At 47.8% G+C, this 121,368-nt stretch overlaps 1 protein-coding gene across 7 annotated transcripts; it reads right to left on the bottom strand.

Moving 5' to 3' along the window:
* Positions 1 to 493: 493 nt before the first annotated feature.
* On the bottom strand, positions 494 to 109,714 carry L1CAM (L1 cell adhesion molecule). Of its 7 annotated transcripts, none has more exons than XM_053370372.1 (29): positions 109,616 to 109,714; positions 86,027 to 86,214; positions 64,224 to 64,238; positions 63,844 to 63,949; positions 60,518 to 60,714; positions 57,968 to 58,090; positions 56,866 to 57,036; positions 55,447 to 55,558; positions 51,997 to 52,181; positions 49,782 to 49,913; positions 49,541 to 49,684; positions 47,493 to 47,604; positions 46,637 to 46,803; positions 45,180 to 45,339; positions 44,964 to 45,092; positions 44,220 to 44,317; positions 42,833 to 43,030; positions 41,525 to 41,595; positions 35,075 to 35,294; positions 33,330 to 33,445; positions 32,522 to 32,741; positions 31,931 to 32,053; positions 31,469 to 31,651; positions 25,541 to 25,663; positions 22,691 to 22,855; positions 13,451 to 13,582; positions 11,546 to 11,618; positions 8,747 to 8,758; positions 494 to 2,675 (listed from the first exon to the last, which is right to left on the bottom strand). In XM_053370372.1, the coding sequence occupies exons 1-29, from the start codon at positions 109,702 to 109,704 to the stop codon at positions 2,447 to 2,449; spliced, it is 3,993 nt and encodes a 1,330-aa protein (XP_053226347.1). In that variant the 5' UTR covers positions 109,705 to 109,714; the 3' UTR covers positions 494 to 2,446. The 7 variants fall into 7 exon arrangements, with proteins under 7 accessions (XP_053226347.1, XP_053226349.1, XP_053226346.1 ...); XM_053370374.1 differs by having other exon boundaries at positions 13,463 to 13,582; positions 22,691 to 22,858; XM_053370371.1 differs by having other exon boundaries at positions 22,691 to 22,858.
* Positions 109,715 to 121,368: the final 11,654 nt, after the last annotated feature.

Here is a 121,368-nt window from a genome sequence, read left to right on the forward strand (position 1 = left end):
GTAGGCTTCCTTGAACTCAAATAATGCCTCATTTACCAGCCTGGAGGAGAGAGAGGGCTGGTGTGTGAGAGTGTATAGAAAACAGCCTCATGGACCAAGGTAAAATTTGCAGTAGTTAGTTGTGCCCACTTTTGCCTCTAATTCTGCCCCCTGTGGGCACATGCCTCCAGTTCCCCATCCCTGGTCTACACTGGCTGGCAGCAGCTCCCAGATTCTCGGGGGAAAGTCCTTCCCCATCACCTGCTCCCAGGCCCCTTTTTAATTGGCAATGCCAGAGGGTGAACCTGGGATCTTGGGCATGAAAGGCATGTGGCCCACCACTCAGCTATGGCCCCTCCCACAGCACGATGCCACCTCAGTTCTGGGCAACTGTCACTGAGAGAGGTGAAGAGTGTGCTTCGGATTGGCAAGAGGAAAACCGGTTTGGCTTTAGGGACCCCAAGAGAACATGCCTGCCGTGAGCCACATTTCCCCATCATCACTCCAAGCAAGCTCCAATTCCAGCATTTATTTACCATTTTATAATTCTGTTTATATATACATATATATATATATATTAAAAAAGCCATTGAGAGAGAAAGGTAGATAGCAACAGACCTGACAAAAGAGAAGGATACACAGGGCAGGGGGGCTTGGAGCTGGGCGGGGGGGAAGGAATCACAGAGTAGGAGGAAGGGGACTTTTCAAATGTTTTTTCCTTTTTTTTTTTTAAATTCCAAGCCACCTAAATAGACCAACTAGAAGACTTCAAAACACCAGTCCTAAGATACCTAAAACAAACTCGAGCACAAGGGTTTGAAATATTTACAGACCAGGGAAAAGATGGGGTTTATTTTGCGTAGGGTTGCTCAAAACATCAGAGTACTTTTGTTATTATTTTTTATTATTATTTTAAAAAACGTTTTATGCAAAAAAGCAAGGGTTTGCTTCATCCCCAACAAGCAAGAGGGAAAAAAATCACATCAGACAGAGGCTGGAGATGGGGGTGGGGGTTGATTCGGTGAAGAGGCCACTTTCAAAAGACAGAACGTGTCGCAAGGCAGCTGCGTGAGATGCATTCAAGAAGCACAGAGGTTCTTGGGTTTTTTTCTTTTCTCTATTGTTTGTGGGGAGGCTGGGAGTGGGGGACAGAGAAAGAGGAGGGGGTGTCTGTGAAATGGTAAGGTATTTGGCCCAGTGGAAGAAACCGTGGGTTTTGGTCATCAGAAAAAAGAGGGACATGAATTAATGTGGCACCCAAAGAGGAAGAAAAAGGAACAAGAGAGATGCACACACACACACACACACCCTAAGTGGGAAATTCAGCACCAGAAGGGGACTAAGTTCTGGCAATAGGTTTCAAACTTTGTTCCCAGGGGTGTAAGCTGGGGCCTCTTGGAAACTAATGTGGGGATTCCTCAGTGAGTCACGGCAGCTAAGTTTCTCCTGAAGAACCCCTTGCTTATGACCACCAATCTTCCACTGCGATGCTTAGTGTGGACCCTGGACCATGTCCCAGAATGCTTGGCAACGCAGACCTCCACGGCAGATGTGCAAGAATGCCTCAGCAGACAAGCCTCGAGACAGGAAGTTTGAAAGCCACTGGTCAAAGGGAACTGCCCCCTGAACAAGGCATGGGTTGGGAAATCAAGCAAGCAAGGAGGGAAGGATTGACAGATCTATGCAGTGGGGTTTGGGGGTGCAGCTGGGGCACACCTCCCCTTGCTAGGTGCAAATGTTAGTTGGCTTAATCCATGAAAAGAAGGGGGTGCATAGCAGAATCAAGAGACCCACAGCTTTTGAACTTTCCAGCCCACTGATACTCATTCCTTTCCCACAGCCATCTTTTCAGCTATCCCACAAGCCTTCCTTCCTTCCTTCCGCAGGGGCAGGCAGAAGACCCCCATGGACTCCCAGCCCCTGTTATTCCACCAGCTGTTCTGTCTGCTTCCCATGTCTTGGGGGGCGGAGTGGAGATGGGACTTTGCAGCACCAGTTAGCACCTGCTTTCTAAACACCTACGAAGAAGGAACATTTCTGAGGCTTGGGAAGGGGGTCATCAGTTCTTTTGGCAATTTTGAACCCTGAGCCCCACTAAGCCCCTCTGAGCTTGTCACTGCCCGGCCCTCCCCACCACAAACACACACACACACACCCAATTTGGCTGAAGGATAACTGGGTTTTGGGAGAGGGGTGCAGAAAAGAGAGATATGACTTTGCTCAGGGCTGGTGAATAATTATGGGAATCCCCTGATTTTCTAACCCTCCCTGATGGGGTGTGGGGGGGTCAGCTAGTAAACAAAGGGGTGAATTCCCCCAATTACCACTTCTGCTTGAGCAATTATTATTTCTTTGTTTCTTTCCCTTGGTGAGGAGGGGGTTATCCCTGTGTCCTCAACCCAATAATCCACAGGGAAATCCTCTTCCCCCGGGGTTGGGGGTATCCTTTGGGGAAGTGCCCCCTCTTTTATTCCAGGGCAGTGACCACATTGGTGGGGCTCGTAGCCCCTGAGCTGTCGTTTCCCCCTCCTTCTTTGCCCTTTTGACCGCTGTACTGGCCGATGAAGGAGCCGTCTTCATTGAACTGGACATCCACGCTGCCCCCATAGTCAGCCAAGCTGTCGTCACTTCCCAGGGCCTTGATTTCTCCGTTCAGGGAGGGCTGGCTGCTTGTGAAGGGTTTCTCCTCATTATCACTGCAGGGAGGAAAGGAGCGGGATGAGAAAGGGCAAGAGCAGCAACTGGTGTGCCCTACATTCCACTAGGCAAGGCAGACCTCAAAGGGAAGCATACAAATCATGGGTGCAGGAACCTGTGGCCTTCAAGGTGCCATTGAACTCCAACTCCCATCATCCCCGACCATTTCTTACGTTGGGTGGGGCTGATGGGAGTTGGAGTCCCAACACCTGAAGGGCCACAGGTTCCCCACTCCACTATAAGGCAGCATGCAAAACTGCAAGACTTGTATATTTGGGGGTGGGGAGAAGTGAAGTGCATGCATACAACTGTGTGCCAGGGGACCAGTCCACACATTACAAATATGGCTTGACACACTGTGGGAACGGCTGTGAGAGAAACTGCATCTGCAGCACGCTTGTAGCCCTGCCCCCATCATTCAGCCCAGACACTGAGGTTCAGCTCCAAGGTTCCCTCATTGCAAGAAGGGAAGTTACAGGGAACCTTTCTTGGTAGTGGTGTCTTCTGTGGAACGCTCTCCCACCAGATGCCAAGGGAATAAACAACTATCTGACTTTTAGAAGACATCTGAAGGCAGCCCTGTTAAGGGAAGATTTTAATGTTTGATGTTTTCTGTGGTTTTATAATGTGTTGGAAGCAACCCAGAGTGGCTGGGCAACCCAGACAAATGGGCGGCGTACAACAACAACAACAACGAGGAGGAGGAGGAGGAATAAGTCATCTTAGGGCTTATCCACACTTAACCTTTCCTCTGGAGAGTTCCCCACAAAACCCCGCTATTTACCGCTGAATTGGAGCATTGCTCTTCGTTGTGCTTCAACTTTAAAGAGTGGGTTTTCACGGGGAAAGCTCTGGGCAAAAGATGGAGCTTTAAAGCATGGGAAGAGCAGGGCAAAAGGTAAGCATCAAGAAGCCCTCAGGCAACAGGTTTGGGCTGTCATTTAAGTGCAGCAGAGTGGAAGACAGACAGACCTGTCCCCTGGGGCTTAAGTCATTGAGAAGTAGTCCTGTTTGTTTCTTCTGCAAGAGAAGCTCTTGTGCAAGAGAAGCTCTTGGTGGATGGTGCCCCATCTCAGTGGGTAGAAGGAGAATGCACTTTTGATTATGCAATTATGCACTTCAGGCACTAACATGCTCAGCCACAGTAATCCACAGGATCACTCTCTGGCTCTGTACACACTATACCCTTCCCCCAAGGAATCCTGAGAATTATAGCTCTGCAAAGGGTAAACTACAGTTCCCAGTATTCTTCAGGGGAAGCAATGTGTTTTAAATGTGAGGTGTGTACAAAGCCCTCACAAACACGTCCCTCAGAGCCTCTTTTGAATGTGTGAAGTGCCATAAGGTGGATGAGAATACCCAAAATCAAGTACTGTTTAAAGCACCTCAGTGAGGTAAGGTGGGGAGGGACTTAGTTTCACACATATCCTGCTTTCTATGCAAACAGGCAAACATGTGCTTAAGATGCCTGTAAGTGTCTAGGTTGGCCCTTACAAATGTCATCATAAAAGTCCTGTGCTCCCAAGAGCATCAAATGCTAGTTGTGAGCCTGCAACAAAGGAAAGTGCAAAAGAAAATGCAAATTGGGAAGCCCAAGGCTGAGTGCTCTCCTGCGGGACCGGGAGAGGACCTGCTGAAGTCTGTGCTTCCAGGATTACACCCTTGAGGATCACTGTACGTAAGAGAAAACGAATGTTTGAAACTGGCCCAAAGGGACACATTTTAACATTTGAAGAGGAGACTGTGGGCAGGCGGTCAACATATGCCTGAGAGATGCAATTGGCTTAGGATCTCAGGGATATGTTTGCAGACATCATCATCATCATCATCATCATCATTTATTAGTTATACCCCACCCATCTGGCTGGGTTTCCCCAGCCACTCTGGGCAGCTTCCAACAGGAGATTAAAAATACATTAAAACACAAGTCATCAAAAAACTTCCCTAAACATGCACAATCTCTCCCCTGCCCCCCCCCCCATGTAGATCCAGACCTTCAGGTAGATCAAGACCATACACCTAAAATACATCCAATGTACATTTAGAGCAAACACCTTTCACCAAAGAATTCTGGGAGCTGCAGTTTAGGGGACGTCATGAGCTTTAAATGTATGGTGTGGGTCTGTCTTTCCTCTTACTGTGAGAAGTGATCCCAATTTGCAATACAAAGCATGGCGAGAGAGAGACAGTTACAGACAGACAGACAGACAGACAGACAGACAGTGTGGGCAATAAACACACCAAAAATGGGCTAGGCCAAGGATATGCCCTAAAGGGCAATGTGCAAGCGTGCAAAGATGAAAGAGACAGCAGGAAACACTTTTCAGGCAGGCATGCATGACTAAAACCCAAGCAGAGGAGTGGATGTGGAAAGTGGCAGGAGCAAAAATGCACATAAAGGACATGTAAGAAGTTTGTTTTATGGCTACGAAACATGGGCTGCAAGTGAGCCAGAGATGGCAATGTTAAGATTCCAGCTCCGTGATTGCAGTCATGAGATTGTTGTCTATCACATGACGGTGTATGTTTTGACTCCACAGAGTGGGAAGTGACAGAGACAGGATGTTTGTGTTACTGTGTTCTGTGGACTATTGTCCTTTGTTCTTTCTTTTTGCTGTCTGATGAGAAAGAGGAAGGAGCTAAGTCAAAATGCTCCGAGTGTATTATATGTAAATAAAGTAGATTAGCCAAAATGCTGAGCTACTGAGTTCTGTTATGCAAGCTGCGAAGACTCTGTGGATCCATAAGTGTGCTGATGTCTGTTGGCAACAGTCGCTGTGATGTTTGGGCAGAAGAAAGCTTTTGAAGCTCCCGAATGATTGACCAGGAGGGAGAGAACATGCCAGTCAGGCATGGGCCTCTGCCAGGGTCCTACTCGACAGTAGGAAAGCTCCTGAGAAGCATGACTGGGAAGAAAGTGTGGGTGTGTAATGGAGATAAGGCTATGTGTGCTTTAATAATGCAGCAAGGAACCCCAATCGTCATATCAGGAAATGCCAGATCCTGCAACCTGTATGCATCATGCAAACTAAGCAAATCTGCATCTATTTCCTTAGCTCATATTATTCTGACTTTGCTTGCTGTAGGAAGGGGCAATGAGCACCGTGGATCACTGAAGGCCTCACTTTCTGGTCTCATTAAACCCTGTCAGTACTCCTTTGGGGTTTGACAATTTCACTAGATGGCTGCTCTATCTTCACAACCATAAGGCCCAGAAACAAGCTCCCCAACCCACACCCCATTTAAATAGAAGTTGAGATTCTCAAGATGCTATGTTCTGCAGTTTTTCTGAACTTGTACAGAATTGCAGATTGCTGCCCAGAGAGAGAAATCAGGTTCAAAAGAAAGTCTAATTGTACTACCGGGGTGACATCTGTTAGAAATAAGCAGGCGTACTCAGTCAAGTGAACGCTGGAGGGGCTGAGCAAAGCCCTGGCTGTAGAAGTGTGCAAACATGCCCATGAACTAATGAGGCAGGGACCAAAGTGAATCTCTGTTGTCATCAATTCTGACAAAGCTACGAAGGCCCATGCCCACTGCACACCGCAAAGAGGAAAGCATGCAGGCTGCAGCACTAGGAAAAAGCATCTATTCAGTATCTCCCAAAGGGAGGAAGCAGGGAACCCCAGGGCGCCTTCTGCAAGGCTTAGATGGCAGGTAGCTGAGACGATGCTGCTTTGGTGCTCCAGGAAAGCAGATCAGAACAAAAGTGCAAGGGCTGGAGGGCAAGGGGGAGATTGTTACCTAATTCTAAGCATTGATGAACTTCAAGGAAGGAAAACAATAAGAGAGAAAGAGGTCAAATCATGCACAATTAGCTCTTGGGTCACTTTTATCCTGATGGCATTATATATACACACACACTTCCTCTATCCCCTGTACAACTGTGTGCAGTTCCTGTTCATTAAAACCAAGTTTTGCCATTGGTTTCAAAAGGAGATGGACTGCATTTCTCCACATGTAACTGTTTCCTTTAGGACACTAGTCTTCAACTTGTGGGTCGCAAGAGGAGCACTACTACCATGCAAATATATGGTAAAAGATTAAAAAACGGGTCTCCAAATGTATGTTTGGGTTACAAGTGGGTCCTGAGTATGAAAAGGCTGAAGGTTCTTGCTTTTGGATATAGCTAAATTATTGGGTATGATCCACTTTTTACATGTGCACAGTATCTGGAATCCCAACATTGTTCAAAAATTATTTTAAAGAAAAGGGCTTTGGGAGAAGGGACTACCAAACACTCTAAATGCAATTCTCCAAATTCATGAAAAAAATATCAGTAAAACAATAATTAATGGAAAGCACCCTTTGTAAAATGGGAGTTCAAAGTTGCATTGTTTATAATTGGCTAAAAATGGGTAACAAGTTGTCCAAACTTTGCCTTTTACAACAAGCTTTAAATTGTACTTCTAAGGGGACCTCTTGGAATGCTTGATTTCATTCATTCATACAGTTTCTCTTATGAGTGATTTTGTAGTACTGAGGCAGCAGTAGCAAAAGTCAAATTTACAAATGCAATGAAGAATATTTTTATACAATCTGAGATGTTAATGTTGAATTGTGTGAACGTTGCACTGCTCCAGTAGCACACACCTGCTCTTTCCTAAATATATAATTAGGAGAGCTGTATCTTTAGTAGTTTCACTGAATGCCCATTGCAGTTCATTATGGAAGAGTACTGCATGCTTCAACTGATTGACTGAATTTATTTATAAGCTGTGCCCAAAGAGGCTAACAATAAATATTCACTTATTATCAAAATAGAAAACATTGGAGGGGGGGGGAGCTTTGAGACGGGCATCTGGGCTCGTTGAACATCTGCTGCGTTTCCTATGTCGGTGTTCATTGTTCAAAGCTCTAGGAACTTCAGCCGCTTGTTAGCTGAAAAGGATTATTGGCTGAAGTTGGAAAATGTTGAGTTGCTGCTTGGCAACAAAGAAAAAAATGAATGAAAAATGTGCAGCTGAAAATATACGGGATTTCGTGCTCCACCCCCGCACATGTGGTCATCAGTTTTGATGATTACTGAATAGTGATTTTATATTCTTGAGTGTTTTCTTGTTTTGATGATCAAATCCCTATCTGTCTGTCTAAAAACAATCAATAAAACCAAAGTAGGAAAGCAGATAAGAAGATAAGATAAAATCAAGTTAAAACAACCACAGTTCAAAAAGGCCTGCAGTTAGCTAATGGAGAATGCCTTTTGAAAAAGCCAAGTCTTCACTCAGCCACCACCCCCAGCAAAACAACAACAACAACAACCCAACAACAGGGGCGGGGGGGGGGCAGGAAGTGGATATAACAGTGGCTCACAGACATGCCACATGATCCTATGCATGCTTACTCAGTAGTTAAGCCCACTGTGCTCTATGGGGTTTAGATGGGTTGGTGTGGATAGTACTGTCCATTCCCTACAAATCAGAGCACTTGTCATTTGAGCCTTGCCTCAGCAACACATTCACAGGCCCTTGTTAGGCAAACCAGCATTTCCTCAGACCTCCCTCTAGGGAAAATAACACTGGCCCATCTGCCAGAGCAGTTGCAGACACGCAAAGACAATATATGTACTTTTTTGAACACGTGAAGGTTGCAATCCTACGCATGCTTACCAGGGAATACCCCCCCAACCCAGTTGGATTTACTTTGAAGTAAACATGCTATGGTATTGTGAAGCCTTCATCCCTGCAGGATTCCAGACATTTATCGCATAATCTGCATATATATATCCTCAGGGTGGAAAGATCAGGCATGTAGCATTTCAGGGAAGATCTACCAAGAAATTAAAAGCCATTTTCACAAGCTAACATTAATAAGACTGCCTGTTAGTCTGGAACTCATCACTGGAATGCTAATGCAAGGCAGACAGTAGAAGAGAACAGCATTTAAAATGTAATCTGTCTTGACACCTATTTTTCATTTGGATTTGCAAAAGATGAGGAAAGCACAAAGCTATTTAAGGGTCATTTGTGGATAAAGACCGTGAAAAAGGGAGGGAGGAAGCAAGGGGTGAGTGTCCTTGTCCAGCCCCACCTTCCTCAGGCAATATGCAGTCCCCGGATATCCCTCTTACCTCTCCAGGGACCTCCATTAATGAAGCAAGAGATGGGGGAGAAAAGAGAGAAAACCAGCGTCATATTTCAAGAGTTTACTGCAGGGGACTAAGGGCAGAAATGCATATACTAAGGCTATGTTGTACTGTGTATTTTGGGTCTATGGACTGCAATAAAGGGGTGGGTGGGTGGGTGTAAATATACTAAGGGCTTATCCACACTTCCTCTTGTTCCGTTGTCCCCCCACCCCACCCCACCCCAAGGGAAAACTGCTCTTCAGAGCTCAATTGAAGCAAATGGCAATCTGCTTTTCCATGGATTGCTGTTCGTTCCAATTAAGAACTAAAGTTGAGGTGGATTTAGGGCAGCACGGCCAGTTCCTCAGCACTGAGTGCTGAACCGGGGGGGGGGGCACCACAGGGTGTTGCAACTATGGCATAGAGCATGCGCAGAACGGTAGGTGAAGGTGGGGGAGTGCTAAATTTTGGGCTCGCACAGGGTGCTGCAGAAAGTTGAAAGCCCAAAGTCCTCCCCTGGCTAAAGAGCAGGTTTTCCCTGGGAAAAGTGGGGCAAGGGGATAACTGCTCAGATCTGTGCCCAGAAAGTGTGGGTCGAGGGGAAACCACTTGGACCCACACTTTCTAGGCATGGGATAAGTGGAAGTGTGGGCAAGCCCTAAGAGGAGTGAGCAGCATGCTAAACATCAGGAATCCTATTTATGACCCCACACTTCTGCCGACCTCTCACCCCCTAACTTACCCAGGGACTCCCTTCTTCAGTCAAGCCTTTCAAGAAGCCTCACCAACCTTTTATTGCATCCTTCCCCAACCTAGGGCCCTCCAGATGCTGTTGAGCCCCCTTCATCTCTGATTATTGGCCGAGGATGATGATGGTTACAGTCCAACAACCTCTGGGGACACAAGGCTGGGAAAGGCTACTCAACTGATTCCTCCGCTGACCTCCCCCTCCCTCTCCTCACTGCTCCCTGTCAGTCCTTGACTGCTTTCCTATCTTGTCTATTGTAGACAGCACAACTTTCTCAGTCTGTAAAACCCCCCAGCATCCCACTAATGCTATATCAATGGAAATACTTGGTGTAGTAACTCAGGTGCCAAATCACAAGATCTCCTGGCTGCCCTGATGTGTAGCACCATCAGAATCTCAATCTCACACTTACTAAACTGGATTACTTATTAACTAGGCAGCAGCAACCATCATTTGGCAGATGATGGTGTTTTGTACAAGACTCTGCAGAAGATCACTCACCGGCCACCACCGTCACCCTTACTCTCTCCTCCTGCTTGGTCACTCCCTGAACCTACCACCAAGGAAGAGGGACTCATACTCAAGACTAGGTGTCCAAATAAAAACCCCAGCATTTGATTTACATGAAGGTAATCCAAATCCTCTGCCAGGATAAGTGGGATTTCTACAACCTGTATACATTATGCAAATTTGAATGACATTTTAGTTTATTTTTCTTTTGATAGTCATGGAGAGGGAGAAGGAACTATTCAGGGCACTGAAGTGAGGCACAACCCACAGAAGTATATACCGTATTTTTGCCCTATAAGACGCACCTAGTTTTCAGAGCAGAAAAACAAGAAACAAGAAAGCAACGCAAAGCCTCTTGAGCGAAGAGGCAGGAGTGCTCCCGCTGTGCTCAAGAGACTTTGCATGGCTATCCCCAAAGCCAGAAGAGCAAGAGGGATCAGTGTGCACCGATCCCTCTTGCTCTTCTGGCTTCTGGGATAGCTGCGCAGCCTCTTCAGGGCAGCGGGATGAAGGTTCCCCGCTGCCCTGAAGAGGCTGCATGCAGCTAAGCCAGAAGCTAGAACAGCAAGAGGGAGCACTGTGCAGCAATCCCTCTTGCTGTTCTGGCTTCTGGGATAGCTGTGCATCCTGCATTCGCTCCATAAGACGCACACACATTTCCTCTTACTTTTTAGGAGGGAAAAAGTGTGTCTTATACAGCGAAAAATATGGTGTTTGCAACAATAAGGGCTAGAAACTTGCTTCCTTTAAAAAAAGGAAAAAAGAAAGCTTGAGATTCTTAAGGAAGCTGAGTTCTGTGGCCAATATCACATTCTACTGCTTTTCCACATTTCTGCAAAACTACACAGCCCTGCTAATATCTCACAAGGTTTGGTCACTGGGATTCCAAGCACAGGCTGGACTGGTCATGGTGTGGTGGTGCAGACTGGTGGGTGGCAGCATCAGAAGCAGGCTCACCTCAGTAAATATCTTGAAGTGTTGAGAATGGGCGCTACCTATCCAAAGACCCAGGCTTGTTTACATCTCGGATGGGAGGATAAAGGAAGAGCATAAGAAGAGGAGCCCTCCTGGATCAGGCCAAGGGGGACCCGTCTAGTTCAGGATCCTGTTCTCACAGGGGCCATGGGCGCAACAGCTTTCCCTCCTCTCCTGCAGTTTCCAGCAACTGGCATTCAGAAGCATCACTGCCTCCAACAGCGAAGGCACAACACAACCATCAGGATTGGTGGCCATGGATGGCCTTATCCTGCATGAATTTGTTCCGTCTTTAATGCCATCACTGCTCTTGGATGCAAAATAAATCCCAGTCTGTTTCTCTGCCCAAAAACAAGTGCAGCCCTCTAAACCCCACACTTTCCCAAGCACGGGGGTCCAGGCACATGAGGCCACTTAAGTTTCCAGGGTTCAGACCTATAGAAACCACATGGATAAACCTTGTGGTCATGGAGAGTGGCTGCCTTGGCCTGCATGTCTTTCCCACCCCTCCCTCCCTCCTGAGCCCAGGCCGGCTTGCCCTCGGGCATCTCCACTCCCCTGCCTTGTACCTGTACTCCCCAAAGGTCTCGTCCTTCATAGGCCTGGCCTCGGAATCCACCTGAGTGTCTTCTTTGTCTTTCACTAGAGAAGAAGAGAAAACATGTCAAATGAGGTGAAAGCCTTGATGGGCAGGGGACCAACCAACCAAGCAGAGCAGAGGTTTGGAATTAGGGACTGGGGTGGGTGAGGTTAGTGCAGAAGGTGGCCAAGCAGGCAGGGAGGTGTTGTTAAGAAAGAGGAGAGGAGCAGCCCTGCCTCTCATTCTGAAAGACCACGCCTCTCCTCTGCCTCACTGAGGTGTTGGGATGGGAACTATGGGAAAACTGCAGGTTGGGGGGGAACCTGTGACAGACGGTTGTTAGAGAGCTGCCCCACAGCTCTTGGGGCTGAGTGGTTATCTGAATGAGGGCTTAGCCATCTGGGCTGGAGATGGAAAACATGCCTGCCCCCCACACCCCGCCAGAGCATTGAGATGTGCAGTATGGAAATATTATTGTCCAGGGGTCTCTATAAATTCATTTCTTTTGTCCCACAGCCATCTCAAGGCAAATAAGCTTTGAAGCATTATGAAAGCTGCCAAAGCTCTTGGATCAGAGATGAGTGGAAGCATCTCTAGATAACAACATGCTATTTTTAATATTTTTTAGGGGGTGGGGAAGTTATTTGGGGCAGTTATTCAATGTAGTGCTCTTACAAATGTTCCACCGGCCCAAGCATTTCAGTTTGCCAGATGAAACTATCTCCCCTCTCCCTCCCCCACGCACTGTTCTCAGGGTTCTCCCAACACTCCCCCCCCATGCTATGTGGGAGGGGCATGTGGTGGGAGGGGGAATCCCATTGCACTAGCAGGAATCGTTGTGTTGGCTCTTGCTAGAGTAACTGTTTAGTTTCCCCCCGCCTGGGGCTTCCAACGCCCAAGGGCAGGCGAGAGAACCCACTTCAGGCAGAGGAAACCATGGGCAGAGCAACAATGAAAAATTTACCTTTCTACAGTAGTGCCTAGTTTGTGCACACACTCGCACACCCCTCTCTAGCCTCCATCCAGGCATGTAAGTGGCATTATGAGAGTTCAAGAGCAGAGTCCGGCCAGAGCACACAAGGAGAGAGTGCAAAGCAGGGTCAGTGAGGGGTGCAAGAGGGTGGCTGGGGAGAATTCCAAGGGGCAGGTAGAGAAGCCCGGAGAGCTGGATTCGGCCCCTGAGCCTGTGGCCCCCCACGCCTGCTCAGGGGACAGCAAAATAGTAATAAGAGCATATGAACAACACAAAGGTAACACCACTTTTCAAAAGCCTCAACTGTTTTGGCTTCTCTGCAAGGAGTCCTGGGAGCTGCAGATCTGAGAGCATGCTGAGAAGCTGGAAGAGGCATTCTCACAAAGTGCAATTCCCAGGCTACCTTAAGGAAGCAGTTACCATGAAAACAGCTTATGCCGGTAACACATCCGTGTCCTAACCTAAAATCTGTCTCTCCGGTATGTAATGCAAAGATGGGGAACCTCTGGCTCTCAAGATGTTACTGGTCTGCAACACCCGCAATCTCTGACCACTGGCAATGCTGGCTGGGGCCGATGGAGTCCAGCAACATCTGGAGGGTGTTCTGTTTTCCCTCCCTGTTTTGGACTTACCCAGCCCAGTGGGTCAAATAGGGGACTTGAACTTGGATCGCATGCGTTCAACTCCTAGCTCAACTATGGACTTCACTCCGTGAACTCCATCAACTCCCCCGTCTCTCAAGCTCAGCATCCTTGTCTGTAAAATGGGAACGATAACAACCTACCTCACAGGAGTGTTGTGAGGACGAACGCCACCAGGCACACTAAAAGTGCTATGTAACTGAAAAGTGATAATAGCCTGGGGGTGGCCCACGGGGGTCTGCTGCTGCGAGGTGCTAGGGTGGGGCTGGGGGCACCTCACCCGAGTACTTGCCGCCCTTGCTGCGCTTGATGAAGCAGAGAAGCACCAGAACCAGGATAAGGAGAACGATGGCGCTGACAAAGCCGATGAACCACCCTTCCGCAGCAAAGCTCTTCTGGAAATCCTCAGGAACTGCAAAGAGCACAGAGAGGAAATTAATGTTCAAACTTTTGAAGCCGGTGAACTCTGAAGTGCTTTCGCCTGTTGCACAGCTTAGCAGAGTATAGCAGAGTATAGCAGAGTACTGCAGCGTTTCTTAGGCAAAACTTGAGATTGCCCAGGCAGGAAGACGATCAGGAACAAAGACTGACGACTACTAGTAACTTGATTCTTGTAGTTTATTATACACAGCAGTAAACATACAAGTCTATCTACAAGTTACTATTTTAGAATACAAAGTGCTGGGCTGGGGCCCACCTGTTATATTCAATGCTTTGATGCTTTGCCCGTGTCTAAATTCTGACTCCTGAGAGACGTTCCTCCCAAAAACATCTGACTGGAATGTGGAATTTCCCTGTGATGGTGGAAATCCACCAAGTAAGTATGTCAAGATCAGGCTGCAGAGAGAACAACTTACTGTTATCTTGGCAGGGCCGCACTAACTCCTAGAGAACACCTAGGTTCTTACCATATACCCCTGCACAACCTGGGTTCAAATAGCACCTGCATATATACACACACACACACACACCAGCTGATTTTGTGTGTGTGTGTGTGTTTTGAGATTAGGGGATTAGACCCATCTTCATGCAGCAGCGCATAGGAAAGTACATTCCGTTCATACATGGAGCAGGTGATTCTAGGAAACGCCACCCATACTGTATTATGCTGAAACAAAAAATTTTTTTTCTTTCCAGTAGCACCTTAAAGACCAACTAAGTTAGTTCTTGGTATGAGCTTTCGTGTGCATGCACACTTCTTCAGATACACATAACTTACTGTTATCTTGGCAGGGCCGCACTAACTCCTAGAGAACACCTAAGTGTGTATCTGAAGAAGTGTGCATGCACACGAAAGCTCATACCAAGAACTAACTTAGTTGGTCTTTAAGGTGCTACTGGAAAGAAAAAAAAAATTTTGTTTTGACTATGGCAGACCAACATGGCTACCTATCTGTAACTGTATTATGCTGGTTCTTAAATGGAGGAGCTTGTCTTATTAAACACACACAAACACAGGTACATGTGGAGATTGGAACTGACAGGGTCAGAACTCCGTGGTGTCCTGTGTCTGGGAAGAAAAGGAGGGGAAGTAGAAGGAGGAGCCTGTCGCAGAGCAGTGACGCAGAGCGTCTCTCTGCTTCCAGACTTGCTCTGACTCCTCACTGAGCAGCAGCTCGACACAGAAGCTGCGTGTGTGCTATTGGAATAGCACGGAGATGTCGGAAGTTTCGGACGGATTTATTGCCTTGTAAATAAACGCTTTTAGAGATAAGAACCGAACTGTCTCTGGACTTGATTTATCCCTTATCTCACACGGACGGGACCGCTGCAGCTCTGCTCTCCTGCCAGGTCAACTTCCAGCAGAGCGACGCAGGGAAGTGTGACTGGACGCAGGGGTTTGATTTACGCAAAGGTTATGGACGTATCGCGTTTCCTGACAAGTGTGAGAAGGGAGAAGGCTGCCGGCGACGTGTTGCTGTAATCTCCTGCCAGAAGGGAGATGCCGGAGAGCGGAGCCAAGAGCCAGGAGGAACGGCTGCTTCGAGAGTCCGGCGCGCTGGCAAACTTGTGAGTACGCTGAAGCCCCGGGGGGAAGGAAGAATGGCTGCTGCAGAGGCACAGCAGAGCCAAGAGAGCTACCCCGGTGAGAGACTGAATGGGGCCAACTGGGAGGCCTGGTCAAGAGGAGCAAGGGGGTGGTTTGTGGCCACAGGGCTCTGGAGTCCAGTCCAGAAGGAGCCGGCCCCACCCATGCAAGCTACTGCTCTGCAGAGTGAGAGAGAGCAGAGGGAGCTTTGCCTGCTGAAAGCTAGTGTGGACGCTTTGCTGTTGCCCCACCTGGAGGGCGCTGAATCGGCTGAGGCCGCTTGGCAGGTGCTGAGGAGCCTGTGCGAAGGCTCAGCAGGAGCCAAGGGCCGGGAGGAAGCCGAGGGCCAAGGGAGCGAGCCCTGGGTCGCGTGGCAGGCACTGAAGACGGCACGGCAGGCCGCAGTGGGAGCCAGACCAGAGGGGGCTGTTCCGGGAAGCTGTTTCTCTGCTTCGACACGTCTGTGTGATGGTGCTGGAGAGCGGCTGAGAGCTGTGAAAGAGGGCACGGGCTGCACCCCAAGAGGCAGTGGGGGGGCAGGCCAGGCAGGCCATTCCAAGAGCTCTGAGAAAGCGAAAGGCTTCGAAAGTTGTTTGTGCTTTGAGGCAACGTCCAACAGCGCTGGGAAGCATCTGCTAGAGGCCCAGGCTGCCAAGGACACCGGCCGGCGTGGAATGTCAACAAAGCAGGTTCCCAGGGCCGGTTCCCAGCATAGATGTGGGAAAGCAGCAGGCCAGGAGAAAAACAAAGACAAGGCGTCTTATCACCTCACAGCTGCGATGGCGTCTCTGAGAAAAGACAAGAGCCTTAGCCGGGGAGAGGCTGTGGCCATGGCAACCGATGGGAGTGCAAGCAACGCCATGGCATCTGTGGAAAATAACCAGAGACACTCTTTATCTCTCGTGATCGATTCCGGAGCCACTCATTGTCTTGTGACCTCTAGAGGGCTTCTGAGGAACTGCAAGACAGTTAAAACTGGACGCTATGTTACTTTAGCAGATGGGTCTCAAAGACCATTGACTGAAACTGGTCTTCTTTATTGCTCTTTCATAGATCATTGGGTAGAAGCTTTTGTGGTACCAGAGCTTGCCCACTCTCTTTTAAGTGTGCCAGCCCTTATGGCTGCTGGGTTTGATGTTTTGTTTTCTAACAATGTGTGTTCCTTCTACAGGAATGGGAAGAAGATCCACAGTGTCCAGAGAAGAGGCACGCTCTTTCTGGTCGAGATGCCCATTGAAGATGGGGCTGGTGGGAAAATGGGGCTAGTGGAAAATGGGGCTAGTGGAGAGTCCATTGAAGATGCCCAAGGGCAGTGTGCAAATGTCCCACCACACCATGATTGTTTACACTTATGGCATCGCAGGTTTGGACACGCAGGGTGGTCATATGTGAAGAAGGCCACAGACAACACCATTGGGTGCAGGTTCAAAGCATGTGACAAATACCTAGATTGTCAAGCCTGTAAGCAATCAAAGGTCGTAACATGCTCATATCCCAGGTCTGAGAGGAAAACCAGTAAACCCTTTGAGCTTGTCCATGCAGATTTGTCGGGACCCATGCCGACACCTTCGTTAGCTGGATCTAAGTGGGTTCTGGTTCTGGTTGATGATTTTACAAAACATGCGTGGCTATTTGCGCTGCAACAGAAGTCAGAGGCAGCTGCACTGATCAGGGATTGGATCACAGCAGTAGAGCTACGGTTCTCTACCAAAGTAGTTTCCTTTCAATCTGATGGGGGGGGGAGTTTACAGGTTCTGCGCTGCAATCGTTCTTCAGGCAGAAGGGTATCAGTCATCGACTGACGGCCCCCCACTCTCCGCAACAGAATGGGGTTGCAGAGAGGAAGTTTCGCACGCTACAGGAGTCAGCGAATGCTATGCTGGCAGACTCGGGTCTGCCACAGCGCTTTTGGGCCGAGAGTTATAGGACAGCTTGCTTCCTGCAGAATAGAGTGTTCAATTCCAGTGTAGGAGACACACCGTACTTTCTGCTTCATGGGAAAAAGCCCAAAGTACATTTTCTGCGCACTTTTGGGTCTACGGCTTGGGTTCTGATTCCAAAGGCCATGCGCAGAAAAGGTGAGCCAAGATCCAGGAAGATGATCTTTGTAGGCTATGAGCCGGGTTCAAAGGCGTGGCGCTTCGCATACCCTACTGGCAACCAGTCCAGGCTGCTTATTAGCGGCAGTGCTGAGTTTTGCGAGCAGAGTGGGTGGAAGCGGCTTCACGGAAATCCGGATATTCTGGTAGACTCAGATGAGGAAGAGGAGGGCGAGGCTGAACCTGTTGCTGATGAGCACAGTCCACAGCCACAGAGTCCAGAGCCGGGATCTCCAAGGGAGAGGCTCCGTATCTCTCCAAAAGGGAGTCCCAGGACCCCTCCACAGGTCTCTGTCAAGTCTGAGCCAAGGAGTGAACCATCCTCGCCAGCAGGACCAGCTGTTCGCCCTAAACAGCGCAGCAGGTCAGAGGGGGATGATTCTGACATAGAGGATAGGAGGGTTGATCCAGGTGAATCAGGCTCAGTTCCAGAATTCACGCTGAGGAGGTCAGCAAGATCAACCAAAGGGAAGCCACCTGAAAGGTATGAAGCCACGAGTGTCTGGGTTGGTGTGGCTAGATGTGAACCTGAATCCTTTGAGGATGTTCAGAAGTTGCCTCGGGAAGAAGCCAGCAAATGGCATGAGGCGATGCGGAAGGAGATGAACTCAATGGAGTCTCTTGGAGTGTTCACACTCACACAGCTGCCGGCTAACCAGCAAGCTATTGGCTGCAGATGGGTTTACCGTCTTAAACCCACAGAAACAGGAGAGCCACAGTACAAAGCGAGGTTAGTGGCGCGTGGATTCACACAGAGACGCGGAGTCCACTTCACAGAGGTTTATTCGCCGACCTCTAGGGCGGAGACTTTGAGAATGCTTTTGGCAGTAGCAGCACAGAGAGGTTGGAAAGTGAACCATTTTGATGTAGATGTCGCCTACCTGAACTCAGATCTCCAGGAGGAGTTGTACATGCGTCCTCCTCCAGGGTTCGAAGTCAGTGAGCCAGGCGTTGTGTGGCGGTTGTACAAATCCATCTATGGGTTACGCCAATCTGCCAGGAATTGGAATATGTGCCTACATGAAGCCTTAGAAAAGCTAGGTTTTAAGAGATCTCTTGCAGACAGTTGTCTTTACATTAGAGATTCAGGCTTGCAACAGCAAGTGGCACAGGTGTTTGTTGATGACATCTTGTTGATGACAAGGACAAGTGAACAGGTGGAGAAGTTTGCTAAGGAGCTTGGTAAGCGGTTCAAGCTGAAGCAACTTGGAGATGTCAAGTCCTATCTAGGCGTAGAAATCGCAAGAGCAAGTGATGGAAGCTTTTTGCTTCGCCAGAAAGGTAAGATTGAGCAGTTGCTTGAGAAGTTCAGGATGTCTGATTGTGCAGGTGCCAGATCACCCATGGAGGCTGGGTACGTGAAAGAGTGTCAGCAAGTAGAACGCGTGGTGTTCGAAAACACTGAACTCTTTCAGTCAGCTCTGGGTAGTCTGTTGTATCTGTCACAGTGGAGCAGACCAGACATAGCGTTTGCTGTCAATCTGCTCAGTAGAGAGGCTTCAAGTCCTAGTGTGCAGGCCTGGAATGGTGTTAAGCGGGTGCTACGTTACCTGCAAGATACCAAAGACTTTTGCCTCAAGATGTCAGCTGAGGGCGATGTTAAGCTGACCGCCTGGGTGGATTCGGATTGGGCTAACCTTGAGGACCGCAAGTCAGTGTCAGGCCTAGTGGTGAAGTTTGGGGACTCAGTGATTGGGTGGAGGTCCCGGAAGCAAAGTCTCATAGCGCTTTCATCTACTGAAGCTGAGTTCAGTGCGCTATCAGAGGTTTGCAGAGAACTGGAGTTCTATGTGTGTTTGGTCGAGGAAATCTGTGAAGAGAATTGTCTGCCCGTTGTGGTGCATGAAGACAATCAACCATGCCTTAAATTAGCTGAGACAGGGCAATTCAAGGCGAGGACCAAACATTTGGACATACGTTTCCAGAATGTATGTCAGAGCGTTCATGAGGGGCTAGTTGCTCTGAAATACTGTCCCTCAACCAAGAACCTCGCTGATGGTTTCACAAAACCATTAACCTTCCAGAAGCACGAGGAGTTCTGTGAGGGTCTGTGTATGGGGAAAGCATTGATGGCTACTGTCTCCAGACGCAGGACAAGAGGGGGTGTGGAGATTGGAACTGACAGGGTCAGAACTCCGTGGTGTCCTGTGTCTGGGAAGAAAAGGAGGGGAAGTAGAAGGAGGAGCCTGTCGCAGAGCAGTGACGCAGAGCGTCTCTCTGCTTCCAGACTTGCTCTGACTCCTCACTGAGCAGCAGCTCGACACAGAAGCTGCGTGTGTGCTATTGGAATAGCACGGAGATGTCGGAAGTTTCGGACGGATTTATTGCCTTGTAAATAAACGCTTTTAGAGATAAGAACCGAACTGTCTCTGGACTTGATTTATCCCTTATCTCACACGGACGGGACCGCTGCAGCTCTGCTCTCCTGCCAGGTCAACTTCCAGCAGAGCGACGCAGGGAAGTGTGACTGGACGCAGGGGTTTGATTTACGCAAAGTACATACCCCTCTACATCCAAAAATGTACAAAATCTGCTCCACGCGTCTGGGGTTAAGGGTTCATTGGCTCCTGCTGGAATACTTCCTCAGAAATGCTGGAGCCATTTGCACCTATCAGTGGGCTGGGTCACTAGTTTCTCTCAAAAGAGAAACATCACTTTTCTGCAATGTTCTCAGCAGTATCGTGAGTAGACCAGCTGGTTGGGAAGGGCTCTCTGCTCATGTATGGCATCTAGGGGCATTTACTCACGAATTCAGGAAAGAGCAGCATGGTTAGAACAGCAGCCTGGAGTCCTCCCTAACCAAGTGCCATCTCTATATGAGCAGAAGGGACTTTGCAGCTCCATATTGAGAAAAATCAGCTGGCTGCTAACGGCTCAAGAGGCTGCCTGCAACCCTCCACATACAGGCAATTAAAAGATACGTAGGAAGCTGCCTTTTATGGAGTAAGGGGATTAGTCCATTCAGTGCTGTCTACACCAGGGTTGGGGAACTTGTAGACTTTGGCTGGAGCCCACTCCAGTGATTGTTGGGCATGGTGGGTGGGGCTGATGTGACCTGGAGTTCAACAACATCTTGAGAGTCACAGAATCCTTGCCACTACTCTAAAGCTGACTGACAGTAGCTCTGCAGAGGGGTCTTTATCCAGACCCCTCCGGACTTAAGAGGAATTGAAACTGGAACCCTCCATGTGCAAAGTGCGTGTCTACCATTGAGCTACAGCCATTTCCTGCATCCATGGGTCTACTCAGACACCCCAAACATAGGGTGCTTACACATTAGCTAACAGCTTGAGAGAACAGAATGGTTTTCACCAACACACATACCAAGATGTTTAAGCAAGCACCAGACAAATGCATCTGTGCTATCCCATTCCCATAGCTTGGGGAAAAGGCAGCGGAAAGCGAGCAATATAATAACAAATAATGAAGATTTCTCTTATAATATCTCCTACTCCCCCCTCCAAAAAGCTCTCCTGATCTAAGTCAGTACAAATCTAAATATAGCCATTGCTCTCAGAAGTAGGATTGTCTTCCTAAAATTCACTCTCCTGCCATATAAACCAGCAGCCTCTTGTCCCTTTGTCTACATGGCAAGAGGGAACAATGACTCTCTCATTTTCTTTGCTGTGGCTTTAAAAATATTTCAAGACAGCAATCAAATCTCCACCTTCCCCATCTTTTCCCAAGCCTAGAGACACAACCAGCTCCTTTCAGCATCACTTCCCAAGTCTCCACGAGTATGAATCTGACATTTTTGTCAGATCACAGAAGGCCCTTCCTCCACTTAAAAGATGTCACATTTAATAGTGACAACCATAAATAATACATTACAACGCCTAATAAAAAGCCTGAGAAACCAGGAGGGAGGCAATGCTCAAAAGATAAATGCAAGAGGGCAATACAATCAAAGTCTTTGAAAATATAATTGATAGATTGTGAAGCACTAGCTGTGCATTGACTCCACACACACACACACACACACACACACAAGCTCCTGTAACATCATTTTCAGGAACAGTTTAATGAAGACTGGAGAAGAGCCCTCAGTTTGAAAGTAACAGGTCTGATCCTAATGTGGTTTTTTCTCCATTAAAAAATAGCCAGTGGAGGAAGACCCTTCCCTTTTAAAAGGCAGGCTAAAGTTGCTCTCTCCTCCAAGGCAGCTACTTCATAGAAACATAAAACTGTAGAGTTGAAAGGGACCGTGAAACCCCCTGCAATGCAGGAATCACAACTGAAGCATCCCTGACAGATGGCCACCCAACCTCTGCTTAAAAACCTCCAATGAGCAGGGCTGGCCCACCCATGAGGCAAGGTGGCCCCCTGGGGGGGGGCAGAATCTGCAGGGCAGCAGACCCAGCCTCCAAGGAACGCATTGCTCACTGCTGCAGCGATATCTGCAGCAATGCTCCTTGAAGGCCAGATTTGCCTCCTCCTCAGTAGCTCCCCACCATGCTGGCTCTGCAGTGGCCTCTCAGAAAACAGCTGGCAAGGCTGGTCTTCTCCTCCCACCCCTAGGGAGGAAATGGATGGGACCACCCTCTGAGATCTTCTGAGTTCTGCACCCACCCGGCATGATTCAGAGTCGGCCCCTTCACGCTTCCCCTCTGACAGCCTTAGATTCTCACTTCACTCATCAAGTAGGGTTCCTGGTGACTCAAGGGGCACAGGATCCCTCACTCTGCCTTAATCCATCTTTTTCTATTATTCTACTATTCTAATAATAGTGGCAATAAATTGGAAGAATGAACTCTTACCAAAGATTACAGAGTGGCAAATCCTTATGATAGAATACCTGCAACTAGCAAAATTAACTGGAAAAATTAGAGGAATGTCAAACCAGAAGGTATTTAGGGAATAGAAAGTATTTAAAGAATACTTTAAAATGTACTGTACGAATGATAAGATACTTGCAGAAATAGAGTGATACTGGTTACCAAGAATTACTTGAAATACAACAGTGGATTATATGTCTATATACAAAACAAAGTAATATGAATCTGTGCAAAGAATACAGGTAATATAAGTAGTAATAATGAGAATTATTGGAAGTTATACATTTTAATTTGTCATGTAAGTGTAATATATTGTATTTGTTTATGTTTGTTTTTCTATCTTTTCTTATTTCATTGTTTTTATTCATTTGTATTGTTTTCTGTATTATATGTTATGTCATGTCTGTTATGTATCTCATGTATATTTGTCTATATGAAAATTAATAAAGATTTTCTAATTTTTTTTAAAAAAATCCATCTTTTTCTTTGTAGTAACCAAGCTGCAATAAATCTCTTTGTTATCGTTCCTCGCCTTTTGGTCTTGTCATTGCTCACTGATCCAGTAAAAGAACCACTCTCCTTAGCAATGCAACCCCTTGGTCCAAAATACCACTTACCTACACCACTAGTTTCAACCTCTGTCTCCCAGATGGTCTGATCCTCCCCAGTGCGGTGCGCTTTCACAAGCCGGACCCGATACTGCTTGCCTGGCTGCAAGTCTGGGATGCTGAAGGAACCCTGGCTGGAGCTGGCATCCCCTACGGTTCGCCACGATTCTTTATCTGCTTAGAAAACAGGGAGAGACAGGGGAAAACCAGACTGTGCATTCAGTCCCCTCGGCAGCCACACCCTTTCACCTGAATCTGGGTTAGAAGAAGTCAGCGCGAGCAAACCTGACCTTTTCAGCCTTTCATTTCCCCAAGCTTAAGTTCAGTTCTCCATGTTTCCACATAATTGTTTGTTTTATTTTTTTTAATGCTTGTAAGATTCACCAGTGGTTTAGTGTGAACATTTTATAAGCAATATTGCTGAATATACACATTTTTTGCAAAGCATGTTTTCCCTAATATTAACACTTTCCCTAATGGAATGCATTTTTGTGTGTTATTTTCACTAATATATGCATTGCATGCACCTCGATAATAAGCCTCTTATAATAAACCTCTTATACACATTACTTCCTGCCAACCTAGCAGTTCAAAAGCACATCAAAGTGCAAGTAGATAAATAGGTACCGCTCTGGCGGGAAGGTAAACAGCGTTTCCGTGCGCTGCTCTGGTTCGCCAGAAGCGGCTTAGTCATGCTGGCCACATGACCCGGAAGCTGTACGCCGGCTCCCTTGGCCAGTAAAGCAATATGAGCATCGCAACCCCAGAGTCAGTCACGACTGGACCTAATGGTCAGGGATCCCTGCGCCTTTACACATTACTTGGCTGGAGTACTTCCTTGCAATTTTCAGTGAATGTGAATTTCAAAGGATGGTTGTGTTTTGGCTTGTGCAGTGTTTTTTGGACAGTGTGAATTCAGTAGACTTTCCTTTAAATGCAAACTTAATTGTACTTCTCCCCCATCTCTAGCTAGAACAGGCATGGCCAAACTCGGCCCTCCAGATGTTTTGGGACTACAACTCCCATCATCCCTAGCTGACAGGACCAGTGGTCAGGGATGATGGGAGTTGTAGTCCCAAAAACATCTGGAGGGCTGAGTTTGCCTATGCCTGAGCTAGAAACTGGCCTGCTGATGCTGCCCAGCAGACACTAAGAGCACAGGCTGATTTGTATACTGCATTTCCTCTCCTTAAAAAGTGTATGTAACTATGTTATTTCAGAATTTAAGGACCAACCTGTGGAGTTTGGAACTGACAGGGTTAAAACTCCGTGGTGTCCTGTATCTGGGAGGAGCTTGACGCAGAGAAGTGCGTCACAGTGTGTGTCTGCATTCAGACTTGCTTTCGCTTCTGACTGAGACACAGCTCAAGCCTCAGAGGCTGCGTGTGTGCTTTTGGAAAAAGCACGGAGAGATGTCGGAAGTTTCTGATGGTTTTATTGCTTTGTAAATAAACACTTCTAGAGATAAGAACCGAACTGTCTCTGGACTTGATTTATCCCTCATCTCACACGGAGGCAGGACCGCTGCTACTCTGCTCTCCTGCCAGGTCAGCTCCCAAGCAGAGCCACGCAGGGAAGCCTGACTGGACGCAGGATTTATTTACGCAGGCATGGCCAAACTCGGCCCTCCAGATGTTTTGGGACTACAACTCCCATCATCCCTAGCTGACAGGACCAGTGGTCAGGGATGATGGGAGTTGTAGTCGCAAAAACATCTGGAGGGCTGAGTTTGCCTATGCCTGAGCTAGAAACTGGCCTGCTGATGCTGCCCAGCAGACACTAAGAGCACAGGCTGATTTGTATACTGCATTTCCTCTCCTTAAAAAGTGTATGTAACTATGTTATTTCAGAATTTAAGAACCAACCTCCACTCTCCAAGTTGTTGACTAAGAAACTGTCAGTATTGTTACTAAATGCCATCAATATTGTTCTGTTCTCAGATGCTCAGATGGGCTCATGACATCTGCTGCTGGCTTTGGAGGATTTTTGTGAGAAGAATTTGTTCATGCCAAGAGCAAAATTATTGGGAAATATCCATCATCACACTAGCAGAAGAGGAATGGAGGATAGTCTTCTGCTCCATCCCATCCCTGCCTGCAGAAATGGCATTGTGTGTCAGAGCAGCAATTAATTAGCTCCCACTCACCCAAGCAGATTTCTCTTCAAAATCCTCCTTTGCAAATATTGCTGTTTATCAATACTCAGTAATACGAATATTTCACTTCAGTGTATAAATGTCTAACATATATGCCATTTGCCTAACTTGATGAAGAAGGATGAATAGTATGTCCAAAATCTATTCACTAAACTATTCACCTTTTAGAGGTTGAACACTGAATTCTAATCATAAAGAATGATGAGATGGGAAGATCTGTGCTGTACCTGTGGTCCTCCAGATGTTGTTGTCTACAAACACCCTTTGTCCCTAACCCACTGGCCAAGCTGCCTGGAGCTCATGGGAGTCCAAAAACATATGGAAGGTCACCAAGGTTCTCCAGCCCTGCCCTATGCTCTTTTTGTTTCAGTAGCAAAGAGAATCCACATTTTCCAAGTGTCCATGCATGCCACTTTTTCTAGGTTCTAGCAACACAGTCCATTTTCTGTTGGCAGGGGAGATTAAAACCAGTGCACGCTGCTAAATGTGCAGGATATTTATGGAATTGGTTGACCGATGGAGTTATCTGGTGGCTATGAGAAAGCCTCTATCCTTCCTTCTCAATTACCACACCTGTAAAATTACAGTAAGTAGCATCTCAGTTTCTCTGGTGGCACGAAGACCATGAGAGAAGGGAAAGTTGCTGTGGTTTCCCCTCCCACCCACCACCCAAAGGGCCACAGCCCACCCTTGCTTGCTCTTACCAGTCTTGCTCATAAGATGGACTTTGATTTCCACATCTCGCTGGTTGGGACGTGGGGTCCAGACGATAGTGGTGTAGTTCTTCCCTGTTTCACCCAAACTGATATTCATAAAGCTCAGGTTCACTGGGCATGGAGGCAGAAAGAAAAACAAGGTTGCAGAGGAATTTATTAACATTTCAATGCCTTCCTTAAGAAGACAACAGAAAGTAATGCCTGATTAACTCCATGGAGCAGGGACGAGGAATCTATGGCTCTCTAGACATTGTTGGATGGCAGCTCCCAACATCCCAGATGATTAGCCTTAGTGGCTGGGGACCAGTGGGAGTTGAAGCCCAAGGGCAACTGTAGGGCCACAGGTCCCCTCCCCCGGCCTTGCTACAGAGCCCTCCATAGAGAAAAACAACACAATCAAGGCAGAAAAAGCATCTGGAAGTGATACCCTATGATCCCATGCATGGATTGATCTTCTCTGCCCATCATCCTGAAATTCTGCATGAAAAAAACCACAGATAAATCTGGAACATGGCATAGATTTTTGTTTTCTGAGAATCATTGATTCTGAAGGGAGTGGGGAAGGTAATCGAGATAAAGTGTTGCTTTCCTTTCTTTCTGCTTCCAAGAGTGATAGATACTTCTGGCTGTGGAAGTCTGAAACTGGGGGTCCTCCAAGAACTAAGGTGGAGCCTTTTAAGCTCATATGGCAGAGCATTGCTGGATGGAGAAAGGGGACCTGCCACCCTTACTGGAGCAGGTTGTGAATCAGATGTGGAGAATGTGGCGGACTGTTGCTTTTGCAGCAAGCACTCACTTGGTTGTGAGCAGGTTGCGGCACAAGTGATGGCACCAGCAGCCTCTATTGGCATTGCTGGCTCTCTAAACCACCACCCAGAACCCATGTTACAATGCAGCCACATGAAATGAAAGTAGCACTTCTTCCTGCACCTCCAAAAGCACCGTTTAGTAAGGGCCCTCTCCCCTTAGGCAATCCCACTCCGTGGTAGAAAGCTTGTCACCCAGCAGAGATCTTGCTGCATGAGCCACCACTGCTTGCTCTCGTGTTCCAAGCACTCAGAAATTTAGTTCTTTATTGGCAAAGCACTCGATCGCATCAGTTTCTAAGGTGCAACAAATATACACACTACTCCTGCTACTTAGCTAGCTAGGAAACTACTTCTTCAGACTTATACTCTAATTTGCAGCAACAATGCAACCACACCCCATTCAGTTCACCTAAACCCCCTCATCTGATATAGTGTGTACAAGCAAATGGCAACCTATACTGGTGGCGGCTCCAGCTGCTCCTGTTGCTTTAAGCCCCTCCTTGTCCTCCACACTTGGAGACAGGGTGGGAGAGGATGGAGATTCTAATGGGCCTGACTCTCTCTGGGACTGTCTCTTCTGCCTCTGCGCCTTGCTACAATTCTGCCCCTGCCTCCTTCTCCCAGACTCTTCCCTCTTCCTCTTCCTCCACCCCCAGCTCCTGTCAGGCAGCTGTCAGCGACTCCCAGCCAGTGGCCAGAAACATGCAAAGACAAGGGAATGTTTCTTACCAGCCTCTTTTTATTCAGTACTTACAGAGAGAGGCTATAGAACCCAGCCTCTGGATAATGGTGTTGTCCCTAGTGAATCTCCATCCTCATCCCTTCCACCTTCCCATTCATCACTTCTACGGGTGCTGCTCCATGCCCTCTGCTTTTGAGCCCTTTGCTCTCCTACTTTCAAGGTTCGCCGGGTTCTGGGAGGTGGGGTCTGGAATGCTTTCTAAAGACACTCTGTCTGTCAGCTGTGGCCCCCTTGCTGCTGCTGCTGCTGCTTCCTCCTCCTCCTCTCCCATTATTTCCCAACTTTTCCCTCATCTGCCTCTGAGCTGCGACCTCCCTCAAACCCCTGTTGTAAATCTAAGCTGTCTTCCTCTCCCTCCTCCCTGGAAGGGTCAGGCTGGGAAGGTGGTCTCCACCATTCCTCCTCTGCCAGTCCCTGACAGATCCTGCCTCACGAGTGGCACAGAACCCCATAAGTCACTGGCTCCTTCCCCTGGATCATCCTCCTACCCCATGGCTCTTCTGCCCACCCCTCAGATGCCTGCCCATTCCTAACATCTTGGAACCATTGCTCTTCCCTTGGAATCCACAGATCTCTGGATCCAAACAATTGGATTAATTGGAGAGGTTAAAAGCAACAAAAAAGCCTTTTATGGGTATGTTCGTAGCAAAAGGAAGAACAAAGAAACAGTGGGGTCACTCAGAGGAGAAGATGGTGAAATGCAAACAGGGGACACAGAAAGGGCTGAACTCCTCAATGCCTTCTTTGCCTCAGTCTTCTCCGATAAAGAAAACAATGCCCGACCTGAAGAATTTGGAGCAAATGATTCAGCAGAGGAAACACAGCCCAGAATAACTAAGGAGATAGTACAAGAATACTTGGCTAGTTTAGATGTATTCAAGTCTCCAGGGCCAGATGAACTGCATCCAAGAGTATTAAAAGAACTGGCAGATGTGATCTCAGAACCACTGGCAGTCATCTTTGAGAATTCCTGGAGAACAGGCAAAGTCCCGGCAGACTGGAGGAGGGCAAATGTTGTCCCTATTTTCAAAAAGGGGGAAAGAGAGGACCCAAATAATTACCGCCCAGTCAGTCTGACATCAATCCCAGGGAAGATTCTGGAGCAGATCATTAAGCAAACAGTCTGTGAGCACCTAGAAAGGAATGCTGTGATCACCAATAGTCAGCATGGATTTCTGAAAAATAAGTCATGTCAGACTAACCTGATCTCGTTTTTTGACAGAATTACAAGCCTGGTAGATGAAGGGAATGCAGTGGATGTAGCCTACCTTGATTTCAGCAAGGCATTTCACAAGGTGCCCCATGATATTCTTGTAAAGAAGCTGGTAAAATGCGGTCTTGACTATGCTACCACTCAGTGGATTTGTAACTGGCTGACTGACCGAACCCAAAGGGTGCTCATCAATGGTTCCTCTTCATCCTGGAGAAGAGTGACTAGTGGGGTGCCACAGGGTTCTGTCTTGGGCCCGGTCTTATTCAACATCTTTATCAACGACTTGGATGATGGACTCAAGGGCATCCTGATCAAATTTGCAGATGACATCAAACTGGGAGGGGTGGCTAACACCCCAGAGGACAGGATCACACTTCAAAATGACCTTGACAGATTGGAGAACTGGGCCAAAACAAACAAGATGAATTTTAACAGGGAGAAATGTAAAGTGTTGCACTTGGGCAAAAAAAAACGAGAGGCACAAATACAAGATGGGTGACACCTGGCTTGAGAGCAGTACATGTGAAAAGGATCTAGGAGTCTTGGTTGACCGCAAACTTGACATGAGCCAACAGTGTGACGTGGCAGCTAAAAAAGCCAATGCAATTCTGGGCTGCATCAATTGGAGTATAGCATCTAGATCAAGGGAAGTAATAGTGCCACTGTATTCTGCTCTGGTCAGACCTCACCTGGAGTACTGTGTCCAGTTCTAGGCACCACAGTTCAAGAAGGACACTGACAAACTGGAACGTGTCCAGAGGAGGGCAACCAAAATGGTCAAAGGCCTGGAAACGATGCCTTATGAGGAACAGCTAAGGGAGCTGGGCATGTTTAGCCTGGAGAAGAGGAGGCTAAGGGGTGATATGATAGCCATGTTCAAATATATAAAAGGATGTCACATAGAGGAGGGAGAAAGGTTGTTTTCTGCTGCTCCAGAGAAGCGGACACGGAGCAATGGATCCAAACTACAAGAAAGAAGATTCCACCTAAACATTAGGAAGAACTTCCTGACAGTAAGAGCTGTTCGACAGTGGAATTTGCTGCCAAGGAGTGTGGTGGAGTCTCCTTCTTTGGAGGTCTTTAAGCAGAGGCTTGACAACCATATGTCAGGAGTGCTCTGATGGTGTTTCCTGCTTGGCAGGGGGTTGGACTCGATGGCCCTTGTGGTCTCTTCCAACTCTATTCTATGATTCTATGAATTTTGCCCAGTCTTCTGCCTTGCTCCCTGTCTCCCCTCTCTTACTGACCACTGCTACTGGGCCACTGGTAAATTCTGAACTGCAGGAACTTGTCATGGCAACCCCCATAACTGAACCACCAAGGTGAGTCCAAAATGCACATTGCTGTGCTGATGCATTACACACACACACACATACCACACAAGAACAGCACCAGATAGCACAATACCCCCTTTTTAGAATGAACTGACCATTATAGAATTACTGAGCTGGCCTCATTCTCTGACTTCCTCTAGACTAATAGTACAAACAATAGTTTAACTTGGAAGCTTTGTCACCACCTCATTTACATGAATTGTCTGTCAAAGAAAAGTCTGCCAATTGTGGAGAAAGGCAGAGGCAATCTTCACACAACAGGAGAAGATCTCCTAGTTCCTCAGACAATAAATCAAGAAAGAAAGCTTGGTTTTGAATATCACCTGACCAATTATGTTCTATTGGTGCAAGAAGGCTTCTTGGTTGGCATGGAGGGTTCCTGCAGTTTGGTGGGAGCATGCAGAATGAGTCTTTGTCTGACATCCCTCAGGACACCAGTTCAAGACCCAGGGTGGACTCAAGTCTTAAGACTTGTTGTTGATCACAGAGGCAGCCTTGTTGCAAAGCAATGCATTACCTCCAGGCAATGGATCATGGATGCCATGAAACGTATCATTCTGACTAGCAAAGTGCAACCTGCTAGAAAATTCTCCATTGGAATGCTGAAGCAATGGAAGAATATTTCCTATATTCATCAGTGAGAAAGCAATGTTACACCTTGGATCTTCTGCCTCAAGTACTCAGCTTATTCACACATGAACGAAGCTCAGGCTTGCATGTTTACCCCCATGCGGCCCCTATATTTAGTTACTTCTTTCATGGGGGCAAACCATAGTTTACCACTATGTCAGAAACAGGAAACTATGGCTTGCACTTCCCCTTCTAAATCGAAATTGCAAATCAGCTTCAAATCATGCTTTATCATGTGCAAACCAAAGCATGTTGGTTAGGATGAAATGGCAAAGCACTCTGTTGCTGAAGAGGGAGAAACTAACTGATACAGGGCACATGAAGGGATGAGAGAGCATGCAGGACTTGTTCACATAGTGCTTTATCACTTGATGTCACTTCTGAAACAAGCCATAATTATCTATTGGCCTTTGATCCTGCAAGCCCCTGATCTACATGTTGGGATCAACACAGGAATCACTCTCTTTGCATGTGGCGTATGGACATCAGGTATGCCTACTGGGGACACCTGAGTCCCCCACAAAAGCCTTTGTCTGGGAACCTTTGTCTAAAAGCTGTGCCAGGGACTTTGAACCTTATTACCAACAACATAAAAGAAGGTCAGTAAGAAACCTTGAGTATATTTAGCAAAACCTGAAGGGCCAAAGGTTCCCCATCTCTGACTCAGAACATACAGCTGTATCCTATAATCTCTGAGTGTGAATACAATTTCTATTTGAATTTCAAGAGTATCGTTTTTTTTAAAAAGGAGCACACACACACTCTCACCAATCCAGCAAACAAATACATCAAGGATTATTCAAAAGTCCTCCTCACGACCTGTTCTTATTCTTTTCAAAGGCACCTACTTTAACTTACAAAAAACGAAAACGGCAAACTATGGGTGGCCGTGGGAGCAGTGCCCAAGGGCCAGGCTATGGCAGGGGGGTGGGGGTGGCCTTGCTCCAGTTTTGTGCTCCTCGTCCTAAGCAGGGAGTTTGTGCAACCTCCACAGGAAACCTCTTCTCTTTCTCTCCCTGGGTTTGACAGGGATGGAGGAGCCTGTGTGGCCCTCTGGATGCTCTTGAACTCCAACTCCCATCAGCACCAGAAAACATAGCCAGTGATCCGGGATGACAGGAGTTGTTCAACAAGATCTGGAGGGCCACAAGTTCCCCCTGGAGGGCGTATCCATAAGGCTTCACTTACCTGACTCGCGCATTGCATGCTCTTCCAGAACAAATGGCTCCCCTGGCCCCACACTGGTTTCTGCCCATAAGTACAACTTGTAGGGAGTATGGGGGGCAAGGTCAGTGAGGTTAAAGTCATTGTGTTCAGCACTGATGCTGTAGGAGGTGGATTCCAGCGCCGTCTGGTTGGCTGTCTGGTTGGCTAGGCGCAAGAAGGCAGAGAGGGTTGGAGCATTAACAATTAGGGTTGTCACTATTAGTTGTCACTACTGGCAGTATATTACAAGTAACAGTAGCAGCAGTATGCTTAGAAACACCATCTATACCCCCACATCCAAAGTACAGTATGCTTTATTTTTACTGAGAATATTTTGGGGCTGTTTTTCTGGACAAATGCCCACCCAAATGCCTCTCAAGCCCCCTAGTATTCCACAGACCAACCTCACTGCAAGCGACCAGAAAAACCCTTCCACGGACTCACCTTGCTGGAAGGCCAACTTGTATCTCAGCAATTTCCCATTGGGGAATTTGGGGGGCGTCCACTCCAGTTTCAGTGCCGTATCCGAGATGCAGTCCAAGTGGAAGGATGCTGGGGGACTGGGCACTGTGTGTGGAGGCAGAGAGAGAAAAGGAGAGTGGAGATAGTGCGAGGAAGCATTTGGGAAGAAGTGGGCCACATGTGGTGAAAAGAAACACTCCCATTCCAGAAGTTTCTTGGGGCTAAAAAGCTGAAAGTGATCAGGCCAGGCTCCAAGCGCACCAAGAGACCAGATTGCTACCCCTGGATGTGGGAAGCCCAGGTTCATATCCCACCTCAGGCTCTGTTGTAGGATAAAATGAGGTTACCCGACGTGTTACGATGAGGTTTGCTGGAATTTTTGTTGTTGTTATTACTGTTATAATTTCTGTATGCTTTGCTACTTGCATCTAATAAAACAAGGACAGAGAATGCGGTGGGAGGGCTCAGCCCCTAGAGGTAAGAGGAGCATAAAGTTAGCAGCAGGTTAGCCATATGCGTTGAGGGGAAGATAAAACGTGGACGGTTTGAGGGTGATGGGCTTAGGGCACTTACCTCCCTCCGGGGTGTTGAACTCCAGGGCCTCATTGCGGGGTCCCTCGGCCTGCCCATTCAGCACACTCATCTGAAGTCGGTACCGGCTCCAGGGCCTGAAGCCCCCCAGGGTGACTTGAGACACATCCCCTTCAATCTCCAGGTCCCCATGTGGGTGGGGGTGAAGGTAGACCTGACGGTGGCTGTGCTCTGCCATGGTCCCAAAGTTTGAATAATAAATCTGGGGAAGGGGGAGAGAGAGGAACAGAGATTTTACCCCCAGTTCTGTTAGCCACACATGGCAGTTGTTTGGTTCTGGCACCCTTTGTGCAAAGTGCCTCTTGCCATGTGCAGACTGCCTCCCTGCTCCAAGAAGAAGGTTTTTAAAAAACCTGATGGGATGTACCTTTGATCATGTAAAGAGTGATTTTGCCCTTTTAATGGTACATAGTTTTAAAAAATTATTATTCTTCAGCAAAGTACTGTATTCCAAATTCTGCACCACAATTTGCTTCCATAAATTTCTCTTATTTTGCTCTGATTTAGTCTGCAACGGCTTACTATTTTGAATAATTTAGGCTGCAATCCTATACCACCTGATCAGGGATCAGGTCTTATTGATCTCACTGGGACTTCTTTTACAGTAGATATGCCCAGGATTGTGCTATACTATTATTTTTGTTTTACTGGTGTCAGAGCAGCATTGTAATGGGTCCGGGGAAATTTATTTGAAGAGTGGGTTATAAGTTCTGAAAACACACAAGTAAAAATGAACAGACCTTTGCAGATGTTGCCCCCTCCCTGCTACTGAGGTGAGGTTTTGCCCTACCTTAAATCCCCGGAGGTGGCCGAAAATTTTCTGTCTGTGAAGCAGGGTCCAGGAAATCTTGATGGTTGTGCTGTTGATCACCATAATTCCCATATTCTCAGGGACAGCTTCGGGTACTGTGGGGAGAGCAATTGATCCCATTCAGATGTGGCCAGGCAAGAAGAAGAGAGGGCCTGGGAGCTTGAGCAGGCCCAAAACGTTTCTCTACCTGAGACCAAACTGGCTGGACTGGCAGGTGGCTCTTACATCAAGGCTGGCACAGGGACAGGGCCCTCGGCTGCACCTGAGGGGTGTCGACTAGGCTGAGGAGACTGCCTTGGGCAGACACCTCACCAACTGCAGCAGTGGCTCACCTGTGGCCCAAAGGTCCCAGAAGGCACCCAAAAAATCACATTAAGGGCTCATCCACACTTCTGTTTGTCCCATGACTTCTAGTCAAGGGTGCAAGGGGGGGTGTTTCTCCCCCCGCTTTCCCTGGGGAAACCCACTGTTTACCACTGAATCGTAACAAACAGCAGAGAACTCAACTGAATCGTAACAATCTGCAGAGAACCCAATTGATGTTTGTCCCGATTCAGCAGTAAACAGCAGGTTTTCCCAGGGAAAGAAGTGGGAGAAAAGATAAATCTCTCAAACCCATGCCTACACACACACACACACACACACACACACACACACACACACACACACAATTTTTCTTGTGACCCCAAGGTCCCTCAAATTTGTAATTAAAAATAATAATTTAATTTTTTATAAAATTACTGACTGTTCTCAAAGGTGCCCTGTTATGAATTTTTGATGTCAAAAGGGGTTTTTGTCCCTCATCCAACCCATGCATCCTTTTCCTCCCCCCCCCCATTTTTTTTACCGTGCCCACCTTTACATTTACATTGGAGAATTGACCATAGGTCAATTCAGTTCTTGGCCCCCCAAAAGGTTAGCCACCCCACCCCTGATCTAATGGCAGGGCCAGGCCTGATACTTGGGTGTGGACCTAATTGTTCTGGAAAGCAATATGACAAGTGGGGAGGCGCTTTTTTTTTTAAGTCCTCAAAAATGTGCCAGCATTTTAGTGAAAATTTCTCCTAATACATATATCTCGCTATGCAATTTTGTCTAATATACAAAGGTTTGCAAGTGATTATGCTTAATACAACGCATGTCATTTTCACTAATATATGATGTTTTATGCACACTTCCTCCTTGGAGAACTGTTTCACAAAATACAGAGACATGAAGAATGCAAATGACAGCTGCCTTTCAATTTGCATATTGCATATTGTTTCGGAAAGTACGCTGCTGCTACCATGATATCTGTTGCTGCCACCGCTGCCCACGTGTCCCGCTGTGCCATCACTGTGTGCCTTGCCATGTCTGCCACGGCCGAAGAAGTAACACTGCCGTTCGTGCCAATTTTACACAAGACCCAAAATGGGCAGGATCTCACCCACAATCGTGTTGATTTCAATATGTCTGCTCGGAGTAGAGCTTGGTTGGCCACAACCCTGAATTAGGTAGGTTTCCATAAAATCTGAATGGAAGTGAGCTTCTCACCCAAAACCTAGCAACAGCAGAGCCACACTTTTTCTGATCCTATTAAGACACCCATGATGAAATATGCCTTTTTAAAAAGGTGTTCTGCTGGCTTTAACCTGAGGTGGCCTCGATGGGTAAAAATCCAAACGGACACTCTTGTCACGACATCTCCCCCTTCCACAATAGCAGCTCCCCCACTCTCTACTCACCTCCCTCCCCAGAGTAGCCAAGAGTGGTGTGCGGTTCAGGTCCTTTGCCAAAGCCATTCTGCGCCTGCACTTTAATCTCGTAGGGCGAGAAGACAGGGGTGTCCGTCACCACCACAGGGGGGCGCTCCACCTCCACCGTGTTCCATTGCTCGTGGTTCCTTGGTCGCCACTGCACAAGGTATTTCAGCACTGGGGCGTTCCACTCCCTGCGAGGCAAGGGCTGAAAGGGAAGGGGTGAGGGTGGGGTTAGAGGAGGTGAAGGAATGGGGAACAGCAATGCTGAGCATCAGAGCACCTGCGCTGGATCAGGCCAGAGGCCCCTCTACTCCAAAAGCAACCAGCCAGGTGTCTCTTAGTGCTCAGAAGCAGAGCAATAAATGCATGGAGCTTCCCTTGCGGCTCCTCCCAGCTCTTTTCGCCTCTGTTCATGCAGCTGCCACTTTAAGCCATCATGGCTAAGCTCTTTGGCTAAGACGTATCCTGCGTGAGATCGTGTGATCCTTGGGGGAGGGATCAGGGGGAAGCCACCAAACCTTACAGGCTGTTTTCATTTCATTTATTTATTTAATAAAATTTATACACTGTTTGATTGTAAAGAAAACTTCAAATAGTCTACAAAAAAAGACAAAACAATAAAATGGTTGGAAATTCACAACCATACTTTAAAACATACAAAAACAAAATTAAAATACTAAAACAGATTAAAATTCTGATGATAGTGAGTTCTGTGCTAGTTATGGTTAAGTGATGAAGTACTTTTCTTTCCTTTATTTTGGCAAACCTGGTGTTGGGAGAAAATGGAAAAGCAGGTCCCTTTCACTCTGGACTTATCCACCCTTACCTGCCCAGGCGCAGGTCCAACACTCCGTGTCCAAGCACTTTCCCAGGAAAACCCGCTCTTTAAAGCTGAATCACAACAAATGGCAATTTGGGTTTTCTGTGGATTGCCTTTTGCTCCAATTCAGTTTAAAGAGCGGGTTTTTGCAGGGAAAGCTTCAGTGACCTACTCAAGGAGCACCCAATGAGCTCTGAATTCAGATTGCCTTGGCTAGGTCTGCCATTTTAGCCACTGTCTCTCCTTCAGTCCTGAGGCCACAGCACGACAGGCCCCAATCCTGCAGTGGGGATGCTTGAAAAATATAAGGGAATTCCTTGTAGGCCTGCCAGGACAGCAGCTGGAGAACCAGTGGTTTACTTTCAAATGCACAGAACAAGGAGCTCCTTCCATGCCCACCCCAGACCTTTTCTCCACCTTCTTCCTCTGTTTGCATGCGCATACAAGAGAGAAGCCAGCAGAAGGATCACAGGAGGAATTGAGTTAAATGGATGTCTGGGTATGGGCTTGGCTGCCCCACGCGGAGAAGAAGGGAAACTGCTGCATCCTCTTCCCACGCCCGCCCACCCCTCCTGGTCAAAGGGATGCATGAGCATTGGGGTCAGGAGAAAGGGCTTGACCAGCAGCCCAGACACTGGAAGCATATCTTTCTAACTCCTGATGTGTGGTCTTAGCTCCAAAAGTCGGACACGGCCCCAGAGAAACGTTGCGTCAGAAGTGCCACACTTTGCCAAGGGTCCAGCAGGGGGAGGCCGTGGCTTAGAAGACCAAGGGGGCCCCACCTGAGGAAAGGCTCTATCTTCCCCACTCCATGCCAGGCTCCAGTGTCAGATTTACATATAAGCTAAACAGGCTATAGTTTAGGGTCCCAGTCTCTTGGGAGCCCCCCAAAAAATTAATGGGGAAAAACTGGATGTACATTTCCAAAATATAACAAAAAAACAAATAAAATAAAACCTACATACAGTAACAGTGGAAAATGGCTTTAGACACCTATTAGGTCCATAAAGTACCATAGCTTATATTCAACACAAAAAACAGCGACAATTTGTTGTTGACAAAGAACAGCTGGACATATAAAGGGCCCCATGACCTTCAGTAGCTGAGGGCCTCATCAAACCTAAATCCGGCCCTGCTAGGCTCTGAACAATTATGGGGCCTGACACCTTTCTTCACTGACCTTTGGCTCTTGCGACTTTAATCACTGCCTAAAGCAGAAATTGAAAAGGCAATGCTTTGTTCCTCCAAGACTTCCTGCACAAGGAGGCAAACCTCGCAAGGTGCAGAAGGAAACAATATGGTTTGTTTTCAAGAGCACTCCATTTTTGCTGTTGTTATGCCTTAGTGGGTGTCAAGTGTAAGAACTCGTCATCAGAAACAATATGAACCTTTTGCCTCCTGAATCACAGATTTCCTTGGGCCGGATTCAAGAACGTGGTTCATTTAGCAGAAGTAGCACAAGGACTCCCACTAGGACAGTGGGGCTTTCCCTGCTCTCCTCCCCATCTGTCCCCACTTCCCCAGTTCCACTCTGGAGGGTCAGGAGAACCCACAGAAGGAAGGAACACGAAGACTGTTTCTGTGCGATAAAATGGGCTTTATGTACCCAGTTCTACCCTGTGCGAAAAATCCCACACAGGCTGAAATTTAAGCTACGAGATGCCAATGAGTAGAACTCCCCATCACTTCTTTTTACTCCCTCACTACTAACAAGAGACTGGTCCACTTGCTATCACCTGCTGAGCAAAGCAAAGGAGAACTTTCCCATTAAATGCTTCTGTTCACAAAAACTTCTTATGAGGCTATGGAGCTTTCAACGCTTCTGGGCTTATTTCCCAGTTTTACCCTGGGTTAAAGATCTCACACTGGGAAGTCCCTCTAAGCTGAAACAAATACAACAGAGTTGGCTTTTTTCTTTACCCACTACAAAATAAGACAATGTCTCGTTTGAGATGCAAACAGTAATTTACTGCCCTGCATAAAGCATTCTTACACCTGAAACATGGAACAGCACAAAACTGGAATGCTTTGGAAAATAAACCATACAAAGCCCTTTAGCACCTTGCGACCTTCTTTGTCCCTGTTGGAGTCTGGAACAGGTGCTGTCCTTCCTTTTTCATCTCCCCACTTCACCACTTAAAATTTCTATGCTAGGAAATGCTTCACCTGTAAATGTCAATCTACTGTGCCTTTTAGGCTGCTGTTGAAGCAGGGCAACCCAAAACTGAGGCTATGTAAAAATTAGTCACTTAAAACATTGCAAGTTGTTATCCGCCTCACCCCCACTCCCTGCTGTGTTTCAAGCTCATTTCTTACACTTCTGTACACACCAAGTTGGGGGTGGGGATATTTTCACCCCATGCCCATTACCTGATCTGCTTCCCCACGCTGAACTCCAGTCACTGGAGCTCTCAGCTGTGCATGTGCTGTCATCTGCGCATGCACAACAGCTGTCTCCAGCGTGCACACCTCAACCTAACCACTCCTTTCATTTTCTAATTGAATGGAACCTGGTTTGAGGGGATGTGAATTCAATAGTATTCCTCAAAAAGCTGCAGAATACAATGGAGTGTGGCTAATGTCAGGGGTACTTCGCTTCAAACAACAGCGGGGGCCGCACTGGAGCTGGAGTAAATACTGATGTACACACGGCCTGAATGGAAAGTAAATTCCTGTTCTTTTATAGGGACATTTGCCAGGTACCATCCTTGTGGTCTTTTCATAGCCAAGTGAAGACCAGGCTTTTTACTGCAACACGTTATACTGCTGAAGATGGTTCAGAAACTTTGGCTGGTGCAGAATTTGGTGGCCAGGTTGCTCACTGGGGCAAGATGGTTTGAGCATATTACGCTGATCCTGGCCCAACTGCATTGGCTGCCCATTGCTTTCTGGGCACAATTCAAAATGCTGGCTTTGACCAATAAAGCCTTAAATGGCTCAGGACCGCAATACCTCAAAGACCATATGAACCAACCCAGACCCTGCAATCATCAGCCGAGGCCCTTCTTCACGTGCCTCTTCCATGAGAGGCGCAGAGGGTGGCAACATGAGAATGGATCTTTTCTGTGGTGGCTTCCCGTCTGTGGAAGGCTCTCCCTGAGAGGCCCATCTGGCATCTTCACTACACATCTTTAGGCACCAGGCAAAAAGGTTTCTCTAGAACCAGGCCTTTGGCTGACTGAAAATCCTATGGCCTTTTAAATGTATTTGTGGAGGAAGAGTTATTGGTCTGCTTTTGCTCTCGTTTTATTATGTATCTTGTGTTCTCATTTTGTATTTTTATGTTGTGAATCACCCTGTGATCTTCAGATGAAGGACAGTATTTAATTTAATAATAATAATGGAATAATAAAAATAAGAAGCTGCTTCCCACTCCTTCACTAGATGGGTAGTTGCCATAGTTTTCAGGTAGATGTGGGTGCAGGATGCCACCAACCTTTTGAGAGTCATACAGCAGGCAGAAACTCAGCAGATGCTGCTTCTCCCTCTAGATGCTGGTGTGAACAGATGTGTGAATCTGCACTTATTTCTATGGTTTATCTCATATCATAAGTATAAAGACTGGCATAACTTACATATGACATGAGATTCTCCATCAGGAACTTAGCTAGACCGTGGTACAAACCTGATACCAGCCATCATACCTGTATCCAGAGGTGGGTGCATGTGGCAAACTGTGGGGTTGGAGTCCTGGACTGCACCCACTTCAGGCTACAGGGATGTAGACCCACATGCATTTTTCTGTTCTTTCTGCTTAAAAAGAGAGAGAGAAAAACTCTCCCTAGAACATCAGGGAGAGGTTTATGCTGAAAACGTTTCTAAACTTACATGCTCATTTGCTTCATGCAGCAATTTCTTTATTTAACTCAAGGGAGCATTCAGGCACATTAAGTTCCCCTAAAGAGGCTGAATACACCACAGGTTGCAACCTTGCCCTCTGATGGGGAGGGAATGCTAATCCATACCCTCTGGTGTCCCAAACAAAAGTCACCATCAGGAAGATAATTCCTCTTGACAGCAGCCACCATCCTGGGTTAAACAGGAAATGGGAGCCACATGGCAACCCTCCCTCAGGGCCAAGACTGAACTGCGAGGGGCAACCAGTGCCAGGCCAGCTGTGGTTAACACAGAGTGTCCCCTCCACCGCCTGTATTGTGATAACATTTGTCTAGCTGAACTTGGTATATGCCTCTCCGAACGGAAGCGTCTGGCACCAGCTCCCTCCTGGGAACGCAGCCCACAGTCCTCATCATTATGGCAAGCGCAAGCATTTGGGGACAATGCCGGCAGCAAACACAGTGCAGTGCGAACATGCCGCCCCTTTGCACGGGAATGCAAACAACACAGCAAACCCAAACAGAGCGAAGATAATAAAAGGCCCAAGTGGCGTGTGCGCACTGTGTTGCCTCAATAGAAACACCCCACTCTGGCACCCTGTGGCAGCACACTCCATGTGGCACCTCAGTGAAGAGGCCACTCTCTCACTCTCTCTCTCTTCCACACACACTTGCTCTGCAGGGCTGGAATAGCGGACACAAAAGAGAGACATGAATGCAGATCCTCCCTCATGTAATTTGGGCTGCAGAGGACACAGGAAGTAAGAAAGAAGAAGCAGCGCCATTAGTCAAAATGTGTGCCAAGAAAGGAGAAGAGGGTGGCAGGAATTCCCCAGAACCAAGAGGGTCGTCGGCCCGTCTCACTCAGGGGAAGATTATTCCCAGAATCCTAAATATAGTGACTGAAAGTGAAATGAGGGGGAGCTGGACAGAGCCAGTTCAAATGCCACCTCCATTTCAGTGCCCCTGACACCCGTAATAAAGGGTTAAGAATGCTTGGCCTACTTTACAGGGTTGTTGTAAGGAATACTGAGATCATGTATGTGAAATGCTCTGAATGTTAAAAAAAAATGTTTGTTTTGTATCAGCTGGGATAAATTTAATCGGGATGGCCTGTGGTTGATTCGTTATGTTAGATTGCTTTCAGATTGACTTTGTTTAAAAGGGCTTTTATATGTAGTATTATGAAGCCCTGACTTTTTTGTTTGTACACTGAGTTTTGGGGAAAGTGGCATAAAGCTGCATGCAAGCAAAACAAACAAACAAACAAACAAATCCTTGAGTGACTTTCATTCAGACCTTAACGTCTGCCTGATTTCGTTCCACTGGTGGCTTCCGCTGGCGACACGCTCTGCATTGTGTTAGGTCCGCCCCATGCTGTGAGCGGCTCTTTGTGTTCTGAATTGTTTAGCAGGCACACTGACAGATGCTGCAGCAGAGGCGCAAGAGCAAAGTGCTGAATATGTGATGTGAGGCATGGAGATAATAATACTGACCAACCTTACAAGGTTATTGTTAAGATTACAAGAAGACACTATGTGTGGCTCAGTTGGACCACACAAAGCAACACAAAGCAGCTAGCCTCCAGGAGCATATTGCTTGTGTGGCTTGCAGAAATACTCAAATTCACCTCAGAATTTAGGTTTAGGCAAAATCCAACAGCAACTCTTGCATCTGCTCAACATGCTGCTGTCAGCCATGCCACTAACATTGTGGAGGAGGAGGAGGAGGAGATCCAGGGATACCAAGACTAGGGCTGCAAGAGTATTTATATTTTACCGTCCAGGTGATGATCATATTAGAAGTCTCGTTCCCCTTTCCTTTGACATCAGATGGATTCCGCTTAGGGGCTAGAAAGCAATGGAGCACAGTTAGGTCTGCTTATATATCAGCTCAGACAAAGCACCCACCATGACTAAGAGGCAGGTAATGGCATTTTCTTATGCCAAGCCACTTGTTCCCTCTCTCTCTCACGTTTGGGCTGTGAGTAGCCAAAACAGTATCACTCATGAGGGAGGAAACAGCAGGCTTGGGGGGAAATCCCAAGGTTTTCAGAAATACAAAAAATATTTAGGAGACAGGAGACTTAACAGAGGAAAAACCTTAAAACAGTCCAATTAAGATCTGTTCATGCTCAATGGCTATGAAATTTTGCATGTTGCAGGCCGGGGGGGGGGGGGGGGAGGAAAGCCTGGTGTGGGGAGGAATGGAATAGTGGGGCTGGAGCCCTGAACAGAAGCACTCTGAGCTGTAACATTTTGTTGCAGGGCCCCATTTGTCTGTGTATCACAAGCACGGTTGAGTCTTACAGGGCAGGGCTGGCTCAATAAACTTTGGCAACTGAGGCGAAACAAAAAATGCCACCCCCACCCCCCACTGCCACTGCCAGGGAAGAAGGGCCAAATGAAGATCTGCATCAGGAGCAAGGAATAATTTATTTATTTATACCCCGCCCATCTGGCTGGGCGGCTTCCAACAAAATATTAAAATACAGTAATGCATCAAACATTAAAAGCTTCCCTAAACAGGGCTGCCTTCAGATGTCTTCTAAAAGTCTGGTGGCTGTTTTTCTCTTTGACATCTGATGGGAGGGTGTTCCACAGGGCGGGTGCCACTACCAAGAAGGCCCTCTGCCTGGATCTCTGTAACCTCATTTCTCACAGGAGGGAACTGCCAGAAGGCCCTCGGAGCTGGACCTCAGTGTCCAGGCAGAACGATGAGGGTGGAGATGCTCCTTCAGGTATACTGGGCCAAGGCCGTTTAGGCCTTTAAAGGTCTACATTGGGAACAAGGGCAGGAGGAGAGTAGCAGCTCCTCCTATTCACCAAGAGGCCGCTGTAGAGGTGGCATTGGGGTGCTGCCAAGGAAGCAGCAGATTCGGCCTCCAAAGATCATGCAGTACCTGCTGCTGCCACCATGGCAGCAGTGGGCAATGCACTCCTTGGATCCTGGATCTGCTATCCCTGTGGATCCTGCCGCTCGAGGCCATCGCCTCACCTTGCCTCATGGGTGGGCTGGCCCTGCTACAGGGAACAGTGACACCTAAGCCCCAAACATGCTTCTCCTTGGCATTGTCAGCCTCCTTACCTGCAGGATTTGTGACATAGCTGACAGGGTGGGAATTTAGCGGACTGTCCCCATGGTCATTTCTGGCCTTCACATAGAAGTTGTATTTCCTGAATGGAGAAAGGTGAAGCGTGGCCCACGGCTGGTTTCCTGGTACAGTGGTTAACTTTTCCATTTTTCCTTGCCCAAAGTTGCTTTCGTCACAAAATACAGTATACTCTGTGGGGAGAGTAAAGGCCATGTCAATAGTTTGACTGACTAAGCCCCTCCGAGAAATAATCAAGGTCATCACAGCCTTTGACTGGGAAGCCCCACCATAACCAACTGGGAAAGAGATGCATTCTCTGCACATGCTCAGAAGCGTTCATTTCCCTGCAGCCAGTCTTAACACACCAACGAAAATAACATTGGAGCAAATGTGTGACTTAAACAGAGCTTCCAGTTCCAAGTATATCTCAAATGAAGCACTGTATTGCTTCACACATAATACAGCAACAAACCCAGCAAGGAGTCAGAACCAACCCCTTATGGCTTTCTGACAAGAATACCTTCAGGAGACAAGCACTTTCTAACAGTTGTTTGTCACACTTGAGATGTTTAGTTCTATACTTACAAAAATGAGCTGTGAGTCTAAAGCGCATACTAATGAGATTCTTTACAAACAGACCCAGGTACAAAAAGCACCTCAGTTTAAATGCCAAAATACATTGGTAGTGGCAGGGAAGCGCTATGATGCATTTACAGCCATGGTCCTTAAGGCCCACCTGGCTTCAAGATGATCTCGTTTTCTACCCTGCCTTCTGTTGCAAATAATAATTGGGCCTTCGCCACAGGGAAACCGCAGAGAGATGCCATTCTGCATCCATAGAGAATCGTGGCCAAAGATGCCTTTCAATTTGTAAAACAAGTTCAGGTTGCAGATAACTCTAGTATTTATCCTGTCTTTGTTTTAAATGCAGCTAGATGTGGAGGACTTGTGGATAAACTACCGGGGAATATGGTTGTTCTGCTGAGGTGATTTCAGGAGCTGCTGAGAAAGGAAGAAATAGGGGTACAGGAGGAAGATAAAGTTTATGGGCAGGAATTGGGGGGCAAAGTAAAACACTGAAAGGGGTATCAGGCTAGTTTTGCAAAACAAAAAGATAATAGTTTGCATCATATCAGGTTCTACAGGTTTTTTAAAAAATGAAATCTGAGGGTTATGATTTATTTGGTGGGGGGAATAGCTGCCCCCCATGTTTCCCCATCCTGACATTGCCCATGGTATGACTGGATCCTGCCCTCCCACCCAAACACATTCCAAGTGTGAGAGTTCTGAAGAAAAGCCAAGAATTCAGAGGCTTTGAGTGAGGATTCCAAACTGGTAACATGGCAATGCTGGCTCTAAGCACTCAGCCCTGTTTCTTACCCTTGATAGGCCTGTTGTGATCATCTCCTGGTGTCCACGTCAGCTTCACCTGCCAGTCCTGCTGCTCCGACAGTTCCAGATTTGACACAGGGCCAGGACTGCCTGAAAGAGAGACCATCATGTGAGCCACGATGAGGGAGCGACCACAGGATGAAAGCCCCAAATCTTCTTTGTATCTCCTTTAGCAGTTTTCCCAGAGCTGAACCAAAACATTTTGGATCCTGAGATTAAAATTCCAAATGGCAGCTCTGTCTCTCCCCACCCCACCCCATGGTATAATTAATGTTATTATTATTTCACTAACTGATAGGGCTATCTAGAAATGGAAGTAGTTTTAGTTAATAAATATTTGTCTTTTAAACATGTCTCTCTCTCCCATGCACACATATATCAATTTCCTCACAACCCGGACTCAAATAAAACTTGCTTCACAGATGCCTTCGGAGGCGTGTTGAAGGATGTGTAATGTTTATGTACATCTCCTGGTCAGAAGAAGCATCACTTCTCTCTCTCTCTCTCTCTCTCTGTCCCTCCCTCCCCCACCTTGAGTTCCCTTTTATAGTAACACCAGATTCACCTCAAAACATCAAAAACCAAAAACATGTGCCCCAAATCTACCAGCTGCAGGAATTACCTCACTTACCATCACTTTGCTCTCTCAGTAACTTTGGAGTCTAAAGAACCCAAGACAACCATTTTACAAGAGGTAAAAGAACCCATATCTGATTTCTCCTTTTTTGGTACTTGCCATATACCCAAAGCTTGGCACTTTTCTCCACAGAGTCAAGAGCTGTCCAAGCCCGGCAGGTGTATATTCCTTGGTCAGAATAGTCCAGGTCAGTGATCGTCAAGGATGTGTCATTGATGAAATACCTAGCAGGTGGATAAAATAAGAGTGCTTTGTGGTTTCCCTCAGTCCACAGCCCCCCCCCACACCCCTGCCCTGCCCACACCACTCACTTGTCATTGTCAGCGGACTCCTTAATCAGCTGCCCTTTCCGGTGCCATTCAAGACCAGGGCCTGGGATGGTGTCATCGAACACCACTTTGCAATGGAACGTCACATGGCCACCCTTCTCCCCTTCTGTGTTTGTAGGCTCCACTTCAAACTGTGTGGCTCCTGGAACAGGGACAGAATGTGGAATCATGGCCTCTCGCCCCACCATGCCTTGCTGTGGTTTGAGGGATGAGATCTCAATAGCCCTCATGGCTTCTCTTTCCCTATCATCCCACAGTGTGACTTGAGCACCTCCCATTGCAGACAGGGCCAGGCAACAAATTCTCAGGCAATGCAACATGTTAAGAAGTTCTCCTGCACACACCTCACTGAAATGAACCAGGTGACCACTTTTGACCTGTTTCCCACACTTTTACCTTGAATGGCACCCCAAACCGAGTATTCCTAAAGCTGCTCTGATTTAAATTACCTTGGCGGTGGCCTGAATATGTTAATTTTAGGCAGAACTCAACATACAAGACAAAAGGCAAATCTAAAATGTGAGCATGAGGGGAAAAAACAAGATTTGCTGCCACCCCAGGAGAGCTATCATTCTTACTGTGAGGTTACCAAGACAGGATCCTCTTTCCACTTCTCAGAAGAGGGCAGGAGACTCAGGAGAACCTGAATCATCTCCTGATTTCATTGGGGAAGCAAGAGCAACATACAAAACTTCAGTATTATCTATAAAATCCGTCTGTGGAGCTGGCTGTACAGGAGGATGGAGGTGTTCAACTAAGGGCCTTAGAGGCTGTGGCTGACAGTTCAGAGTGGGCAGAATGTAGTCAATGAGGTGCCCTCCATATGTTGTTGGCAGGGGCATCCCCTCCCATTTTGACACCTGAGGCAAAACAGGAAGGGTGCTGCTTCCCACCCTGTCAAATCTTTGCTTACGAGGGACGCACAGTGCAGCTTCCGGCAGCATCTCATGGAACTCTCACAAGAACTTGTCAGAAGCCACTGCCACTACTTCTCCTCACTTTTCTGATGGTCACTGGGCTCCATCCTGCAGGGTTCAGCTGCCCAAGGCAGCTGTCTCAGTCTGCCTCATGGGCAGGCTGGGCCTGGTTGCTGGGCAATGTGAGCTGAAGCCAATGGGGTCTGTGGTCAGGGGGAGGATGGAAATTGTAGTCCAATATCTGACACCAAACTGTCTACCCCACGAAATAAGATCTGATCCCTTCCCCTGAGGCCTTTCTCTCTGTTTACCTTTAGTATGGCTGCTCAGGCTGGAGAAAACAGGAAAGTGGAACACCTATTTTTCAATTTCATCATACCGCAATGACCTATGACTGCTATCTTCCCATCAAGCCTCATTGTGCCTTACTATTATGCCTTACTGACTATTTCCTATCCAACTTCTCTTCAGATTCATAACCCGTCTGAGAGGTGTGGTGCATTCTGAGAAATCTGCTCCCACCTTTGACAAAAAGGTGGGCAACGATGGAGACATTGTTCTGATCATTCTCAGCAAAGCATGTGAAGTTCCCTGCATCCTCACGCTGGACTTTCTCAAGCTGCAGGGTTCCGTTTGTGAATAGAAAGCTCCGGTAATCTTCCATGATGGAGTACATGCCTTCTGTAAGCCTGGAAGTAAGAGCAAGAGGGGGCACATCAAGCGCATGAAAGAGAAAATGCTCTGTTGTCAATATGGTTAGTGTTGCTGTCACTTAAAAACAAAAAAAATCCAGAGGGATTCCTATGATTTTAAGATCTACATCATAGGCAGAAGGTGTCAGTGTTTTGCAGGAGAGATTTCAGTGCATACTGGAACTTCAGTTTTGAGCAATTAAAGTTTGCTATGATAGATTGATGCTAATAATAAAGAACTTACAGCATATATTCACCGTCTCCACACAAATAAGACATCATTTTCCATTTACAAATAAAAGTTACTACACTTATTCAGTGGTACTCAACCCCAAGCGCCAGAGCTTTGGCACAGAGAAGATGAGATATATACAAATGGTGCCATAGCTGCTTAGGACAAAGTTAGCAAGAAAATGGATTCAATGGATCCAAAGGATTCAAGTTACAAGAAAGGAAATTCCAACTAAACATCAGGAAGGGGAAGAGCTGTTCAACAGTGGAAAGGACTTCCTCAGAAGGTGGTGGACTCTCCTTCCTTAGAGGTTTTTAAGCAGTGGCTGGATGGCCATCTGTCATGGATGCTTTTGTTGAGATTTCTGCATTGCAGGGGGTTGAACTAGATGACCCTCGGGTCCCTTCCAACTCTATGATTCTATGAAATACATCAGCCATAGCAGAGAACTCACCAGTTCACAGTGGGCCGAGGTGCCCCAAAAGTCTCACAGTGCAGGGTGGCTGTCTGGTTCTCCACCACATTGTATACTAACCCATCCGGGGTCAGGATCTCTGCTGGCAGACCTGAATTAAATCAAGTAGATAGATACGTTTGGGGCATGGCACCCTCTGAACAAACAACCAGTTCTGTCTCCTCAACGAAACCCATCTAGGGTTTTGCAAGTATATTGGACCAGCCTCATAATCAGGGTTTTTTAAAGTGAGGGCCGGGGGGGGGGAGGGTGTTGAGGACATGGGGTTTTTTTACAATTAGTTTGTATTAAATATTTTATTGTGTCACAAAACAAACAAATAAACAGGGAAAAGTACATATAGTGTCTCCACTTTCAATTCATAGAGTATTTTTCACATTTCGTTTACAGTCGTTTAAAAACATTTCGTTTACAGTCAGACTTTATTGTTAAAGATATTGTGTGGCTGGGGTAAAAGAGAGAGGCGGGAGATAGGGATAGATCTTTTGCTCTATTGCATAGTGTTTGTGTGGTGTTTTCGTGTCAGCATCACGTGGGCTGGACCTTTATATATTTTTGTTGGCATTGCAAGACCTTAGAGAGTGCAGAGCTTGCTTGGTTGCTGTGTGGTTGGTTGGTTTGTATGTGTGAGCCGGGGCAGGGGGGTTGCGGTTGGGTCAAGTTAGCCATACAAAAATTTATGGGAAGCCGCCCTTTGAGAAAAGTTAACCAACAAGCTTAAACTAGCACAGGGAGGGTTGCCATATTTTGAAGAGCAAAAAAGAGGACACATTTGCTGACTTCTACTTTTAAAAAATAGGATGTGTCCTGGAAAAAGAGGACATATGGCAACCCTAACTTGTCACCTTCACCCCGGTGTTGCTCCCCTTCATCACATTTACAGCACAACAAAACAATGACCTATCCCCCTCCCACAGGATACAAACTGGGGAAATTGTAAGTCAAACAGCAAAAAAACCCCAACAACAATTAAACACATTTAGTCATTTAGCATATAAGATCTTTTTGGTAAAGGCTTTTAATGTGTATGTGTATATGTATATATATATGTGTGTGTGTGTGTGTGTGTGTGTGTGTGTGTGTGTGTGTGTGTGTGTTTTGTATATGTATATGTATGTGTGTACAGACACACACACACTTTTTTGTTATATTACTGTTTGGCCGGATGCTAGCCAAGGCTTAACACTTGTTGACCAGAATGTGCGGAGGCAGGAATAAGTGTACTTCTCTTACGGACAAATGGGGTCAAGTAAGTCTTCATGTTTTCCTTATATCTCCATAAGTAAAAGGGTTTGACTAGGCTCAGGAGTTAGAGGCCCCTGAACCTAATTCCCTCTTCCTGGAGAAACCTCTCTTGGCCTTCCCTCCCCAAGAGGCAAGCAAGATGTGAAGCAGTGACATCTGTGGCAACAAAACGCATAGTGGGCTGCGGCTGATGTGCTAGCTAGCCCAACACACATCACTAAATGACCCTCCAGGAAAAGTAGCTACTAGAGACTTTAAAGGTAAAGGTAAAGGGACCCCTGACCATTAGGTACAGTCGTGGCCAACTCTGGGGTTGCGGCGCTCATCTCGCTTTATTGGCCGAGGGAGCCGGCGTACAGATTCCGGGTCATGTGGCCAGCATGACTAAGCCACTTCTGGCAAACCAGAGCAGCGCATGGAAATGCCATTTACCTTCCCACCAGAGGTGTGCTTTTGAACTGCTAGGTTGGCAGGAGCAGGGACTGAGCAACAGGAGCTCACCCCGTTGTGGGGATTCGAACCGCCAACCTTCTGATTGGCAAGTGCTAGGCTCTGTGGTTTAACCCACAGCACCACCTGCGACTACAGACTTTACCTTCTTTTTTAAAAAAACAAACCCCTGAAATTGAAATTCAGAGGAGCCTGGAACACCTTCAAGCATTATTTGCAATGTGAGAATGGTGACACTGTTGTGTGTGTGCTCTCTGTTGGCTCCCCCCACCTTGCCGCCCTTTGGAACTGGTCTAGCCCCACACTCATCCAAGAGGAGCAAATAAACTCACGGACAATGAGGATGTACGCATTGGCCAGGAGACTGCCATGCTTATTATGGGCTTCACACTGGATCACAGCTGTGTCATTGGGCTGCACTTGGTTGAGGATCAAAGCTCCTGGCACCACCTTCCTTCTCGGGTCTGGCATCACCTCTGAAACCCAGCAAAAGAGTTTAGGCCCATGAGAGGAAGCGTGGCAGCGTGGCATCCCTTTCCCTCACCCACATTCCGCACCTGCCCATTCCCTCACCTTCTAGTGGGATCCCATTTATCCTCCACGACACCTCTGGTTTGGGTTGCCCATCAACATCGCAGTTCAAGCGCACATTTTCTCCTGGTGCAAAGATCTCGCTCTCGGGCTCTTTTATCCAGTATGGAGCAGCTGAGGAAAGAAGGCAGAGTGAAAGGGGCGCCTCCCCACCCACAAGCCCCATCTGCAGCCTCACTGCTAACTCCACAGACTCTAATCTCGCCCTCCAGTTCCTACATATCAACTTCTGAAAACTGAAAAGAAATTCAGGATTCCCCCACTCCTGACCTTGAAGCTCTCTCACCCCCACCCCAATTACTGCAGCCACAATGAAGGGAAAGCCAAAGTTCAAGCTATTGTCATGCCTGCTTAGGGTTCCTGCTTAGGGTGGCTATTGCAAAGAGCAATATATTTGTGTAATATATTTACTGTCAAGTTTAGCACTTCTCTCACACAAGACGCGGAATGCTGGCAGTTTTACTAGTTGAGGTTTATTAGCAATAACAGGCTTTCAGCAATTCGACCTTCCCACAACTCACTTCAGGTAGGTAGCCGTGTTGGTCTGACACAGTCGAGATATATATATTTATTTATATATATATATATAAAAATGTCCAGTAGCACCTTAGAGACCAACTAAGCTTGTTCTTGATATAAGCTTTCGTGTGCATGCATGGGATCTGAAGAAGTCTACATGCACACTAAAGGTTATACAGTACCAAGAACAAACCTAGTTGGTCTCTAAGGTGCTACTGGGCAATTTTTTAATATATTTCATTCCTCACTGTCGGAGGAGTCAGTTGACTCAGCTGGCTTCTGGCCCTTCCCAATGCCAGATATACACCAGGTCCGCCTCTGCTTCCTGTCACTCTTCCTTTGTTCTACTCGTTTGCTCCGCCTCCTACTTCTTGGAGACTCAGGTGCAGCCAATTCCTCCTCCTCTGGAGTTGAACCCAACTCCCTCCTACCACCTGCCTCCTGCTCCTTCATCTCTGTGCTGCTGCAAAAACTTACAGGCAGCATTCCAGAGCGAGAAGAGCTTCTCTCACTTTCGTTGTGTGAAAGAATCAAGTTCCTATTTTCCTCTGCCTCTTCCTCTCTGCCGGCCATGTCTCTGACATTTACAGTGTTACTGGTCAAGTTCTAACTTCTTACAAATGGTCAGAATTTCACTGATTGTTGGCTTTCCACTCTACATATGCACAGAATATTGAGCTGCCTCCCACCCCACCATCCCACACAAAACTGGCTGTCAGTGGCAGGCAAACCACAGCATGGCAATGACACACTGCACAGCACACTGTGATAGCTCATTGCCAGGAAGGAAAAGGAAGGAAGGAAGGGGCACAACGCAGCGCCAGGTGGCTCTGTGTTCCTTGCGATATCTAGACCCAGCCTCGCCTTTCTGGAAAAGAATCCTATCCAGGAAACCTTGGCTGGCATGAAGGAGAGACCTCTCAGGACAGTGCAGGATGCCCTTGGGAGCTTACTGGCCAGGGCTAAGAGTCATTTCAGGCTGAGAAGTTTGATGGGGCCACAGGGAAGGAGTTGCCCCGCCTCCCCCCTTTTTGTTGTCTTTATTAAAGGATTTTCATAGTTAGCAAGGATGCATACAATGCCTCAGTCCTTTCTCACATTCAGTGTGAGACACTGCTGTCATAGAGGTGGGAGGGAGAATCGGGGAGAGCGGGGAGAAAGAGGTGGGGTAGTGATTTTTCATTTTTCCCCCTAGTGTACATATGTTCAGAGTTTTTGCGTCAGTGTTGCAAGGATAGCTTCTTTATTTATCTGTTTGTTCTTGTTGGCAGTGTGAGATGTTGGAGAGACCAGAGCGTGGTTGGTTGCATTTAGCTGATTGCCGTGAGTTTTTTGTGGGGGAGTTACCCCCCTTTTCTCACAGCCCTGACAACAACAACAAAATCTCCTTCCCACTATTCACTTAAAACAAACGAAATAGACTGCAAAGTCAAGTTTAGCACCATGTCTAGTTTGGTCCCCAAATCAATGGGACCTAAAACCTATGTAATGTGGAGGGCGGGCCCTGGTCCTTTGCTGAATGTCTCCCCCCTACTGAAATCTGAAATGAATGGCTTCTCCTAGGAGAGACCCCCTCACACACACCCCACCAGAGAGTCCTGGTGCCCCGGCTTAGCTGCTGCCCCCTCTTATCCCACCAGCTATGCATGTGTAGTTACGCCTGTGGCTGTGGGCATACCCTCAACCGTCACGTAGTAGCTGTGGCGGATCGTGCCGTGGTCGTTGTGAGCAATGCACTGGTATTCCCCATCGTCATCCTCCTCCACGCTTGGGATGCGCAGGGTTTTATTTGAGTTCTCAAAGACTACCCGGTCCGAAAGCTTCAGTCTGTTCATGTGGATCCATTCCACGGTTGGTGTGGGGCTGCCAGAGACAGGAGAGAAAGGGTGAGGGTAAAAAATGGCTAATGACTCTGGTTGGGGGGGCAACTAGTTTAATGGCTAAGACCAAGAACCCTCCAGGTGTTGCTGGGGTTCAACTACCATCATCTCCATTGGCCAACACTGGCTGGGGCTGATGAGAGAGAGCTAGAGCCCTATAGCATCTGCAGGACCACCAGGCTGGGCACAGCTGGAAAGAGCCCTGCTATGTTGTCCTATCCCAGATCCTCTCCCCCTCCCTGCCCCATACCGTGTCATTGGCAGTAGTGATGCAATGACTGAAAGCCAGTGTGGTGTAGTGGCCTGAGTGCTGGGCTATGACCTGGGAAAGGAGGGTTCAAATCCCCACTCAGCCATGAAGCTCAGTGAGTGACTTTGGACCAGTCACTCTCTCTTAGCCTAACCTGCTTCATAGGGTTGTTGAGAGATAAAACAGAGAGTGGGAGAACTAAGTATGTCACCTTGAACTTTTTGGAGAAAAGATGGGATCTAATGGTAATAAAAAACAAACATTTAATTGATTAATTTGTTAGATTAATGGCTTAAAAACTTATTGATTGGCTAAATGTATTCTTTTAATTTAAAAATTATTTTATTTTAAAAACAAGAACTCATAAAAACTGCCATCTTAGTAGTGAAATCGCCTCTTGTGTAAGAGAGAAGAGGGGAGGTTTCATCTTCTATGATATGGCTGCTATGAAATATTATCTATTTATTTTATAAATATTTTTACACAACTATATAATTAAAATAAAGCAGGAAATGTCTATATACAAGAAAAACCACAGGAAAAAATTTAAACCAGAGACCATCTACTAACTATTACGGAAGTATGTTTTCTCAGTTGCCTTCACAAGCTTCGCAATGAACACATCAGTTATAAGAACAGGAAGAGCTCTATTTCACTCTGCAGCAGTTTTGGATTGCATCAAGATTCAGTTAGCTCAATTTTGCTTCCAACACAATCAGCAAGACATAACTGTGAAATCCTAGCAATGTCACATATTTTTCTTTCATCTCATTTCATCTTCACAACAAGGAAGTAGCCTAGACTGAGGGATTGTGACTGGCTTCGCAGTCATGCAGTAAGATTGACTTGAACCTGGGAAGTTGGAGCTTTGGAGACATTTGGATTTGAAAGGAGTAAGAAACAAGATTTAGGCTCCACTTTTAAGTATGGAGGTCTGGTTGGAAGAAACATGGACTTTATTGGACTAGAGCTTCTCCGAGATTTGGTGTTTAATACCAAGGACTATCAAAAAAGCCGGCAGAGAGGAATTGAGAGAGAATTAAGAGCCTTGGACGTGAGGTCTCCAGGCTGAGAGTAGATTGATTGATGGACGATTATTGGGGATTGGAACCGAGAAAGGGGGGGTGGAGTTTGGGATTCCAAAGGGTGTATAATTATAATTTGTTTTGCTTTTATTTTGTTTTGTTATTTGTATGAGAATTGAGGAAATCGTGGAAGGGAATTTAGGTCGACTTTAGAAAAAGGCTTTAAGTATAAGCACGGATGTATAATTATTGATGTTTATAAGGCAAAATTGGTTTTTCAAAATGAACTAAATATAAAACATAAAAAGGTTAAAAATTAGGGACAAGAACTTGTTGAACTGTTGTTTAAATATTGATGTTTATAAGTTAAAATTGGTTTTTCTAAAAGGAATTAAATATAAAAAGGTTAAAAATTGGTGACAAGAACTTGTTGAACCAACAATCTGAATTGGAATACAAGAGGGGGAGGTATGGGGAAGTCAGGGAAATATGTCATTGAAAATAAGGACTTTGAATTCTATGTGTGTTTAATTTTTTTTGTTTCTTTTTTTTGATTTTTTGATGTATTATAATGGAAAAATCTTAATAAATATCATTTTTTTTAAAAAAAAAGATTGACTTGAACCTGAACCGCTTTGCCCGTAGGTCAACATGCCACCACCGTAACGCCCTGGCTCCCCTTCTGACTATGCGCACCAAGCAAGGTTGCTCTTAGTCTTCCTCTCGAAGGTACTCTCTACTCATTCTGTCATCATCCAGACAATGCATGAAACCGTGACTAAGAATGCTGCCAAAGTGCTTCCTGGATCTCCTTGGCTGGCACTTTCCCCTTCTTCATCCTCATCAGCCAGACTGTGGCTGACGGGCCGGGTGAGCCGAGAGTCCCCAGAGAAGCCAACTAGCAAGACGTTTCCTTAATCACACAAGAAACACTTTGGATTGTAAGCCAGCCTTTAAGTGCCTTTCCTGCTTCCAAGCCCACAGGATGCAGCCGGGGGGAGAAAGGAGGCTGCCCACACCTGAGGATAGGGCTGGACGTCTCTGTTTGCTTGCCAAATCACCAAGGAGGGAAAACTAAAATCCCAAGAGGGTCCCCTCCTCTTCTCCACTCGCAATGTGGGGACTCTGGAGACACATTAAAAAGGAGCTTGCCTGCCCGCCCACCTGCAGGTACGTCTCCCCTACTGAAGCTGCACTAAGGAGAATGGAACCTCAGTCTCTCAAATTCCATAGACAGAGAGAGAGAGGGAGGGAGGGAGGGAGTCAGATATCTGCTTTAGGCAACCAGAAGGGAAAGATCTGTGAATGCCCCTAAACCGTGAGTGGCTAAGCTGGCCCTCCAGGTGTTGATGGCTGGGGCTGACCATCAACCCCACCAGCATGACCAATGGTCAGATTAACCACTCCGGCCCTCAACTAACAGACTAATGGAAGAACACCAGGGAAACACTTGAAGAAGATAATAAGGGTGGGTTTAATGTAGGGATGGGTAACTTGTGGCTCTCCACATAGACACTGCTGGATTACAATTCCCGTCATCCCTGACCACTGGGCATACTGGCTGTGGCTGAGGAGAGCTGGTATCCAGTAATAACTGGAGGACCACAGGTTCTGTATCCCTGGGTTGAGAAAGCCGAGAAGTTACACTTCCATGTGATGCATAGTTGCCCTGTGGAACTCACTGCCACAGGAAGACATTCAAGGTAGGTAATTTCAGGGAAAATTAATGCGAATTTAGAGAAATTTATGAAGTATTCTAAGGTACATTCATGGATTTTTTTTTAAAAAAGCCAAGATATCCAGAGGCTGCAAAATCATGCGGCAGCTGATCCACTGGGTGATTGTCTCTGATAGAACTCTTCCCCTTCAAGGATCTTCAAACCTTCCTCTCCCCAACTCTCTCCATGGGCATTTTGGAGTCCTTTTCGGGTAGAGTTTGAGCCCTTTGACAACAGGTATCCCAAGGCACTTACAGTCCTGCCACAATGCACTCCAGCACCAAGGGCTCCCCCTGCTTCGCCTCGTATGTGTTGGGCATCTTATCCGGTACAATTAGCATTGGCTTCTGGTTCGAGAAACTGTTGGCTGTGGAAGAGAAAGAAGGGAAGGCAACTGGGCAGCCATGGAACCAACAGGGTGCTGAGCCCACTCTGAGCTAATCTGACCTGCTGTGACCCTGTCCCATAGAGCAGTGGCAGCTCCTGCAGAGGCCTAGTTGGTGCAAACTGTGGAAGAGGCAGGAGCAGCACTGCTCTTCAGCAGCACCACCTTAAGAGTGCAGAATAGTGACCATCTCATTTGTCCCTCTGATCTATCAAGGCAGGCATGCTTGCTGCACCCTTTTAACAGAGCTCCTCAGCCACAGACCTTCCATTTCTATCTACATTTGCACATCACACTCAGCGAAACCATGGCTTAGTGCCATCACATAAGCATGCAAGCTCCCAGAGAGGAGATTGTGGCTACTGTGCTTCTACCCAGTTGTTCTGCTGCAGCAGCAGTAACCAAGGCTTCTGGCTTGACTCTCTCCAGAGTAACCATGAACTATAACCAAGATCCGCCCTATGGTTTACAGCTTGCAGTTTGTCTGGGAGAGCTAAATCATGAGTCAGGGTCAGAGATGTGTGAAGTCAAACCATGGCTTAGTGCAGTGCAGCATAGTAGGAGAACCACTGCGGAGAAGCACAGTGGCCATGCTCTTTTCTTCTGGAGCTCATATGCTTGTGCGTTCACACAAAGCCATGGTTTGGCTTAAATTGACCCTTCTCTCAGTCCGGCCACACTCACAGGCATGCTCTGTAGGGACGCGGGAGAGGGCCTTCTTGATGGCTTCTCCCAGACTTTGGAACTCCTTCCCTAGAGAAGGTAGACTGGCCCCCTCCTTGTTGTCTGGCAAGTGAAGACCTTCTTGCTCCAACAGGCTTTTGAGAGGTGACTGCTGGCGCCATGTGCTTTTATTGTAATTATAAAAACAACAACATCAAACTGGGCCAAAGACCAGCCAGAATTAAACTGGAGCTTCACACAGCTGTTGAAATAGACAAGTGAGGGATTGAAGGTAGGATAGGGAACCTGTGGCCTTCCTGATATTATTGAACTACAACTCCCATCATCCATGACCATTGGTCAAACTGGCTGGAGCCAATTGGAATTGGAGTCCAACGGCATCTAGAGGGCCACAGATTGCCATCTCTGCTGTACTTGCCATAGCCTACTGTTCACCCTGTTATACTTCTCCCTTCCTTAGCCTCAAATCTAATTACCAAGAAACTAAAATTTCTCAGTGTATCTTAGACTGGGTGGACAGAAGATCAGGTGACTGATGGATCCCTGTACCTTTCCACCCCAGAAGGTGGCTGCACTTCAGAAATGCAGGGTATCTGAAGACTTACTGGGGAAAACCTTTAGTTCAATGGGCTCCTTCTGGATGATGATTCGAGGACCTTGGAAATGGGCATTGCAAATATAGTCAGGGCGGCTGTCCTTCATCTGGACGTTGGCAAAATAGAGATTCCCGTCCTGGCCTATGGTGACTCGGTCATCTTTTGTGATATGCTCGATCTCTGGAGGGGAAGGAGAGAGTGGAAATAGCAAAGTGGGGTGAGAAGCCACAGCACAGCAGACTGCTTCTTCCACCCCACCTTATCTCTTGGCCCAGCCAACATCATAGGAGAGAGAGGAATCACACCCCATTTCATTCATTCATTCATGAATTGATCAGGTGGATCAGACCAAAGGTCTCCCTTCCAACAGTAGCCTGCCATATGCCTCAGTGAAAGTGGATACTGACAGTCCTGCGCTCTGCTTTCCCCCCACAAGACCTCAGATCTCCTTCAGCTAGCAGGTCATGGGATCTGAATCCCAGTAATCAGTTCCAAGCAAAAACACCTTGATTAATGCATTGAGCTACACATTCCTGGACAAAGGTCCATCTCCTAAGGTACTTAGAATGGACTTACATAGAATCAGACCATCTACCCAAATACTGCTTATTCCACGGGTAGGGAACTTGTGGCCTCCAAAAGTTGTGGGACTACAAATCCCATTTTATCCCTGACCATTGGCAATTCAGGGCTGGGATTGATGGGAGTTGGAGTCCAACATCTAGAGGGCCACAGACTCCCCAGCTCTGATTCGTTCTCACTGGTTGAATCACAGATTGATCCAGGGACTTGCATGCATAAAAGGCAGGTATAATGTGATCCCCACCCCACCCCATCTTTGTTTTCAATTTACCTCTTGTATGTTGCATAGAGGTATGTGTTAAGAAGCCACTTGTAATAAATATACATAGAAAAATACATAAATATAAAGGCATGTATCCCAACATTATACTATCCAACAATGAGCCTAGAACCCAAGCCTCTTCCCTCCTGAGTTGAGTAGCCTAACTGCTCACCCTAAGCAGCAGGCCAACTGCTGGCAGACAGTAGTCCCCACCTTGGTCATCTTTGCCACATGATCACACCTGGAAGGGCAACCAGGGATACTCACTGTTGTTCAGCCAGTAGATTTTGGGTGGGACAGCACTTTCAGGTGGGTTGCAGGGTAAGACCGTATGGGTCCCTTCCTCCACTGCAATAGGTGCCACTTTCTCCTTTGGCCACTGTGGAGCACCTGGACAAAGACAGGAAGCAAGGGAGGAAACTGGGTGAGCAGGGGACAGCAAGGGAGGAAGACTCCAGAGAGATCAGCCGGGAAGCATCTGCAAAGTCCTCTGGGTTCACTTCTTCACACATCCAGTTCCTCTTTCCCTCTTACAGAAGACGTACATCCCACAGGTCTTTGGGAGGAATTCAGCATCACACTATTCCATTTGTTCTATCAGAACAAGCATTTCAGCTTGTGCAATGGAGCCATCTCCCTTCTACTCCCCTCCAGTGCTGCTCTAGGGGGTTCTGCCTGGAGGAGTGTGGTGTGAATGGGGGTAGGAGGCAGGGAGAGTTTCACTGTACTAGCGGGACTTATCCTGGTTCCTGCTGGCACACCTACTTAGATGAACCTGGCCCTTTGAATATTATTCAGTGACTGGAAATGCCTCGCAGGGCTGAGAGTTCTGGGAAAGGGCAGGAGATATGCAGCCCAGAGCACACAGTACTAAAGGGGGGGGGTTTCCTGCGTTCCTACTCTGTATCCTCAAAATATCCATGTGGAAACAAGGGTGGGGAAATGCAGAGGCACCTTGAGAAATGTAATTCAATAAGAACAACAGAAGAGATTAAAAAGAAAGAGGGTCTTGAGGGAGTATTTTCTAGGATTGGAGGAAAAGTGCTGTCCTAGAAGCGATTTGTGCTGCAAAAGAGGCAGAGGCACTTTTATTAAAAAGGACCTTGGACTGAGGGCAAAATGGGCTCGGGTTGCTTTATCCATAATACACCACCCCCTCCCAAAAACACCCCCATCCTTCTTTCCTAGGGAGAGGGAATAAGATTGCCACCTACTATACTGCCTTGATCAGTGATGTGTGCAGATCCTCTTATTGCACTGGCTGCTGAAGTTCAGCATTAGGTGGGCAGAGATTCATTCATCAAGTCCTGGATACCTGCAGTCTCTCACTCTTGTGCTATTGGGGAGGGGAGGGATTTTCCAATCCGCCCAACGTACACATACACTGATGCACAGAACAGCTCCAGCATGTGTTTTATGAAAGCAGATGCATGACAAGGCATGATGGTGTTTGGCCTTGCCTACTCACAAGTAGCAGCTAATGAAGTAGAGCTAAAGGAGGGAAACACTGCTGCAATGCCCCAGAAGAGGGCAGGGATGGCAGAATCTGCCAGAAGAGGAGGAGGAGGGTCCCGGGAGAGGAGGGGGAGAGAGTTCAGGCAGTGATGGGGAAGAGGGTCGCTGGGCACTTGCAAGCGCAGGCTTCTCACTTGGGGCAAGAACCAGGCAACTTTAAAAGTAGAATGCGAGGGGGGTGTCAAGGGCTGGGACAACATCTTTGGTTACGCCCAGCCATGGATCCTGGAACTCTGCTTATGAACCCATGAACTGTGCCTCCTATACTGCGCGTCAGTTGAGGCTGAGGCTGTGTGCTGATTTTATCAATAAAGCTATTGGGATTTCCCAAGCCAAGAATCTGAGGGGCTTTCATATGAGGGCGGAAGCCAGGGCACACTGAAGAATGTAGGGGAGCATGGATTTACCTGGCCTCTGAGGTTGTGGCTTGTGTAAGGCCTGTGATTTGACCTTCCTGGCTCATAGTTCACTCTCAAAAACCACTGAATTCACAACAAAAGCAGCAATAATAATATGCAGTATAGGGCAAGTGGATTTTCTTTTGGGATTTTTAGTAAAGGTAAAGAAAAAACAATCAGAAGGTTCCAGTTCTGGAATACAGAAGAGAATGTTAGCAGACTGTAAAATTTCCCTTCCTCTTAAAAATTTGTCACCGCCACCATTAAAAAGAAAAAAGGCCCATTTTTGGTGTCAGTTCTCTTTTGTGGTTACAGTCAGGATCAATAATGTGTCTTCTCTCCCCACCACACCCCCACCCCGCTTCCCCCCACACTTTTGTTTTAACTCCTTCCTTGGCAGGCATGCGGAGGGCGAGGCCAAGCCAGAGGGTGGGGGAGGGGCCCACAGAGGTGCTGATGGAGAGGACTGGCAATTACATCACCCTGACACCATGAATCCATGGCAACAGTTTCCATGGAAACAAGAGCAACTGGCTGCACTCCAGGGAGTCCAGGCAGGTAAAAGGGGAGGTGGGAGGGGGAAGAAGCCGGGGATATACATTTATTGTGAGGGGGAGGGGAGAAATTTATTACTCAGATAACTGGCGGGGGGGTGTGCGTGTGTATGGCAGCATACATGAGTGTGTGCGTATGCGCAGAGCTGCAGTCGCAGTCATTGTGTGGCAGAAATGAGCAACATCAGCCAAGCCTGGGCCAGGCATAGGGTGGGTGTGCATGGTGTGATGTGGGGCAGGACTGGCGGACGTTCCCATGCAAGGGGGTAGGGTGGGGCTGAAGCAGGGACACCATGCTGGGCGAGACTGAGGGGCACCGAGCGAGGGTGGGTGGGTGGGTGGGCACTCACTCTCAGCTATAATTTGGCTTTCGGAGCTCATGGCAGTGCCCAGAATGTTGCTGGCATAACACCGATATCTCCCGTGGAACTTGGTAGGCGTATTCCCATTGTTTGTCGTGATGTTCAGGGTCCCTCTGTCGTTCCATTGCGTCATCCCCGGCACCTGCTCAGGATCAAATTCGCGCCCATCCCTGGTCCACCGGAACCTGCCAAGTAGAGAAGGTGCATCAGGAATGAAAGGGAGACCATGCTGGACACAAGAGGCTGCTGCACAGATCAGGAATGCAGCGGGCATCTCTTTAGACAGGAATTTGGGAGATACGCATGGGAGGGAGCTGGAATCATTTTCACAGAAAGATCACTTCTAAGGCTTGCGGCTGGCAGGAAAGCCTTCTAAAGAGGGGGATATATGCAGAAAATTTGGGGTGCAATGCAACAGGGCCGGAGGGAGGGTGTTTCTTTTAGGAGATGGTCAGGGATGAGCCCATGTAAAACCAGTATGCACCAGTAGGGGGAGGTGAGACTGGGGAAGCAATGGTGGGAATGGATGGTTCTGGGAATGGAAGGCAGGGGGACAATAATTTCTCTCATATTCACAAGAGCTGAGCTGAAGGCAAGGAAGCAGATTAGGAGCTGAGCAAAGGTCAGAGGAAGGTGAGGAACATTACTGGAGCAGCATAAGAGGGAATAAAAGAGATATTAGGAACAGAGTGGAGCTGCGCTTGGAGCACTGTGCAATATCCAGTCTCATAAGCACTGGAGAGACCAGATCCTACGGTGGAAGGTGGAAACCCAGGGCTGAATGCGTTCTGGCTTAGAAATAGCCAAGTATGGTGCTCAAAAATGCAATTCCTAGGAACAGAATTTCTACAAATATACACTCTTATGCATACATCATTTCTATTTTAATTCTTTATTAGGAATTTGAGTCTTGGCAAAATTTGGAATTTTGTTTTTTTATTCAGAACACTGTAGCTCAGAGGGTTGAGGGGATATGTCAATTACACTTTCTTTCATTTTCTCATTTTTTCTAAACCTAAGTTTAAAGGTAAAGGTAAAGGTACCCCTGCCCGTGCGGGCCAGTCGTGTCCGACTCTGGGGTTGCGCGCCCATCTCGCTGAAGAGGCCGGGGCCCAGCGCTGTCCGGAGACACTTCCGGGTCACGTGGCCAGTGTGACAAGCTGCATCTGGTGAGCCAGCGCAGCACACGGAAATGCCGTTTACCTTCCCTCTAGTAAGCGGTCCCTATTTGTCTACTTGCACCCGGGGTGCTTTCGAACTGCTAGGTTGGCAGGCGCTGGGACCGAGCAACGGGAGCGCACCCCGCCGCGGGGATTCGAACCGCCGACCTGACGATCGGCAAGTCCTAGGCGCTGAGGTTTTACCCACAGCGCCACCCAAATTTACACATAAATGAGCAGGGTGGTATTCTTTAAAAAAAAACATTCTTATGAATATTTGACAGCATTGTAGTGCTCCTTTTCCTAAAATACACATTTCTGCAAGCAATTTCCACTGATATGTTGCATGTCTGTATGTTATTTTATATATCCATTTTTATGCACACCTTTTCCCCAATATGTACACTTTTTTGTTGGAGAACTGCAACTCAAAATTCAGATACATATGAATTTTGAAGGAATTTCAGTTCATTTGTTGTTTCAGGAAATGTAAATTTGGCAAATTTGCAAACATGCAAACTAAACTGAATTCCCCATCCCTAGCAAGTATAGAAGATCTGATATCTGCAAGCGTGTGACCAAAAGTATAATTGTTTACATGGCTAGCAATTCAGCAGTCAAGATCAAATATTGTACTTTTTGAAGAACACTGAGAAACACAGAGCAAAATGCATACATACTGTATCTACTCAGACATAAGTACTGTTGAGTTCACTAGGTGACTAGGGCTTACTCCCTAGTAAATGCGTATGGGACTGCATTTACTGCTGCAAAATACAATGGTTAGATTTGCTGGTTAGCACTAGCCACTGAGACCACATCTTGCTAGTATTCAGACAGCTGCAATGGTTCCCTATCAATTTCTGGGACAACCAAAAGTGTTCGTTTTAAACCTTTAAGGCCCTTCTTAGCTTAGTTAGAACTGAGGTATACAAAAGCCTGCCTATTTCTGTATGAATACGCCTGAGTATTAAAAACATTCTCTGAGGTTCCTTTCTGGCTGCATCCCCCCGCCCCAAGAAAACACACACAGAGTGCCTGAATAATAGAGAGGAAAGTAGGTGAGCTCTTAATGAAATCCCCACCCCCTGACTGCTCCCTAATTTTAGCCAAAAAAATAAATTCCCCTGATAGCTTTCTAGAAACAGTAGCTAAGTGGCTTGCCTAAGACCACCTAGTGACTTCTTAGTGCAGGGTGGAGAGGGACCTGAATCAGGGACTCTGGTTCACAGCCCAATCTTGAAGTCTCTGCACAAAAGGTGCAAATTAAAAACACAAAATTGCAAAGCAATCCAAACATCTAGCTTGCAGGCTTCCCAAATTATTCCCTACTTTGCCTCCTGCCTCCTTATAATAAATCAATGCAGGGGGCAGGGGGGGCAGCAGTTCATCCATGTCTCTGTATCCTGGGCGACTGGAGGCAGAGATGACTTGGGGCCAGCAGGTGGGTGCTCCTGACACTTAGCAGGCCCCCACCGTGTTTCCTTCCCAGTGTAAGATGCAGCAGCATCAAGCAATGGAGGAAAATGTGCCTCAGAGCTAAACTCAGAGTGACTCGGAAGATCTGAAATCAGATCTCCTGACATCTTTGACTTGGTTTAAAACCAGCGCTGGTAGTGATGGGGGGGGCAAAATGAGAATGAAGACGCAGCGCTGGGACCTACCGTAACCTTTTCTTCCCGTGCTGAATCCTCAGCCCTGAACCTATGATTATCACAGCGACACAAGTGCCTGTCTTGTCTCTAAGAGCTGCCTGAGAAGGGGGAGCAATTTCAACCAGGGAAACATCCTGGATGGAAAAGGTTCGCTCCCCCTCCCCCTCCCCCAGCAACACAGCACAGCACCAGTCCAATCTGACCCCTGACCCCTCTCCCCACCATGACTGCTTTTCAAAAACAGAAAGAGAAATGATTAGATCCAGTGACAGATCTTCCACATCCTATCTGGTAAGGTCACCCTCACACCATAAATTTAAAGTACATTAAATTCACATGGTTTCCCCCAAAGAATCCTGGGAACTAGAGTGTGTTAAGAGTGCTGGGAACTGTAGCTCTGTGAGGAAGTAAACTACAATTCCCTTTAAATGTATGGTGCAGATACCAGCGCACCAACCTAAAGACAAAGCATTTTGGAGGCTATTTTTGTCATACTTACTTCACTGGGGGATTCCCAGTGGCCTCACATTTCAGGATGGCCTCGTCATTTGGGAAAATAACAATCTTCCTATCTGGCTGCTCCGTGAATTCAGGTGGCTGTAGCACTGGAAAACCAAGGTGGGAGCAAGAATCAGCAACCAGGACCCCTAAGATGGAGAGGGCCACCCTTTGAAGCCCCCCGCCTCCCCCCGCCCTGGACAGATTGCAATAAAACGGTTATACCTTGCACAAAAATATAACAGGACAGTGTCGGTCAGATTCAGAACATGGTAGGAGACCCCTCCCCAACAATGCAATCACACGGACTGGCCCTTCACCTTGTCCTGCTCCCGCCCTGCAGCCAGACACACACTCACACAACCTTTCATGAAGACTCACAGTTTGTCCGGTCAACTGCACCAGCCAGGAAGCAACAGAAGAAAGAGAGAAAGAGAGAAATAAGTGCTTGTTAGTGGCCATTTCACAGAATCACTGCACAGCATGGAAATAAAACATGCAATTTTTCGTGCAAGATGGGGAAAGCGGGGGGAGCACAATCAGAGCATAGGTATGCAAAATGAGTGTGTTTGAGGCAGGAAGCATACAAGGTGAAATTGGAGTATACAAGACAGGGGAGTGTACAAGAGGAAATTCTTCAGGACAGGACAGGCACACATGGGACAATCAGGTGCCTGTCTGCTGTTTGAGTGCCCGGGGTGGACAATGGTCATCAGTCTGCACATTAGGGGGTGCCACTGTGTGCATTGACTGGATTTGTGTGTGTCCTAGAGAGTGAGGTAGTTTGTGGCTAGAGAGTGTGAGAGGAGCTGCTGTGCAGAGCAGCAGGTATGCAACTATGTGACACAAGTCATGAATGAGTGAGGCGCTCCATGGGGAGCAGGAGAGGGGCAGACAATTCATAGGGCAAAAGAACTCCTCCGGGTGGCCTATTTGTTCGGCATTCATCCTGATTTGCTTGCACAAAGCTTAGGCGGCAGTTAGATTATATCTTTATTGGGCATTTCATAGAATCATAGAATCATAGAGTTGGAAGAGACCACAAGGGCCATCGAGTCCAACCCCCTGCCAAGCAGGAAACACCATCAGAGCACTCCTGATATATGGTTGTCAAGCCTCTGCTTAAAGACCTCCAAAGAAGGAGACTCCACCACACTCCTTGGCAGCAAATTCCACTGTCAAACAGCTCTTACTGTCAGGAAGTTCTTCCTAATGTTTAGGTGGAATCTTCTTTCCTGCAGTTTGGATCCATTGCTCCGTGTCTGCTTCTCTGGAGCAACAGAAAACAATCTTTCTCCCTCCTCTATATGACATCCTTTTATATATTTGAACATGGCTATCATATCACTCCTTAACCTCCTCTTCTCCAGGCTAAACATGCCCAGCTCCCTTAGCTGTTCCTCATAAGGCATCGTTTCCAGGCCTTTGACCATTTTGGTTGCCCTCCTCTGGACACGTTCCAGTTTGTCAGTGTCCTTCTTGAACTGTGGTGCCCAGAACTGGACACTATACTCCAGGTGAGGTCTGACCAGAGCAGAATACAGTGGCACTATTACTTCCCTTGATCTAGATGCTATACTCCTATTGATGCAGCCCAGAATTGCAATGGCTTTTTTAGCTGCCGCGTCACACTGTTGGCTCATGTCAAGTTTGTGGTCAACCAAGACTCCTAGATCCTTTTCACATGTACTGCTCTCAAGCCAGGTGTCACCCATCTTGTATTTGTTTCCCTCAATTTTTTTTTGCCCAAGTGCAATACTTTACAAGGTCGTTTTGAAGTGTGATCCTGTCCTCTGGGGTGTTAGCCACCCCTCCCAGTTTGGTGTCATCTGCAAATTTGATCAGGATGCCCTTGAGTCCATCATCCAAGTCGTTGATAAAGATGTTGAATAAGACTGGGCCCAAGACAGAACCCTGTGGCACCCCACTAGTCACTCTTCTCCAGGATGAAGAGGAACCATTGATGAGCACCCTTTGGGTTCGGTCAGTCAGCCAGTTACAAATCCACTGAGTGGTAGCATAGTCAAGACCGCATTTTACCAGCTTCTTTACAAGAATATCATGGGGCACCTTGTCAAATGCCTTGCTGAAATCAAGGTAGGCTACATCCACTGCGTTCCCTTCATCTACCAGGCTTGTAATTCTGTCAAAAAACGAGATCAGGTTAGTCTGACATGACTTATTTTTCAGAAATCCATGCTGACTATTGGTGATCACAGCATTCCTTTCTAGGTGCTCACAGACTGTTTGCTTAATGATCTGCTCCAGAATCTTCCCTGGTATTGATGTCAGACTGACTGGGCGGTAATTATTTGGGTCCTCTCTTTCCCCCTTTTTGAAAATAGGGACAACATTTGCCCTCCTCCAGTCTGCCGGGACTTCGCCTGTTCTCCAGGAATTCTCAAAGATGACTGCCAGTGGTTCTGAGATCACATCTGCCAGTTCTTTTAATACTCTTGGATGCAGTTCATCTGGCCCTGGAGACTTGAATACATCTAAACTAGCCAAGTATTCTTATACTATCTCCTTAGTTATTCTGGGCTGTGTTTCCTCTGCTGAATCATTTGCTCCAAATTCTTCAGGTCGGGCATTGTTTTCTTTATCGGAGAAGACTGAGGGAAAGAAGGCATTGAGGAGTTCAGCCCTTTCTGTGTCCCCTGTTTGCATTTCACCATCTTCTCCTCTGAGTGACCCCACTGTTTCTTTGTTCTTCCTTTTGCTACGAACATACCCATAAAAGCCTTTTTTGTTGCTTTTAACCTCTCTAGCAAGCCTGAGTTCATTCTGTGCTTTAGCTTTTCTGACTTTGTGTCTACACGTGCTGGCTATTTGTTTGAATTCCTCTTTGGTGGTTTCCCCCCTTTTCCATTTTTTGTACACATCCTTTTTTTAATCTTAACTCAGTTAAAGGTTCTTTAGATAGCCACCCTGGCTTCTTTAGGCACCTTCCATGTTTCCGTCTCATTGGTATTGCCTGAAGTTGTGCTTTTACTATCTCCCTCTTAACAAACTCCCAGCCATCATGAACTCCCTTTCCTTTTAGTATTACTCTCCATGGGATCTCACCCAGCACTTCCCTAAGTTTTATGAAGTCGGCTTTCTTAAAGTCAAGAAATTGAGTCCTAGTATGCTTGGCTGCTCCTTTCCGCTGTATAGTAAACTTCAGAAGAGCATGATCACTCGCGCCTAATGATCCTTCCACTTCTACCCCACTAACCAGGTCCTCAACATTGGTTAGGACCAGATTTAAAATGGCTGTTCCTCGTGTTGCTTCTCCCACTTTCTGGACAATGAAGTTGTCTGCAAGGCCAGTGAGGAATCTGTTTGACCTTATGCTCTTGGCTGAGTTTGACATCCAACAAATATCCGGGTAATTGAAGTTCAGATTCCGGCATTGCAGAGGGTTGGACTAGGTGACCCTCAGTGTCCCTTCTATTCTTCTTCTGTGAGCAGGCTGCTGGGCTCTCCCAGTTCACTTCTCAAGCTCTTTGCTCTGAGGACACAGTGGTGCTCGGCTTCTGTTCTCCATTTGGGGCACAACACAGTGTGACTCATAGGAGAGGCTATGTGGGGTGGGGGTGGCAGGAGCGGTTGTATAAAGGATCCTGCTTTGGGGCATCTGGGTAGATTGAATGCCATTCTGGAACCACTTTGGAGAGCCAAATAGGAAAAGGAGAGTGAACCAAGAGGTATCATGTTTGAAGAAGACTGGAGGATGGTATGTGTGGAGGTGCACCTGCAGAACAGCAAAAGCATGTGTGGGATTGGATATAGTGCATCCACTCCAGCAGGCATTTAAAATACATTTAAAACACTTTCCCCAAAGAATATTAGGAACTGTAGCTTGTTAAAGATGCTGGAAACTGTAGCTCTGTGAAGGCTAAACTACAATTCCCAGGGGAAGTTACGTACATAAAATGTATGGTGTGTATGCATCCTGCATATATCTATATATCTATAGATATAGATATGCCAATCAGATGGCTGATAGGACAGAAATGTCCCCTAAAACTTTGCAATTCTAAGATTATATGAAGACAGAAATCTGCCTTTTACCAAATCAGAGCAACTTGTCCCGTATTCTCTCTACACTGACTGGCAGCAACTCCCCAGGGTTTCAGGCAGGGACCTTTGTCCGCCTTACCTGGAGATGCTGGCTACTGAAACCAGGACCTTCTGCATACAAACCAGGGGCTCCACCACTGAGCAATGACTCCTCCCTTTCCTTCCCCAGTGGTCAACCAGCACTGATTGGCTGCTCTGTCTCCCTGCATAGTTGGCTTCCCACTTTTGGAGGGGGCGGTAGCTGCCTCTTCTCCCCTTGGCTACAGAACCCAGCTGTGTGGCTAGCCTGCTGTAGCACTGACTGCAGACCCTCCAAGTGCCCCTATTTTCCAGGGACAGCCCCTGATTTACAGAAGCTGTCCCTGTTTGTGATTTGATCCCGGAATATCCTGCTTTTCTTTAAAGGTAAAGGTAAAGGGACCCCTGACCATTAGGTACAGTCGTGGCCGACTCTGGGGTTGTGGCGCTCATCTCGCTTTATTGGCCGAGGGAGCCGGCGCACAGCTTCCAGGTCATGTGGCTATCATGACTAAGCTGCTTCTGGCGAATCAGAGCAGCGCACAGAAACGCCGTTTACCTTCCTGCTGGAGCAGTACCTATTTATCTACTTGCACTTTGACATGCTTTCGAACTGCTAGGTTGGCAGGAGCAGGGACCGAGCAACAGGCACTCACCCCGTCGTGGGGATTCGAACCGCCAACCTTCTGATCGGCAAGTCCTAGGCTCTATGGTTTAACCCACAGCACCACCCGCGTCCCTATTTTCGTTGGAGAAATGTTAGAGGGTATGAAGGCAGCCAAGTACAGGGAAGGTTTTTTTCATGTTTAATGTTTTATATATGTTGGAAGCCGCCCAGAGTGGCTGGGGCAACCCAGTCAGATGCGTGGGGTATAAACAATAAAATTATTATTATTATAGAATGGAACATCCCTATTTTCGTCAGAGAAATGTTGGAGGGCATGTGACTAGGATTGGCAACTGACCATATGACCTTCTCATATCTAATGGCATCTATATGCACAGAAAACATCAGGTGAAGCTTTTCTTAGAATCACCTGCCAGTGGCTACAGATCAAGCAGCTACCATGGATGGTTGGAAAAGTTGGCAATTTTACTGTGTGCTGTGAGTGGGTGTTGTGTAGTTTTAAAAAACCACAACTAGTTCTGTAAATATCCATTCACAGTTCAGACCAGGGCTGTGGGGATCCTCCCAATATGCGATGGATCAGACCAAAAACCCAGCTAGCCTTCTGACTAGCTGGCTGCCTCCTTGCACCCCCCACCACCACCCCCGCTGCCAATTCCCTCAATACAAGCTGAATTGATTCTTGGAGGAAGCGCGTTGCCTCTGGTTGAGTCAGCGACAGGTTGGGAAGGGGCTCCAATCCAATTAGAGGAGGAATAGAGTCTCTTGGGATCCACTTGCCTGCTCATCCAGACATAAGGGGAGGTGGGAGAAGAGAGACATAAACATGAAGAGGGGGAGGGGAGGGGGCAGGAAGGAGCCAGGGTGGAAGGGAGAGACCCTGAGGCCTTATGGTGAGACTGGGGCAGCTGCAGAAGAGCTCATCGCCACTGGACAAGCGCTCCAAATTACCGTAAATCATGCAAACCATAACTTCTTTTCAAAATGTTTGGCTCCAAAAGGCAATACATGTTCCCTCCACAAAGGGGAAAAAGTGGGAAGGAAATGTTCAATATTAGTAGAAAAACATGAGGCATTATTCCCTTCTTAGATGCCTGGGTTCCTAAAGGGATTGGGAAATGGATCCCAAGAGGAATTCTACTGTATCTATTACAGACAGCTAAAATTTTCACAGCAAGAGGATAGCTTCAGAAAGAATCACCATATATAAAATGTTAAAGTTTGCTAAATTCACTTAGTGCACAATAGTTTAAGCCTGCAATCCTAAAAGCATTGACAAGAAAGCAAGTCCCACTGAACTGAGTAAACACTCTTAGGATTGAATTACATGTGCAATGGATTATTGATCAGTGCATTCTGAATTTGTAAGCAAATGCTGAGAGTGTTGGTTAAGAAGATGAGGAACATCCATTCAGCTCAGATGGCTGGTGTTTGGTTATTTAAAATGATAACAATACCACCACATACAGATTGATCACATATAGCTCTGAACCTGATGACCCTCAGTTCCAAAGAGAGACAGGAGACTTTTCTGGAAATCGAGCCTGTGCTTTGCAACTCATTTGCAAAACATCATTGCAAAACATACTGGCCTGGTATCATCGGGCTGCGGCCAAGCAGGAGTCTTGGACTGGGTCTCCCATTGCTGGGGAAAGGATTCCACTTGGGAAGAACGTGGCTGGAAGAACTGGAGAGACAGGTGCCCTGCTTTGCTGGTGCCCCGCCGTTCTGGCTGCCCCTGCCCCTGCCCCCTCACCACACCCCCAATGATCCATCAATGCTATGGGTCCCACTAGCTCTGCTTGGGGCCCCAGTGAAGCCCCCAGTTGTAGCCATGATGCCCTACGGCGGGTCAGGCTGAGGGTGAGGCAGCGGAAACTTGGGGGCAGCCGAGCCGTCCTGTCGACAACACACAGCAAGTGCACAACAAGGCGCTGATTGTTCAAACTGAAGCTCTGTGCCTTTCTTATGCACTCTGAAAACTTGATTAAATATCATGGAAATAAATAGCATTTTGTCACATTTGCTCCCTTTTTTGTTCAAGCATGCTCTACTTGCATGTTTCTGTTCTGTTCTGAATGAAATATATTATACGTTTAGGCTTTTAGGCTCTCCTAGCACAGAGCAATGCCATAAAACACCAGGAACTGCCTTATACTGAGCCAGGCTGCTGGTCCATTTAGCTCAGACAAAAGGCATCCAGGATCAACTAGATGCACTACTAAGGACACTGGCCACAGTGCTAGAGCCCCAGCCCTGCATGCCTGAGGTCCCGGGTTCAATCCCCAGCATCTCCAGGGGGCTGAGAGAAGACTCCCTGATGGAAACTCTGGAGGGCTGCTGCCAAGGGCCAGACTCAGGAAAGGGCAGCTGCTTATGACAAGATTTGGCTTGCTGGGCTTCTTCTGGGTCAGAAGTACAGGGTGGGCTAGAAAGTGGGGGAGGAGCTTTAAGCCCTTGAGGTGGTCCTGCTGTGGACTCTGCCCCCTCATGTCAGCACCAACAGCAAAGAGCAGCCATGGGGAAGGGGGCTGATCCAAATGGGACCTGTGCAAGGGCAAAGGTGAAAACCCTCTTCCTTCCGCATAACATACCCCAGTGCAGATCGGCCCCTCCCCACCCATGCATGCCTGATATTTGTAAAGGAAAATCAAGCCTGCAAGAGTTAGCTCTGGTGATTAATCCTGCATCTAATGTCCCCCTTAGGCAGAGAAATTTCCCAGCTCTGCTATCCACAATCCTTTTAACCAGCAGGTGACAGGAGTTGAAGGGAGGCATCTACATTCAAAATCCTATTGAATGTGAGTATTGTTGGTTCAGAGTCTGCAGGGATGACTCGCTATAGGCCTCGCTATAGGCCAGCCTTCCACAACCTGGTGCCCTCTAGATGTTGCTGGCATGACCAATGGTGAGGGGTGTTGGGAGTTGTAGACCAGGGGCATCCTCACCTGCACTAAAGGGCCATCAAGCTGGCTACACCTTGGGCTTTTCATCGCTTGGCCAAGAGCTTTTTATTCCACAGGGCCTCTGAGGAAGACCAGATTAGTTCTGCTGGGGCCACGTGGGGCTTTTAGTTCTGCTTCTCTGTTGTCATTTTATTGTTTGGATTCTAATTGAATTCTGGATTGTTTTAATTTGTATTCAATAGCAATGAGCTTCCTTGAGGGCAGAAAATTAATTAAGGAAGAGCAGGGTTGTCAGAGTCTCATCTCCACACAAGTAGCGCCAAACATTCTCGCACATTAGACCTGGAAGAAGCAAGTTGCAGGTGCAGCCTAGAGTTCATACTAGTCAACCTCCTAGACCAGTGCAGGGTGTTTTTGTTTTGCATATATGTTCTACCAGTGGATTTAGAATGGACTGTCCACATGCCATTCTGCTTTATTAGTTGCTCTGCAGTGCTTCCACAATGCCTTGAGTCCCATCAGGGGAAAAGGCAGGCTGTAAATTAATAATGATGATGTTACTGCATTATAGAGCAACAAAAGCAGGAAGAGAAAGAAGGAAGAGAAAATGGATCATTTCTGGTATTAAAAGTTCCAGGACTTCAAATAGAAGTTACAGGACATGGAAATGGAGCGGTATCTGCACTGAAAAACATTTGCAGGCACAAAGGATATTGAAAGCAGGATCACATATAATCACATTGGAGGCAAGCATGACCACAAAGCATCATCATGGCAGCACGGTAAAAAGTACGTATATTTTTTCAATGTAAGAAGGAAAGCCCTGGGAAGCTTGAGGTAATTTTGAGCAGAAAAGCAGTGGGGATGTGTCAGGGAACTGCCATCTGAGACTAAGGAGGTGAAAGGGCTCATGGAGGGTGAGAGAGACCATTCAGCGGAGGAGGGGACCAGCAGGGGGAGAAGTGGAGTTCCAAGGGAAAGTGAGTCGGAGGGAGGGCTCAGAGACACTTCAAGCGGGAGCAGCGGGGAGATTTCAGGACCTCCTGTAGGGACACCCACTCCTCGGCGGAAACTGTCACGCCGAGAGTCCAGAAGACGCGTTTCCGTTAAGGAGCTTTTATGCTGGAAGAAGTTCCGTAAACGCCCACTGTCCGATTCAACGAGCGATTGATGGAGTCATGTTTAAGGAGCTCCATCACAGACAGAGGTTTGGGGACTTAGCCAAACTCTGAGGGATTAGGATTTTACGCACAAGCAGCTCATCATCCCATCACAGCAATCGGACAGACCCTGAAAGCAGCTTGTGCAGAGAGGCATCATGAGTAACCCAGCCGGAGCCGGAGGAGCAGCAGGAGCTGGAGAGGGTCCAAGCCTGGAAGAAAGGTACAGAGTGTTGGAACTCCAGCTAGCAATGCAAACGGCGAGGCTAGAAGAAAGGAGGGCGCAGGATGCAGAAAAGGCAAAAGGCGCTACACTAGCAAGAAAGATGCCAGGAATGGTGCAGAAGTTTGGGGGGGACCCCAGGAACTACCAAGCCTTTAGGACAGAGATGCAGTATGCTCTTGAACTGCAGTTTAATGACTTTCCCGACGAGGCATCGAGAGTGGCGTTTGTGATTGGCCATCTCGAAGGAGGGGCGAGAGATTGGGTCAGACCCCTGATGGCAGGGAATAGTGACATGCTGAAGGACGCGAGGAAGTTTTTTCGCGCCATGGATTTGATGTTTTCCAGCGAGATTGAACAGGGGCTGGTGCGCAGACAATTGATGGCGTGCAAACAGGGGAGCCGATCGGTTCGTGAGTACTGGACTGAGTTTACAATGTTGATACATAGATTGGGGTGGGACCTTTCGGCGGAACCCATTCAAATGCTCTTTGAAGAGGGGCTTTCTTCGGCGGTGAAAGATGAACTTTCCCGGGCGCCCAGGGCGGAGTCTATGGACCAGCTGACCAAATCAGCGCTGACCATTGGAGCACGCCAGGAGGCAAGAGCCTTGGAGAAGCGGGAGGGGAAAGGAGAGCGTTGGAGGGATTTCCGCATTCCAGAGATTCCAGAACCAAGTTTCCCGCCAGGAGAGCCGATGGAAGTTGGAACAGCGCGCGCGCGCGCAGTTTCAAATCCCAGTGAAGGGAGGAAGAAGGAGGGAAAGAGCGCCAAGAAATGTTATCTCTGCCAGCAGCCAGGTCACTTTGCCAGAGTCTGCCCGCAAAGAAAGGAATGGCAAGGGATGGCTGGAGCTGTTGGGGGGAAGGAGGAGGAAGTCCAGGAGCCAGTAAAAGCCAACGCCTGTCTGCCTCTGTCAGGGCACTGCAGACAGGCCAAGGAGCAGTAAAAGTGCCCACTCCGGAACCTCCAAGACCAGCCCTAGTAATAGAGGTGTTGCTAGAGCTGGCAAACGGATACCCACTAAAGACTAAGGCGCTGCTGGACTCAGGCAGCTCCTGTAATTTTATGAGCAAGGAGTTTGCAGCTGAACACCAGATACAGACACTCCCTTTAAGCAACCCCCTGCAGGTCACCACGATCGATGGGAGGGAGCTGCTGGGAGGAGAAGTCAGCCTACAAACCGTCCCAATGGTTATGAGGGTGGCCAGGCACACTGAGAGGATAGCGTTCAATGTAGCCACCCTGGGAGGGGCTCCAGTCATTTTGGGAATGAGCTGGCTAGCGTTGCATGACCCGCTAGTGGGCTGGCATCAGAGAGTGGTCTCCTTTGGGTCAGCACATTGTCTGGAACACTGCAGAGAGGGAAAGGTGCCAGAAGGGGCAAAAGCCTCTCTAGCAGGGACGGAAGTGGCGGACAAAGGGAAGGTGCCCAAACAATACGCTGACCTGAGCAAGGTCTTCAGTGAAAGGGAAGCAGATAAATTACCACCGCACAGAGACTTTGACTGCCAAATTAATCTGGTCCCTGGGGCCCAGCTCCCCGTGGGCAAGCTGTACGCCATGTCAGACAGGGAAATGCAGGAGTTAAGGGAGTTTATTGATAAAAACCTGAAGAGGGGCTTCATCAGAGAGTCCAGAGCGGTGGGGGGGAGCCCAGTGTTTTTTGTGGACAAAAAAAACACGGATAAACCGAGATTGGTCGTGGACTACCGGGCCCTAAATGCCGTGTCAGAACCAGTGACTTTCCCCATGCCCAGGATTGATGACATTTTGACCAGGGTGAGGAAGGGAAAGATATTCACGAAACTGGACCTGAGAGGAGCATACAACCTGATACGAATAAAGAAGGGGGATGAATGGAAAACCACCATGTTCACCCCTTTGGGGGCGTTTGAATATCTCGTTATGCCATTCGGATTACAATCAGGCTCCGCCTGTTTTCAATCGCTCATGAACCACGTACTGGGACCTTTGCTCTACAAGAATTGCGTGGCCTTCCTCGATGACGTGCTGATATATTCAGAGAATGAGGAGCAGCATGTAAAGGATGTCAGGGAAGTGCTGAGCCAGCTGCAAGCAAACCAGTTGTGGGTGAAATTGGAGAAGTGTCAGTTCCACACCAAGGAGGTGGAATTCCTGGGGTACCGCTTATCAGACAAGGGATTAGCCATGGATCCAGGGAAGGTCCAGGCGGTGCTGGAATGGAAGACACCGAAAACGAAAAAAGATGTGCAAAGGTTCTTAGGGTTTGGGAACTTTTACCGTAAATTCATCAAGAACTTTGCCCACTTAACGGCTCCCATCACAGACTGTCTAAGCAGCAAGAAGAAATTCGTTTGGACGGCGGAGGCGGAGCATGCTTTTGAGGAATTGAAAAGGGCATTCGCTTCGGAAGAACAGCTCCTGCATGTGGATTTACAAAAACCCATGAGAGTGGAAACTGATGCCTCAGACCGGGCGGTGGGGGCGGTGCTGCTTCAGCCAGGGAGCAATAAGTTGGAATGGAGACCGTGTGCCTTCTTTTCGCGTAAGCTGAACAAATCCGAGAGGAACTACACGGTATATGACCGAGAACTACTCGCCATTCACGAAGCGTTCCGGAGATGGAGACACTTACTAATTGGCGCACAACATAAGGTGCAAGTGTGTACGGACCACAAGAATTTGGAGTATTGGAGAACGGCACGGGTGCTCAACCAACGACAAGTGAGATGGGCCCAGGAGTTCTCCAGATTCCATTTTGAAATTTGCTATGTGCCAGGTCCAGAAAACATCAGAGCGGACGCTCTCTCTCGCAAACCTGAATATTTGGAGGGGGAGGGAGCGCCGGAAGAGAGACATATTATCCCAGAGGACCACTGGGTGTGTGGTGCGGCCTGGGTGGGGCAAAGAGAACTGGTAGAGGGAACGGTAAATGATGAGTACGCCCAGGACAAGCTCAGAGGTCTAAGGAGAGAGGGAGGAGACCCCGGGGGTTTTGAAGAAAGAAACGGGGCATTGTATTACAGAGGGGCGCTATATATACCCGAAGGGGAATTGAGGGGGAGAGTACTCAAACAGCTGCACGACAATCCCACAGCGGGGCATTTTGGGCAACACAAGACCATGTGGTTGGTGACCAGGGAGTTTTGGTGGCCCAAGGTGAGGGAGGATGTACGGGAGTATGTGAGAAGGTGTGACCAATGCCAGAGAGCCAAAGGAGAAAGGCGGGCACCAGCGGGGTTATTAGAACCGTTACCCACACCAGAACGACCGTGGGAGGCGGTGTCGATAGATTTTATGACTGATCTGCCCAAATCCCAGGGGAAAACCGCCATACTAGTCGTAGTAGACCTGTTAACTAAGATGGGTCACTTTGTAGCTTGCTCACATGCAGTCACGGCGGAAGAAACAGCGAAATTGTTTGTAGAACATATTTTCAGACTGCATGGCGCCCCCTTGAGGGTGGTTTCCGACAGAGGGAAACAGTTCACGTCCAGATTCTGGAGGAAACTTATGAGCTTATTGCACGTAGAGGTCAACTTTTCGACTGCCAGGCACCCTGAGACCAATGGGCAGGCGGAGAGAGCAAACGGTATTCTCCAACAATACCTGAGGTGTTATGTCAATGACAGAGAGAACGATTGGGTCGAAAAGTTGGCACTAGCGGAATTTGCTTACAATAATGCTGAGAATGTGTCCACCGGGATGAGCCCCTTTTTGGCTAATTATGGGTGCCACCCCAGGGCGTTTCCAGGGGAAGGAGGGGAAAGATGGAGTGTTCCGGCCGCGGAACTTTTTGTAGAAGAAATGGAAGCGATCCATCGTCAACTCCAACTCAACTTAGAAAGGGCCAAGGAAGAATATAAGAGGCAGGCAGACAAGAGCAGAAGGGAAGGTGAAACAATTAGGGTGGGGAGTCGGGTCTGGCTATCAACCCAAGGGTTGCCGTTCAAGGGGGGTTGCAAGAAATTGAGACCCAAAAGATTGGGACCATTTGAGGTCATCCAACAGGTCAACCCAGTGGCGTTCAGACTCCGGTTACCGAACCACATGAAACTGCACCCAGTATTCCACAGGTCATTACTGTCACCATACAGGGGGGAAAGTGAAGGGGTATCCACACGGGGGCCAGCCATAGAAGAAAGGGAAAGCCGCAACCATGTGGCGGAAATCATCGACTCCAGGTGGAAGGGTAATCAGGTGGAGTATTTGGTCGCGTGGGAAGGGGAACCGGAGTCGGAAAACACCTGGGTGAAGGCAGAGGAGGTCCGTGACGAGATCTTGATCGAAACGTTTCACCAAAGGTTCCCCAGGAAACCTCAGCCAGTAGCGAGGTTTCGGAGGGAGTACTTTGGCACTACCGACGATGAGGAGGAACTGGAGGGATTCAGGGAATCGGAGTTGGAAGGAGGAACAGACTCCGATGAGGAGGAGTACTTGGAAACCGGAGACAGCAAAAGGTGGAGGGAAGTGTTCGAAACTTCGGAAGATGAGGGAGGTTCCTTCAGGGGTTTTGCTCCCTCGCCTCCCGCAGAGGAGGGGAGGGAAGGGGGTGAAGGGGGCCCTGGAGGGGAGGTGGATGTCAGGGAACTGCCATCTGAGACTAAGGAGGTGAAAGGGCTCATGGAGGGTGAGAGAGACCATTCAGCGGAGGAGGGGACCAGCAGGGGGAGAAGTGGAGTTCCAAGGGAAAGTGAGTCGGAGGGAGGGCTCAGAGACACTTCAAGCGGGAGCAGCGGGGAGATTTCAGGACCTCCTGTAGGGACACCCACTCCTCGGCGGAAACTGTCACGCCGAGAGTCCAGAAGACGCGTTTCCGTTAAGGAGCTTTTATGCTGGAAGAAGTTCCGTAAACGCCCACTGTCCGATTCAACGAGCGATTGATGGAGTCATGTTTAAGGAGCTCCATCACAGACAGAGGTTTGGGGACTTAGCCAAACTCTGAGGGATTAGGATTTTACGCACAAGCAGCTCATCATCCCATCACAGGATGGAAAGGATTAAGCATATTCTTCCCCCTCAAGCCCCACTCCCCAATTTCTGTTGTTCCCAATTGCAGCCTTTTCAGTTGGAAAAAAAAAGTTGAGGGAGAGGTATTTTTCTCCTCTGTCCCATTCAGAGGGGGCACTGAGTTCATCAAACCCAGGACCACATCCAGCCTGCGGGGACAGCCCTGCCTTACTCTTGAAACAGAGATGAGGGGACGTGTGTGCTCTCCAGAAAGCATAGCCAGTGGTCATCATCATCATCATCATCTGGAGGGCCAAAGACCCCCAACCTCTGTCTTACAACTTCTGCCTTAACCACACTCGCTCTTCATACCCCTCAACTGTGCTGGTTAAATTGGGACATCCCATTTTTTGGTTCCTTGCTGTCATGCAAGACCATGGCACCCAAAAACATGTGAGAGCACAGTGTCTAAAAACGTATGAGAGCACTGTAGCCAATAATCCACAAGAGTACTAACATGGTACCCAAGAAGTGCATTTTGAAGCTCCACACTCTCACGCAGGTCACATGACTTGCTCGGGAGCATGGCCCAGAAGACACACATCCCAGTTTCGGACTGTGACGTGTTAGAGTATGCAGACTAAGGAAGAAGATACCACTCTTCCCTAAATAGCAGGTATTGAGCTATTGCAATGAGTATGGAATGATTGTCCCCTCCCAACACCTTGTATATCAAAAAACAGTAAGTACTCAGGTGCAGCCAACAAGAGTGGCTGGGGAAACCCAGCCAGATGGGCGGGGTATAAATAATAAAATAATAATTTTAAAAAAGGCTTTTCACACATTACATTTTGTTTTTAAGCTGTGCATCCAAAAATGTAAAGTGTGGGTCGATTGATCAGAAAGCCAGGAGTGGCTGCACTCCATGGCGAAGGGGAAGTGTGGAGCTGGCCCAGAAAAGCATGGCGGGTCATTGCAACAATGAAAACAATGGGCAGCCCACGTAGAACAATTCAGTACATTTTTGCAAGGTCACCTTTGGGGTTCAAAAAGAAAAGGTCACAAAAATGGTGAGACAAAACCAGCACCTGGGGCAGATCTGTGTGATCCTTTAAAGTATGGCTTCCAGCAGATTCCCAGGAAATGTAGTTTTCTTGTCACAGAACTACAATACTCAGCATTCTTAACAAACTACAGTTCCCAGGATTTGGCGGGGTGGGTGGGTGTCACATATATCAATCTGCTTTGCATAGATGGTGGGGATTTGCCCAGCTCCGATTTTTTTTCACCACACCTGCTATGGTGAATATGTGTCACTGCTATCTCTGGCAAGGCATGTTGAGCCTGGGCCTTCCTCCCAACCCCTGAAGATGGCACAGATGGGTGCAGATCACCAAGACCGTTGCAGCATAACCCCAGTCCCCATCCCCAAGGTCGTTTGCCTGAGGCATTGCCAAGATGACCAGTGGACTTCAAGACCATACTCACAAGCCCCCTCCTTTGCCTCCTCTGGAGCAGGAAAGGATGGCAGAGGCTGCTTAGGAGCCAGACCAGGAAGCTCCATGCCTCCACTTCCCACAGCAAAGGTAGGCGGGTGGGGAGGTGTCTTTGGCTGCCCCTCAGCAGAGGTGTCCTGAGGACTTGGGCAGAGCTGGAGTCAGACAAGCAAAGGAAGGGCAGGGACCAGCGATCACAATGTTTGGCTTAGTTAACTTGGACAGCCAACCATTGTGGGGCCCTGACTGAGATTTTTATATTACATCCCACGGGAGTAACATTATTCTAGCGTTGGTTGCATGTGACCTGTTTACTGAGTAGCCATCCTGATTTGTTTGCACAATGTTTGTGGGGAGGTTATATGCTGTTTATTAAGCACTCGCTTCAATTTGTTTGAGGAGAATATATGATGCCATGTGAAATCCTCACTTTCCATAATGGAAAAAAATGCTATTCTTTTTGAAAGTAGGTTTATTGTGAAGGAGCCCAAACCCATCTTAATTGCATAACCTGAATTTGCCCCAATCTACTAATGAAGAACCACATCTTTATAATATATTGGAAATCTCCACCGACATGGCATCCTTTCAGGGATGCATTTATTAACCTTCTCCAGCTGCTTCCAGTGGCTGAAAGCAGGGCCCTTTTTGGTGGTGGCACCCTGCCTCGGGAATACTGCCCCCAGGAAAGCTCACCTGATAGTTATTCTTATGTCTTTTCAGACCTTCTCATCCTCCCAGCCCTTTTCAGGGATTACCTGGATCTGCTCCTTACATTCTTAACCCATAGAATCGTATACTGTTTCCCAGTTTGCACATAATGGTAAGCCAGAATGAAACAAACTTGGTCTTACTGAAATGAGCAAGCAAGCTGGTGCCCACTGCTCACATTTGTGCCCACTCCTCCTTCCTTTGCCAGACCAAGAGGAAATAGACCAGAGCCCTGGAATAGCATTATGTGCAAACCAGAGCTCATGGTTAGTTTCTCTCGAGGCAAGCGGCAGGAACCAGTTTCTTCTTGGCTTGATCTCATGATTTGTTTGGAGAGAAATTAACCACAAGTGCCAGTTTGCACACAATGCCAAGAAAGTCAGTGCTCTGCTCTGCTTCCTCCTGGCACAGAAAAAGGGAGCAGGAGCAAACTGAATGGCAGACCAGCAGACTTGCTCATTCCCAGCAAGCTGGATGTGGAAAAACTATGGCCCTCCAGTTTTTGCTAAACTATAACTCCCATCAGCCCCAGCTAGCTTAGCCAGGGATGATGAGAGTTGTAGTTCAGCGACATCTAGAGGGCTACAGGTTCCCCACACTTGTGGTAAACCACAAATTGTTGAACTCTGGTTATGTATGAATCAGGCCGTGAACATCACTGAGAGGGTATCATGAGCCCCCACCTATCTACACCAACACAGTCTTTCTTTTCTTTGTTTCCTCCCTTCCCTTCTCCATCGCCAGCACTTGCGTGATTTCCACCCACAGTGTTGGTTTGTTTAAAAATTGCTGTCTCCCACTACTTGCAGCATTATCACATTTTATTATATGGGGAAAGGGATAGCTGATAAAAAAACTAAGAAAAAGCACAGTGTTCCTCCTTGCCCTGAAAGGGTTCCCAGAGCAGAGGTTTCCTTCTAAAGCTGCTATCTGGCTGAACAGTAATGTAGCTTTTCAACTGTGAATGAAAGCAAGTCAGTGGATCCCGAGGAACTACACCCTTGGGTGTAGAAGGAATTAGTTACAGAAATCCCAGGAACACTTGCAACTACCTTTGAGGAGGCTCAACAGCTCTGGCAGGAGAGAGGAGGGCAAAGCGGCCAGGGAAACAAATTATAAATCCTGTTAGCTTAACGCCGCTCCCTCTGAAGTTGTCAGAGGAAAATCAGGAAACAATTGATTTGTAAAGCATGCAAGAATCCAATGTGGATTTGCAAAGAACAAATTATGCGGAGCCAAAAATAATTTCCTGCCTTTGAGAAAACAGCTCATTTCATAGACAATGAGTAACGCAGTGGAGATATCATTTGAACTCAGCAACACGTTTGGCATTAGTTGAGCCTGACTTTCCTGCAAGTAAATATCTGGACTGAAAAAGCAGTCGCCTGACATGGAAGGCACAACTGGCAGGAAAGGCATGTCCAAAGACAGGAGTGTTGATAGGACTGAGATCAGTTTTGTGTGAATTCCTTCGAGGAGGGAAGAGAACAGCTCCAGTCATAGCACATGAAGCAAAAGGCTTTGAAAATGCTGTGAAGGTTGGAATTTAAATCCTGCCTGTTCTTAGTAAACTAGAATGTGAAGCCCTGAAATTGAATTCAGTCATGTCTGGAGTGGAGGATGAGCAAGGAATTCCTACTTCTGCCCCCAAAAGAGCTTGTGAAAACACTCCTGTTCTCTCACCCAAATATGGCCCAATAAGAAATGCCAGCACGTGGGCAGCTCACCTCCCCCACCCCCGCCACTTCTAACTGTCCACATTGTTATTGCAGATTCTACAGGAACAGCACCACAATGGACACACAATGGATGTCTTGGCATTTGTCCTCAGTGACAAATTCAGCCCCAGCTCTGTAGCCTCCTTCCCAATGGGTGATCGTGCTGGTCACAGATGCTGCCAACCAAACCCATGCAGAGCTTGTCTGAGGCCCGGAGCAGGAGTCTTATTCATGAGACTTGCCAACATGGCAGCAGCACCTAAACTGACGCTAGTCCAGATTTTACTATCAAAGCCTTGCAGTGCATAAGGACAGACATGGGCTTTTCACCCTTGGCCATTTTGTCCATTAAGTCCTCAGTCGGCTGGGAGGCACGGGGCATTCTTAGCATAACAGCCCTCTGTGGCCTGGGGCAAGTGTACCCGGCTGCCTTCCCCCCTCTGTGTGGGCCTGTGACTCTCCCCATTCCTAAACCCATCTCTCAGGCTGGGCTGAGGTGTTTCTGCTGCTGGATTGATTCTTCACCTCAGTCACACTTGGAGCCATCCTCTCCTTTTCCCACAGAAGCCCCATTGGCCACAGAACCAAGCCTGCAGGAGAAAGGATGGCAGAGGGAGCATCACACTGGGGAGCAATTCACCACATAGCTCAGGACACACAGAGGACACCCCCCTTCCACACACTCAACCCTCGTGACCTTCACTCAAACAGCAATGCTTTTCACAAGGCTTTTGAAAAGGGTGGCTGTGCATCCAGCGCACATCTGAGAGCCCCAGCAACGAAGACATAGAAACCGTTTCCCATGCAGGTTCCTCATCTGTCCCTATCTATCCATAACTCAAGACCAGGGCAGCTGAGGCCCAGTCGCCATCAAAGAGGTACACCTTTGTCTGAGATCCACAACTTCATATTGCAGGTGCTGAAGTCACATTCCTCCATACACAAAAATATATTCCACATAGTGAATGAACTACCACGTGAGGGAGAATTTTTCATTTCTTTGTATGAAGGAACATTCAGTCATGATAAATTTAAACTGCAGACCAGGGCTTCTTGGACTAAATGCTTCTCCATACAAAAATAAATAAATCTCTCACACAGAAAACTAGTAGGTCAGGGAGAATGCTAAACTTGAACTCACGCTTGTGCCTGTGTGGAATGAGGTCTGCTCATACCATAGGACTTCCTGCTCTCCTTCCTTTCATGCACCCTCTAAATTTGTTCTAGGTTTTTCCCCAACCCCCCAGAGCAGATTTAGACGGTGGGGGCAGAGAGGGAGCTTCCATGCATACAACAACTTAGCTGAATTCTGCCTCATCTCCCTGACATGCTAGTTTTCCACGTGCAACTGGGTTTTTTGGTGGGGTGCGGAGATTTCATTGTGAGTCCCCACCTGCATTCTACAGCCCAAACCAAGGTTTTCCACCCCGGTAAAAATTAGGCTTGAGAGAACAGCATAAGCCACACAATCATCTCTGTAGAAAAGAAAAATGCCATTCTTTCCTTTTCACTCACAAAAGCACTTAAGCCAAGGGAAAAAGTAAATGGGACAGCAGGAGAGCCATTAGTTTAGATCCAGGTCTCCCCTAATCAAATACAAAATTGAAGGGTCCTGTATTTTTTATTTTTTTAAAAGCAGCAAAAAGAGAGCACCTGTCCATAGTTGTTTCCTTAAAGGCTCTTTTCTTGTCCAATTCATTCCAGAAACAGCTGAGTGGGAGAAAGAGAGGCTGATACTGTCTGACTGCTTTCAAGCCTCATTGCCATGTAGGGACAATTTCTGGTGCTGGTAATGGGGCGTCCCAGTGCAAAGGGAGGGAAGGGTTAACCCTAGCCCTTCCCCAGACATGATCCTCTCCCCAAAATGCATGGAAATCAGGCTTGAAATCAGGTTTCCACTGTCCCCAATTGGAAGCTGGTTTTATTATTACTGATAATCACTGTGCAGTGGGGAGGGGAGGCTGTGGGCTGAATGGGGAGACCACCATGGGCCACACTCGGCCTGCAGGCCAGTAGCTCCCCACCTGTGGGCTGCAGGGAGATAAGTGAGGGGCACTGAAAAGGTTTGCCCATCCTCTTACTGGCACCCCCCTTTTGCACTAAAAGAAAAGCTCCCCAGCCTCATAGCATGTATGTATATGATTGGAACAGACCCCAACCTGAACAAATGGGGCTGCCACCATCAGGTCTAGTTTGGCTCCAAGAATATGAAGAGCTTCCGCCATGCACCTGGCCAGGATGGAAGGAGCCGCTTCCATTCTACACTTGGGGGGAGTGGTTGGGAGGGGGAGGATGTTTTAAAGTATTGTAATTTTTTCTTGATTTGTTTTATGTGTTTGTAAACCACTTTGAGGTTTCTTTTACACTTTATACAAGTGGTGTATAAATTTCATGAAATAAATAAAATAATTTCTGCGGACCTACTGACTTCCACCTCTTAGGGATGGGGAAGGGGCTGGGACGCTGGATTGGAAACACAGGTCCTCTTTCTTCTGCCCTCTTCCTGATAATCTAACCCAGAGGCTCCCAATTTGGCCTACCGTCCCCTTTTCAGAAAGAAAGAAAAATTACTCAGTGCCCCCCTGACGGCTTAGGGGCAAGGCCAGCACCACAGCTTGCCTGACAGTGGCCAAATAGGCAGACAAGCTGCAACCGACTTCCTGAGCCTGGGTGAAGCCAAAAAGGGTTCATCCATGACTGGGAAGACCCCTCACCTCCAGCATGACCTCCAGAACCAAGGGAGGCATTGTTGCCGTCCCACAACAGTGACTGACCTGGCAGTAAGCATCATTACACAACAGATGAAACATGTATGAACGATTTTTCAAATTTTTCTTGTCCTGTCTTCTTTCTTTATGCTTCCATCACCCCCTATTTTTTATTCAATGCCCCCCAATTGTGCCTGAGGCTACTACCGCCCCCCTGGATCGTTCCAGCGCACACACCCGGGGGGGGGTATCGCCCACTTTGGGAATCACTGCTTCCTTTGCACAACAGTGCTGAAAGGACAGCTCTTCCATGCCTGCCTCCCAGGCCTCAAGAGCTGTCCTTGGTGCTGAAATTGCCTGTAAGCACAGTTCCATGCAATCTGTTTTGCAACAAGCAAGCAAGCCAGTGTCAAAAGAATCATTGGCCTCAGCATGGAAGGGACAAGGAGGAGGGGCTGATAACTCCTAAACTCATCAAACTGTAGTCAAAGCACAAAGATGCCTGAAGAAACTGTGTCAGTAATGGCAATGTAATCTAGCAGAAGGATTTGTGGATTTGGGTCTAGAAGGCCATGGCTCAACTTCCATCACAGCCATAGACACCTGGATGGTTACGCTAAAGTTGCTATCTTAGGCCTACATTTCTGTCCAAATCATGGAATTGTATGTACAGTCCATCTCAACAGGGAGGTTGTGAGGCTGGCAGAAGGAAGCGCTGTGAAGTTGTTTGCACACTGAAAGCACTATAGAAATTAGATGATATATTTAATGACTCACAAAATATATTTACTGACTCACAAAATGTATAATATGTACAGAAATGTGGTCACAAAGGGAAGGTGTAGGTGAGTGCCAGAATCAACTGCTGGGTATAGCCCCGCCTTTCTTTTCGTTGGCCCATGCTTCCTTCCCTTTCTGTCTCCATTTCCGCAAGCTCTGCACATCCACACCTTAAGTGATGCACATCTCTGTAGACTTACATTCATTCTCAAACCTTTCCTTCCTGACCTGTTACAATTGGCAAAATTTGCTGCTTTCATTAGTGTGAAGCACGTTGGGTGCTAACCATCCAAATAGGTCTGAGATGAGGGTGAGGATTGGATTAATGACTGCTGGTGTCGCAAGGCACTAGTACTTTCCTCAAGCAGGCAGGAGTAGCACTATTTCTCTATGCAGTTTCTAGGGGGCAGGGCATTTAGGGAGCTCCCCCCGGCAACACGATGCAGGTCCCCCATCTCTCTTACCTACCTACCCCTCCCTCCCAGTTTCCAGATGGAATTGCTCTCTGCTGCACCAAAGGTTTAGGGAAAGGAAGGCAGGCAGACTGAGCTGAGAGGCACTATTACCCAAGGTTATGTGATAATATAAAAGCAGAGATAAATGCCTGAAACAGGGCTCTGAGAAACCAACAAGAATTGTAAAAGAAATACAAATGCAAACTGTCTGAAAAGAACCAACCACGTGTTCTGACACAACAAAACATGGCCAGAATGCATCACCATCACCACAGGCTCTCACATTCGGGAAACATGCCACAAGCGGCAGTAGTAAACCCCACCCTACCACTTTCCAAAACCACACGCAGGGGGAAAGATACTGATGCCATCGCTACTCACATCCTTTGGGGAACTCGATGGACGCTGCTGGATCACAGAGGAGCAGAACCAACGGCCAGAGCATCAGCAAACCAGCTGGCATTGAAGCCATTTCACCTGGCACCCCTGGCCAGGGCCTCTCTCCAACTCTGGGCAGTGGCGCAGCAAAAGGGGAGCAAGCAGCATGCACCCCCCACTGTTGCTTGTGGCTGTGGGAGGAAAGAGGGAGGGAGAGAGAAAGAGACCGTTAGTGTAAAGAAAAAAGGGAAGAAACCCTGTGTAATCATCATTGTCCCCCTCCCCCACAAAACATCCTTTCCCCCAAGGACGACAGCACAGGCAGCAAAAAGGAGCTGGAGAGGAGAGGGAGTTAATGATGCCTTCTGCGTTTATTTATTTCCATCAGCCTTCACTCCAACTTGTTGGAGGAGCATGCTGTGTGTACAAGTGGGTGAACCACCAGCCCAGCATCCCCAGTCCCAGACCGCCCCACCAACAAAGCAGGATTACTAAAGAGGGAAGGAAAGAAGGGCGATCCCGAAATTGAAGTCAAGGCAAGATGTAGCAGGTCTTGGCCTAGGGTGCCGTGTATTTTCAAGGCAGAAAGGAAAGGGGAGGGGCCCTTTTGTTCAGGAAGGGAGGGTGGGTCACGAGAAGGCAGAGCGGGTGGGGGGCGGGTGAGTGAGGAAAGGTTTATGGGGGCTGGCGGCTGAAAGAGAAAGAGAGAGGCGATGGTGGATGGGGAAGAATAGTGGGTTGATGGATGGAGATAGCAAAGTAGGGAGGGTGGGAGAGACAGAGGGAGAGAGAGAGAGAGCAGAGGATGGAAAGAAAGCAGAGAGATAAGAATATATTATTATAAATGGAAAGATAAATAGATACATGGAAAGGCAGAATTCTAATAGTTCACACTGATGCTGTGCTCTTTATCCACTGATTGTCAATTTCCATACATCTCCTGCCCTTCTCCCCTAACAGATATTTCTGATGAATGGAAGAATTTTTTTTAAGCAAGCAAACTGTGCAATGCAGTACAACCTGCTAGAGATATAGATTTTCCTGGTTTTTAGCTGCATCACTTGCATTGTACATTGGGCAAAGTCCAGACAAATACCACCAGGAGAACCAAAGGAATCCCAAGAAACTGAACTCTCCATGGAGCAAGGTGGGTCTGCAGCTGGGTGTAGCTTACAGAATCTGTTTTTTTATAACAAGCCTATTAAAATCTTCCAGATGAAGGAGTTTGCCTGAGAGAAGCCTGTAGAACTTCTGATCTTCCGAGTCAAACACAGAGCTTATCAGCCACACATGGTCCCCCCCGGTAGGCTCAAGAAACCTGGCTGTGCTGCCTGCCTGGAGTTGCATAAACATGAACATTTTCTAAACAGCCTGCCAGGCCATAAGACATGGGTTGCCTCTGGTTTGGTCGGACGTAAGTTGTGCAGGCCCAGCCTAACATTATCTAATGGATTCACAGGAGATGGAAACATTTGAGGCAGAGACTTCCCAGCTCATGCTCTTAATCAGCATGACGCCAGGAGTGCATTCAGATGTGGAGAATATTCAATCAGTTTTCCTAATTATAATGCCAGTACTTCCGTCTCATTTTGTATTGCTCCTTCACATCACTGACTGACTGGACAGTCCTATGTGTCAGGTCCACATCTGATTGTTCTGATATTACTAGCTAAAATCCTGTAATTCTGACAGGTGATATATGTGAAAGCAGGTCTTGCCAATCAAGGGGTGAAGGGCAGGCTTTGCCTTCTTCACAGCTGCGTCCCCATGACCCAGATGAATGAATGGCAGCCACTTGTGTACAGTATATGGAAGGAAGTAAAAGGGCTCATTTAGAGACACCACTGAGATCGCGTCTAAATTTGCTCCCTGCCCAGGTAATAAATATTAGGCTTATGCCGCTCTATTTAGCGCTATCCAGAGCTAGCCTTCCTGGTCACTTTAAAGCATGAATGAGGAGACTATGGCCCTACCACCAGCCCCAGTTTAGCATGCCTAGTGGTCATGGATGATAGGTGCTGGCAGTGTGACAGAAAGCTCAGAACTTCTTGACATTTTGCAGAAGACGTGTGCTTGTGGCTATTTTTTTCACCACTTCCCCCAATGTTAACCCCCCCCCCATGAAGGCTGGACTTTGCCCATGCACACAAGGCATGGTTCCACTGAAGATAAAATCTATACAACAGAAGCACTCTGTGGGCTGCCAGCACCCTTACAACCAGCCCTCCATACAGGAGGGTGCTTCTAGGCCAGCACCAACAGCCACACCCAAAACCCAGAGGATCAGCCACAGTGAATCTAATGCATACATTCCAGCATGTACCCCACTGACTCACAAATATGTTTTTGGGGTGGTATTTCCACACTGCCATAACACATGAGGAGAATAGCTGTTCATTTCTCTGTTGGCCATAAAGAGCTGCTTCACAATGAGTCAGATCATAGGCCCAAGAAGCCCAGTCTTGTGTACTCACAGAAGCTCTTCAAGATTTGAAGCAGTAGCTTTTTCCAGCCCAGAGCATCTCCAACCCTTTAGTTGGTGATGACGAGGACAGAACCTGGGACTTTAAGCATGCATAAATATGTGATCTAGCACTGAATTTCTGCAAATCTAGATTACAGAATATGAGGATGGAGACAAATTTCCTGGCAAATGGAATTTGGGCCCAAAGCTAGAGCACTGGCTAGGGTAGGATGACATCTGAACCAGCCCTGGAACCAGTTTGCAGAATGGCCTAGTTGGGCTTCAGGGACAGCCCTGGATTGTGCTTGGTTTTATTTTACTTCTAAATGAAATAAATTTAGGAGAAAAAACAAAATTGTGTTAGATTCTGCATTGTGTGCCCAGAGCCCTCCAACATGGCGGGCAGGACAATGTTATCATCTATCTTGCACTATGCCATGCCAGAAGCCTCAGATCACATGAGATGTGTGTGTTGAATGCTCAGAGACCTTGCACAGCAAGCTAGAAATGAAACATCAACTTCTTCCTGTTCCAGGGGTGACCTCAGAGCGTGCAGATTGTCACAGTATGGTCTGGCGACATCAACTGGGCACGTTTAGCTTCCCTGTATATGCCTGGAGTGCACTGTGGGACCCATTCCAGATTCTACAATCCAATCCACTGCTTGAGCAGTGAGCAGTTTTTCCGTTCCAGGCACTGCTAAAACTACCCAAGGTGAAACCAATACAAATAACCATTTGCTGACTTATCTGCATCCTTCTGATGAGCGATGTGACCTGGTACCCTTCCTTGGCTTCTCTCTGAATGGATATCAAGTGCAAGAGGATAGTATAATTGCCCCTCCTGACCAGCAGAACAATGCAAACAACAAAGCACATGCACATGCTGGTGGTCAATGATTTGTTTATAAATGGATGCTGGCATTTCTTAAGAATGTAAGAGATTCCTGCTAGATCAGGTCAAAGAACCCACCAGGCCCACCATCCTGCCATTGCAGTGACCACCTAGATGCCTGGTGGCATGTGCTCCAAGTCATTTTCCAGGGACAGTCCCAGAATTTTGAAAGCCATCCTGAGCCAGTGTGGTGTAGTGGTTCAGAGCAGTGGACTCATAATCTGGTGAACCGGGTTCAATTCCCGGCTCCTCCACATGCAGCTGCTGGGAGACCTTGGGCCAGTCACACTTCTTTGAAGTCTCTCAGCCCCACTCACCTCACAGAGTTTTTGTTGTGGGGGAGGAAGGGAAAGGAGATTGTGAGCCGCTTTGAGACTCCTTTGGGTCTCAAAAGCGGAATATCAAATCCAAACTCTTCTTCTCTTCTTTGTGAGCCTGCATCTACTCTTGCCCCTTTCTAAAATTTATTTAATGATGTGTGTTTTTCTTTTTGTAAATCTACCAAATAAAATCTGGATGGTTTTCTCAGGAAGGTACAGGCTTTGTGTGCTATGTTCCATTGGTGGAAATGCTCTGCGGGGGGGACAACAAAAAATGTGGGTCAGTTGGGCAGGAGAGAGTGAGAAACGTCCCTATTTTCATCTGAGGAATGTTGGTGGGCATGTGATGGGAAGCCTGCATGTTTATGGGCCCCTACATTCCCTGACTGCAACTCCCCACTTCCCTCCCACGTCTCCTGCCTTCCTCTATTCATCTGGCAATTACCAAGCGAGGGGCTTATATTGTTAGCACGGCGGGGGCTCAGAGAACAGCAGCCGGGATGCAGATGGAGCCAAGGGGGCAGCTATGGGGAGCTGAATAATTCAAGGGGGAGGGGGAGGGGGCAACCTGTCAGCTGTGGCTGCGGGGGGGGGGTGAGCTCACAGGGGACAGGCCATGATTCTGATTATGCTACCCAGGAAGGTCAAGGCAATGCAAATAAAGGAGGGGACGAAAGAGGAGGAATCACAGGGTGTGAAAAAGAGAGATGTTTCTGATCATCCGTCCTTTTAAATCATAGGAGAATAGGCAGAATGCATGGCGTATGCTTGCTTAGCCTAAAGAAGTGGAGATTATTAGGCACCGGGGGAGACAGAGCTACAGAGTCTCAAAGGCTTTTTTCTGAAAATGTCAGACAAGGGGGAAAATAAGACATGATGGCTAAGGAAGCAAGGATTCCCTTATTGGATCAGGCCAAGAGGCATCACAGACCAGCCTTCTGTTTGCAACACCAGCCAGCAAAATGCTTCAGGGGAGACCCCGAGCAGGGTGTGGCTACACCCATTGTTTATGCCCAGAACAGTTGTACCTCAGGTTACAGACGCTTCAGGTTACATACGCTTCAGGTTACAGACTCTGCTAACCCAGAAATAGTACCTCGGGTTAAGAACTTTGCTTCAGGATGAGAACAGAAAATCATGCTCCGGCAGGAGGCCCCATTAGCTAAAGTGGTGCTTCAGGTTAAGAACAGTTTCAGGTTAAGAACAGACCTCTAGAATGAATTAAGTTCTTAACCAGAGGTACCACTGTATCTAGGAAGCATGGGGGTAGACTGCCTCTGATCCTGGAGTTTCTATTTTTAAAATGTTGATTTGTCGTGCTAATCGCCATTTGATAGACCTGGCCATTATTGTATCTAATCTTTCTTATATATATAAAAATCCATTTAAACTAGGATCCATCAGTGTATTGTCTATTAGCAGGCTATGTGTCAGGTGAAGAAGAACTTCCCACAGTCAGTCCTGAACCTTTTGCCACTTAATTTAATTAGGTGACCCTAAATTGTAGTATTATGGGAATAAGAGAGAGAGAATAATCTTTATCCGGAATAAGAGACATAAGTCATAAGAGACATAAGCTGTGAGATGTAAGTGAAGCCCCCTCCCCCACACTTCCGCAGTGGGGTTGGGAAATGGGGCTCATATCAGAGCCAGCTTTTGGAAAGAACAAGCCACTTCCACTTGGGGAAAGGGGTTGGACCAAAACAGTATAGAATAGCATGCCACTCTGAACTTTTGTCACTGAACTTGAAAGCTTCTGTTTCCTGTCAATAAGAATTTGTCTCTATGATGCCGCTCCAATTTACCCAGTATCAGTCTTCACCCAACGGTGTATATTCAAGTATATATGTTACAAGAAATGCTGTTCAAATGGCACTGGGACTGGGAGTCCTTAGGGTGAACAGGATAACCCAACTTTCAGTTACTGTAACTTTATATCCTTCAGACTTTGTGGGGCGGGAGGGACGTCTTTAGAAGTCCATTAATGTAAAACTGCAGCCCCATCCTACCTAATAATTGGAGAGCGTACATTGTCTCCATAATTATTGCAACAAGCCCTCTGAAACAGGCCAGTATCCCCTGTAGTCTTCGTCGTCTGCCCAGCATATAATAGCCAACTAACTTTTAACACCAACTTTCCACAACTAAAAAAACCAGATCAACAGCCAGGGAAGCTAGGGAGCCATAAATATGCTGCCCGACCTCATTGTTCACTGGTTTGAACCAACGATGTTTCTAGCACTCATAATTGCAAAGACAAGAAACACTCTATGCCTAGTGGGTCAAAACTCGGAGGTGGGGAGATCTGTGGCCTGAACTCATGCCACAGGCTGCATCCAGTCTGATCTCTCGCCCCCACCCCAGCCATTCACAGCAGGATCATGGGGAAGCAGCCGGCTATAGACAGACACTTTGGTGGCAGGAATCCTGCCAAAGCAAACAGGAAACTGTGCTTGGCACAATTCTGGACATCAACAGTGGTCACTGCCCCCCTGAGCCCATCACAGTGTTCTGTGGCAGATGGTTCCAGAGAGCAAGGAAGAGCTCCCTTCACACAAAGGACTGCTAATATACACAAACGCATGCTCATGCACAGAGCAACCTGGCCTGAGCACCTCAACATAAATTGCTGCAGATTCATTAACACTCCTACCCTCCGGGTATTTGGATTGCAATGTGAAGTCTGCTCAAAACATATAGGGGACTATAACAGACAGAGAAAGCCCTATCGTAGTGAGATGGGCAACTTGGAGTGCTGGAGATTTTGGCCGCTGTTGACGGGCAGCAGAGTAGACAATATACAAATCTGACTCACAAAGCACAGTCCATTGGGAAGTTCTCCTGCACAGCTCTTGCTGAGATGCATGGGAGCTGTGCAAGGGCACATGATCATCTCCCACTCATTGCAGTGGGGCTTATGCAGGAGAACTTCCAGTAGCATTGGTCCTGTGTCCGTTAGACTGTGTACACACCATAAATTAAAAACATGACTTCCACCAAGGAATCCTTGTTGCTGTAGTTTACCCCTCACACGGCTACAATTCCAGGACCCCTGAGAAAACTAAAGTTTGCAGAATTCTTTGTGGTGGAGGCCTGGCCTTGTGCTTTACATGTGTGTCGGGGGGGTGGTGTGTAAACAGCCTTAATCAGATGGGGCTCCGATTGGCTTTTCTGTCTCAGAAGCCAAATTGTCTCGGGCTGGCACACAGACACACAATGCAAGACACACACACAAATGCCTTTCAGTCTTAATCCTCCCATCTACCCAGGCTAGGTCTCCTATCCAAAAAGCCCTTGGTGACCTTCTCGTTCATCCCTCCCGTTGCTGGTTCTGCTTGACCCAGCCCTGTCCCCCTGCTTGCTACCCGACCCCCCCCCACCTCTTTTAACCTTTTCATATTTCATCTCCCTTGGTAAAACAAACATCCACAGAAGCAGGAGAATTAATGAAGTAGGTGACAGGTCTTGTCAAAAGCCCTCTTAACAGGGGCTGGGAGTAGGGTTTGTGGGGGGGGGGAGATAGGGGGTGGGAATGACTGGAGAGGAGAATCTGATGACAGGCCCTAATCAAAAGGAACTGGAAATGTTTGCATGAGAAATGGCAGCTCCCCATCTCCTCCGCCACTGGTGTGCCATGACACAACAGCCTCTCCCCATATAAGGGCAGGAGATTTTTTATTTCCTCAAGATAGTACTAGAGCTAAAATGTCCCATGGTGGGGTGGGGGGGTTAGAATCCTTTTAACTAGGACTACTGAACCGATTAAAGAATTTTAAATGTATTGATTAGCCGTCTTTTTTTTAAGCTGTGCATGAATTAATGGAGCAACTAAATTCATTTTCCAGAATATTGCCAAGACCTCAGACAGAACAATGTATAAAATCAAATCAGGGGAGGAAAGCCCATAACTCACTGCTTGAGCATGGGATTTGGATGGGGAACTTCTGAGGTTCAGCCCCAACATCTTCGGTTAAAAGGACTCTCAGAGCTGCCACCAGCTGCAGCACAAAGCAAAGGGGCCGCAGAGTTTTGTATTAAGCAGCATTAAAAATAAAGCAGCAGCCTGTCCGCCATCTGACCTGACGCCCTCTACAGGACAAACTGAGCATTGCAACAGAGCCCCTCCAATCCTCTGGAATTAACTGGATCTCTTGCACTTTCATTTGGAGATTTATCTGAGGCTTCAGTGTTTAATGAGAAAGTGAAAGGCTAGGAGGGATTAGAAGCTGCCCAGCTCACAGAGATCATGTCCTGCTCCACTAGGTTCCCTCAGTTGTTGTTTTTAAAAAATGCTTGTTTGCAGCTAATATTCTGTTTTTCCACAGATCTTTGAGACGCAACGGCTGACCACTACCCTCTGCTGATGGAGAGCATCATGAAGCACATGCATGGCCTCTTCCTCTCACAGGTGGAGAAGGGGGTCCTAGGAGAGCTGCATCTCTCATGGCTTAAAAGCTGCTCTGCCTTCTAGCTTTTGGCAGCTGTGAGCTGCATTGAGCCTAGTGTATTAGGAAAAGTCAGCACACAAAAGAGGGTGGGGTGTGCCTCTGCAATCCCACCTGGGCTTGCATTAGCACCCTGTGGAGCTGTGCCTGTAAGGCCTGGGTGCTGCTCAGAAGCCAACTTTCATCTCAGCAAACAAGGACAGCAAACAGAAGACAGAACTGGGGTTCAAGATGGCCTTAACAGATTGGGGAACTGGGTCATAACTAACAAAATGAATTTCAATACGGCCAAATGTCACATTCTACACTTAGGCAGGAAGAACCAGATGCATAAATATGGGGGGGGGGCTCACCTGGATAACCAGTAGCACATGTGAAAAGGATCTAGGGGTCTTAGTGAACCACAAGCTGAAGATGAGTCAAGAGTGTGATGCAGCAGCAGCAAAAAAACAAAAACAAAACACCTGGAGAGCGCCAGGTTGGGGAAGGTTGATATAGTACTTTGAGTGTTCAAAGATCCTACATTTTTTACCCTAAATTTACTGTTATATCTTTTGTAAACCTCTTTCAGTGTTTTTTTAAATAAAATAAAATCAAGAGGCCTATACATTTTATGAAATAAAAAAATGAAGTGCTTCATGGGCACTAGCCTCTTGTGCTCCTTACAATTACTCTGTAAGGTAAGTTGCCATTATCATTACATCTTCCATATTGTGGAAGCAGCTGGATGGGGCTGAGGCTGAGAGGGAGAAGCTTGCCTAAGGCCACCTTGGGCGAGGAGGCAAAGGCAAGAATCAAGACCGGGGGGGGGGGGCTGTTTCTTGATTTGCGGCTCAGAACAACCCTAAGCTGGTTTTCTAATTCTTCTTGCATTCAGTGAGGCTTATCACATTGAAAGTGTGTCTAAGTTTGCAGTCTTCACTACTTTGCTATAACAAATACATCTGCATAAGAATCTGAGGCACCCTGAGAAACAGAACTAGCCTCAAATCTTTCTCCACTGAGCTTCAGGGCTGGGAGGCATCTCACCCATGAAAAGGACTCCCGCTTCTAAACCTTACTGGTCCACAACCTTTTCTTGCCTACCTCACTCCAACCTTCAGAGGCAGGTCACACACAGTTATTCCCGTTGTTCTGGCAGGGAAAACCGAGTCCATATAATAGTGATGCCACAGAGCAGGCCCCATGTGCCAGCAAACATACACAGACACATGCAAACACAAACACACAACCCTAATCTGGTATTATGAAACATCTAAATAGCCCTTTTCACTTGACATATATATATATATATATATATATATATATATATATATATATATCACATTTGCCCTCACAACAACCCCATGAAGCATGTTACTATTATTCCCAGAAGAGTGTGCAACAGCATTTATGCTTGCCCAAGAGAATTATCTCCATTCTATAGGTCCTTTGGTTCTCCAGATGTTGCTGAACCATAACTCCCATCAGCCCCGGCATGGATGGGCAGCAGCCAGGGACAATGGGAGTCGTAGTTCAGCAGCTTCAGGTGGACCAAAGGTTCCCCACACCTGGCAGTGATACACTGAATACAACCTATGATAAAGTAATAACAACCACAACAGCAAATTTGTATCTCTTCCTGAATGAATAAATGACGAGCTATTTATATGCTAGGGATATATGCACTAGAAACACCCACATTGAACATACTGTGGATTGACACTTTCTGCTAGAAATTGCTCCTTGGCACTCCATGGCTAATGAATTGTAATACAGTTGCTAATGCAGGTCACCATTCTCACTACCTCTCCTCCATGTAGTTCAGGGGGGCCCAAACCTTTTTCAAAGAGGGCCAGATTTGATGAAGTGATCATGCGTGAGGGCCAACCAAAGTTGTTGAGCTTTTTTTACAATTTTAAATGGATTAAATAGACCAGATTAGGCCCCCGAAACGGATTTTGGACATGCCTGATATAGTTAAAAGATGGCAACAGGAAAGAACAGATCTTCCCTTTTTATTATTCTGATTTGGGGGGCAGGGAGCACTGCCATTGAATGAAACTGATCTACACTGGCAACAATAGTGTCTTGCGGCACCTTAATCTGTTTTAAAGGGGCTAGTGGAACATCATGCCTGTGGGGCAGTTACAGATTTAAGGGGTCCAAGTAATAAACTGTAAGTGTTGGGGGGAGAAATAGAATCACAGAATTGTACAGTTGGAAGGGAGACGTCTAGGCCAAACCTCTGCAGTGCTGCCTGGGAAAGATCTCAACTTAAAAGGCCTGGTGGCAGAGGAAGCAACCACAAAAAAAGGGATCTGTCTAATATATATCCCAATAGCAGCTGCACAATGTTCTTGTACAGGCGAAAAATTTCGGCAGGCTGGACCCGCATTTACGTACCCAACACCTGCTGTCAGAGGGGACCACCTTATCTTGCTTCATGGCACAGCCATCACCTGTACTGCTCTTAGGCTACATACACACCAAACATTTAAGACATATTTCTCCTCCCTCCCCCACCCCCTGAAAAAGAATTCTAGAAACTGTAGTTTGTTAAGGGTGCTGAGGAATGACAGCCCTGGGATGGGTAAGCTACAGCACTTGGGTGCTTTCAATGCACGGCCGTGCGCAGCCTTAGAAACGGGCATTGTGGGTGTGCTTAGTGCTGACCTGGGCCTCTTGTCAAATCACGCCCTCTGTGGTTTGCATATTGTTCGCAGTTCAGTCACCATGAAGCCTTGGAGTTTGGGGTGACAGTTGGCGTAGTTTGTCTCACGAGCACCTGCTCTTTATTTTTTGGCAGGTGTTGATTTGCAGGCACTGCCCAGGTGAGGCGCATGCCACGCATCCTGTGCGCAAAGAGCAGCCTCTTCCACTCCCTCGCTGCTGCCCTACAGGACAGTGCCACTCTGTGGTCTCCATAGCAACCATGGGCAAAGATAAGCTAATGAGCCTTAAGGACTCTGCCTACTAAACACACACAAAGGAGGGGAAGGCAAGGGAGGAGGAGGCAGGATCCATAACTGTCCGCAGGGAATTCAACCCAGGGGAATTGGCTTCTGCTCTAACCACTAAGCCCCAATCCTTTCCCAGAATCAGAAAACAGAGTCCCAGTTTCGTTTTTCTTCTCCCTGCCTCTCTCAGCAAAACACAGCAGATCTGGCCGTGGCCGTGGTCCCTGCGCAGGGAGATAAGGAAGGTCTGGTCGGCTGAGGGGTGAACAACCTCCATTTCTGCTCCTCCCTTGTCCTCATTTGCAAAAGAAAACATGCAAATCCCAACAAGGGAGAGGGATGAGGGGAAACATATTTATCGGGGAAAGGAGCAGTTCCAAGGTTGGGGGGGGGAGCCCCTTAAATCCTCTCTCTCTCTCTCCTTATATTTCCACCCTGAGAATTGCCCTGCTTCAGGTTCTATCGCAACCCTCCAGGCTCATCAGGAAGCCTAAAAAAATTAAAAGCCCACCCCTGAAACCCACAGATTATGATGGTGATGATTACATTTGCATAATTACATAATTACATTTGAGGCCAGAGGAACATGGCCCGGCTGTGAGGCGTGGAGGCCGCTCCCCGCAAGGCCCTTTCCACCTGGCCTAGGGGGCAGGACCCACACTCACCAGCTCCACTGAAGAGGCTCCTCATGAGGCCAGAGGAACATGCGTTGTCCGGCATCATGAACAGGGCATAAAGGAGGAGGGCCATTTAACAGAGAGCTGCAATAATATTATTAATCATTTATATACCATACTTAACATACAAGTGCAAGAAAGCAAACCTTGAGGCTGCCTGAGGGGGCTTTAGGAAGAAGTGGAGGAGGAGGAGGAGGTACCCCTCCATCAGAGAAGGACTCTCAGCAGGGCCAGACATGGGTGGAAAACTCTGCCATTGTACATGTTCTGGTGATTTTCCAGCAATGGAGAAAGGGGGAAACAGCGTGTGTCAGGGACGGGTGTGGATATGCCCCATCCAAAGTCCTCTTGTTTCCTCAATACACCCTTTGGAATGATGCCATTCTATGGGTGGCTCTGTAGATAATTCCCTCCCATTGGAGCAAAGAAGGAATAGATGACCCCTTTGCCTCTCCTCTGGCTGCAGGGACCTCTCCCTCCTTCCTCCATTAGTGACCTTTAGGACTGTGCTGTTGTTTAATTTTAAACTTGGAGCAATTTGTGGCTTCATTTTGCAGATGGAGAAGTGATGCTGGTAGATCCCTCTTGGTTTGTGGCGCCCCCTGCCCTGCCTATGCCCACCAGGTACTCTCAGTACAGGACAGCACCATGTCGACATAAGGCTGCCTTGGGTCAATTTTCCATTCTGTGGGTTTTGGTATTATTTCAGCATTTGGGGGTCATAGAGAATCCATCCTATCCATATGACATGCATTGTGGGATCCTGGGAGGCATAGATCCAATGATGATAGATAGATAGATGATAGATAGATAGTCTTCTTTACATCTGCTTATGGTTTAGAACTTATCCACAGACACATTTAACAATTGTGATGCGGCTGTATGAGAGCAGAAGATGCTGAAAGGGTTTCATAGGGTTACTAAGCTGCTTTGAATACTCAAGGCCATTCAGACTAGCTTTCAGGGCACCTGGAGTCTATTCTTAGCCCCAGAAAGAGAATGGAGTGAAGGGAGCTGGAGAGAGGCTGGAAGGCCAAACGCTCATAATTTCTGAGAAGTGTCTTGACAGGAATCCAGTAATTCTGGGGATGGTGGGAAGGGAAGTGGCCTTTGCGGGGGAAAGGGTGGCTTTCCCCCTTTTGTTTATAAAATGAGATTGCAAGATTCTAAATTAGCATTCAGTCTGGACTTAGGGGTGGAGCATTTGCACTTGCTGTCCTGTTTTGCAGCCTCTGTGCTGCTCGGTGGGTCTGAGAACCTGCCTGCCCCTATTATCCCAACTGTGTGCACATTATTTTAAAGAAACACAGCAAACTGCAAAAAATATCTTCTCCAGATCTTTATGCAAAGTATAGATGTTTCAGCATTTTGTAATCTTTCCCCCAATAACAACAACAACAACAAATGGCTAGAATCAGTGTATTTATGCGCAGCGACCCAAAAGAGCCGGCTGCCATGCTCAGTCATGGATAAGTCATGGATAAGAGGGCGGGTGAGCAAAGAATGGTGGCAGGACTTAATTTCTTGCCTTAATAGTTGTGCAGAAGAGTTCTGTGAGTCTTTCCTCGCTCAGCTCTGAGTGAGAAACTGCAGCTGCCAAAATCCCTTCTTCTACATAAGGATTAAAGGTACATGATCCCTACCTGCCGCTTTGCATCTCGCCATCCTAAAGGAAAGGTGGGGAACCTCAGGCTCAGGGCTCCCAGGGGCCCCTCCAGGTGCTTTTGACCCAGCCTGGATGGAGGCTGTGGGGTGTGCGTGTGTGCACATGCGTGTGCACACTAACCTCTGACTTTTGCAGGGCTGCAGTGTAGTCTACTGTACAAAGGCAAGAGTCACATTTGTTGCTCTGATCACTTTTTCGCCAATGGCCGTGGTCCAAGGGCACATTGACAGGTAGGGAACTGGGTCACATACAGGGTGGGAATAAACTAAAACTTTTAAGTGTGGTGTGTGTGCATGGGTGTACATGGGTGAACATGTACACACCAGTTACATGCACAAGAGCAACAGTTTGGCTTGGATTGCTGAGGGCAGATTCACATGTCCATATGATCACACATTACTCTGGCCCTGAAGACCCAAAGAGAGACATGAGACTTTTCTAGAAATCGAGCCTGTGCTTTGCAACTCATTTGCAAAACATTCTGGCTTGGTGTCATTGGGCTGCAGCCCAGCAGGAGTCTTGGACTGGGTCATTCCCATTGCTGGGAAAAGGATTTCATGTGGGCCTCCTCCTTCTTGGAACAGGCTGATTCATGCAGCTGGAAGAACTGGAGAGGCAGAGGCAGGGTTCTTCCCTGCGCCACCTCCGCGTTGCCCTGCTTTGCTGGTGCCCCACCATTCCTGCTGCCCCAGCCCAGCTCACCACACCCCCAATGATCCATCAATGCTATGGGTCCCACTAGCTCTGCTTGGGGCCTCAATCAAGTCCCCGATTGTAGCCATGATGCCCTGCGGATGGGTCAGGCTGAGGGCGAGGCAGCGGAAACTTGGGGGCAGCCGAGCCGTCCTGTTGACAACACACAGCAAGTGCACAACAAGGCGCTGATTGTTTGGGACCCGGATTCCAGAGGAGTGATGGCAGCTCAGGCTGCAGGATGACTGCAAGAGCCCCCAGAACAAGTCTGTTTCACAGAGTGCAAAGGCCTTCCTCTCTTGCCAGTCCAGCCGCATCTTGGCTCTGGGCCCACCAAGGTAGGAGGGGCTGCTCAGAGTGGCAAGGAAGAAACATGTGACACGGTAGAGGCTGTGTACACACTTTACCTTTTAAAGCATGTTTCAAGCATACAATTTCCCCACAAAGAATCCTGGGAAAGAATCCTTAGGCAAGAACCAGCTGCACAAATATAAGATGGGGGACACCTGGCTTGCCAGTAGTGAATGCGAAAAAGACCTAGGGGTCTTAGTAGACCACAAGCTGAACATGAGTCAACAGTGTGATGCAGCAATAAAAAAAGCTAATGCTATTCTAGGCTGCATCAACCCAAGTCTAGTATCCAGATCAAAGGAAATAATAGCCCTGCTCTATTCTGCCCTTGTCAGACCACACTTGGGGTACTGTGTCCAGTTCTGGGCATCACAATTTAAGAAGGATATCGACAAGCTATCCTTGTGGGACGCGGGTGGCGCTGTGGGTAAAAGCCTCAGCGCCTAGGGCTTGCCGATCGAAAGGTTGGCGGTTCGAATCCCCGCGGCGGGGTGCGCTCCCACTGCTCGGTCCCAGCGCCTGCCAACCTAGCAGTTCGAAAGCACCCCCGGGTGCAAGTAGATAAATAGGGACCGCTTACTGGCGGGAAGGTAAACGGCGTTTCCGTGTGCTGCCAGATGCAGCTTTGTCACGCTGGCCACGTGACCCGGAAAGTGTCTCCGGACAGCGCTGGCCCCCGGCCTCTTGAGTGAGATGGGCGCACAACCCCAGAGTCTGTCAAGACTGGCCCGTACGGGCAGGGGTACCTTTACCTTTACCTTTATCGACAAGCTGGAACATTTGCAGAGGAGAGAGACCGAAATGATAAAGTAAACAAAGCCTTATAAAGAACAGCTGAAGGAGCTGGGTATGTTTAGCCTGTAAAAGAGGAGAATGAGCGGAAATATGATAGCCATCTTCAGATATCAAAAGGGCTGTCACATGAAGGATGGAGCAAGCTTGTTGTTGCTGTTGCTGTTGTTATTGTTATTTCTCCTGCCGGGGAGGGCAGGACCCAAATCAATGGCTTCAAGTTACAAGAAAATAGATTCTGACTAAACAGGAAAAGCTATTTGACAGCGAAACGGACTCCAATGACAAGAGTTGGACTCTTCTTCCTTGGAGGTTTTAATGCAGAGGTTGGGTGGCCATCTGTCATGTATGATCTAGTTGAGATTCCTGCATGGCAAGGATTGGACTAGATGACCCTCGGGATCATAGCTGTCAACTTTTCCCTTTTCCTCCGAGGAATCCCATTCGGAATAAGGGAATTTCCCTTTAATAAAGGAAAATGTTGATAGCTATGCTCGGGATCCCTTCCAGCTCTACAATTCTACATTTCTATGAGTCTAAGTGTACTTTAAGGGTGCTGGGAATTGCAGTTCTGTGACGGGTAAACCACAGTTCACAGGATTCTGCTTGGGAGGGGGGAGCCGTGTGTTTTAACATGTGTGGTATGTACCCAGCCAGAAAACCTTTCAGGTTAAACACTTGCTCCTCTCAGCCTACTTGCATTCAATCTCACTCATTACACTCATTAACAACCCTAAATGGTTGTGACAGGTGATCTTCCCCCAGGTGAATTAACATCCAGTAGACAAGCAAAGGAGACCTCCTGCAAGGTGCCCTCTCCCCAGGACTCCGAAATAGCCTGTCTCCTTCAATGTAACAACCCCCACCCCAAAGAAGCAAGTGTGACGTAGTGCGTGGAATACCAGCAGCCCTGTTACCCATTGCAAGCTGAAAACAATGGACTTTTGCCCAACCAAGCCAAGAGATGAAACAAAAGCAAAGAGCAGGCAATAGCTTCTCAGATTGCAGCCTCCTTCCTTCGCTCCGTACAGATGCATGGCTCAGAAAGTCTCCATTTGCCATGAACGAGAAGGGAAAGAAAGAAACCTGAAAAGTGGGAGTGTGATGTCTCTGCCAAACCCAGACCCTGTCACTCCTCAGAGCAAGGGAAGGTGTGTTGTCATCGTCATCACACACATATGCAATTGCACTGCCTTCGTTCACTTTGGGAACGAAGGAAGATGCTTCAAAAGGCAACACAACTGACACTCCTAGTTGTGGAGGAGGGAGAAGGTGACAGAGGTGCCAAGAAGGTGGAGGCAGGCCTCCTGTGCCGTGTTAGAAATCAGCCAGGCACCAGGCGCATTTTGTGATTGGCAAAGGTCCAATTGAGGCCACCTGGAGATCTCGGGATGCCAGGCTGATGACGGGGGAAAGCAAAATGTCACTTAGGGAAGGATCTGAAATACTTTCCTTGAAGCTTGAATTTGTTTTATTATGGATTGTTTTATTTGACGTTTTAATGTGTTGTGAACTTCTTTGATATTTTTTCCCCTTTAAAATATAAAGCAGTATAGAAATGAAATTAATAATAAAAATAAATTCCACTGCAAAAAAGGCACCTAGACATTCCATTCTGGTGCCTGTAACCTACGCTTAAGGTGCCCTTTGACGATTAGATTATATATCTGAGTTTCTAACACTGGACCCAGAGTCCCATGCTCAGCTTCCCCCTCCCCAGCCCTGAATACTCCCTCCCTGCCCCTGCCCGCTTACTTTTTGTAACCCTTTGGGTGATATATGCTGGAAAGCAAAGCCAGGCTCCAACCACTGGCCATTTTTATTTGCCCAGAAACCTTGGAGCCCCACTGAGGCTCAGAGACATTTCTGGAGAAATTTTAGATGGTGGGCAATGCCCAGTGAGGCTTGCTAGCGCTCTCATCAAGGCACTTGGCTGTGAGGCCCCAGATTGTGGCCCCAAAGTCTGCACTTAACAGCTTCACTGAGGGCAAAATTGATATTTGAGTAGGACAGCAAGTAACCTGAGCTAACCCTGAGTCTCTGCCCCAGCTCCTCTGGAGGACTGGGGATTGCCACAAGGAGAGGCAGGATGTGGAGAGTGGTGTGCACACGTTACATTCAGTAAGAAATCTCAGGATAATTTGATTGAATGGCTTTCGCTCAGGGTCAGAAGCAGGTCGAAAACATGTTGGTGTCTCAACAGTTATTAATTCCAGATGGCACCAACACTAGACACCTCTGCTAATTAATATGGGGTGTAAAGTTCACTGGCATGAATGGAAGCTGCTAAGACTGTGGATCTTCTATATTTCACTGTTACCTCAGCCAGAGACCTTCCCAGTGCATTGTAGCCTATGGGTTGGATTTGTCCTGTATGATGTGGAAACCTCACTTTTTCTCAAGGCAGAGATCAGCCTTACAAATTAGACAAGAGCCTCACATACATTTTTACTAGCCCCTTGCCCCTACTATGTGAGTCACTTGGAGCTGGTGAGTAGCCTAGCCAGCTCTCTTTCAGTGATCTAAGCTTCCTTACTTCATCACCTTTATTGCAGCACTTAATTGCCGGAGGTGACCAAGCAACTGGCTATTTACAATGGTGGCAGGGTTTTCAGCTCTGTGTTTCCAGCTATCTTCTCTGAAGCCCCTTCAGTCTGCTTGTGGTTTGCTGGCAAGTCAGTGGTCCAGCCTTTGAGGAGAAAGGGCCCTTCCCACATCATCACACTACAGAGAGGACTGGGCACCCAGACACCTGGGGTCCGCCATCCTCTGGAAGCTGGAACAAAAGTCCACACTCCTCTAGCAAGGCCTTGTGGTGGTAAGTCAGAAGAAATTGGCTTGTTTGGAAACATCTCTTTTATATACAATATGAGCGAGGGACTTTGAGGAACAGCAGAGGGGGAAGAGACTGAGAACCCAGCTCTTTCCCCATCCCATCCTCTGAGTTTATTCCTGCAGGTGCTGAGTGGGGGCAGCAGGACACACAGAGAGAGACTCTAGGCAGGCAAATACAGCAATATGAAAAAGAGATGCAGGGAGATGAGTCATTGTGGGTCTGGTTACAGGGATGGATGTGCAGGTGCAGCCCTGGGTGGGGCAAGGGAACTGGGGGTACAGCGGCTGCACCAGGCGGTGGCAGCAGTTGTGGATGAAACCCCCAGGCCCTGAGGTAGCTGCAGGTGCCAAGAACCCCAGCCTCCTCCTTCCCTCTCCCTACCCCAAACAAAGCCCTAAAGTCTCCACTCTCAGTCTCCACTCCTGCTGCACCGAGAAGCAGAAGGCTGGGGACAAAGCAGGAGAGAGAGAGAGAATCCCAGGAACAAAGAGTGTTTCATGAAAAAGGCAGGAAAGAGAGACCATTGGGCTCTAATGTGGATGGCAGAGGTGAGAGAGCTGGGTGGCAAGAAGGAGAAGAGTGTGGGGCATTTGTCAAACCTGTGGGGAGGAGGGGGCAGATCAGTCAGCAGGGAGGGTTTTGGGTCAGATCCGAGGGCATCCGTGCAGCTGGGCAGAGCCGGCCTTGGTATTCCTCTCTATCCTGCCACCAGCTCTATTGACAAGGTGGATTGATGAGGAACATGCCAGACCATAATTCCTCGTTGCCTGGGCAACATGCCGCTATCCGTCCCTCTCCCCACCACGCAGCTCCTGCCTCAGACAGATTCCTCCTGTAAATCAATTGCCACCTGCTGCCCCTCTCCCCCTCCCCCCCCATCACCTCCTTGTCAGGGCGGTGGGGGGAGGCAGGCTGGGGGCATCCAGGGTTATCTTCCACAGCTCCAGGAAGGGGGATTTTTTAATCATTAAGGAAAGGTTGGGAATCAAGCTCCTGACCTAGGTAGGGCGCACACCCCCAGGGGATATTCTCCTGCAGAAGTCCCATGGAAGTGAATGGAAAGTGCTGCAGAAAACCATAGCCATGCTGTGAGGAGGACAGCGTTATTTATTAAACTGGACTTTGTTCATGGGAGAGGGATTGATCTGTACATATATCCTTGATGTGAGGAACTCCTGGGCTTTCCTTGGGTGGGCTGCTTTAGCATCAGGCTTTGGAGCCAGGAAAAGGAAAGGAAACTGGGGAATTAGATGGAGTTTGGGGCCTTAACCTACATAGATGCCCAGGATATTGTAAATAAGGGGTTTTTTTCCTTAACAGAAATTCAAGTCCAATTACTCAGATACCGGAATTATGTGCTTCAATGTTAATACTCCCTCTTGTTATTAGGCTGGTGAAAGTGATAATTAAATAGCATCTCTCCCTAATAAGGAGCCAGCCAGACAGCAAAACAATATCGCAAGCTGCCAAAAAGGGGCGGGGGGGGGGTTGGATGGCAAAATGTTTTCCCTCCCCATCTTCTGTCATAAAATCAAAATCAGATTTGTTCCAGCTGAGATTTGGGGTTATTGAACTTCCCAGGATACGATGCCTATTCATGCTGATCTGCTCAACATTTGGGGGATCTCAGGGCCCTCATCTTTCAGGGCAGAAAATGCCATTGATTTTCATTCATTTTCCTAACTACTCACTTGATTGCTGGAGGGATTTATGTCCGGTGTGTGTGTGTGTTTAATTGGCTGTAGTTGTGCTGTGTCTGGTAGAAATCCAAGGACTGGAGTGTTCACAAATGCTGTTTTCCAGCTCAGAGGATTTCTTGGTCAGCAGGTGTTCAGCCCAAAATATTAGACTTCTGCTGTGAATATTCTGGGTTGCATTTCCCAGTAAGAGATTTCTCCCTGGCAAGGGCATATTCCCATTTAAGCTCAGAAATTATTTCCCCCTTATTGGAATCGAAGGAGAATTCAAGGTGATTAAGAGGGAGAGGGGAGTCTTCCTGATCTCTGCTTTTTTGCTATATATAAAAGTTGATCAAATTGAGAGGGGAGAAACTTTAATGCCTTCCTCTCTCAGAAGCAGCCTTTGCCAACCTGGTGCCCCCCAGGTGGATGGGACTTCTAGTCCAAAGCAACTGGAAGACTTCAGCTTGGTGAAGGCTTCCTGGGATTTTGCTCCCCTAGATGGGGCAAGAGGAAGAGGATGTGTGCTTGGATTGGTCAGGTGTAGTTTTGCCGCCCCCGCCCCCCAAGATGCTGGTGATGGTGAACTGGCAATACCCTGTTCTATGAATGAGTGAGCAGTGCTTGCTTTCCTAAACAACAGCTTGCTTAGACAGTTGCACCTCCTAAATGCAATTTTTTTATTTACCTCTGTAAATAAATGTAAATGATTCGGTGCACATGTTCAAAACACTCAGTTTTTAAATTGTTGGTTTGTCATCATATTAATGGGTTCTGAAAACAGATTCTGGGGCTGAGCCCTGGTAGCTCTGCTCTGATTCCAATACCACAGTGGGCGCAGGGGTGCCTCCTTGAATAAAGTATTGGGGGGGAGGTAAGCCCCGCCTCACAGAACAGACCACAAGACAAAGCATGAGCACACCATTTGAATGGCAATGCCCATCAACTTGGGGGGAGGCTGGCCCCCTCAAATATTTTATTGGGGAGGGGAAAGGACCTTGGCCCCTAGGAGTTGGCTCGTATGGTGGGGGGGGGGCAGAAGAAGGAGCCAGATACAAGCTGAGCCTTTGCTTTTGTCCATGCACACACAACCTGCCATCAAGTCCACAGACACTTCATCAATCTCAGCAAGCCTGTGGCATGAAAAACACACACACACCATGTGTGTGTGTATGCAAAACTGCTATGATCTAAGCATAGGAAAACAAGCCCCACCCAGCCCAGGAAATACGGCCTGAAGTTAGCACCAAATCATCACACACGGGCACAGACCTGTGCAAACCACCAGCACCCAACTCTCTCTTCTGTGCAGCAGTTCACTTTTAAATAGAGAGGGGTCTGGGCTCATTTGAAGCCTCTGACCTGGCAGCCGGGGGGGGGGGTAAGGCAGATGCAGGCAGTGAGGTGTTCTCTTCATTTGATATTGCTCCAGGTGTCTTCACATCTGAAGGATGCCAGTCTCACCCTTCAGCTTTTAGGGCTGAGCCTGGGAGAGCAGTTGATCCCACTCAAACACTCCGTGCATGCAAAGCACAGCAGATTTTCACACACACACACCGATGTTTTGGGGCTGATGGGAGTTGCAGTTCAAAACATCTAGTAGGTGCCAGGTTGGCACAAGAACACATCCTGGAAATTCTTTACTTCTAGGAAACACCTCCACAAAGGCACCATGCAAGCACTGCAGGCCTGGGCTGTGCACATGCCACCACCCATCATATCTGCACAGCACAATATGAGAGGCACATACAACCGTTTTCGCCTTTACACACAACCTGTCTCTCCTCCACACACAACTGACTGCACACTTAGGTCTGCATAACGCACTCATCACACGCATACCAGCATTATGTTTCAATAGCCATGAATCCATCAACGGACTTACACCAAACCCTTTGAGAAGACCTAGAAACCCACCAATCATTCACATTCACACACACACACACACACACACACACACACGTTGTTACATTACCCTGTTGCACATGCCTGCAAAGCAGATTTTCACAGACATATAAACTGTCAAAAGATTGTGGACCTCAGGCTCATGTCCATCGCCAGCACTGCACCCCCCCAAGAGAGACACAGCAGCAACACCATATGCACAAAACCCCAAGTTCTCCCAACTGCCCCTCCCTATTCTGCACAACACAACACAGCCCCCCTCTCACACACACATACCCCATGTGATCAACATTCCTTCTCACCTGCAAAATTCTGTTATTCACATATAGCCAGCTCACACGCGCATTTCAAGCTCTGCATGTGCAACCCACAACCTGTACACACACACAACCAGTACCCATCTTCCAGTGCCATCTTCCAGCCCTTACTCGCAATGATTTCATTCCTGCCTCCCAGGGCTATTTACAAATTCTTCCAGAATAGCACAACCTTGCACAACGCCTCCAAAACAGAGCGATGCTCTGAGTAACTACTTCCCACACACAACAGTCTGATACCTCCTCTCAGACACATGCAAACTGTAGTTTTAAAGAGCTCCCATCTTGCCTTCCATGGATGCAGAAATAATTGAAAAAGATGTGTTGCCTGAAGCAGCAGTCCAAATGGTACCCTGCCTCCCACCAACAATTTAAATATATATATGATACATTAAATAATTAAGTACTTGCTGCTCTTTAATGGCCGCTACCCAAAACCTGCCGCCTGAGGAAGACCATCTCACACTGCGTAATGGTCATGCTGGTCCTCCACCGACACAGGAATGGTAGAGCCTTCTGTTTTAGGCCCAGATCCAGCTGCCACACCCTTTCGATACTCTCCCTCCCTCTCCCCCTCCAACCATAATTCAACATCTTCGCCCACAAGCTGCCCGCGATTCCCACAGCATCCTTGCCAGCACACAATGCTTCCCCTTCTCACACACCGAGGTCCACAGCGTGCCCTTTCCCCCACATACAGGCACATGCTCCAGCCTCCTTAGCGCAGATGTACACAGGAGAGACTCATCACCACACACCATTCTGCTATCCTTCCTCCCTACCCACACACCCAGCTCCCTCCCTCTCTCTCACACACACACACCGTCTTGGCACAACCCTTCTAGCGCACACAACTCATTCTGAAGACAACCTTGCCTCGGCTTCCACTCCTGGAATACTCCCCTTCCTCACGCAAGCCCTCATCCTGGCATACAATGGTGCACACATCTGTTTCCCTGACACATCCCCATCCTTGGCACATATTCTCACACTCAAGGGGCCCTGCTCCCTCCCTCCCTCCCGCCTCTTCTCTCACACACCCCTAATTGCTGCCCCCCAAAAGACCCCCATACATCTTCGTCTGAGAGGAAAGAGCTAAAGATGGCTTGCACCTAGAGTTTTTGGCCCCCCCGGCCCCCGCCATCTTCTCCAGCACATCTCTTGGCCCTTACATTCCCATGCACCCTCCCCGCAAGAGGGGTCCCTTTCCCTGCACCCGGAGGGTCTCCCCTTCTCGGCCCCTTCTTCCTCGATTCCCTCCCCTGGATCCTAGCCCCACGGACACACACTCAGCCAGCCCTGAGCCCTGACCCACAGCCACCACCACACGCCCCGCAACTTCTCCTAGAGACAGATGCGCATCGAGGGCGGGGAGGGGGCGGGCGGGCTGCACCAGCCTATTTCTTCTAACCGGGTTGTGCGTGTTCCACTAAGGAACCCCTCAGGTCTCCTTTATACCCCAAATTTAGAAGAGCCCCCCCCCGCCTCCAGATCCTGACAAAGGCGGGAGGAGGGACAGCCCTCCCAGCGAGGGGACCCATCCTCTCCCCCAACCCCGAGGCTCCTGCCGAGGCCGGGGAGGGGGTCCCCGCGGCAGCCCCCCCTGCCTCCTACCTGAGCCGCGCCCGTCCCTCCGCTCGCCCCGCAGCCGCCGCCTCGCCGACTCCTGCTGCTCCTGCTGCAGAGCCCGATCGATGTGACATAATCGGCGGCGGCGGCGGCGGCGAGAGTCCCCTCCCTCCCCGCCCCGCCCTGCCCCCTCCCTCCGCCCTCCTCCCCTCCTTCCCGGGCTCTGGTTGGGCCCCAAAGCTGGACGGGGAGGGGGGGATAAGGTAGGCATCGGCTGGGGCGGGGGGGGGGAGAGAGAAGGGAGTGCCCCCCTCCACTCCCCGGCCCTGCGCTAAGGAGAGTTGGGGTGGGGCGGACTGGTGGGGGGAGAATGAGCGCAGCCTCTCCTTCTCCACTTTTCTTCCTCCGCTTGGACGGGAGGAGGGGGTGCCCCAGCGGGTGGGTTGCACTTCAAGGGTCTGCCGCCGGACGCCTGGGTCCCTCCCGACCCCGCCTCCGAGCCTGGGGGGGAGGAAAACGGGCCGCAGCAGGGATGCCAGCAACAGCATCCAAAAATCTTTGGCTTTCTGCTCGCATCTTGGAGGAGGAGACGATGCAGCGACGAAGTAGTAGGGTGGGATACGCACAGAGAGACATGTTTAAAATTGATATATATATATAAATGTAGCCAAGACCTTCTTCTTAGCTGGGCTCCTGGGAGGGGGAAGGAATTTAGGAGCCTCCAAAGGGGATTTGGAAGAGCTATTTGAAGGTCACAAGCCCCACATCTTCCGGTCTCTCACTCCCCCCCCCGCTCCCCGCCCTCATACACACACTTTTAGAGGGTTCCCTTTTGGTACCACCTTTGTGTACGTGTGAGAGTTGACAAAAGCAAAACGTTTCTTAATAAACGTCCAAAAGACTCAGAAATGAGGAGTTTCGAAGGGAGAGCTTTCGGCAAATCTTGATAGCGGGGTGTCTTGATTAAGAAGGTGCCAAGGGAGATATGGGTTAAAGGGGTACAAGTTGGCATAAAGGAGCCCTGGCTTCCCTGGAGGAACCACAACCGACCCAGATTCGAGGGGTGCCGGGTGCTGTGATTTCAGAGCCAAAAAGGGTCTGGCCTTTCTCTGGCTGCCAAAGTGGCCGGCGCGCCGAATGGCTGTGGCGGAACGCAGCCAAAGGACGGAGCCGCGCCACCTTCCTCCCCTTCCTCATGCCAGCTTGGCTCCTCTGTATCTGATAGGCCAGGGAGCAGGCAGAGAAATGGATCCTGGCGCCTGTAGGCATTCGATGTGCAACGCGGCGTGGTGAAGGATGGAGGAGCCATGAGAGGAGGAGGAAGACGAAGCAGAAAAAGCAAGCGCCTGGAGCTCGCCAGCAACAGAGATGAGGAAAGCATAGGATGAGGAGGAGCAGCTACAGGTGGCGCCAGGGCACTCCAGCACCTGCTACACCTGGGATCGGAAACCAAGAGAGATGAACAGGAGACGCAGGAGACTCCGGGGCTGGCCACAGGGTTTGGGTGAGGCGCTCTGAGCAGCGGGGCCGAAGGGCTTCTCCCCAGGGCAGGAGCTTTCGCAGGGCAAGCAAATGAACTGTGAAGATCCACAGCACAGCAGGAGGCTTGCAGGGCAGGTGGGCGCAGGATGGCTCACCCCAGAGGAATGTGGTGGCATCTTTGTTCTGTCCACACCTGAGGAATCATAGACCAAAACAGGGGTGGGGAAAGCTCTGGCCCTCCCGGCCTGGTTGGGCTACAGCACCCAGGCAGCATGGCCAATAGTCAGCGGGGGGTGGGAGTGGCAGCCTGGCAACATCTGGAAGGGCGCTGGCTCCTCAGCACACACACATCCCCGCTGGTTGGTTGGTTCTTGCATCAAATTCCAGGCAGCTGTTTCAGATCTAGGAGTGGCTCAAGACCCTTTTCCTCCCACAAGTGGCTACATGCACAGCATGAGCCAAAACTCTGGGCCAAACATAGAATCAGAGCATTTCAGAGCTCAAAGGAGCCTTAGAAGCCATCTAGTCCAACCCCTTTTCTTAGGGCTTCCTTTTACAGACAATTGGTCCACAGCTGACGCAGGGGTGAGGAACGTCTTCCAGCACATTGTACAAAGGGAACATTTGCATGTGTTGCTCCACCCATTTTTGGTTCACCTAGCAGTTCAAAAGCACAAAAAGTGCAAGTAGATAAATAGGTACTGCTCCGGCGGGAAGGTAAACAGTGCTCTGATTCGCCAGAAGCGGCTTAGTTGTGCTGGCCACATGACCTGGAAGCTGCCAATAAACCAAGATGAGCGCTGCAACCCCAGAGTTGGCCATGACTGGACTAACGGTCAGGGGTCCCTTTACCTTTAAAGTTCTATTAATATAACAAATCCACTTAAAAAAATAAATAAGTGAACTTTTTGTGGTGAGGAAAGCAGCTGGGAAATGCGCTGAAAAGTGTGGGATGAACAAATGGTGAATGGGAAAGATGTATAAACATCCCAGAAAGAAACCAGGATGAATGCTTCTCATGTAGCCTCCCCACAAACAAATCAGAATGGATGTTCAACAAAGTCCAGACATTTTGCAGATAAACCAGACCATCTGGTTTAGGTTAGGTGCCCTAAATGTGGACAAGACTGCAACCGTATTCTTTAATCTAATTCTAGTCCTACCCCAAGTATAAACTGTTTGTCTGTATTCCTCCTAAATCCATCAAAGTTGGCTTCAAAGAAACACACACTTCCCCAGTCTTATCCCTGAAAATAGAACTGAAATTTAATTTTCTAAAAAAAAAAATTATCCTAAGATTTCTCCTCTGTGAATGTTGTTGAGTAACCAGCTGAAATACTCTAAAGTCTTTGTTTATTTGATTTCGCATTTTGACATTTAATTGTATTGGATTTCCATATTCGACAGCTGACATGTAAATGGTATATTATATTCAAAAGTGGACAGAATTTTTATGTTTTGTCGCATGATGCAGCATGAACACTTTGATGCTACTATCATATAATTTTGCAAAAATACCCACAATCTATTACACAATGGTCTGAGGACCTCGTGAACATATTTCAGGTTAGTTTTGTGTGGATACCTATCTGGACATTTGGGGGGGCTTACATATATATTTAACTTAAGATGCATGTACTGTGTGGTTATTGTATTCAGATTGTGACCTGTCAGCTTTTTTTGTTACTCTTTAGTATTATTTATATACTATTTTTAAAATTTAAAAAATAAATTTACTTTCTTCCCTCTTTTTTCTTTGTTAAATCTGCAACTAAATTTTTTTTAAAAAAAATCTTGCAAAATAGTACGGGACCTGGCTTCATCCCCACAAATGGTAGAAACTAAAATGGAGGCAAAATCTGGGGTGCTGCTGGTTCATATTTTAAAAAACCCCAGCATGTAATTTGCGTACTCTGCAGGACCATTGCAGATTCTGGACTGGGACTCCTTTGACAGACTTCTTGGTTTCCTAATGCCCTGGGAATCTGCCTGTTTTCTCCAAGACGTCTCTATAGCTGACACGAAAGAGATGGTCACATGGCTTTGGTTCACCACTCAGTTTCAAAGGGCTTATTGTAATAAAGAAGTTTTGGAAACAACTCAGATCAGCAACCGTTTGCATGGGAGCAGTTTGCGACGCTGCGATTTTACAAGAGGCACAGACATCCGCACCATACATTGAATGCCCATTTAGATCACATAGCTTCACCACAAGAATCCCGGGAACTGAACTTCGTTAAGGGTGCTGGGAACTGTAGCTCTGTAAGGGTAAACTACAATTCCCAGGAGCCTTTTGCAGGAAGCCCTGACTGTTGAAGTGATATAAATGTGCTTTAAATGTACGGTGTGGATGTGATCTACAGGGCTAAGGGGCAAAAATTCACTGGGGCACCTTCCTGCACCAGCCCTGTTGAACAGCATGACCACTGCTTTCTCTTCCCTCCCTCTGTTTCTGCTCCTCTGCTTTTAATAGTAGCCACCAGGCACACAAAAAGACAGCTAGTTAAGCTTTTTGGGGTGGGATTATGAAGCTAACGTGATGGAGGAAGCTTTCCTTTGACAACCCTAAAAGGCCAAACATACCGTACATCTTCCATTTCCATTCCACTCTAATCTTTACTTAAACTGTCTTTCATAGTGCCTAATCAATAAAGAAATCAAAATTACCAAGTAAAAGAAAAGGAAGAGGCCCTGATGGACCACTGACTTTCTCTCCAGAAACTGGCTGGTTTTGGTTTGTCACTTCCTCAGCTTTAGCATCATAAGAAAGTTCCCAGTGAGTCAGAATGCTCAAGGAAGCAGGCAGAGACAGCTTTCAGATATTGGGTGCTATTAAGTGTGGCAGCGTGGTGGAAGGCAGAGATCCAAGGGGCACAATCCCCAAGGCAGTTTTTCTTGCCTGAGTTCCACTGAAACTAACAAACCCTCGCTAGTGGACTGAGACATACTGACGAGGGGAATTTGAAATGCAATTTTGGTCTTCTGACTCAAATGGGGTGGCCCCTGAAACAAACCATTAAGTGGGATCTGGGCCTCTGCCAGAGTTTCCTCCCCTCCCTGGTCCTTTGGGGGCAGATCCACATAGACTATACATTTAAGCACAGTCAACATACATGGTTCTCTTCCAAAGAATCCTGAAGTTTATGGAGTGTGCCGGGAACTGTGTCTCTGTGAAGGGAAAACCAACTCCTCCCATACTTGTACCATCTCTCATGGATGCTTCAGTTGAGATTCCTGCATTGCAGGGGTTTGGAAGATGGCTCAAGGGGTCCCTTCCAACTCTATAATTCTAAGATTCGAAGATATTCTGTAGTAAACAGACCTGTAGTTGCCAGCCAGCAAATGTGGGAAGGGGACAGAAAAGAGGAACAAGGAAGAAATGAATGGGAGAAGCAAGCCATGTTGATGAGGACCTTGTAACAGCCTCTTAATTAGTAGTTTTAAAGAAAGCGTGTGAATCTCTGGGTTGCAACTGAAAGTCCTGGCCTGGGTCTAAAAGCAGGCATTGCCTCTGCACTGGAAGTGGCACCCTTACCCTTCTGACAGAGAGGAGTAAAGTATTTTGCTGAAAAACAGCAGCCAGTTGTCTAGGTGTGCCTGCATGTGGGTGCAGTCAGTGAAACACACGTAAATCAGGATTTGAACAGGAAACCTTCCTTTACTGAAACTAAAGAAAAGAAGGCTCATATAAACTACTGTACAATTTCGCCACAGGAATTCTAAAATGGATGGGGTTTTCAGTTCATAGAGTCCTTTCTACATGTCAGTACATTCAATGTGAGTCATTGATGTCATAGCCAATCGAGAATTATCAATATATTTTTTTACGTATTTCCCCCCTTGTTCCATTGCATGCCCAGCTTCTGTGCTGATTTCAAGGCTCCTTTAAACCAAAGCTTCCTTTTGCATCCAGAAAAGGGAGCTTGTGTTTAATTTTGACTTACTGGAACCAAGAACAAGAACCAGGAGGAGGAGAAGAAGAAGAAGAGGAGGAGGAGGAGGAGGAGGAGGAGGAGGAGGAGGAGGAGGAGGAGGAGAGGAGGAGGAGGAGGAGAAGGAGGAGGAGGAGGAAGAGGAAAAGGAGGAGGAGGAGGAGAAGAAGAGGAGGAGGAGGAGGAGGAAGCGAAGAAGAAGAGGAGGAGGAGGAGGAGAAGAGGAGGAGGAGGAGAAGGAGGAGGAGGAGGAAGAGGAAAAGGAGGAGGAGGCGAAGAAGAAGAGGAGGAGGAGGAGGCGAAGAAGAAGAAGAAGAAGAAGAAGAAGAAGAGGAGGAGGAGGAGGAGAGGAGGAGGAGGAAGAAGAGGAGGAAGAGGAAGAGGAAGAGGAAGAGGAAGAGGAGGAGGAGGAGGAGAAGAAGAAGAAGAAGAAGAAGAAGAAGAGGAGGAGGAGGAGGAGGAGGAGGAGAAGAAGAAGAAGAAGAAGAAGAAGAAGAAGAAGAAGAGGAGGAGGAGGAGAGGAGGAGGAGGAAGAAGAAGAAGAAGAAGAAGAGGAGGAGGAGGAGGAGGAGGAGGAGGAGGAGGAGGAAGAGGAGAAGAAGAAGAAGAAGAAGAGGAAGAGGAGGAGGAGGAGAAGAGGAGGAGGAGGAGGAGGAAGAAGAGGAGGAAGAGGAAGAGGAGGAGGAGGAGGAGAAGAAGAAGAAGAGGAGGAGGAGGAGGAGGAGGAGGAGGAGGAGAAGAAGAAGAAGAAGAAGAAGAAGAAGAAGAAGAAGAAGAGGAGGAGGAGGAGGAGGAGGAGGAGGAGGAGGAGGAGGAAGAGGAGGAGAAGAAGAAGAAGAAGAAGAAGAAGAAGAAGAAGAAGAAGAAGAGGAGGAGGAGGAGGAGGAGGAGGAGGAGGAGGAGGAGGAGGAGGAGGAGGAAAATTTAAAGTCACAATATTGGTACTGAAACTAATCATGTGAGGGGAGGTTTGGGAAGGGGGTGTGCAAACACACTCAGAGTACTCCCAGACCAGCAAACCATGACTTAACACAAGGCAGGGGCTGCCTGTACCGCTTAGTGCCAAAACAGGTTTCTAAGCAGCTTACCTTATACTGAGCTAAAAGCAGCTAAAGGCAAGCAAGGCAGTATAAAACGCTGGCCCCCCTCCCCACTTGAAACAAATCATCATCATCATATTGAGAAGATCCATAAGAAAAACACTTGTGCCAAGAAGAATTATTGTGGAAATAAGAAATATTTAGGCATGGACATAGCCAGGATTTTTGTTAGGGGTCCAGAACCCCCCCTGCCCCACCTTGGCTACTCCCATGTATTTAGGCATGTGCTAAATTTTGTCCCTGCTCTGGGCACCATCTCACCAAAGTCTGCCCCTGGTCCTGGGTACTCAGTAGGGGGCAATCATAGCCGCCCAGTTGTAGTGGCACAAGGATGAGGCACTGAAGTGATAGCATGTGCCAGGAGAGAGATGGCTGGGAGTAGCTGGAGGGGAAGAGGGGGTGCTTCACACTGGGAGACGAGGACACATGATGCAGCTGGTGCCACTTGCTCGTCTCTGAGCATCTTCATCAGTGAACAGGAGCAGCTGACAGCTCCATGAGCAGCCTGCATAGTGCTCCCCACCCCCTTCCGCTGCCTGTGTGGTGAAGGGCAGGTGAAGAACAGATCTCAGCTGTAGGTAGAAAAGGGAAGACAGAGCGACCCAACCTCCTTCCTTCTTCACTCCCAGCCCTGTGCTGATCCCAGATCCCTGAGGCTAGAAGCAGAACTTTTTTATATAAAAAGGCGGATTTTCACTGGTGGGGAAGGAACTCAAAAGAGCACTTAAAAATAACGATAAAGGGGTTTTTTAAATCTTCATTTTAGGACACATTTATTTCTAAAGAAGAAAAATCATGAAACAGGCATTTTAATAGCAAATAATTGGAATTTAAAGAAACTTGGCATTGAACTTTAAATGGAAAATGTCCAGAATTCCAAAATATTTTTGTAAAAATATCCCACTCAGCATAAATCTCTGAAACAGGCTGACGTCTTCTGTCTTTGGCTGAAAGAAAGAGGACAATAACAAATCAGAGACCATAATGGGCTGTATCTGTCCCATTCAGAACTATATTTAGCCATGTGCTACCTGTCCGTCTTGTCATTCTTGTTTGTGTGTTCACTATAAGATGATGCAGTGTGCCTTGAGTGTGGTGAGAGAGTTGCAACTGTGACCAGAAGTTTTTGTGCCAGAATTTATGAGCAACATCTGGTGAAGATGCCCAGACATTGAATATCCTCAGTCACACCTGTGCTGAAGATGAGACACTCCAGAAATTACTTGCCACTGTAAAGCGATGCATGATGGGGCAAAAAATCTTAATTTATATATATGCTCATAGAGCAGTGACTGACCAGGAATGACACCTTGGAATCACAGTTGATATTGACCAAGATATTAACCCAGAGTGAACTAGCTTTGAAAGAAGCAAATTCCATCCTAGGCATCATAAGGAAAGGAACTGAAAATAAAACTGTCTGCATGACTGGTGTGTTTTTAAAAGGTCGGTGTGCTTTTCAGATATTTGCACTGTGACAGCCTTTGATTCCTATCGTATATTTGTGCAGCTGGTTCTTGCCACCTATGTGTAGAACTTAACATTTGTCTCTGCTGAAATGCATTTTGTTGGTTTGGGCCTATTTCTCAAATCTGTTAAGGTCCTCTTAAATCCTGATTCTGTCTTCTGCAGCCTTAGCTACCCCTCCCAGTTTGGTGTCATCTGCAAATTAGATGAGCACCCCCTCAATAGATTCTTCATCCAAGTCATTTATAAAGATGATGAACAACAACGGGCCCAGGACAGAATCTATAGCATCCCACCTGTTCCTTGTCCCCACATATCACAATATTCCATGATGGGAGGACTGTCTCCTTTGAGAACAACAATCATTTTCTCCAACCAAGGCTCTTGGCCTTGCACAACCCTCATGTTTGCCGACCCCAGACAACAGGTACAAATAAGGGACTGGGAAGGTGTGAAGCTCTGGGCCAACACCAATGATAGCACCCACACACCCTCCAGGAAAAGTGTCCTCCATGAGATGTTGCCTCTAGTCCAAGGATTTCTCTAGAGACCTGCTGTTGCCTGTACCTTTATAAGCATGGGTCTGGGAGTTGTTCCAAGTCACCTCCAAGGTAGAGAGAATCTGCCACTTCCCTTGGCTGCTCCCATGGATGTGAAGAATCATTCCATCCCCAGAGCCTCTCCGCCAGCCTCTCCCCCTCCATTAGAACTTCTCCACCTTACCTGGAACGACTGACCAAATGGAGAAGGAGGACACACACAGGATGTCCTTAACCACTTGAATTGAGCGGGGAAGGAAGTTCCACAGAGGCACAGCCACCCCCACCCCCACCCCCACCCACCTACCATCTGCTGCAGCTCCCCATTTGTTGTATTTTGTTGGTTATAAGCCCAGCAGAAGAGCAGGGAGATGGGAAGAGTTTGAAGAAATACGAAGAAAGATATGCTGAGTGTGACTGGATGAACAAAGATCTCCTTGAGAATCAGTGGAATCTATTTCTTGTGGGTAAAGGGGGAGACATAAGACCATTCCACCCAACTCTCTTTTAGGTTTTGTCTACCATCCTGGGGTTGCCTTGTTTTCATACAGTGCTTGCTCCTGTGCCTCTAGCTTCAAGCCAGTCATGCAGGGGAAGGTTGCCCCCCCGCCAGCATGATGCAGATTTGGGCAAAAACTCTCCACCTGCTACAAGGCAGTCCTGTTTAGGGAAGTTTTTAAACGTTTAATGTTTTATTATGTTTTCATATATGTTGGAAGCCACCCAGAGTAGCTGGGGCCACCCAGACAGAAGGGTGGGGTGTTGTTGTTGTTGTTGTTGTTGTTATGGAATAAAGGTAAAGGGACCCCTGACCATTAGGTCCAGTCGTGGCCAACTCTGGGGTTGCGGTGCTCATCTCGCTTTATTGGCCGAGGGAGCCGGCGTACAGCTTCCGGGTCATGTGGTCAGCATGACTAAGCTGCTTCTGGCGAACCAGAGCAGCGCATGGAAACGCCGTTTACCTTCCCACCGGAGTGGTACCTATTTATCTACTTGCACTTGCTGTGCTTTCAAACTGCTAGGTTGGCAGAAGCAGGGACCGAGCAACAGGTGCTCACCCCGTCGCGGGGATTTGAACCACTGACCTTCTGATCGGCAAGTCCTAGGCTCTGTGGTTTAACCCATAGTGCCACCTATTATGGAATAGAATGTCCCTATTTTCATCGAAGAAATGTTGCAGAGTATGATACATTTCCCTGTGAGAAGCAGCCATAGAAATAGGAGCTGTATAAAAAGGTGCCCCCTTCTTCAGAGACCCCTTTGCCTACCTCGTCTGGTGGCCTTTTCTCTGTTGCCATCTGTTGCCATCTTTTCCTCCAGACCACACAGCCTTGTCTTCACCACCCGCCACCTTCCTGGCCCTGCATCCTTGACAGCTACAGGCATTAATTCTCTTTTGTCCCCACCACACGCTGAGAGTGGGTGTGATTTTGCACATTCACGACTGATTTCACCGCTCTAGAGTCACTGGCTTGTGAAAGGCAAGGGGACAGAGAAGGAGCCACCTCACCCCCCTCTGCCCACCCCAACGCACCCCATCCCCCCGTTCACCCCACCCATTCACACACTCTGACACACCCAACCACTTCTCCTTCCCTAAGAGGCTGGACATGTGCCCAGGGATGCCCTGAGGGAGGTTAGAGGATCTCAAAATATGGGGAGTATCTCAGACCCAGAGCAGAAGTGGTGCTGGGGGGGGGAGCGGGAAGGATGCAGTCTGAATAATTCATCCGTCCTCCCCAGGCACTGCCTGGCAAAGTGTGTCTAAGCAATGGCAAGCCCACTGCTCAGAGCCACTTAGCCAGCCAGCCGCAGGCTAATGCACTCACAATCTGTTTGGCCAGCTTGATAGCTCTGGGGATGAGGGAGGGGTGCTGGGACAGGGGACTTCCGTTCCCAGCAGGTCAATGGCTTCACTTTGGCCAACTGTACAGAGGCACATTTGCCCACTTTCTGCCCTCTGCCCTTGCGCCTGTGCCCAACGGCAGCCCAAAGGGGAGGCATTTTGCTAGCCCACAGGCATTTAGCCAGTGCAGCTTTCCCAGACAAGGAAGCAAAATGTGACAAAAGCTTCACTTGCTAAACACCTGCATGGAAGGCACAGGGGCAGCATTTGGAAAGTGGTTGCTGTAATCAGGGGTGGGATCTGGAGTCTCTGCCATCATACATGCTCAAAGGACAGCCTTGAGAAAAGGACCAGGAAGCGGGGTGCTCACAGAATCAGGGCCAGGAAATAGACCAGGAAATAAGTTGTGAATTGCAGGTAAACAGTGCAGGCATTAGGAGGATCATATCTAGAGAAGAGGTGGGCATGTAAGAAGAGCCTTGCTGGAATATATCCATCTTGTTGAGCATGTGAAGCCAGCCCTACCAGAAGGCAGGCTGAGGGAGCTACCTCAGGGGGAAGGTGGAGAACAGTGCCAAGGTGTTAGAAGACAGGGCTGTGTGGCAGCAGTCTACCTTAGTGGGCAGAAATCAGGCTGTGATGTGCCTCATTAGTGAGCCTGTGGCCACCAGTTGTGGTGGAAGACACTGCCCCTTTGCTAGTGCAGAAGTTGAATGACAGTCCTGTGAACTTCTGTTTACAGAAAAATTAGTCCCCATTTTGCCCCACAAGTCCATTTCGACTAAGGCCTACGCCTGGTGTCCCTGCCTATTGACTTTCAGGAAGAATTTGAAAACATTCCTGTGTACCCAGGCATTTGATGGCTGGTTCCTGGCAACCCTGGATGAGGGAAAGTTTGAATGTTTGAACTGTAGCTTGTTTTAGACTATTTTAACTGTTTTTAGAGTGTTTAAATCATAATAAAAAAGTTTTGTTATGGATGTGTTTGTCACCATGGGCTCTTTGGGAGGAAAGGTGGGGTATAAATTAAATCATCATCAACAATTATAAATGTCATCAGAAATGGGAATAGCCAGGATTTTTGTTTGGGGAAGGACAGGCTTTTGTTAGGGGGAGCAGAACCTCACTTTTGTATTGATTTTTATTTATTTTCATTGATTTAGGGTGGGCAGCTCCTCCCCCCAGGCTACGCCCATGTCATCAGATGTGGGGCAAAAGCCTTGGCTCAGCCAAAAAGGGATTTGCAGGCCCTGCCAGCCACCTGATCCATGGTGCCTGCAAAGCCTTCTGCAAAATGCTGGGCAGGAGAGCACTTGGCAAGCCACTTGCTGTCAGTCTTCAGAAGCCCTTTTCAAAGTGCTCTCCTTTTCCTTTGCCTCAGGCATCACAATGTCTTGCTGGCATCTTCCTCTTCCAACAGAAAGGAGGCAGC

The sequence above is a fragment of the Podarcis raffonei genome, chromosome 17 (assembly GCF_027172205.1).
Source record: "Podarcis raffonei isolate rPodRaf1 chromosome 17, rPodRaf1.pri, whole genome shotgun sequence".
NCBI lineage: Eukaryota > Metazoa > Chordata > Lepidosauria > Squamata > Lacertidae > Podarcis > Podarcis raffonei.

Bases quoted from the DNA above. Each gene is read 5' to 3' on its own strand.
- L1CAM (XM_053370371.1), bottom strand. From the start codon at position 109,704: ATGTCACATCGATCGGGCTCTGCAGCAGGAGCAGCAGGAGTCGGCGAG. The intron at 44,318-44,963 runs GTACCAAAAAAG...TCTTTCAGGCAG, and splicing joins AAGCTTTGGGTATATGGCAA to TCCTGGCCCTGTGTCAAATC. The intron at 11,619-13,450 runs GTGAGGTGCCCC...CTTCTTCTCTAG, and splicing joins CAAGGGCGGCAAGTACTCGG to TGAAAGACAAAGAAGACACT.